Genomic DNA, 142,481 nt, shown 5'->3' with positions numbered 1-142,481 from the left:
GCGGGCCACGGCAGGGCCGGCCCCGAGGGCAGGTAGCGGCGGCAGCCGGCGGCGAGGGGGCCGCCCGCACCCTTTCCCCGGGCGAGCCCTGTGCGCGGCTCCCCTCAGCCCGCGGGCACCTCTCCCGGCCGGGGCAGCGGCTGCCGAGGGGACCCGCTCCCGACGCCGCTCATGCAGCGCGTCCTGGGAGACATGTTCAGGCAGGTTTTAAAGTTTAGAACGTGTGCGTTCCTGTCCCCGCACAGAACATCATCATCGCCTCTCCAGCCGGGGGCGGCCCCTGCTGGGTCCCCTGCGGCGGGTGAGCGGCGGCGCCTGCCGCGGCGCGGGGGAGCCGGAGGCGCTTGTCTCCCGGCTGAAGGAAGCCTACGCGAGGCAAAGCCTGGAGCTCGGGGGAGTCAGGAATCACCAGCGGCCGCTCCTCGCTTCGGGAGCGGGATGGCGGCTGCGGAGGAGAGCGCTGTGTGAGCACAGCGTAGCCGCGGGGGCGCGGTGGCGGCTCCCGGCGCGGGGCTAAGGCGGAGAGGAGAGGAGAGGAGAGGAGAAGGGAGAGGGAGAGGAGAGGAGCCGCTCCAGCCGAGCGCCTTCTGCCTGGCACTCGGTGCTCCGAGCGCGCCGGCATGCAGCAGTGATTAGCATACATTAACGAGTAATTAGCATCTGGTAATAATCATTCCTGTGCCAGTGACACTTGGATGTGCAGTGCCCGACCCGTGCGCTGAGCCCGAGCCCGCAGCAGCGAGCGGCGGGAGGCTGGGCAGAGCGGGGCCGGCAGGGGCCGCGCTCCGTTAAACGCTGGCGCTCCGCGGCGCCGGCAGGAGGGAGGGAGACTCCCGTGGAAATGATTCCTGGCATTCCTTACATTTTCAGCTGTTTCAAGCAAAGTTTTATTTCTGCCCCACGACTGCCACTAACCAGGCGCAGCCCCATGGAGCGCAGCCCTTCTTCCCAAGTTTCGCGCAGAGGAGTTTAGGAAAGGGCACCACCTGCTACCAGTTTCAGAGCGCCGCGCTCCTGTTGGGGACAGTCAGAGCTTGGGCCGAGGGGTGGGAGCACAAAGGCAGCCGTGTCCATGCAGCCAGGCCGTGGGAGCACTGCCCTTGGCACACATGGCATGGGTATGCTTAGACTCAGGCAGCACAGGCAGTGTGAACCCCAAATACTCACACTTCCCTCTCTTTCTTAGGTAGGCGGGTCCAAATGTGCAAAGCACTGCTAAAATCCCTGGAGATTTGGTTCACACCGAGTGCGCTTTGTCCAGGGCTGCCCGAGGTGCCCGGGTGCGCTCCGCGGCCTCGTCCTGCTCCTGCTGCAGCTGCTGTGCGTGACAGGACTGCTCATGTGCTGCCTTCAGAGAACGGCTGAACTTGTTCCAGCCTCCCGCACCAGGAGGAGTGATGGTTCTTCGGTGCTCGCTCCTGTTTTCTTCAGGCTGAGGCTTGCCAGGCCCCAGGGGTCGGTGCAGGATGCCTCTCTTCACTGTCCTCTAAGGCCGTGGAGTATGGAGGAGCAGAAAATACGAGCCAGGTATAGGAGGCAGGAGGAAACCTGAAGTGGCCCAAGACAATTTAGGAATGGAGGTCGGAGCAAGAGTTGGGAAAGATGTCCAGTGAAATAAAAAACAAAACTAAACTGTAGGTGGGGAAGGGATCTGTGCAGATGGGAAGTTTAGTGGTAGTGGACCTTTAAATATACACACATGTAATAGAGATGACCCTAAGAACTGGTATGCAGGAAGAAGAGATATGGAAGGAGTCGGGAGAGGACAAATGAGTTGCTTTTAGAAGAAATGGGCCAAAAGTGCTGATGAGGACAAAATACTGAATTTGGAGAAAAAGCTGGGGAACAAGAGTCAGACTAGGGTAGGTAAGTGTAGGAACCAGTCTGGACAAGAAAAGGAAGGGCCAGAAGCAGGGGAAGACTCTAGGGTTCTGCTGAAAAGCTGAGCTAAAGACTGTGGAAAAAACCACCTTTGCCTGGCAGTGATTGGTTTGGTTGTCCTAGGCTGTCCTCTCTGGTCTCCAGCACAAAAAGGGCACACAGTTCACATGGACTTAGGTGATACCCACAAGTTCTTCAGTTTAAGCATTGGACATGGGAAAATGGTACTAGATGTCTGGTTTTAGGGGCATCTGAATATCTCTGGCTGTGTCCCTCTCTAGAGCTTTGAATCCTCTAGTCTCATGTTTTGCTATTGGAATTTCTTCAGAATACCTGAAGACAGCTTAGGAGGTACTTCTGTGGCTCTTAACACAATTATATGTGTGCTTCATAGCATTAGAAAATAGAATGTTTCTATGAGATAGAAGGTTGGCATATTCTGATGAATGGTTGAAAGGCAGCTGGGATTATTTCTCAGAGCAGACCTCACATGATTTTTGTTGCAGCAGTTCTGAAAATGAGGCCTCAGAAGGTGCCATACTGACCTACTGCTCATCTATCAAAGGTTTTAAGCATTGTGCCTGGCATCACAGAAGAATTCTGTGGCAGAAGCAGAGATAGTCCCCAGCTCTTCTGGACAGCTTTCATCATCTTAATCCTCAAAAGATTATCCTTTTTCTCCAACAATACTGTACCTCCACAATTTTTCTCCCTGAAAATTAACTGGGTCCCAGCCCTGTGGCTGCCACCTAGTCTCATCTAAAAGAGTCTGACTTTTGAGCCAGGACTTTCACCAAAATCTTCTTCAACAGGTGAAATAGGATTCCCATCATCCTGATCTTTCTGGACAGCAGCTGCTCTCTCCTGCGCCTGATAAGGCAGGATCCTGTTTACCAATTAGCATGTGAGCGTGCAATGCAGAACAAAGGGATGTAAATCAAGTGGCACAGACAGCTCTTTTTTTGGCACATCCTCTTCAGTACTGGATTTTCCAACCATAATATTGCTCTTAAAACATTTTCATGTGCATGTGTGTTTAAAGAAAGGCAAGTTTAAAGAAAATTTATGCAACTTCTAAAGCATAATTGTGACCCAAATTTGTTTGGAGAACACTACTGATCATTTTATCTGACCATGGATGTGCTCATTTTTTGTTTGTATAGATCATTACACAAAACACAAAATAAAAGGTTATAATAAAAGTTATTCAGTTGATGTTTCTAATCACAGCATTTCTCTTTGGAACATGGCAGTTAGTTCCTGTGGTGGAGCTGTGGTGGAGAGCTACTTAAATATTTTTTTTTGGAGTACTATGGAAAGAGGCTGTCTGCTGTGCCAGGAAACCCTTGGACATGGTGGGTAAGAAGAACAGATGCATTCAGTTGCTGGGCCATGGGTAATGCCTGGGAAGAAATGCACATCTGGGAATTCAGTGATATTAATGTGGTGGGAAATGAAGAAAGAAACAGAAGGGGGAAGGGGTGAATGCGTGGTTGGAGAAGAGTTATCAAGAGAGATGAATTACACAAAAAAAGTCTGTGAGAGAAGAATGGGGTAGTAGGAAGTTACATGTCAATGAACCAGTAGCAATAAAGTGTTAGACAATGAATGATTAGTTTTGCTGATAGTTGAGGTAACTGGGAAAAATTGTTGGGCATATGAGGCCAGGCTCACACAGACATGGGCCAGCTTCTATGACAGTGATGTCCCTGCTCGGACACATGACTGACTCCTGCCAACCCCTCTGAGCAGTGTCTCCCATCCAACCCTCTAAAAATGCAGCTGTGCCTCAGAAGTTTTTTCCCCTGTTTCATAGAGAAGTCTAGGCTGCCAGGAGTTCTTTCACATCTGTAGCTGCACGCAAGGGATCATGAACTGCTCTGTCTCTCAGGGACTTTGCTCCCATTTTTCTGTGGTATTGCTTGCTGGCTACCATGTTCACCCAGAGCCCATCAACAACTTAGATTTTCACTCTCACCCCACTTAAATAGCTACATACAACTGTTACAATCTTTTAACAAAACAGATACAGATAACAGACTCATTTAATTTGGGCTGGCCTAGATCCTGGGTCTTGAAGAGAAGGAAGGCAAGTCGTGGCAGCCTTGAGGCTCCTCCAGCTTGTGTCCAAGGATCTGTGGATATCCAGAGCAGAAGCTGAATAAGGTCTCCTCTCTGCTCCCTGCTCTCCAGCATTCAGTGTGAGCCAAAGCTGGGGCAACACCAAAGACCAAGCAGAACTTTTTGTGCCATTTCACTGATGATTGAGATAACCTAAGCATGTTTTGGGCTTGATTACAGCTCAACTGCAGGTAGACAGCACCTTAAGGCATGCATCAGTCCAGACTGATTTTTCCCTGGTCCCAGGTTGTGTGGAGCTGGCTGCAAACAGTTGCTGATGTGTTTGCTCAGGACAGCAGGATGATGACCTTTAAGCAGACCCAATGTGCAGCTCCAGCAGCCCCACAGTGCAGCCTGGTGTGTGTAGTGCTGTTGCTGTGGCAACCCACAGCCTCGCCAGTGGTCTATCACAAAGCATTAACTTTAACATTATGTCTTATTTTATTATAGTTTCTGCACATTTTGGCTTTCTTTCCCCTGGGACCCAACTGCACTGGTGAAGTGTTCCTTCTTGGGGAGTAGAAAATGGCATTTCTTTCTATTTCTGTAGTGTTAACAACCGTGGGAGAGGCACAGCAAAGGGCTGGCTAGAATTACTGTTATTGGTGTTGCTGAAACTCTTCTTGCCATCACTGTTTCAGTCAGAAATGGTCCAATTTAGGCCTACTGTAAAAATTAGAGAGTAGCTCAGATTGACACCATTTCTCTTGAATTTAATCCTACTGGTGGTGGTGATAGCGGAGGGGGAGTCCTGTAGGGCACCCACAAGGGCAGAACTGGGAAGCACAGTGTGACCAGTCTGGAGCCACATTCCCAGAAGACTGCAGGACTTGATAGCCCTACAGGGAAAGTGCTGGGGAATGGTGCACAATCAACAGAAAAAAGCCACAAAGTCTACCCTGAATCAAGGTGCTTGGCTGCAAATGACAGAAGTCCACTTCAGTAGACAGAGAGGAGGAGAATAGTGGTCAGGCAAGAAGCAGCGGCTTTCCTGAGAGGAAGAGAATGTGAGGAAGGTGAGAAGTACCTGGGCTGTGTGTGGAAGCAGAGACTGAAAGGAAGGAAAGATCCCACCAGCCTTGAAAAGAAAGAAGACCTCTGTAAAGGGATTAAGTAGCCAGGTTCCCAGTGACGGCAGAAGATTGGACTTCAGAACCCAGGGTAGGTTCACCTGCATAAAAGCAGGATGAGAAGTGGCTGTTGAAGGGGAGAGCAGGTGGGAGAACAGATAAAGCTGATGAAGTAAGCACAGGGAAAGTGGAAACATTAAGATCCATGGTGAGGAAGGAGAGATCTTAAGGCACCATGACACATGACTCAGCTAAGACCTGCTTCAGCTTCCTTCCCTCAGCCTCTCTGACTTGGAGGAGTTGCAGAATGACTCTGAAACACACTGTCTAAAATAGAAAACTTTATGGACCAGTTGGAAGCTAAACTTTCCAGTCCCCACTCTCCAAGGAATGATTCCTCTTGCGGCCCAGTAAGCTCTGTCACAATGCCAGGGGCATTCTGCACAGCCCGGTGCTGCACCTGGGGCTTCTCTGGGCAAGTTGTCTCACCGCCAGCAGCAGCCACGCCGTGCAGTGCTCTGCCTCACTAGCATAGCCTGCTTGTCAGTGCTGCTAATTAACCCAGACAGAGCTTTCAGGTGCCTTGCTGTGTTGTGCTGTTCAGAGGCACCACCGGAGACTCCCCCTGAAGTGACGGAATCTTGCTGCTCTTGCTGTGGCAGCTGTTTGCCGGGGGTCAGGAGATTCAACACAAAAGGTGCTGTGAAATACCCTGCTGCAGGCTATGTGCTGTTCATCTTCAAAGGTAGCTGTGCAGCTGAGGCTGCTGTCTAGACATGTTTTTCATGTAATAAAAGTTTAGTTAATGTACGTCTCCTAGACTGAAATTCACGTGGAGAAAGACTTCTATTTCTCTGGACCAGCCTAGTCTAAGCTAAGTACATAAACTCTTCTGCCAACAAGATGCATTTTAGGTTTCCTTTCCAGAGCCCCAGGCATCACGTAGGTAGCTAAAACTTCACTACCATAAACATTCAGCCATCTGTATAAGGATTATATGATGATAAATACAACTTTGATGTTGCTCTCAAAAATTGTACCTGCCAGTGGTGAAGCCTCCTTCTTTGCCTTTAACAAGGGAAAATTACTGCAGTCAGGATGTGACTTACAATGTCTGCAGGTAATTTTTTTCCACAGTGGAAAACGACTCAAATATTTTACATCACACCAGATAGAAAATTATGCTTCAAATATATTAAAATTCTAATTAATTAAATACACAATACATTTATTTCTGAATATGTCTTCCCAAGAGGCTAAGCAACAGACCAGTGAGGATGTATCAAGAGGACCTTCTGATCTCTGGTAAATCAGAAGCTGGCCAGTTACTCTACCCTAGTGACAAGCCAATTAGGATGCTTCACAGTGTTTCTGCTTGCTTCTAATTTTAGAACATACAACAGGGAGGCAAAAGTAGGTGATATTAACTCCTCTGGCATTGATCTGCTAGAACCAAAGTCCTCCTGCAATCTAATATATTTTCATGTAAAACAGGAAAATTACCACTCTTCTAGTGTACGTACTAGGAACTCTGCAGACCTTTCTAACACACAGGGCCTGATCAATACTTGGATAGAGGAATCTGCAGGGGAAGCTCGGCAGCTGCAGTGTGTGATTTTGATGCTGCACAAGATGATATCCTAGCATAAAGTGAGTCTTCACTCTGGCATTACACAACACAGCACAACCGAGTCTGCTTTTTCCGGGAGGATTGATGGTAAAATGTTTAAATGTACCTAAGTGACCTGCCAGTAAATCAGCATCTTGACCTGGAGCAGACTGGGGAACGTGATTAAATGGAGAAAGTGTGGAATGCCTCCCTTTGAGAGAATCGCTGTGGCATAATGCAGTACCATTCAGAGGTATCACAGCTACCCCGAGCGGTATGGTCACATTAGTGAGATGTTAATGTGATTAATTAGCCCTGATGACAAGCAGGTTATACTAACCTGGGCACAGCTTAAGTACTTAACTGCTTAAGTCTCCAGAGTGCTTGTGGCTCACTTAGGTTAATATAATCTAGTGACTTAATAAGCATATAACCTATTTCACTGTTCAAGCCATTAATAACACTATTGAGTAACACCAAACCTAAGGAGGACTTAAGCAGTGTGGAACTGCTAAAGGTACACAAATTCAATATATCAGTGAGCTGCAAGTAGCAGCTTTTTTTGAGTGTTCCTTGCCACCTACCCACATTCACCTTAAGTGGGAACGCCACTTAAAAACTTTTCTCATCTGGATATGAAAATATCACTTAAGAGGGCATCAAAAGCCTTAAAGGAGGCAATTTAGAGGATATCTTTGCCTTTACCTACATGTTATCCTGCAATAGAACAGAACAAATTAAATATTACAAGATCATTCCTTGATAAATCTGTATTAGGTGTTCCTCAGCCCTCTTTTGTTTTTCATGTATCCATAAAAACATTGCTTGTTTTCATATTACTCTAGGAATTAAAGCTTACCTTTTATTTCTTCAGTTGTATGCTCCATGTTCATACTCCTCCATCATCCCTTTCTAAATGCAGACACTATATTTTTCTTTTATAATCTTCCTAATATTCTAAACCTGTTGTCCCTTTTCTGTACTGTAATTTTGTCTCAGCCTCTTATCTGTAAGATTTACAATTCTCTCAGTAATTTCTGCAGGCTCCCCTGCTAAGCAAACTCATCTACATGGTCTTCAACCTATTCTTATTCCACACCTGGAATTTCAGCTCTTTATAGTAAAAATAATGGCACTTATCATATGTTTAAATGTAACACCCAGGAGGAAGCAAAAAAAAAAAAATCCCACCAAATTTAAGTCCTTGTTTCACCTCTTATAAATTTTCCTTTTCCACTGAGAAATAGGACAGCACTTTATGTAGACTTTTGGTCATTCTCCTGATGCAAGTGTACTTCTGGAATGCCTCTTTTTTGTTTAGCCCCAAGCAGTCATTTGAATAAATATTTACTTCACATGTACTGCTGAAATTATAGTTGGCCCAAAAATGTCTCTGAACTGGTTTTTCATCTTAATGGTGGTAGCAAGGTAAAGAGCTGTTAAGTAAAGCCTACTTTAATAGCTCTGGAAAAAAGGATCAAGACTTTTACAGTGGGAAAAAGAACATTCTTACAATGGAAAAAAAAGTGTACAATGTGTGCAACAATAGGAAAAATGGAAGGAGATGGCCACCAACATGGAGAGGCTAATGAAACAAAATAGCAATAAACAGTGGGAATTTACACAGCATATGTTTTATCCAACATAGTTCTTGCCAATTAAGTGGCACAAAGAGGGAATTTTGTTGGAAAATGTGATACTGCATTTTATAGCATCTTGTCCAAAATTTTTGAAAAGACTTGGACACGTTCTTTACAATGTGTACTGAAAACCTTTTGAAAGACAATGAAAATAATCAAAACCAATGTTGGAGCAATATTTAGTCATATACCCAGTGGATCCTTGATATATACAATTTTAATTAATAACTTCATTATCCAAAGGAGGCAATAAACATTATGTTAATGAAATATGCAGTAGAGGCTAACTCATTATAATCACAACAGCAGAAAAAATTAAAGGGAACTTATGTAAATGAAAATGTCAGAAGTCATCATCTGGGGAAAACCATAAGTTAATACAACTGGTAGAACTAGGAGTCTCCATAGAGGAAAAAACAGTGGAAAACAATATGCTGGAAGAGAGAGACTTACTTATACTGAAAAAAGCCATGAGAATAATTGATTTTCCTGTTTGGTGGCCAAACTGAAAATAAATTGGGGAAAACTAATATCCAGTCAGATACATTACTCACTTTTCACATATTTTTGCTATTTATTAAGACTAAACATAGATCAATTTTAGAATGAAACAGTATTAGATAACAAAGCCAAGACCATTTCATTTTGAAAATATTGCAACAGAGAACTTCTGGCTTGTTTTTGTTCCCCTGGTACCATTACTCAAAATGAATATCTCAACATGTGAATTGATTTTTTGATTCATAGTGTGTCTTTTTGAGAAATGACTACAATAGACCTATTTGCAAAACAGAAGTTGTAACAAGAACGCTGTGTCTCCTCACCAAAAACTTGTGCTTGGTCTTTAGGATTTGTGTCTAGGAAAACAACTCACAGTTTGGGAGCTTTCCTTGTCAAACTACAAATCCCATTTGGTTTTGTTAAAATCCTGTAGAAGTCACCATGGGCTGGAGCCTTCCTGTGACAGCACTGCCTTGCTCCTTTCCAGCCGCCGGGATGGAGACGATGGGACAAAGAGCCATCAGCATCATGCAGCTCTTCCCTGCTGTGCCATGGAGATTTTTAGCTCAGGGCCATGCAGGATCTCTCTCTGCAGAAGCCCACAATGGGCAGAAAGCAGAAGCCCTGTCCCTCCCTCACCATGGGAATGCTGGGGACAAGGAGATGGAAAGGGCTGGTGTGCCTGGGGAGACCTGGCAGAGGGAAGCTGCTTCATGCTTTGACTCTGCCAAATGCCATAAATGAAAATAAATATGAGTAAAAAATAGTGTGGTTGTTTCCTTTGAGGTGTTTCTTTCTCTGCCTGTCCCAGGGGAGGGGAAGAACTAAGAACAATAACTTGTCAGAAGCTAAATGTGTGCCTTGAGATCAGGATGCTGCACTGGAATACTAGGGCTGTTTTGCAGATTTACTTGTCCAGAAGAGTTAGTGACAGTCTGTGACAAGACACCACAGAAAATTTAGGCTATAATAGAATGGTAATTATCTGTTTAGATTCAGCTTCCAAGCATTCAATTTTGTTGTATCTTTCTCTAATAGATGTGAGAACTGAAATGCATCAGATGGTGTCTTCTTCCCACATAAAGGCCTTGATCAAGTTGCTTCTTACTCTTTGAAAAAGCCAAGCTGCCAGAGATGACAAAGATACAGATATGCACCTCCCAGATGTTGGATTACTTACCTGTCTCACTTCTGAACCTCTGAAAATGTATAAATAATATTTTGACTTTTGAGGTTGGAAGAAGCATCTAGGCTGGCTCACGGCATCACCAGCTAGGAAGTAATGAGAGACAACATGAAGCATCTGGCCCGGGACCCCTCAGCTGTTTGGTGACATGGTGGGTGGGTGCTCCAAGACCTGCTCAGCCCAGGACTCCATTCCAGTGAGGCTAAAATGTCCTTGCTTTCCCAGTCCAGCCCTACAACAATCTGATCATCAGTGCTTTTGTTCAGCTGATTGAGATGTGATGTCATATCCTACGAATATTTCCACCCTGTTTATCCTAATGCAATGCCCCAGTGCTCACAGGCAGAACTGCAATCTCTGTTTACAAATATGATAACCATCGTCTGTCTCTGTTAAAATGAGTTGTGTAAAGCCCTATCTCCTTCAAAGGCAGCAAGAGTCTTGGCTGTGGTAGGGTTTGTTTGTTGGTTGGTTGGTTTTGTTGTTTTTTCTCCCCTATGATATGTGTTCAGATTATGCAGTGCTCCAGAAGTTCTGACCATGATTTGCTATTCTGATAGTGTGTGAATTTTTCCAAACTTTATTAAAACACAACAACAAAAAAAGACCAGTACTGGGCCAGGCATTCATCACTGCAGAACTTCACAGAGATATTTTATTTTCTTAAGCATTCTTCCTAACAAATACTCAATAAAGCATATCATAACTTAGTATTTGTGATATTGATATTGGACAGTGTTAATTTTTGAATCAAAATGTCACACAATTGGAGGTTAAATGCTCTATGGAACTGTCACTCTGACACACTAATTAGAAAAAGTCCCATTTCCCATTCTCTTGCTAGGAATGACTGTACCATTGACTGACCCATGATTTGCTGGCTATCCGTTTAGCATGATTAAAAAATGCCACAGCACTTTTGAACATAATTTCCTCTTTTCCAGGGTCTATAAATTTGCAGAATTTACTACTTTAAGTATGGGCTCAGTAATCTCAAGAATTAGAGAAAGCTTGGGAAAGCTTTGCAACAAGTGAAATTAAATCCCAACTACTCTATAAAACAGACAGACTTGAAATTACAGTCCTCACTACAAAACACTTCCAATTATTTATAGACAGACTCTTTTGTACCAGAATTTGCTTAGATTTTTTTCTCCTTCAGTCTGCTCCCCGATATGCTGAGTGCATGACAAAGGAAAATGAACTGTGAACTCCCAGAGCTGGATTTTCTCTGACCTTACTACATTCTGTTGATGCTTTGTGCTGCACAGTTGTGGGTGCAGAGTGCAATCCACCCCCTCCAAGGTCAGAATTGGTGATGGGATTGATTTTTATGCTGAGGGATAGCAAAAATGAAAATTTTGAAATCACAGAATAGTTCAGTACATAAATGCTGATATGACCTTTTTGAATAGCCTTAATTGAACAAATGGAAGTAAGAAAAATTGTAAACATGTAATATAAACATCTATGTATATCAACAACAAAGAAAATGGTAAGAAATCAACATAAGGAAGACTGTATCTCAGCCTTGAGTTTTTATGATTTTTTCTTTCAAAGGTAATTGAAATTGATGACATCTTCAAATGCATTTCAGTATAATTGCCTTTCTGGAGAAAACAGCTTCTAACTTTTTGTTATTTTCCTGTGAATTCTGCAAAATTGTAAACATACTATGTTGTTAAAAGGAAGAGACATGGCAGTGCCTGGGTTTCCAATGTTTTCTGCAGGAGTTTGAATGCAACCATTTGCCCACTTTTCCTGTAGGGGCTTAAAAAAGGTTGTTTACTAGCCTGTCAGTTACAAATCCTTTGCAAACCACATCAGCTACATAAAATATTGAATAAGGTGTGCCTTCCTTTCTCATGAGACACCTACGAATAAATTATTTTGCTTAAATTGGATGAAGATGTTTATCTAACACATCCTGGTACCTCTGAGTTGGTTCAAAGGGCAGCAGCTCTGAGTGCTGCCGTGCTCTCAGCCCTGTCCCTCCCCTGGGGACTGATGAGCTGCCTGTCAGCAGCAGTTTTGCCCTTCAGAGCTGCCAGCCAGGGATGGTCACTGCTGCAGGCAGAGTCTTGGATCTGCTGCACAGGCAGCCACCTTCCTAAGCAGCTACAGATGTTTTGTTGCCCTGGGTAACACCTTGTCCCTTCTGTATGGCAAACCTGAGCAGCTGACAGCTTCACTCACTGCAGCTTCTGGTCCCTCTTCTGTATTCAGTGCTGTGCACTGCAGGGGAGCCGGATTTCACTCTGATGGGTTTGGGGATTTTTTTGGTTTTTTTTGGTTTGGGTTTTTTGTTTGGGTTTTTTGTTTGGGTTTGTTTGATTTTGTTTGGTTTTTTTGGTTTTGTTTTTTTTTGTTTTTTGGTTTTTTGTTTGGTTTGGTTTGTTTTTTTTGGGGGGGTTGGTTTGTTTTTTTTTTTCTGAAGGTGGGGAGTTATGGTTTTGATGTTAGGGTTTTTTTGTCATTTTGGGGCTTTTTGGGGATGCAGGGGGTATGATAAGTTTTTTGTTGTATTGCTGTCATTGCTTTGGGGTGTGGTTTTGTTGTGGGGATTTTTTTGGTCAGTTAATTGGGTGTTTTAGGTTGTTATCCTTCTCGGTACATTTGCTTTTCCGTATTCTCAGACATTTTTTCTCTTTTCCAGGGCTGTACTTTCTGTATCCTTTTCCTGCTAGCAAACTTGCTCCCAGCCATCTGGATGCTCAGGAAAGTCATTTCCTGAAGAGTAGGTGTCCTCATCTTGGGACACAGTAGTTCTCAAACAAGAACCTTGATGCCTTCACACCCTGAGCCACAGTGGCACATCTTCTGCTGCCTCTGTGGCACGTAGTGAGTGACAGTGGCACTATCCTGGGAAAGAGCAGCTGGCAAGCTGGGGGAGGACAGGGAGGCTGCAGGCTTCTCATAATAAGCAGAACCTGAGCTATCCCTTAGGTCTGCAGGAGAAGGAGTAAGCTGTGCCTCAGAACCTGCCACCACTCAATAATTACACATCACTGTTTTCTTTGCCACCTGGAGAACAGGCTGATTCCCTCCTCACTCCTCCTGATTTCTCCTGTGGCTCTCAAACTGCTGCCTGCTGGGGATTCCATACCTGTTGCTTCCTGCGAGGGTGAATGAAGATGATTTCCTCAGCAGTGCTGCAGCAGAACAGCCGGCACGTTCCAGCAGAGCTGTGCACTGAGCCACAGACTTCTCCTGCTTGCAGACCCATCAACATTTCCCAGGAAAGGCACAGAGCTCGTGTAGCAAGTTTTCACTATTCTCTGTCACTTTTTGCAGACGGCTCAGTCCACAGTCTGGCAGTTATCAGCAGACCCTTGTCCATCCTCATCAGGCTCTGACTAGATCAGGACGTGTCCATCCTCATCCAGCAGCTCCCTTCAGGAGAAAGCAGAAATCCTGAACCTCCACATGAACTGGTGCATGCCAGCCCTCCCCATAATAAACACCCTGCTTATTCCTCCTCAGGCACAGCTGCTCACAGCAAATGTGGAACACCTGACTTGCCCAAAATCCAAAGGTGGTGTGTGGGTGGCTCAAGGCTGCACAGCTGCAGTGGCTGCAGCACTGAGCAGCTCTTTCACTGTCAGCCTCAGGACCATGACACAGCTGCACGGTACAGGAAAAGGACTGGAAAAAGAAGCTGTTTACCTGATTTAATGCTGTCCACAGAAACTGTGTTTAGGAGCAAGCTGAGCTGCCTTTCTGCCTTTGGGCAGCTCTTTCATGAATTCAAACAAATTTAGATAAGCAAAAACTTTTCTCCCCACTCTTGTTTTTATTTCCCCTGTGGGTTTTTTCCCTATTGTCCAGAGGAGTAGAACAGGAATGATCACATAGAAATCTGCCTGCAGGGGGACAGCCTTCAAGTCTTTTTATCAGCTGCCTCTGCCTTGCTCTTTTACATGGACAGTGTATGGTATTATTTGCCCCTCAAGCAGAGATTTAAATGTTTCCTACAGTAATTTCGTAGATACAATCTCTTTTCTTAGTATGAAGTATGTCCCCTGTCCCTTGAATGATATGAAATTTAAGTATTTCATCTTGCATGAGAAGGTGACTGAAATTCCTCTAGTTACTCCTTACTTTGTTTTGTGCAGTGTGACTCCTGAAACAAAATTGTTGCAGATTTTTAATCTTACTTTTAATACATAACTATATCAAAGCAAAGTACAACCCTAAAGAATCCAAAAGAAGACAACATCCCTGCTGCAACTGTTCAAAAACAGACAAGTCACCAAAAAAAAGGAGACTGTTCTTAAGTTCCTACACATCACATGAAAGCAAAACATAGTAATATTTGCTAGTCAGAAGGAAATTTAAGTGCATAAAAAGTCTAGACTGAAAAAGTTGGGGTGTTTTTGGTTTTGTTTTTTCCCTAAGAAATTACTAATTTCTTTGTGTTTGGAAAGAAGACGTTGCCAGAATTACTGTGGACATTAGATCAAGTTCTCAATGCCACTCAGGTGAAATTCCAGCATGGTCACAGGAACTGCCCTGGACTTGAAGTGTTTGATGAAACCCAGCTGGCAGTTTTAAAAGAGTCATTGGTACTAAAGCAGGCAGCAGCTCTCAGGCAGGACATCAGCTCTTTCTCTGCAGCCTTCTTAAATGTGCATCCCTGAGTGAATTTTCCCTCAATTTCCAGAGTCCTCATGCCTGGGAAGTTGGTGAACTTGTTTCAGTGAGTGATTGTCTTGATGCTTCCTTCCACCCTCTGCAAATATTATTTGTCTGTGAGGCTGCAGGTAAATTGAGATGATTGTGGGGTGGTTAGCACCTCACCAGAAATTGTTATCCCCCAGGACAGGGGGATGGGAGCTGCCCTCACTACCACAGCAGAATTACCCCTCCTTGCTGAAGGACTTGCACATTCAATTTTTTGCCTGCTTGTCATAATCTCAACATGATACTGTATCACTGAAAAGGCTAATAGTGGTTTAGCTTAATAATTACAAATCTTCTAAATACTACTGAAAGTGTCCAACAAACACCTTTTTACATCTGGGATCAAGCTCTAAAATTTTCACCTTTTTGCGCAGCCAATCTACACACAAGCACTAATATTAATTTTGCATTTTGAATAGGAACAATTTTCTGAGTAGTTCCAACCATAAGGGCTCGAAACTATCTGAGCATTTGATTCCTTACCTATTCTTGTCATCTGCCTTGACACTAGAGACAAAATATTAAATGTGTGATATCTCTCCTCCATGTAGGCCATAACATTTCTTATCTGTTTTGACAAGTAAGAAATAATATCATATGTAGTGGGTCTAATGTTGACTAAATACTCATGCAGTCACTATTGAGTCCTTTTCCCTCTTTACCACAAATCAATTAATGCAAAAACAGCACATCAAGATAAAACTGAATAAAAACCTTGAGGACAGTAAAACATGAAAGATGAAGGGTAATGTCACTACATCTGATTTGCAGGACTACCAACATTAACTGCATCATACCAACAAAAGAAACAGGAGTCCTCCATATCAGAGATCAGTTTTACAGAGACTGTGGTTTTTGGAAGTCCCACCCAGAGAATTATACACTATAAAAATTTTGTAACTAGATGTCAGGAAAGAATTTCTAATGGAAGTTGGAACAACCTTCTACACACATCTGAAAAATAAAAAATAAAAAAGAGAACTTAGAACTTTGTAGCTGCACCATTGCTTTTAAAGGAATATTAACGCTATTTACACAATATTACTTAATCTCTATACATTAATTTAGCACTACATTTAATTTTACAAATTGAAGTTATAAATAATCAACATCACATATGAAGGATGGGAAACATCTCTATAGATGGGATTTTGGGATGCACATGCAGAAGAAAAACAAATAATCATTTGGCAGTCATTTCACACTGTCATGTGTAATGCAGGTCCCTCAGTTAATGGAGGATATTAATTAATTAAAATGATTTACATAAAGATCAGAACAGCAATGAAAGAAGAGGTCATGCTTTAACCTGGAAGACCCCACACCCCAAATCTGTGTGATTAGCACACATGAGGCTGCAAGAGGACTCAATCAATCCATTATTATATTCCAAAAGAAACTTGGTAATAGATGGAGATGATGAGTCACTGGCTCAAAACTGAACTCAGATGAATTCCAGCTACATTTAGACTCTTAAAAGCAGTGGTAGGATTTGAGAGTTGCTGCTGTGATTCCTGCATGCAGGAGCCCTGAAGGTAATGAACAGAGGTCTTTCTAGACAAATGTTTTCTCAAATGCAGTTCATTTAAGGAGATTTTTTTTTTGCCTGAACTATGCAGGTCAGGTAACCCTCACCCTGTTTTATAGTGGATTGGAGTTCACATATTCTTGCCCAAAGAATGCAGCCGCCTTCAATGATATTTTAATTTTCAATGCCCACTTTAAATGGGATCAGACATTTGGAACAATATTGTTACATTTCTTTGTATTAAATAATCTTCAGGGCCAGTGTTGTTGTGCTTGCCCCCCATATTTCTCTCTGGTAACACTCTGCCAGTGGCAATTCTCTCTTTGTGGCACATGCTGCTGCAAACCCCAAACCCGAATTTTCCAAATGGTGCACAAAAATATCCAACTTTTGAATTTCAAGACCTGCTTCCCTTCAGAGAATGCCTGCAAGCTACACTCTCCCTGAATTCACCACCTCTGAAGCAACACATGTGCACAACTTTACAAGATTCACCTCAACTTCAAAGCTTGGCAAGTTTATTTATGAAACAAGATATGTATAAAAGAAAGGTTAAATTCCTGATTACAAATCAAGTTCTGAAAGGGAAACAATAAACAACAAAAGCAACTTCCAGTGTACTTGTCATTGTGAGATTTCTCTGGGGCCCAGAAGCTGAGGAAACAAATCAGCAGTGCCCTGCTCCTTCAGTGTTATCTTAAGGAATCAGCATCTCTCCTGTGTTTCTGTCGACAGTGACACTTGTTGGGTTGCCTCTTGAGTGCAAATGAAGTATAAAATAATTTCCTGGGGACCTCAGTTCTCCTTCCTTCTTATCTTCTAATTTAGGGGAACTTAACTGTGTCACATTTTTGATTAGCTCTTTGTGAGAATGCAAACATTGTCAGGTTCGTCTGGGACCAGGATGCACTCTCTTTGTAAAGCCTCTATGCAACATTGATTTCTTATCTGTGCTTTACCTTCTCAGGCACTTGAATGGTTATCTTTTCCTTCCTTTTAAAAGATCATATAAATCACAGCTTCTAAAAAAACATTAATTGTGCAATGCCCTGGATGGGATAACAGTATGTGATGCTTCACTGGCTTTTTGCAGAAATAACACCCAACATATTCACTGTATAGATAACCAGGTTGCCATTCAGAACACCTTCTCGCCATCCCTGTGCCCTTCTTTGCCACGGTTTGCTATTTTTAGGGCTTTTTGCCACCACAGATAGTCTCTGCTAAGTAACTCTACATCATGCTAGAGGAGGCTTTGGTACAATCGTGAAGCTCCACTTAGGGGTCACCCTTGCTCTAGTGGAGTTTTTAATAGCACCTGGAGAATACAGTTGCACCTCTCCCTGCCATCTCAGAAGGGTCTCCCAAGGGTCTTGACTAGTGTTTGCCTTCATATTTCTGATATTGTAGGGTATTTTACAGCATGTTTGTAGGAAACCAAATATAGAACCCTTAATGTTCATCACTGCAGCAGAAAACAGAGTAGGTATCTCTTTGTGAAGGTACTTGGAAATCAAGGTCCCTTTCTACAGAAAATCCTTCCAGTGACTAACATCAACCCTGCAAAAAACTATTGCTGTAGATTTGCATTCTGAAGATGTCTTATGAATACTTTCAATAGCTTCTATACCTGAGGAGACAAGTGTTCAGCTTCTAAGGAAAAGTATCTTACCTATTCAATAGGTTTTTCTAATTCAGTCAGGATGGTCAATGTATTTTCTGGAACTGCCTCCACAGAAGCAATTAAGAGAATGACCAGCTGTGTTAGACACAAAATCTGAGCTTAAACATCAGTTGTTGATGAAATTGTAGCTTATTCCTTTTTACTGTAGAGCTGTACACATTTAAAACAGAAAAAAAAGTGACATTCTGATCCTGAGCAACTATTTACTGCCTCACTGGTTTTACAGCTGGAATAGTTCTGAGTCAGTTTTAAGGGCCTGATACATTCAACATTTTTCCATCAAAATGATAAAAAAAAGTATTTGAAAATAAGGTCTTGATCTTGACAGCACTTAACTGCTTTACTCCTGGAAGATAGCATAAAATCTTGGTAGGAGAAATCATTGGTAGTATATAGGTACAAAGTGGGCTTTTGTGTTATTCCCCTCCTCTGGCACCATTTAGAACTGAGTTTGTAACACCACCCCCCACAATTTTGTTGAATCTATGTATTCCAGTAATTGTAGCTGGGGGATCAACGGTGCCTGCTCTCAATTCAGGCAGTTTTCAGGCTACCCTGAGTTGGAGATGACACCAATACCCCTGGAAGTAACCTTGCCTAGCATCTGCTTAGACCTGCACTGTCACTGCCCTCATCAGGAGCCGAGTGTTGGAGCCAAGTCCTCAGTCTATGAAGCAGGTGATGGTAAAGCCAGGAGCAGAGCAAACAATGAGGAATAATGCAATCTGCTTCCAAGGGACATGGATCATTAGCTGTATTACACCAGCAGACAGTAATGGAAATTCAGCATAGAATTCTGTAAAATAATTAGCCCAAGATGGAGGAAACAGCCCAAGAAACAGGCACTAAATGGAACAATCAAATAATACCAGGTGTCTGTATGAAAATAATAATTGGAATTTGCATGTCAACAAATGCCTCAGAAAGAAAAATACACCTAATTTTGTATCAATAAAAGGCAAGCAACAAAAAACCCAGCGCTTTTTGTGTGTGAGCCACTTGACAAGCACTCTTTCAAGCCCTGAGCATCACATCCTTCCCTGCACACATCAGTAGGTTATTATTACCTTGGAGTGGGTACAGGCCAGGTCAACAAAGCTTACACTAGCTCTGCAAAACAGGCCATAAAGCAAAGCCAAAGGAGTTGTGCTGCTTTGCATTAAAGAGTCTTCAAGGGGACATAGTGGAAGTATTTTTCAAGTTAAGAACTACGTCAATAAAGTCAATGCAGATGGGGTTTCAGACCAGTATGGGGTTAAGACTTTTTCCAGTAGGAATGAAAAGCTAATGTACAAGATGATTTATGGGAGAGAATTTTTGGTATCTGAATTCTAACATCATCACATTTGAACAAAATAGAATTAATTTTCTGGCTTTGTAAATAGTAGTTTACAGAAAATAGCCAGCACTGGACATTTCTCAGGACATGCAAAACTCCACCTTGGTAGTCAATGCTTCTGTAAAATGATAATGACTTTCATCCTGGTGAACCTGAACTCCATAGGTTTGGAACAGACCCCAGGGGTGAGTTACTGGGACAATGCTCCTGACTTGCCCAGGCTGATTGGCCTTGTAACACTGAACATGAAGCAACACAACTTCTTTGGCTGCTCAATCTGCTTTGCAAAGCTCACCAAGATCACTAAATAAAAGCCACTATAAGAATGTAAGTAGAATGTTAACTTTTTGTGTGTTGAGTCTCTTGCTACCGAAAGACTAGTGAAGAGCTGCCTGGTTTCACTGTTAAATCCTTGAACACTCCCACATCCTGCTCACAGACGCTTTTTTCTGCCTATAATAAAGGAAACCATTAAAATGTTATTCCCACTACTTTCACCATCTTTACTGAATATCACCTGAAAGTGGCTAAATCACACAAAGAGTTCATAGCTGATGACATTTTCCCAAGCCACACAATAACACCTGTGACTTACTTTTTAATAAAGAAAAACACTTTTAAAAAATGTTTTTTTATTCTTTTACCACCATTTGAAACTGGACTGGCCTGTAATGCCTTCACACCCCATAAGCACTTCGAGGGTGCACACCAGGACTTCCCCAAGCACTGCCACGGCACAATCACCTTTTTCATTTGCCCATTAAAACTTGCATTCTGAAGCTTCAGATCTCCAGCCTCTTCTCTGTTGCTGGAGGTTGGATGTATTAATAAGTTATGGCCTATGTATAAATCATTTCACTGTTAAGTCCCCAATCCAAACCCTAGCTAGGGTGAAATATGGCCTGTGCCAGTATGGTCGGGAGGACAAGCAAGGACTGGATGACTCCAAGAGCCACGGAGGATTTGGGACCCAGGTTAACAGAACTGGAAGCAGTGCTATAGAGGATCTTGTCTAGAACTGACTGCTTTGAGCTGCACCATTGAGAAAATCGGATGGCTAGAACAAATATATGGGGTGTCACTATAAGACATAAAAAACCGTGATGTGAACACGCTGCCGTTCTCAAGGTAAAAGGGATAGTTTATTTTTTGACTCCAACAGTTATAGATTTCTAAAAGTGACAGTGGATTGGAGGGTGACAGTGCCACCTCTCCGATGACACTGGACAAACTAACAGTCCATCAAATTTCTCTTCCTTTATAAAAGAATGCCAAACAATAAGTTATTTACAGAAACTGTGTGAGAAAGTTTGTTACAAGAATGTAAACATCAGAAGGTTTAGAAAATCTTCAAAAATCAGGGCGACAATGGGGTGTACTTTGTGCTTGTCTGATGCTCAGCAGGTGTATAAAAAAGTGATGCTGGAAGGATGGAACAGTGCTGTGTCAGTGGAAATCCAGCAGGAGGATGTGCTTAATGAAGTAGATTCTTTACAGCTTCCTAGTAATGACCCGGAGCATCCTGGAGCATGAATTCATGCCTGGCAGAGGTAGACTGCCACTGTAGGCAGCTGTGAGCAAGAGAGGGTGGAAAGGGAAAGTTACTCTCCACTGATCACAATCTTGTTCTCACTGGTCTCACTGCAGAACTGGACTCCTGTTAAGGTGGCTGGAAGGTTTGCTGTGCCATTCAGGCAGGGTACTTTTCAAAATATTCTTAGGTGAAACAAGAGCTGGGCAATGGTGAACAGGGCACAGCTGGATTTTGGATACTGTGAGTTGAGCTGGCCTGGCTTTGCCTTGATTAAAAATATTATGATGTAATTTATTCAAGAGGAGACAGATTGACAGGAACAGGATTTAATTAATCCAAGTTTAAATCCATTTTGTATTCCCAAGTTGCACGAACATAGCAAAAAGGCACTTATTCAGAAGGAAAAGGAATCTGCTCAACAACTGTGGACATATCCCAGTAATATTTCAGGGGAGTTCCCTTCTTTCCCCTCTGCTTTGTACTTATTTTTGACAATATCCTTTCCTTGGAAACCAGGTTATGCACATAAGTGGATCATCACGGTTGCTTCTTCTCCCTCAAATTGTTGGTTGTCTGTCTCAATTTGCAGGTTAATGTAAAGTAGGCTTACCCACTTTGTTCTTTAAGTAGTTTCTGCCATCCTCAATTCCTTTTGGAATTAACTTTGAAGTTATGGAAAATAATTTCATAAAAGCAGTATTACCAAAAATTAAATGAAGAACTGTTGAGAGGAAAAGCCTTTCCATTTCTGCAGCATTTTTAATATTATCTGCAGACACTCACTTGTGTTATTTGCAGCAGGCTTATCACTGAGGACTGGGGAGGTTTAAGTAAAGAAACAACCTGCTTAAAGAAATAAATCACTTTACCCACACATACAAAAAGTTGTGAAATCTTGTGGTAGCAGAGTTAGTATTTCTCCTCTTCAGTTTTTGCTTCTGTTGTGAGTTCCATGACTGTGAGATTTCATCCTTTAAGACTTTTATGCAATTTTGTTTTGCATAAGCATATTTCACTTCATATATTGTGAACCAAATTTGGGCTTGGTGAGCTATGTGCCATTTCTTTTGAAGTAACTGGGCTATTAACTCTCATGGAAATGAGTAGTAAAACTAGATTTTTTGTCTTTATCTCTCAGAATGTGATCTCTGCATTGAAGAAGATAAATAATGAAGTCCAGGCACAAATAATAATGAAATCACGTAAGCAGTTCAAATACTTTGATTTATTCCTTGGACATTAAAAGAACCTAAACTCTGATTTTGGTGGTTCAGGTTTTTACAGCATTTTGCATCAGACTCATTAGTAAAGCTTTGTGCACTTGCAGCAGAACTTGCATCTTAAAGGCTCTGAACAGAAATGCAGTTAGCAATTTTTCCATCTACTTAGGAGAAGAGTCTTATGATTCCCAGAAGTCAATTTTTGTTTCCCTTTATACAGAGGATCTAAGAAGAAAAACATCCTCTAGCAATAAACTATCTCCTGTATTTTATGTAGATTTAGGAAAGCTAATCAAAGAAAAATACATTAAGTAATGTTACGGGCTGTAACCTTCAGAACCGTCCATCCCAAAGAACTTTCACTGCTTCAGTCCTGCTCCAGAACTGGTTTTAGTCCCCAGAAGCGAGCAGCCCCCCAGCAGAGTCCCCCTGTGCCCTCCCGCAGCCCGCAGCAGCCGCCGGGGCTGGTGCCCAGGACGCTGCTGGCAGTGCCCTGCCCTGCTCCTCCGCCCGAGCGCCCACCGAGCAAAGGGAGCGCGGTGGGCACAGAAGAGAGGACCTCACTTCCAGACCCTCAGATCCACACTGATGATCCCACTCCTTCTGGGTATGGTGGGTGGAATGATCCCCCTACACTTTTTTCACATTTAACAATGTTTCCAGCACTGATGGATTGATTTCCCCCTTTTAATATCCAAAATTCTGCAGGGCACCCGAAATGTTTTACTGGAGAAGCTGGACAGAAATGAAGAACTAATCGAAGAAATATATCTAATATTATTTAGCATTATTAAGTAATAGAAGGAAACATTCCTATTCATACTGAGTGTAACCCAAATCTTTTAATTCATATGAAGATACTGAAATTTCTTTTTGTCTCAGAGATTGTAATTTTTCTGCCACAAAGTCCAGTCTAGCTTTGGTGGGCTACAGCCTCTCTAAAGCCACACTGGGAGGGAATAAAACGTGAAGGAATCTTCCAGTCGGCCATGTATCATAATTATTTTAAGTACTGCCATCTTCTGTAATTAATACAAACTGCAAATGAAGTTGTGCACAATTCCTGTTGTGAGAGAGGAGAGCAGCAACTGATGTAATACCTCCTGGAAAGATTACATTATGAGTATCTGATGTGAAAAGATGCAATAAATTATATATTTTTCGAGAAATAAAATGCTGTAAGATTCAGAGTAAAAATCTGTGTAGGTTTGGCCATTAACTATACTCCCCTGCATTCTTATGTAACTGCCTTTTTACACTTTTTGAGGACACCACTGTAAAAGCAGAGTTTCTTTGGGCTGAGACAGAGAGAGCAGAGGGGTTAGAGGTGTGAGTGTGCCATTACTGTTTTTGTGGTTCCTAAGAAAAAAACAGCAGTACCCTTAGGCACTTTTTCTCTAACAATAGCAAGATGTCTGTTGTGATTCACTGGGGAATAACTGCTTTGGGATGTTTCAAAACTGGTTTTTAAGTGAAGGATGAAAAATTTTTCTTTCCAGAGATGCAATGAATCTAGCTGACATTTTAATATCTTTGTTAAAAGGCACATGAGGCAGATGAAGCAGTAATAAATATCCATGCAGAGAAAGATCATGCATATCTGTGGGATGTTATCCAGTTAAAAGCATCTTTGAAAAATAAGTGGAAATACATTGGTTTCTCCAAAGCTTTATTTCTGATTTATTACTGAGACATTTTTGAAAATTACTATATTTGACAAAGTGACTCAAACTGAAGGGAAATACATACAAACTAGTTTTATTTCTAACTTTGATTACCAAATGTCCAGAATACTGCTTGAAGAAACATTTTGTTCTCTCTGCCTTCCAGCAAAGTGTAATCTCTTCTAGGTTTGAGGTATTTTGACCTCGAGCTGGTGCCTCCTCAACAGCCCTCTCCTCAAACAAATTCATTACTTTCCCCTATGCATAGAAAATATGTATTTTTATAATGCACTGTGCATACAAAACCCTAGGAATCACAATAGTGATTGTGCAAAATGGTGTAAGGTGTAGTGGTATAAAATCAGAGGAGATACAGGACCATAGACCAGGGGATGCTTTGGTAGAGTAAGGCAGGTGTAGGGTCTGGGTGATTGCAAGCAAAATAAACTGGAGCACTTGGGAGCTGTACTTTTGAAAGAGACAAGGTGTTAACAGGGGAGGTGTATAACAGCATGAAAAACAATCATATTTGTATCTGGAGTGACAGCAGCATCCTCTGATGACAGTGAATCCTCTGATGGGAAAAAAAATCCCAAGTTTCACCTCTTGCTGGTCTAAGGTCTGAGAAGCACAACCCAAAGGTCAGAGATTGGCTTCAGCGCCAGGCCCAGATACCAACATCAGCCCCAGAAAGGGACTTTGGGATGATTAGGGTGGGTTTGTAGCTGGTAGGAAACAAAGAGAGGTCTTTCAAGAGAGGAATATAAACCTGAAACTATACTGCCAGGTCTTGCAATAGTCCAGGAAGGAGGTAGAAGCCGGTGCAGATGCACAGCTGGAAACAGGCAGAAGTGGTTTATTAGGAGGTAGATTAATGGGATTCATTCAAAATGCAGCAACTAGCAGGGTAAAGACCATTATCCAGGTGAGGGTGACTCCAGAGGGGCAGGCTTTTCTTAAGATGTGCAAGAAAATTATTTTAAAAAGTAATGAATAATGATATGACAGTGGGGATGTACCATTCCTGTAATTGCCAAATGTACTGCTCCTTTCTGGGTGCTGAACTCAGGGAAATGAACCCATCCCAGCTCACAGCGAGGGAAAGGGAATAGACTTATCTGAATGAGATTTCAAATTGGCTAGTGTCAGCAAGTGGTAATGAAATGTGGAGGTGATAATAGATACCATGATAAGCAATCTGTCCAGGTAGAAGGAGATGAAAAAAAGACAGTAGGACACAGACTAAACTTTCTGATTTACTTCAGCCACTTTATACCATGCTAATGTAGATGAAATGGAGAATTAAACCTCCACCGTATGAAGCAGTCATTTTCAGAAAAGATAAACATTTCCTGAGGGACAAAAGGAGATCTGAGTATGGCAGTAGAGCCATCAGTAGGGACTTCAGAATAATTGGAAACCAACCATATTACTGTACAAATGAAGACAAATAGGGCACTCCTGTCTGGAGCATTACATAGTGCCAGGAACACCTGGTTGGTGGAAATACCCTTTGACCTGCCTGAGAGAAGTCCTACAGTGAAGTTCTTGCACCCAGAATAGGATGTGCTGTAATGTGGTGTTACATCAGGAGGCCAGAAGGATGTAAGATTTCCCCTGCTGTCCTGCAGATGCAGGATAGCTCAGCTGGGATTGGTAACTTGTTGGTAACTAGTTCAGTTGCAGCGGTAACTTGGATGCACTGGTAGGGTGGCTTGCCTGGAGGGTGTGTTTTCACAGACCACCTCCTGCTGCTCTGCTGCATTTGACAGCAGCCAAAAATAGGTAAAGGCAGGTGAACTGATCCCTCATCTCTTGACACATGTGAGACAGAGCACAAAGGCAAACCGCAGTGTGATCCGCTAAAGGTCACGATGCTCTGCAGATAAAGCTGATGTTCCAGCTGCAGCTCCCCTATCAGCCAGTAGCACCTGCTTCCAGAGCACAAGACCTACCAGTGCCAGAAGTCTTTGGTAGCATTCACTGAGTTTACTTGTTCAGTTAAGATTTCCATCTTCTGCTACCATTGAACCAATGGTTGAACCATTTTGCTCGCCTTTCTCAATTCCATTCCATCTCTTGCTTTGAAGACTGCAAGCAGCCAAACCAAAAACCTTCTCCAACACTGAAACTAGTGACTATAAGCTATGTTTGAGCTGCAGTTGACAGGCCTAGGTCCACACTGCAGCTGTAACTGCAGCAAGGAGGTGCCAGTATTTTACAAAGTTGGTTCCCACTGCAAAACAGGGAGATCTGGTGATGTGTTCTGCTTCCTGGACCTTGATTTCGTACACAACATGCACACATGCCAGGTGTCATGGCAATTTCAAAATCAGATTTTCCTCTCAGTTAAGAAGGCATATGTACACTACCTTAAGTGAGAGAAAGCTGGCAGGAAATCAAAGATATGGTCACTCATCTCTCAGGATTCCTTTTAAATATTTTCTTGGTGAGCCAGGCTGCAGTGGCTGTTATCCAGGTAAGCAGCAGATAAACCAGATGGATTACCTCTGAAGACATCAGCAGTACAGTTGGATTAGGGAAGCTGTCTGCACACCTGCTCATTTCACTAACCAGCTCCTGGAATTAAAGAGCCTGGACATGTTCTAAAATGTTTATCCTCACTGTTAGACTCAGGTGCCAGCTTGTGTTTCCAAGTGAAGGGCAGTGTGACCTGCAGTCCCCAGTGTGGAGGTCAGCAGAGGTGTGCAGAGCAGGAAGATTCATCTGGCATAATCCCTGGAATTTAAAAGCAACAAGCATAGATTCTTGCTTAAGTATGGCATCCAAGATATTTAACATCCCTTTTCACGAGATGGATGAATAAACTTCCTGTGAGCAATTAACTGAAGGATGTTTTACTTAAGTCAAACAAGCAGCACTACTTCTTGTGACTCTCTTCTCTAGTTTTTCCCTTTCTTCCACAGTGTTTCTAAAAATGCCTAGGTTACAGAAAATCTATGGTTCTCCTTTAACAGAAACTGCATCTCTAGCACAGATGGTACTTCTGGCTATGGGATTGTTTTTTTCTCCCACAAACCCTTCTTTCCTCCTGCTTCCCTTTTTTTTGTGTCAGACTTTCAGCAAGTTTTTTGTTTTCTCTCTTTCTGAAGGATGTATCTTTCTTTCTCCAAGAGGAAGATCAGGGTCTCTAATTTATCTTTTGTTCTTCCACACATTCTCTTTATCCACTTTTGTTACTCTCTTTCTCTTCCTGACCCCCAATTCTTTGTGAATTCTGCCTTCAACACCTGATTTCAACTCTCTTTCAAACCAGCAAACAGACTCCTGTTTTTGATTTCTTACTGTCTTAATCTCTTCTCCTTAATGATTTTTCCTCTGTTGCCATCTCTTAATTAGACATTTAGAGGAGGTTTGGAAATATGGGGAAGACCATTACATCCTTTTTAAAGTGCAAAATAGTGCCTGTATATTCAAAATGAGGAGAACTACTGCAGAGTATGAGATAATCATGGTGCTGGGAGCAAAGAGATAGGAAAAAAGTCATTAACTACATTGATTACTTTGTGATATTAGCAAAAAAGTTGGACGTTAAAAGTCGGAAGTCAATGTGCAGACTTAGTCTCAGTGTGCACGGATTAATCCACTTACATCCAGACACGGTGTATCTGGCAGTCCATGACAGATGTGGACATTAACTGTGTTCAGCAGGAACATTTGGATCAAGCAGGCAGACATCAGGAGGTATTGACATACTCTCAGAACTACATCCCTGACTGGTAAGAAGCCCATACAGACCTGGGAAAGGATTTTCTCCAGACTGACATTAGCAGAGTGATTGAGCCAGAATGGGGAGAGATCACAAAAGATCTTTGCACGTGGACAAAGTAGGCAGAAAGTTATTGGAAAAGGGCAAAGATGGAATCTTTAAGTGCATGTTCTGCTTTAACGGGGATGAGGTTTCATGAATAGTGCAGAGGAGATGGAATATGAGCCCACAGCTTATCACATGTCCTACTGAAATCACATGTTTATGGTATTTTTTCTAGACCAAAAATCAGACTGGGTTGACACTAATACAATAGTAAAAGCATACAGTCTTGAAAGCAAATAGAAAATTTGAATACATTTTTCAATGAAAGGAAAGCTAAGGGCCATATGACACAGCAGTAGGGTTACTTGATAGATTCATGGCTATGTTTGATAGCCTTAGTTAGAAAAAGTATCGTATAAATGGCAGGAAAATACTGCAAATGCTTGGCAAAGGATGAGAACATGGTATTTTTAGACACAAAATTAATTTGCTAGCTGCATTTGGCATTAAATATGGCACTATTATTTGGACATCATCATATTATGGTTCTTTCACAAATGAACATAGGAATAATTCCTATCCAAGCTTCCCTCTGGAAACCTGAGACTTTACCTTATCTCAAGGCTGATTGAGATTGAAAAACTGATCTTAAGCAAATGGAACTTAAAGACAGGAGGAATATAAATTTTGCAAAACAAATTAATAAAATAATAATATTCAAACTTCCACCTAAATGGGTTGCAGTTCAAGTCTAGTTTGAATCTTCTGACGATGACAGTGAGCAGTCTCCTTGTGTCTCTTCTCATACAGCTCTTATGTACTCGTGATGACAGCAGTGACTTTCTGAGCCTCTGGGGCTCCAGACCAGCAGAGGCAGAGATGTGAGTAACAACAATCATGGAATTTGCCACATCTGCCAAGTGGTTTGCTTTGTTAGTGCTCTGCCATGGGCTCTGTGCATGCACCCAGCACAGTAAACTGGTGGTATACGCTGGACATCTTCATGAGAAGTGGAAGCCATCAAAACAGCACTAAGTGGATGATGGATATTCAGGTTTTAGACTAGTGTTTCTCAGGTTATTAAAGAAAATATCAACAAAACTGAAAAGAATCTGCAGACCATCCTGTAGTGTTGCTAATTTTAATATTTGCAGTCAATTAAAAACTACTTACATTTTGAATGCCCACTCACTGGTTTGCTTCTCTGCCATTCTGTTTCCTTCCTTTCAGGTACACCAATTTTGTTGTGGAGGGGTCTAAGTCCATGTTGTGTTTTTACAAACAGATAAAGAAAGGTATATTATGCTGCAAAGAAAGATGTTCTTGGGCTGATGGTTTCAATGACCCCTGCAATTGCATGTCAGCTCAGAGTGTCCTAAGCTCTACTTCAGAGAGACAAATGAAAGAGTTGAGATTCAGGTTTTCACTCATGATCTGAAGTTACCAATCAAAACTCCAAAATCAAGAAATGGGCCTTGGAAACCATGGAAATTTTAAAAGAAGATTGGTTGTCTTTTTATTTATTATTTAGACATACATACTCTATGTGAAGCAACCAGCTTTTCCTGGTCTTCTGAAATTATTCTGAAGGGACGTTTTACTGCTGTAGAAATTCCTGTCATTGCACACACTTGCCTCATCTTTCACTTCAGTATCAAACTTCTGTTTTCACTAGAAACCTGCCACTTACACCAGGTATCAGATACCCAGCATTTCAGGTAACCAAGCACCTGACAGTCCTGGGTGAGCACTGTGTGTGGAAGCCATCCTTGAAACATCCTTCTGGCTATGAGCAGCTCTCACCAGCAGCTCCTCTCACAGACAGTGGGCATTTGAGGCAGAAAGGGGTCTTTTCCACCTACCCACAGTCAATGTTTGTGTGAGGGTTTGCAATTATTGTTCTACGGCTAAACTGGTTACATCTCCCACTAAAATCCATGGCATGCAAAAGGACTTGCAAGAATCATTGTGTTGTTCTTAGAATATAATAAATAAGTCCTTGGTTGTCATTCTGAGGTTGTGTACTATCTGCACCATTTAACAAGTTTTGTGTAGCAATTCAATATCTGCATAGTATATTTCTGTATGTGCACATTATGCTTTCATTTATTTCTGTATATGTAAAGAAGCAGAAACCACAGTAGTACTTAACCCATCTCCCTCTTAGCTCCTACAAACCAATTCCATGTTTTTCACCATTTTTGTTTTATTTTGTGCAACAGCCTCTGCCATCTAGTTGTGTCTGTTTTTCTTGGGCTGTTGATGCCACAGGTTCTGTCACAGCGGAGATGGATGTGAGTTATCTGTAGGCAAAGTGCAAGCATTGATCTGTGTGCAGATGAATGAGCTGTGCAGGGGGTGTTGTATTTGTTGGCAGTGTGTCTGTACACAGTGGAGAGACCTTCCTTGGCAGCTTTCATAGTGCACAGCAGTGCAGATCCTACCCAGGGAAAACTGCTGGGCAGACCTCACTGTAGCCTTCCACCCTTCATTAATGTCACCAGTACTTCTTCCTCTTTTCTTATCTCTGCCTCTTCATCTGACCCCCATTTAGGTGAAAACTGCTAACCAGTCTGCTACATTTTGTCAAGATCCCGATACACAAAGTCCAAATACAAGGTCAAGTCACCCAAGGTTTCCTTCTCTTTCTTGACATACTCCTACTCAGGCTTTCATCTCTCCTGTGTTGAATGGCAGGGGATTTATGTAGATTTTAGCTTGCCAAACTCTTCTACACCAGTTTCAGACTGACCTAGCCAATAGCTAATTAATCTTCAGCAACCAAAGATGCAACTGTGCTCTGCAAGGATGACCTCTCCACAGTGAGGATCTTGTGGAGATGCATTTGCATCGTGGGTGTTTTTTAAGGACCATCAGATCCAGTGCACTCCAGCAATCCATAATTAGTCCTTTGGGCAAAGTCCCCCTTGGTTTGCAGAGCACTGCAGAGCAAAATTCTTCTTTTGAGACTCTTAATGGGTTCTGGAACAGAGCCACTGCTTAATCATTCTCTGTGATGGGCCTAAGACAGGCAGATTCCCATGGGCTGGGCTGCCTGGGTTCCTCTGGTCACTGCCCTTGGTGGGGCTGCAGCTGCAAAGCACACATGCAGAGCAGCACCCACTCCTCCCTGTGTACTCTGTGTGCTTCTCTCCCCAGGCTGAGGGGACCAGGACAGAGATTTCAGTCCATACCAGCATTTCCCAGTCAGTGATCCATGAACAGCAAGGCCACACAAAGAAACCTGTCTCATTTGCTGTGTTTTCAACCAAGGATTTGACTGTCTGGGATTTTGAGTTAACACAATGGCCTGTGCTCCACTGTTTGGGTATTGCTACTTTACATGTATGATGCTGGCAAATAAAGACCCATAAACTTGGCTACAATGAAGAACAATAAGGAATCAGGCAGAGTGCTCATTTTTCTGTCTTGACCTTTTGTACTTATTTCTATTGACCCATCTTCCTCTGTTTGCCAGCAGTCATTCTTTGTCTTCTAACCATATTTGATCACTTTTTTTCAGTACAGTTTCCTGTTTGATTTCCTTTTACAAAAACATGTGTACCCTGATATCGTCGATAACTACCACAATTCCAGCTGTCTGAGCACTGATTTTTCTGTCTCTGAACTTGTGAACCATATTAAAAATTCAGGATTTATTGCAGTTGTTTCAAGAACTCTTGACAGACAGATGACAATGGTTTCAGAGGAAATAACTCCTGTAGTCAGCTTGTCCTGTATTCCCCTTGGCACTCCCTAAGTTTGAGAATATTAAAAGCAAAAGAAAAATGGCTCACAGTTAAAGCAGATTAATGAGACTCTTGTATTTTTTTCAATGCATGGAAACTATATACAATTGAATAGCAGTACTTTCTCATTAGTGCTAAGCAAATCTATTTTGAGATTATTCCTCTTGGAGGAGCTGTGTGAACTACTCCCGTAACACCACAAATAGCTTCCTAAATACTAAATCACATTTGGATTGCCTCTGAAGAGTGTGGCAGAGGTGGGTGTCTGTATCAGAGGATGAACTCAGCATGTGACTGATTTATTGCAGGCAGCTCAGCTGGGGACAGTCACCAAGTGATTGTCATGTACGTGTCCTTCAGCAGGTAAGGGAGAACCATTTTGTCTCCTCGACTGGCCTGCTCCTACGGGACTGTTTCCCCCAGTCTCATAGGGATGATCAAGATTGCATCTCAGGGAGAAAGGAGAAGCATCCCATTCCCCTTTATCCAGATGATCAGTGAGAAGGTGTAAGAGCTCGAGTCCAACCAGGGCGCTGAAAAAGCCCATCTAAGGACCCAGGAGAAGTGTTCAGGAGATTCTGGATGCTGGCTTGAGGTCTTAGTCTGGTTCAAGAGAGCCATCTGTAAGACTCTGCACCTGAGCCTTTTATGTAGAATCAGTCAATAACATATCAAACGTGCCACTGTGCACATCCTTCCCTGCCTTGTGGTAATTTGCTGAAATTACAGCTTTTCGCAGGGAACGATCACACATTTTTAGGGCAATTCAAAATGAATAGTTCTGTGCCTTCTCTCTCAAAGTGATGACTAAGGAATGAGCTCTTTTCTTTAAGTATTTTCTCCTGGTGAGTCTAAATTAGTCCTCTCTGAGCCCTGTGTGGCTGCTGCAGGACTGACAGAGCTGACTCCAAGATTGGATCGAGCTTGATTCGGTTGAGAGGAGAAGGAAGGAGAAGTGAACTGCACAATTATGCTGCCCTGTGTGATACCTTACCTGACTGAGCAATAATAATGCATGTCCCATGAGCTGCACAGTCTTGTCCATCCCTGTGAGTTCAGAGTTCATGTGGATATTTATGTTCCATATAATTACCTCAGTGACTGCAGCAGAGGCATTTCCTAGGTCTGACTGTGCCAATGAGATGATATTCAAATACAGGGTTAGGAGGGATTTCTATGGTACAGGAATTGCCAAGGGAAAGCTCTTCAGTTTTGTCAACAAAACAATTGGAGTTTACTGAAATAAAATTTGAAAATGTCTCCAATAACCATTTTGATCAGAAATATCATCCTCAATCAAAGCTATATCTAATTTCTGCATGTGGTTTGTATTAAGTGCTTGAAAATGATTGTTTTTTGGCTGGAAATTAATTCAAGGCATGTGATAGATTTGAAATGTTGATTAATGTAAAGGTAGCAGATGCCTCTTTGCCCTTGCTGTCTTAACACTGCTCTCTTAACTGCAATGGCTCAGGCTTCTTTCAGCCTGAATTAACACTGTCTTACCCCACAGAGGCAGGATGTTCTGAAGAAAGCAGTGGGGGTGCACACAGGCTCTTGTGGCAGAGGGGAGTATGGGCACTACAGCAGATCTGGGGCTCTACTTTTATACAAAGAAAAATGGGTGTTTTAACTCTCCTGTGCCCTGTCCCACTCCATGTTCATTATTGTAACTGCTGTAAATGGAGATTGAATCTTCACTTTTTGGTATCCTTCAGTGCTATCAATTAAACCTGTTTTGTCTGATGATTACAGCTGCAGGTGCCTTAACAGTTTCCATTTACATTTACCTTTAATAGGTATCTTGTCTGACAAGGGTCCCAGTGGCTGTGAACAGCATATTTGAGCTTTTTGTGTTAAAAAGGATCAAAGACAGAAAAAAAAACCCAAAAAACAACAGCAGGGGCACAGATCTAGGATAGGAAAAGGTTACACCAGCAACTGTGTGAAGCCAAGCTGAAAGGAGACATAAGAGGAGAAAGTCAGTCCTTGGACAAAACAATCTCTGAGGAGTCAAATAAGGCACATATTGGAGACTTTTGCTGAATGTGACTGCCATCCTGGGATTCACCTCATCTTGCACTTTTAAATCCATCTCCCAGAGTTAAGCTATTGTCAGACTGATCAACAGATATGTGTGCATTGTACTACCAAGCCCTCTTTGTGCTGCCTATGAAATAACAGCAGGTTGTGTTCCTTCCTAAGGGGAGGGATTTTGAATTGGCTTGACTTGTCAGGGCTGGATTATTGCAATTCTTTGTTTGCAGGAGTTACCAACCATGTTATCTCTTGAATGCAGCTGATACAGGATGCAGCAGCTCACAGTCTTTTGGGCACTCAGTTGTTTCAACACAGCATTCCCTTTTTATAATCTCTCTGCTGGCTTCTGGTGAAATTTTGTGTCAAGATCAAAGTCCTGCAACTAGTACAGGCTATGTTGGATGTTACACTGGTTCTCTTTGCTGGTAATATGTTACTTTCTGCTCAGCAAGATCATAATAATTATTGCAAAGGCATGTGGAAGGACGGAGCGTCTGCTTCATGAAGGGTGTTTTGCCAAGGGCCTTCTGAATGCAAAAATCACAAAAAAAAGAGAGAAAACCACAAGCAAGAAGGCACAAGGAGTCAAATCTAAACAATTGATATATGAGGCCGTGATGGGAGCCAGTCACGCTGACTGATAAGGATATTGGATAGAATAAGGTTACTTTTGGTAAGATTATCTAATCCAGAACCTTGTCAAAGGGATGATAAGGACAAGAGGGAAGCCATAAACCAGAGACTCAAACCTGTCAGACAACTGCAACGGAAAAAAAGACAAGAAACTAACCTAAATGTGAGAAGCCAGCAAGAAAGCCTGCTTAGAAAGGGAAGATTGATAAAAAGAAGAAATTTTCTGCTGAAAAAATACTGCCAGAAAAGGCCTGCCAGCCTGGAGCCATGAGTCTGGGAACCAGAAACAGCCTTAAAAAGAGCTGCTGGCCTCTTGGAAGAACAGCCAGAGTACCTTCAAACTGGAGACATGGGAAGGAGCCATCCCTCCAGTCTCTTCAGACCCTCACAGTCTCTCCTCCCACCTGCGTGAGGCACTTATGCTCCATGTGTGTCACATCCATTTCTCATGTTTAGTACTGAGCTGACACCTAAAACTGCAACAGCTCAAGCACTGTGGGGTTATTAATTCATCACTATCCTGAAACCTCAGGATGTTTCCTCTTGCTGTATCTTTCTGATTTTCCTTCTCTTTTTATGTTTTGTACTCTTCTGCCACTTCAATGATTTCAAAAGTTATAAATATGTAACTCTGAAAGACAAATTTAGAAGGGAAAGGTCAAAATTACTCTCCTGTCTTCCCCATCGTTATCAGCTATTTATTCAGCTTTTACACCCTGCTGCCTGGTTTTGCCACAGCTCCTTCATTTGTGTCCCTGGAACCCAAAGTTTATGAGTAGTGACAGAGGCCTGTGACATTTAACTGCTGAAATCAGCCCAAATTGAATGCATTCAGTAAGTGCAGCAAAGGCTGAGACCCCATGGAAAGCTCAGAATGAAGTGCTCAGAGCAATTGTTCAGGTTTTGCCATGTGTGAAATGTATCTTTACCAAAGAGACCTTCATTGCCCTCCCCAAATCCTACCAAAGCACCTGCAAATATTGAAGCAAATGTCAGGTGACCTCTGCACTCTTGCAGAAAAGATCTTCCCTCACCTTCAGTACCACATAACTGATGACATGGAAGCTGAGCCTTTTCTTTGTAGACTACATTATTTTTGCCTAAATTAGGTCTTTCTCTTTGTGGGGGCAAGTATGAAAGCAATTTTGTACATTTGCAATTATTTTAAGCAACATGGGGCTAATGCTCCTTAAAGTGCCAAGGTCTGAAAGCTTGAGCTATTATTGCCAGAGAAACAGCAGGAAAAGGTACACTAGGACTGTGTCTTAACACATGAGCACAGTGTCTTGCTGATGAACAGGCTATTTAATTCTGAGAAAGATGTTGCCCTTTCTTGTACTCAGTTCTTCAGATTACTATAGAAACACAACTTATCTTTTCAGAGGCATGATCTGAGAGAAGAAAGAGAGAAGGAAAAGACATTGATGTATGGGAAGAAGGAAATAGCTGACTGCTGCGTATTGTCTTAAAAAGTGGTCTACATATTTATTGTTTCAAAGTTATCTTAAGATGGTTCTTAATGCCTAGCAAGTTATTATCTCCCACTCACAGAGAGATAGCCACTGACTTTGCTGCAATCATCTGAAGTAGATTGACCATGGATGATTATTTATTATATTTCAAAGTTATTTGGCTTTATAGCCTAGCCAGCACAGAAACCACTACTCTACATTTGAATGTGTATTGCTTGTATATGAGATAGTAAGATTACATGCAGAAAGGTGCAAAATTGTGTAAACAGCCTGAAACAGAAAAGTAGCTTATATGCTTGAATGGACTAAAACCAAAACAAACCAGTAGTGGCATTGCTTTTTTTATTGTGTATGTTTGTTTTAAAATTGCCTGCCAAAACATAGAAATTATATTTTGTATTCCTAAATTTAATGGAAATTAAAATTCAGCCCTTAACTGCAGAGTGGAGCTGGCACTCTTCCCCCCATCCGTGCATCTCTCTCACAAAACCATTCAGCCTCTCCAGTCCCATTGTCAATCCCAGTCAGTTCTTTCCAGAAACTTCCCCCCAATGTGCGTTACCAAAGAAGTGAACTTAATTCTCTGTGAATTATAGAGCATGGGCCAGGGCTGGATGCCTTGCAAGAAGACTGATTTTTTCCAATATAGGGTTTTGCAAAACTAAGTCCAAAACCAGTAAACTACGGGTCAGTTCTAAAGGAGGCAAGACTAGACTATCTCCTCTCCATATTCTGGATTTTCTTTCTCTTTGGCCTTGCAGTCTCAACTCTTTTAAATTAATTTATATTATTTCAAATAAATATCTTACTCTAAGAAACTTGACCTACTTGCCAGATACCCTCTTTCTGTTCTCTGCTGTTGCTTTAACATCTTGTGGCATTCACATTCTCTGAAAAATCCCTTTGCCCGGGGTTTTTCTCCTGGGAAGCTGAAAAGCAGCGAGAGAGGCCTCAGAGAAAAGGAAAACAATTCTTATCTCATTTGCTTCTCCTGTGTTGTGCTCATGTGGAATGTGTTTGGAGATTGTTTACCCACAGGTGATTGGGTAAACTGTGTTTACCCAATCTGTGTTACTCACTCTGCTGTGAGTTGTTTTGACTCATTGGCCAGTCAGGGCCAGCCAGCTCTTTCCAGGACCCTGGAAAGAGTCACGAGCTTTCATTATTATCTCTTTAACATTCAGTAAGTATATTTTCTCTATTCTTTAATGTAGCATAGTATTCTTTAATGTAGTATAATATAATAAAGTAATAAATTAGCCTTCTGAGAACATGGAGTCAGATGCATCATTCTCTCCCCTCATTGGTGGACCTGTATTTTCCAATACCTTCTCTTCCTTCTTCCATTAGGATGTAAGGAGGAATTAAAAATAAAGACTTTGAATTGTTTTTATCTAACATTTAGTTGCATATTTATGCTTTTGTTAGATACAGTGACTGCTCAGAAATTAGTGTTCTCCTTTCCATTTAGGGCAATTGTACTGTACCACATTATCATGTATGCCTTGGAGATGATTTGCCAAACAAATTTAGATGACATAATGACAAACACAAAGTGTCACCTAATTCAGCCACCATTATAACTTTATTTATTATTCTTTATTTTATTCTCACTTTATAGAAGCATATGCCATTATGTTTGTATGTAAGGGCTGTAGACAATCCAGAGCTGACGCCCTCAGAGCAGTAACTGTCCTTAGTCAGGTACAGAATCAGAATCAAGAGCACAGAGGAATGAGAAGCCAAGGTGCCCTCCAAGCTAAACCTGTATCTATTTCTTAGGTCTTCCTAAAACTGGAATTCATAACATAAAAATGTTACCCATTCTGACTTAGGTACAGCAGCACCTTCTTGCTGAGATTGTTTTCAATATCATCAGGAAAATAATGATTCTGGCAGGGTAGGCACTCACACATCCAGAATATGCATCAATAGTAGGTTTCTAGTGACAAAACTTCATCTGTTAAAAAAAAAAATCACACTGGTCTAGTCCTAAGTCTGTCTGATGCAATTGCTCTGGGACGTGAAAACAGTGAAAGACAAACATTACTCTAAATATATTCTGACAAGAAAGGTTTCTAATCATTCAGGAGAAGAGATAGGCATCACCATCTTAGATTATGCAATACAAAACAACAACAACAAAACAGGGAAGAGAAGTTATTTCCCTAGGAAAGGCACCTGAACATCTTTTCATTGTTTAACATGTACTACTGCATTTCCAGATTCATCTGGTAAATAATGATAATGAGTTCCCTGGACTACTTGTACCCTATTACCCTGACAAGAGTAGGGTTTTTTTAGTAGTAACTAATGTGGCATATAAATGAATAATTTCCATAGGATCACCCCAAAGAAAATCACAGTTTAACAGCAAATGTTATTATAAAATTCTGGATGCAAAAATTTCTGTTCCTTAAAATCTAAAATTTTAAGGAACAGAAAGGACCATGCAGATAGTGAGAGAAGATCTGGAAGTACAGACACCTCTTTTTGTGCTCTTGTTCAGGCAGATGCAAACATATTTCTGGTCTGAGCCTGGAGCCAGCCCTGTGCTGTGCCAGGGCAGGTGCAACTCTCATGGCAGGATGTGTGAGCCTTATCTGAACTGTAGCTGTGCAGCTTCTTCTTGGACACAGATCAGCCTGACCCCTAGCTACATGGTAAAGTTGCTGAGGGGCACACAAGGAGCAGAGACAGATTTCCTGACCTGTGATTCACATTCCAACTGATAAATCACACTGTCTCTTCTATGAGGACTTTGGCCATGCTGTGAAAAATAAAAAATTACCTGGGTTTTATTGTATTGGTTATGGAAGGACAGTTTGCTTTGAACATGGGGTATATTGGGAGGCGATAGAACACTGAGTATGGAGAAATGTGCTATTATTTAAATAATTCCAAGACACTTGGATTCCAAAACACAAAACTCTTGGAAAAGAGTTTTGAGAAGAAAATCAAGTTAAAAATTATAGCAATTCCACTTCAGAGCAGGTGAGGAGAGATATTATTTCTTATAGCAATAGACTATGTAATTGTGCTATTATTTAAATAACTCCAAGACGCTTAGATTCCAAAACACAAAACTCTTGGAAAAGAGTTTTGAGAAGAAAATCAAGTTAAAAATTATAGCAATTCCACTTCAGAGCAGGTGAGGAGAGATATTATTTCTTATAGCAATAGACCTTGTGTGCAGAGGTTACTTCTCCATTTGACTGCCTGATGCAGCTGGAAACAAAGACCAGCACCTTCAGGCAAAAGCCCTTTTGGTAGAATGAAAAACACACCCCTTTTACCCATTTTCCTGCTGGTTTAATAGGATTTTACCATGCTGTCAAAGGCCCACCTTCCTTATATTCTTAAAGGATCACATGCATGACTCCTATTTAAACAATTCATTTCTTGAATATTTTACATCAAAGCCTATTGAATGCTAGTGAGGCATTCTTAAGCCTCAGGCAATGGAGTCCCATCTTCTCAGCAGTCTCAGAAACAAGTAGATTCATTCAGTAGCAGTCTTTGCAGTGAATAAAGACTGAACAGCATTTTTTTTCTTCTACAGACAAACAAAACCCAGCAAACATTATATCTTAATATTCCAGTCTGGATATTTCATACTCTGGCCTACCAGCAAAAATGGAAAGAAAAGGTCTAAAGGGTTCTTCTTCTTTGCCAGCAGGTATTTGAAGATGATTGTCCCTTTCCAGCTGCTGACTGAGACCTGTGAGTGTGAAACAAAGCTCTGTATGAATCAGACCCACTAGGAGCCACGCAAACCAGGGTGTGAGGATGTACACTGGACTGACTATTCAGTAAAGTGAAAAAAAATTGAGGAAATACTGAGTTTCTAGCATGTCCTTCAGTGGAAAATTAAGGTGAGGCTCAAAACATCTAATTCCAGAGCTTCTGGATCAACAACTGTAAGTTAAAATGCTACTGCATTGGTGCACAAATCAACTAGTCTGCTGCAGCCCAAGTCCCAGCTGGCTGTACAGCCTAATGCTGCTAGGATGACCTTTTGCAAGTCTTCATGTATCTCTTGAAGATTTCACCAGTCAACATACCTTTCTGATACGGGGAAATTTGGAAATTCCCTTGCAGGTAGGATGGCAGTTACTCCCCTGGCAAAAAAAATCTCCAAAATGCATTTATATAAAAATAAGACAATAAAGACCCATAGAAATGTTAAAAATGTTTAATGGATAAACAGTAAATAACAAATACCTCTTATAGTTGCAACAGGTATTACAGCTTTGAATTACTAAATGTGCCCAAACAGTGATCTAAAGCCACCTCCATGAATAATGTTGAATGGACTGCTCTTCTACAGGTTTAGGAACAACAGACTACTGTGCATTCTTTGTTTTTAAAATTAAATTTGGAGAAACTTTATTATGGTTTTTTCATATTTAGCTGAAAACAGACTGAAATAAAAGTGAGATGATCTTTATTGATACAGGAATCAAAATATCAAGGGTTAAGAGAATGGAAAGGCAGAGTATGGAAAATGCTAATTTGTGCGCTCAGCCAAATTTTATTCAAGGATAGTATAGAAATAAAAAGTAATAAAAAAAGCTTACAGGCAAAAACCATTCTGCTAGCTTCCCTGCTAATAGTGGGGAATGTAACTTGCTTAAAGTTTGTTTGATATTTTCTGAAGGTTTCTTCAGATTTTTCAGACTTTTTAAAAATCTCAGTGTGTTGAGGCCCCTCCAGCAGTGTTTGATAATGCAATGATGTTGAAACACAAAGCTTGTGGCATGGATTCTGTAAATTCAAGTACAGAGACTGGATTAAGGAGGACCTAAAATAACCATTAAAATGTCCTTAGTATACTCATCTGTTTCAGTCTCTGTTCATGCTGTCTGTGATGCTAACAATGTATTCAAAAGACCAGGTTACTGCTGATCTATGGCTGTTGCAGAGATCAGTGAATTACACGCTGCTGAGCATTGCAGGATATTTTGTGAGGATTCTTTTTGCTAAGAATAGAGTGAAAAGTAGTCATGGTTTTTGTTACAGAGATGATCTGGATAAGATGGTCTCTGTAAAAAATTGCTGAAGATATACCTTATCCCTGTGGTGACAAGAGAGCATATCTGCTGTCTGGTTCACTTGCTTTTTTGGGCACGCAGAGAAAGCCTCCCGCTATTGCAGAGACACGTGGGTGAGGACAGTTTCATTTTGGCTAAGTTGCCATAGGGATTCTGCAGCTGGAGCTGCAGGAGAGCAGGTTGTCACTTGCCATTAGCTTTGTTTTTATCCTGGGGACCAGTGTGCATCTCAGATACTGCCTGGTTAACTCCTCTGCTGCCAAAGTGGGAAGAACAGTACTTAGTTGCTGCCACTGCTGGAGCTGACCTGGTCATTTGTGTCTTATCAAAAATTCAAAGAAAGAAATGTTAAAGCTGCAATAAGCATTAGTCAGTCAATGTACTTGAAATTAGGAAACTGTTGCAGCCAGACCTATGGCATTCATGGCCAGGATCCACTTTCATTTAAGGCCATGAAGTGCACTGGAATTACATGTTATCACAAAGAGACCAGGGGATGATTAAAGTACTGTACTTGCTGTCCACATTATGAAAAATGCTAGTATGTCTTTATATTATTTTATTATATTAATAACTGCCCATTCTTAAGGTAGATTTGAAAAATGCTGCTTCTGGGTATGCTCCAAGGCATGTATCCTTCTCCTATGACTGGTGAGAAGTATGCCCACATAATCTGGAACACAGATTTACAAGCTGCTGAAAGAAACAGCTGCTGAAATTAAATGACAATGGTTGGGCTTGCCTTTTACTTTACTCAGTTTATTTTATAGTGGCTGACACTCAGTGCTTTGTGTGTTTCTCCAAGACAGGGATGGATGTACTGGACATAACATAGATAACAAAGGCTGGGACTGAATAATTGCCTGTGTTACAGAGAAATCCAAAAGAAGGATGAAATTGCAAGTATTTTGTCATCAAACTAATGATTTGTTAATTACTCTACTTGGATGGAGTATGAGCAGCCCAAGTCTATGTGGATAGACCAGTAAACCCAGAGAATGGCAAGGGATTTTGGCATGCAGTGCACTGCTCTGAATGATATAAACAGCACAATTTTCAGAGATCCTTTTTGTAGTAATGCTTGTGAAACAGTCCCCGCTTCTTCTGAGACATTGTAAAAGGAGATAAAGCAAACGTAGGGCAGGAGCTCTGAGCAGCCTCTAGCCTAAACACAGGAGATGGAAAATCCAGTGCAGGCTTTTGGCTGAATGGAAAGAGAGAAGGTGGCACTGATATTAATTAATGTTTTTAGTCTCTTGCAGAGTACATACTGAAAACCTGAAGAGGACAGCCATTTCTCTTTAAAGACAACTTTAACACTTAATGGAAACAGTAACACAGGCTATGGTGAATTCAATGATTCAGAAAGACAGTGTGAAGCAGCCCCTGTTTGCTCCAGAAGAGAGTGCCCCCAAACACATACCTCCCATTTCAATTCTAATGAAGACTTGAATTTGCAGGAGTCCAAACTTAAGGCTCCCATTTTTTCCATCAGTAAGGGGCTGTATAAGCTTCTTTCAGAACCCTTACCTTTGGAGGAATGTGTGGTATTATTTACAGCTGGAGAGTTATACAGGAGAAATACGAACATCAGTCTTTCTCCTGCTATACATACTTCCTGCTGGTTTCCTTCACACGAGGTTTAGCAACCGACACAGTACATTAAAAAATCAGATGGCTCCCCTTAGGGCTATCACATGCAGTAATTAAATCAAACACACACCAGAGTCACACAGGGGATTTGACAATGCATTTGAAACCACTGTGCTTCAAATACAGGCTATTGCACATCAGTTCAGGCTGATCACAATTTTTTTTCCTGTAGAAGTTTGTTCCAGGCATCCTGTTGGCATTTAAGCATATGCTTTACATTAAGAATGTGGAGTTCTGCTACAGGAACACCAAGCAGATGAGATCCTCTATACAAAGATGGGACAGCCTCATGCTCCGAAGTCCTTGCACTCATAGAGGATTTCAACCACTCCTTCCAATCCACACCTGTTGGACAGACCACATAACAGGGCTGTGTGCTCCTTTACTAGTCTGTAGCCAGCATCACTTGGATGAAGCTCCAGGAAAAGGAGAAAGGAACAAGGAGCTTTTATGGCCCCTGAACAGGCTAAGCAGCATTCAAAGCAGAGGCAGACTTTTACCCTTTGCACCCAGCTAGATCTTGGGTCAGGAGCAGGACTCTGGTCATCCCTAAGTAGTGTGGCATGTGGCCTCCCGTCCTGTCAGGGTTTGTTAGTGGAGACGACAGCACAAACCATGAAATACTGAATAGTTGTAAAGTGAGCTACTGAGAACCTGACTGCAATGTAAATGATACAATAAACACATTGGAGAGGTTCTTTCCTCACCCCACATAAATGCAACTCAAGTGAAATATTATAGTTTTAAAAACTGACTTGCAAATATCTTTCTGCATCAATATAATGCTTTAGAAGTGAAACATAGCTTTGGGGTAACAGTGGGAGCTCCCTCTCCCAAACAAATTTAATGCCAAAGCAATATATCTGAATTTTGTTGCAGATACACTATGAAGCCAATGTGCTTTCTTGAATGAAAATCTAGTTATGTGATAAAATTCACCTTCACTTAGGAGAACACTCTAACAAAACTGAACAAAGTTTCCTCACGTTTTCTGAGCTGGAGCTGTAGATACATGTTCCTTGTGTTAGTGGTTAGACAGGATGGCATCACTAACCCACATGTCCTGGAAGTTATCACTTGTTCTGAAGGACATAATGTGTGCTCATTTCAAAAAGGCTTTTAATCTCTGAAGTTATTAAGGAAGACACAAAGTCCAAACCAACATTCTCCACCACAGGAGAATGGGAAAAGAGGTTACAGACATGAGGAAACTATATTTTCCTGTTCTGTGGTTCTGCTGGCTCTGATAATGTGTGCTGAAATTAAGCTTATCTGGGGGTGATGCACAGGGATGTTAGGATGCTCTTTAAACCTGTTTTGAATAATACCATTTCCATTCTCCACCAGCATATTTTTGGCAGCTTGTAGACACTGCCAAGACCTGCACAGCACTGTAGTAGGGGTCAGTAAACATACATACTCCCTAATTATTTCTGCTTGCTCCCCCGAGGCTTCCTCAATGCTTGTGCAGTTTCAGTACAGAACTACTAGTAAGAAATGGACTCCACCTGGATCAGCTGCTGGCTACAAATTTCACTCCTGCCTTGTGATCCATATTAATGAATATTTTGGCTAGCAGCAGCAGGCACAAAGCAGAATATCTTTTTCTTTTTAACCTTCTCGTATCTTCTGGGAATATGCAGCTATTTATAATCCTGACAGATGTTCCAAGCAACATGTATTAATCCTCCACCAATAACTTTACATGTAGAGAGTGGGATCATCCCTGCAATTTGTACCAAGTTTCCTTACTTCTTGATTTATCTCTTATTGTCATGGATTGAAATGTGTCCTTTTAAGCCAGTGCTGCTCATGCAGTGACTGTGAAGGATTGAAGGCTCAGGACCCCCAGTGCAGTTGCCCAGGGTGCCAAGAGTCTAAACATATTCTACCGCATGAGTCTGGCTCCACACAATGCTGCAACAAAAGTAAAAACTTCCCTTTTCCCTAATAGCATCACATTCTCAGGAAGGGAGGCAGTACCTTCTGGAGTGTTCTGTGAACAGTGACAACCCATCAGGACTTATAGGAGGTCTTCAGCACTGGGCATTTCTGCCATGCCTTGATTCAAGGATCACTGATGCCCTTGGGTTTTACCTGCTGGGGCAGTCTTGATAACAATGACAATTTAAAAATTAACAACTTTGACATATGAGTTTCTTCATCGGGCTAAGCTGGAACAGAGGTCAGCACTCTCTTTTGAGCCATAGCTGTATTTTAATCATAACACCTCCAACATCATGACTTGATTAATAAATAATTGATGTGTCTGTTATACTGTTTTGCCTTTGATCTTTTCAGAATGGAACATAATTCAAGATATGCAGTGTCTTGAGACATGTAAAACTGAGGTATCAGTGAATACATATTGACAGAAAGATGGGGCTTGACAGAATCACTAGTTTTGCAGAGAAAACAATTACTGTAGTATGGAAGTTTGAAATCATCAGTTGAAATGTCCTCAAATGAAAACTCTTTTTACTCATAGTTGAAAGAATTCTTCTTGATAGAGCATCAGCAGACACCTTTTTTCTTTTAAATCTTCTCATCATCTCTACTGAAAACAGATTTAGCTCCTACCTCTATTCTAGCTCAGCAATAACTCTCTCTTTTTAAGTTAGTCCTCTTTTGTACAAAAGCAAAAATCACAGCCTCTTTTTCTCACATCAGTCCTCTGAGTCATGCTGAGTTTAAAGGGTCTAATCCAGAGTTCTGAACCTGCCTGAATACTCTTTCTTGGGCAACACCTCCATCCTCCTGGTCACATGTAACCCAACCACCATCTTGGATCTCTTTACTCTGAAATGTCTCATTCAGAGCTGGACTTTTGCATATATAACCTGTCACCACACACACCATATCCTCACTCTTTCACAGGAACAAAAAAAGAGCCTGCCTCTCTGCTCAGTTCATGGTGTCAACTAACATCATCCTTCCAATCAACACCACCTACAGCTAAAAAGGCTTCTATACTTCTGAAATCCAGCAGAACTCTCTTTCCTGTTCCTTCTATAATATTGTCCTTTTTTATGATATATACCAAGGAAAAGAAAAAATAAAGCAGTAATTAAACTTCTGTATACTGCAATCTGTATACTGATATGGTGATCAACCTGATCTCTCTCCAGCCTACATTTCCAATTTTTTGAACGGCAACCTCACACATCAGAACAGAATATACAGGTCATAATTATGAAGCATGTGATCATCCCTTGGAATGAAATAACATTATGCAAAATCCTAGGGAATGGTGGGGAAGAGTCTTAGTAATTGGGCAAAGCCTGTTTTGCATTGAGGAGTGCTGAGAGAGCAAATCACCCACGCTTATAACTTACTCATTTTGACACAGGTGAATGGGCCACCTTCACTTAACCCAAAAAGGGGACATATATTTGTTGTTTATACATACTTGTGGCCTATATGGGCCAATAAACAGCCTGTTGATTGTGAACTGCTCATGCAAAGAGGCAAATTAAGGAGCCACCAGTCGCTGCACCCACAGATAGGGATACCAAACAGAAGCCTGAAGGTGGAACGTGATGCTCAGTATGAGGTATCAGTGAAATACTGCAAGTGGTTTCCACGCTGATTTTTAAATACTCAATTTTGACTACTAAAAGAATAACAAGCAAAAATGCTGTTTGTATGTCACAAGCACAAGGCATACCAGACTATGAGACCATACTAGAAGTAAAGAGCTGAAAAAACATTTTCAAGTGCAGAAGTTGTCAAAGGCGGCACAGATTTTTCTACAGATAAAAGCTGAGTATAGGTTGTGTAAGTTAAGTGCTAGAATGCTTTGAGAAAAACAGCAGCTGTTATAAATATTGACAAAGTAGCTGAAAGACATGAAGAAGAAAGAGGTCGGTCCTACATGGTCACTTACTTCTACCCAAAGGGTACTGTAAGAAAAAATGCCTTATCTACCAAGATTTGTATTGCTTTTCTCTCCAAATAATGTATTATTTATTGAAGTTGAAAGAAACGACAACACACTGGTGATAAATGCAATGAAAGATCTACCACCTGAAACTACCTTGCTTTTCTTTGCTTATCACTTACCAAACAGACATTTTTTTCTTGACATAGAGCATAGAAATGGGAGATTAATACATTTTCACTGTTAGTCTTAGTGGTTAATTGCATTCATTTTACAAGTAAATTAATTCAGCTCAGTGCAAACAGCAAATAATTTTTTGTTGCTGTCACTAGCACTAATCAATGATTAATTAGGATTATTAAAATTTGTTAGTGTGAAATTTTTTTTCCAATGCAGTTATCTAAATGCCAAATTTATTTTGCTGAGAGTTTGGCATAAGACTGAGACAGTTAAATGGTCATGGAAAATAAGCTGAAGGAAAAGTTTAAGCTGAGAAGTAGACAGGATTTCTTACTAGCCTTAGTAAATAGTCTATCTGACCACAGTGAAATTTAAATGCTTTTTACTTTTCTAGATTAAAATGTGATATTAAAGTTTAGTCCACAAATGTGATGACTCAGTTGCTGCATTCTGCTGCAGACTCAATATTTTGTTGATTTTCTTTTTAAATATTAAATTAACTTTCAATTCTATATTGACAAAAACCTTTTGTGATCTATCTTTCATAATTTATTGGAAGCTAGCAAAAAAAAACCCCACAGAAATTATATTGCTATGAGTATGAAACAACAATCAACTCAACCACTTTCAAAATAATATCAACCCCACATGAAAGAAAACCATTTCACCATGAATGTATCAACAGTTACATGTCCAAATTAAGGAAAGCAAAATCCTCCCAAAAGACTATGCTCTCTGGGAATGTGAATCCTGCATCATAGATGATGTCATGAGAGATTAAAAAAATCACTTAAAAATTGCTAGGATGTCATGTCCCAGTGCTGGAGACTGTAAATGGGGTAAAGCTGGATGCCAAGGCTGCCAGGCTCTGTTCAGGGGACCCCAGCACATGAATGAAGATAAATGTAGTGTAAGTTACTTTTTGGACTATGGGGAATTTAGTACAGATGAAAAGAAGATCAGTTCTATTTCAGTTCACAGTGGGATCTACAAACAAATGCCAGTTATTGCAAATTCATTGAGTCCAAACTCACACGTCTAACAAATTCAGTCTATGTCCAGGCATGTAGGCAAGTAAGTCAAGAATTTCCAGGTAGAACTAACCTGACTAGAAAAGACATCTCTTTGGAACAACTTTCATATTCTAAATATATAATGATAAGTAACATGTTTTGGTTACATACCTACAATGACATTCACCTTTCTTGGCCTTCTGATTTATAAAGAATATAAAATAACTTATCAAACCTCAGCAGTTTTGTATTCAAAACTGATACACTCCTGATAAATATTCTCTGTAAGGAATAAGTACATTCCTGTGATCCTCTATGTACCTTCTTAGAGAAATAAGCATACTAGTTAATACATTGATTTAACTGAGGATGTTGGTGGTAGAACATAATTTCCCCAGAAAAATAATCTGGAAAACAAACATGCCTAGAATGAATGGAAATGTAACTAAAAATTAAGATACCTCCAGAATGAATTGACTTTGTTTATTGGCAGCTTGAGGAAAGGTATTTATTTTCTCTTCTTCACCTTTAACAGATTGCTTCCCTTGAGGCCTAAATTCTAAGTAAACTGTTATGATACTGCGCAATAGATTTGTCTAAGCAACCAGCTGAAATTTAGCAGTAATTGCCTGTGGTGATATTTTTGTCAGATCTCATTTGGAGATCTCAAACTCTAGATTGTTCATCATATATTTCTGTCTGCAAAATCCTCTGCATTAGATACTACGGGAGTATTTAATCCATAGAATTACTGTTTTTCATAATAATGAGTTATAAATGAGAGCCTAATTACTCCTAATTCCTTGAAAATCCACTGTTGGTGATTATAATCACTAACGATTAGATTGTTAAACATTCATCATTGTCTATCTTTAGCAAACTTAATGAGAAATTATGGATCAAATCTCAGTTTCTGATCCTGCTGCCAAGTGCTGGTGGAAGAGAACCCCTGCTGGCTGTGAGCAGTGCCAGGTCACCACTGGCATTACCCCTTGGCACTGACATGGGATGACTGGGAGTCAGCAAAAGATGTGGAGGGAATATCCTGTGCTCCTGCTATTCACAGCCCACAGAACTGTCTCCAGGGACTATTTCTCCTATGTAACTCAAAGCCCTTTCATCCAAATCTGCTTTTACAAAGCCCCTGAACTTTCTTGTTTCATTATCAGGACAATGAGGAGATAAGCCACTTGAGAAATATCATCCATTTTGAAGAAAAATCACCCCGTACACATTTTAAATAATCTTTACCTGGGAATTTAAGTGGATGATTTGTGTAGAGGTAGATAATGACACTATCCTTTCCACTTGCTCTGTTGAAAGAGCTGTATCATCCAACAAGGCAGGAAATGTGGCAGCAGTCATTTCTTAAACCATCTCAATGGTGCTTTCAAGTGAACATCTTTCCAAAGTAGTAATTTCTTCCTGCTCTTTGTCAAAGTGCTTTTCTGCACCTTTGTCAGCTGCAATTGACTTTTTGGAATAGGAAGAGGCTGCTAAAAAATAATCTGGATGCAGTCTCAATAGCACCCTACACAATGGCACCTCTGGTAAAATGTATCTTGGAAAGAAAGGGAGAAATAAAAAAAAAAATACTGCACATATTCTATGTACATAATTCCCTCTGTATAGCTCTACATAAATTCATAACCTAGATAAATATGTATGTGTTCTATACATGGTTCCATTTAGATATATAGAAAGACATACCTAAAGAATATAATCCTGTAATGCACTTAAATGAGTTTAAGAACTGAGGAATCCCAGTGATTTGGACCAAATGGGTGAATATTCTATATTTAAAGTTTGCTGCTGAACTGGAACTGTGGATGCAAAAACCTGAATCAAAATTAATCACTACCTGTACTGAAAATAGGCATCACAAAGAAAAAAAGTGTCAATATAAAATACCAGACCACAAATATAGTGAGAAAGGTCTATGTCCCACTCTGTTACATGCAAATTTCAAGCCTCAGTTTACTGTTTGCTTCATTTTATATTTGGTATCTAAGCAACCCATAATCAGAATAGGATAAAAAGACATGTGACAGCTTAGTATAAATCAAGAAATAATTTAAAGCTATTCAGAAATGCATATTGAGTGACATTAGTGAAAACTGTGTTGATGAAAGATCTAATCTGAAATTCATTATGCTACACATAACCACCTATACTTAGGCATGAAGTCTATCTCCAGCAAGTGCTACTAAACAGTTTTGGCCTCTCGAATTTAAGCATTTTTTCTGGGAAGTAGAGATTTCTGTAGGAATATATGGACAGAGATATGGCCAAGTAAATGACAGAACTGTTCAGTGGTCTTCTGTGATAGCTTTTAATTTGCAGGTTTAAGAGTCCAGGATTCTGTGGTAGTTACTTCAGGTAAGTCCTACAAAAACAGCATTATAGTCCCGCCATTTCAATCAATAACAATATTCTCAATGATTTTAAACTATTAAAGCTACACAGAATTTTTTTTTTTTTTTTAGTTTTACCTCATAGTAATAATGGTGGCACTCTGGATTAATAAGCAGAATTGTTACTGGGCATTTTGTTTGAACTGCAGACTAGAAGCTAAACAGGACAGGAGTGGAGGTCCCATCCAGTTAATAAGCAGGCTTTTGGAAGTGAGGCTGTAATCACTGAAGTATCTTTAGGGTTTATTTCAACTGGACTGGTTCCCTCAACAATCTCTCTTCTTAAACCACCCCAGTCCCCAGACCAGAAAATGAGTGGAAGTGGGGACACAGCAGGCAGAGAGGGACTCTCCTTTGTGAGGTAAAATGGATTTATGTTGTGTTGAAGTGACCTTGGGAGGCACTCCAGCCTGAACCATTGATTCTCCAACAGAACTTCTGAATTGAAAACCACATGTTTAAAAACTGACCTCCTGTTTTAGGATTCCTGCTCAGCTCCAAACCAAATTTCAGATTTGCTCAGCAGTCATCCATAGAAGATGCAAGTTCTAAACATCACTAAGAACTGCTTCCAAAGTATTTAATTTCATCTCCCACATACACTATACAAATGTGGACCCACTGAGACTTCTTTCAGTTATTATATTTGGAATTTTTTTCTGAAACATGGTCCATCTGTATGCAGAGCAATCTGCCCCAATGGATTCCATGGTTTCAAAAGCTGGAAAAAAAAGTATTTCACTCTGTTGGGAAGCATAGGCCTTGATATGACAGTTTAAAACATACCTATTGTTCCAAATAAAGATTTTATCACAAGTCAAGAAGTGGACTGAACTAGTAATACAACAACTTTTATAAACATATATACAAATTCAGTAGCAGTAACAATAATTTCACCATATTATTATGCTTTATGAAAACTGATAAATAGCAGGCCATTAAAAAAAAAAAGCCAACCAAAAACCAAGACTTTACACAAATATGGTAAAGATATATGGTATCTATATATATAGATATATGGTACAGATAACCATAAATCTATACATATAGATATATGGTACAGATAACCATAAATCAGGGGGGGGGGTTTGCTTCTCTTATGTAATTCCATTCAGGTTGATTTCAGTCTATAATTTTACAACACATATCTAAAAATCTGAAATACTGTTCAGGCCAAGCCATGATGATTGTGCATGGATATGCATATTTACAAAAAATCCTGACTGCTAAAAATAAGCCATGCTTGATTCAAATAAGTCTTATTTACTTATTTAACATTGCACCCAACTCTGAGTACAGAAGGAGTTTATCACTTTAGCTTTCATAACCCAGCATACAGTTGTCACATTTATCCCTCTAATACAGTGTGCACTGCTTATGCATAATATAACTTCAGCTGTAATTTGAACCTATGGTTATGTATTTTCAGAGCATGACTGGAGCAGAGGCTCCAGAGACCTGGCTTGAAGCAGTTTTGTGTATGGATAGACGTAAGTTATGTACACTTTATATATGTAAGCCGGGCTCCACTTGTCCACAAAAATCAGATTTGTTACCTGCAACAAGCCAATAATTATACACTCAGGAGAGACATTGATTATTTATTTCTGAGTTGCACAAGCCCGAGAACTTGGTGATATTCCAGAGATCAAACACCCCAATTATCAAAAGTTTTTACTATTTATACATTTTAGCAAACAATGGAGTTAGTGTTCATTTCCTACAAGTTACAGTTCTCTTATTAATTGGTATTCATTAGCTAATGATTCGCTTCTCATGCTAATTAGTCCGCATGTTCAAACTTTCTCTTCTTTTGAGTCTGGGGATTTCTCGGCTTCATGGTCACCATCTGCCCCTGCTGGAATTACATTTTACCCAGTCAGAGCTGATTTAGCTGATTTATTTGGCTTTTAAAAGTTTTTGCTTATCTCGGGTGTTCTGCCAACTGTCCTCGAGGCCCGTAAACTCCGCATCCTTTGTGTCCACAAGCATCCTTCTTCCCAAGCCTTGTAAAGCTCCCCCGAGGTCTGAGATCATGGGACATGGCCAGCCCTGGACCTTAACACGGCAATTCTACCAAGTAACTCGTCTTTCTAACACCTGGTCACCGCTTAGAGCTTGTTAGACTTTCACGGATTAATTCTCCCTTCCTGTTGATTGGATTTCAAAGTACGCAAAGATCAAAGAACATCCCTTCTTAAGTTTACATGTCTCCCATTTTGCAACACCCTCGTGCCTGTCCCTATGGGAGAAATGGCTCAGCCCTGGGGCTCCCGCAGCGGCACGGTGCCCGGCGGCTCTCCCGGTGGGATAACATAAGATATACTGTGGGATAGCCGGTTGGGTGAGCGGCAGAGCATCCCAACAGGATAACATAAAATATCCTGCGGGACACCCGGCAGGGGAAGCGCTGAATTCCCCTCACGGCCGCCCCGCCCCGCCCCGCCCCAGGCGGACCCGCCGTGGCCACGGCGCATGCGCAGGAGGTGGGGCAGCGGCGCGCGCGGGGCGGCAGCGGTGGCGGGAGTGAGCGAGGCGGCGGTGAGAGGAGCCGCGGCGGGCGGGAAGGAGGGAGGGCCGTGAGGAGCGGAAGGGCCAGATCTGCTTCTGCTCCGCTTTCTCGGTAGGACTCGGTGCTGGATCGAAATCCGCTGCAGGCTGAGCCGGCCCCTAGGCCGGGAGCACCCTCAGCCTCACACGCGCGTGGCGGAAGGAGCGCTTAAGCCGCGCTCGATGGGGGCCGGGGGTCGTCATTCCTCCTCAGCCAAGGCGCGCCCGTGCCGGCCAGGGGGCTTGTGGGGCCTGAGGGATGCAGAACCGTGCTAATCTCTTAAATTCAGCTATTTTTATATGTAATTTTTTATGCTAGAGTGTGGAAAGGCTGCCAGCTGTAGGTATTTTGGGACCAGTGTGTTGAGAGAAGTTCTAGTAAATCACAAAGTCCCGCCATGAAGTTTAACTTGTGCTCTTAACAGCCTTACTCGGTCTCAGCTGAAAAGTGCTTTTGGTACCTTCATGGTCTGGCTGGAGTCGCACGTACAACCTTCCCCGGGCTGGAACATCCTGAATTCAAGCTTTGGCTGCTACTTACCTTTGTGTTATCATCGGCATTTAATCTAAATGAATTGTTTTGTGAACGCGTTGCTCTAGGCATCCTTTCTCTTGCGAGCTCGTGAATGGGGTTGGAGATTTAGACACCTACGTGTAGCCAGTAAAGATGTAGGTTTTCATCCTGCCATGAAAATGTGAGAATGGGCTGCAATGTGTTTGGTGCGAGGGTTTGTGAGGAGCGGGCGGGGCTGGCAGGTGCCCTGCAGTCAGCAGGCGATTGTGCTTCCCCGGGGGGAACTTTGCCTGGAAGTGACCTTAAAATGCTGAAGTGTTTTATGGCTTTAGATGCATTTGGGGCGCAGTCAAGCCCTGTTCTCATCTATCCAGTAGAGCAAAAGGGATGTCTTCTTTTTTCTTTTTTTTTTTTCCCTTAAATTTACAGAAGTTTTTCAGCCTTTTCTAGAACTTTTCCCCCACTTGTTTGTCCTTGGCTTTAGAGGCTCCTGTCGTAATTTTTTTCTTTTCGTCCTTGAAATACCTAGCTAATTTTTTACATAGCAGCCTTAATGAAGCTATTTGTTTTTTTGTGTCTTCATTCCATTTTGAATAGATGTGGTGGAGGGATGCACAGACCCATTCAAAGCTGGTAAAATGGGCAAAGGCTGTTTGTATGGTTCTGTGTATAGGAAATAGTTTGCTTGATACAGATGATTGTGGGTTTTTTTTTGCCCCTGGCAGCAGGTTTACTTTGATTTCCCATACTTAATATGTGATTGACTTATAAATAAACTTATTTTTCAGGTTACTTCAGACTTAGTTTCTTGATATCTAATTGTAGTCCTTGTTATGTGTGATGTGATTACTTTCAAGAAGGTGTAATTCAAGTACCGTGTTACTTACGTCATCAGGGATATTCTTTTTTTTCCTCTTGAATTCCACTTGTTTTTCTGTTGATTCTACAATCCCAGCTTTTACCTTAGAAAATTCCAAAGGCGTAGTGTAAAAATAAAAGAAACAATATTTTCTCAAGTCTATTTATGGAAATGCTTACCAGAGATTGGTCCCAAAACGAACTTTATTTTAAGGTATTTCCATAAATACATTTATATCTGCAAACCTCCTTGTACCCCAGTAGCTCTCTTGTTAGTGCAATCCACTACTGCATTTTTCCTTTGGAACAGTTTGCTTTCCCTTTACCTTGCTATTTCTGATTTCCTTCTGCTAACCTAATCTTTTTTTCCTGTGCTGTTGTACTTATAACCAGCAAAATGCATTTGTCTGTAAATACTTACATTTAAAACAGTTGGGAGTGCTTTATTATCTTTGTCATTATAACATACCTCACCAACTGACAGGATTATCTGTATCTTTATTGCCTTAATGAAACTTCCAAATTTTCTTTTTGGTTGTCATGTTGCGTTTGACAAAGTCAGAATCCAGCTGTTGGGGTCATTTCGGTTCTCTCTGCACATTATCTGCAACACAACAGGTAAAAGTCCCATCTTTCCATCACTTTTAGAAGTGCAGACAAAGAATATCTTTGAGGTGTTTTTCTGTACTCTGTCACTAAAACCCAGCCTTCCCAGTGTTACAGCAATCAAGACTTTTGTTTTTCCTTATCTAGTCCTTGTCTAAAAGGTAGATTGGCATTGAGATTAGTTCTATGTACCTGCTTTGGACTCCTACTGTTTTTAAGGAGTATTTCCAGTCTTTACCATCAAGTGAATTTTTTTCATATGCCTGTGCTCCTTTCAAGATGGGGTTAGCATTCCTGTTAGAAGCAAGAGCTCTATTACTTTGTCATCCTTATCTTTCCCTGTGTCCTACCTCTTTCCTGTTGCTTGTGAATCCTTGTTTATTGACTGTTCAGGAAGGTGATGATCTGTGACTAATCTACTTTACTTACACATATTCTCTTGCTATTTCTAACTGTATATAAACCTAGAATTTGCAATTTCTCAGTTAACTAAACCAGGATAATTCTTGTATTGATTTGTTCATGTCATGTATACCTTTCAATTTTGATTTGCTTTTTTGGATTTTGTCTGGTGTGGAAATGTCTGTAGAATGAATTACATAGTTAAGTGCAATTTTACCCAAGTCTTTAAAGTTTATCATACTTACACCCTTATCTTGTGCTAGAATGTCTGTTTAGGTTTTCTGTCAATTCCCCTTCCTTTTATGTGTACAGAAGGAAATGATAATGAGAACATTTTGTTTTCCAGATCACTCTATTTCTTGTCTCCTCACCTGAGAAGGGACATGCATGTTTAGGTGACTAGCCACAGGAACATCAAAATGCCGAATCTCGAACATCCAGCGTACCCAGCAGCTGCCCTGCTTCGCTTGGAGAGTTTGGTGCCTTGTCGAGAATCCCAGGTGTCCACGTTGCTGTCAATATTTGGCGAGGTAGTGCTCTTGTCTTCTGTGTTTGACTAGAGCAAAGGCCTTCTGCTGTCTCAGGGGGAGAACAGAAATTTAAGGGTGTTTTTGTGAACATGCTTTTGTTGCCATCTTTAACATTAGTGTTTGGCAGTAGCTTCTGGTATGTTGGGAGGTTGAAAGATGTCTTGGAGCTGGAAGGACCTAAATAAACTTACAGCTGTTTGTGTCTTTGTCTCCCTGAATTCTGATTTTGCCCTAGCTCTATTCTGTCTTTGCCAGTTAGTACCAGGGAGCAAGTCTCTTCCTCCTAGACCTGAAGTTATGGGGTAATTTATTTCAGTGTCAGTGTAGAAACTCTGTTTGGTTTTGACCTGTTAATCTAATATCTGAGTGTCTGAATTCTAAGTACATTAAATTGTTCTGATTCTTAGTAGTTTTGAGGCTATTCTTAAGAGTTAGAAACCACTGGCTTGTTAAATGATTCTGTTACTGCTTCACAAAGCTGTGGTAAAAAGTAGTGGGGATTTTTATCTGCAAACTTGTAAGCAGTTTGCTTGCAGAATGTCTGCTTACATTCAATAACTAACTGGAAATTACTATCTGTTTTCTGTCTTTAGTTATGGATACTAGTAATAGTAACATCAAATTACAGTATTCAAGTTTTATGTGTGTTGCAAGCATAGTGGCAACAACTTCTTAAAAATAGATACTTCAATTCTTGATCAATGTACAGATACTCAATTTTCTACATGTCTTGCACAAGAGTGTTTCATCTTGGATAAATTGACTATTGTTTTTCATAAAAAGTGTCAATTTTATTTTTGTATTCATTTTTAAGTCAATTTATTTATATTCTTAGAAATTAAAACAAAAAATCTGTGTTTTCATAATCACCTGTGTGAAAAGCATCAGGACCCTTAAATAAATAGATACATCAAATATTACCTTGTGAAAGAAGAGCAAGCTTTACCATCTCCTCCATCACACCATTTAATTCTTTTCTCTTTGGTCCTAATGAAAAGAAAGGCAGTTTGTAGTATTTGCAGAAGCTAGGGCAATGTAAGGCTTGCAATTTGTGCTTGCCAGGGTTTTGTTTCAGTTAGTTAACTATTTTGAATTAAGAGCCCACTGTGTGTGTGTTTTTGTTGTTTGTTCGAGCAGTTTTTATCTCATAACTGGCAGTTATGTGATACTTGATTCTTGCAACTTACCCCCAGCATTTCAGTAAAGATCTAACATAATCCTTTATCTTGCTGATTCTGTAATAATTGCTGTATTTTATATTTAATGCCTCAATTTAGGAGATAACTTTTCTTTCAGGTGGAAAGTTCATTGTTAAATCTTTTATCTGTTGAATGAAAAGAAGAAGAATTTAAACAACAACTTTGTTTTTTTTTCCCCTTAGCGTCAGCAGTTTAGTTTTCCATCCATCTTCATCTATGGACATACATCTAGTGGAAAAACTTACGTGATGAAAACTCTTCTAACTACCTTGCAGGTAAGAATGGTCACAATGGATGTTGAATTTGCAGTTCCTAACCATGGTTCCTCAAAATAGCCTCTGCTTTTTCAAAGGGGTTTGTTTCCTCAGCCATTTCTGCCTTCCTGATTCTTCTCCTCCACTTACTGTGTCATGAATGCATCACTCACTATGGCACTTAGGAAAAAATGAAATTGTGCATACTGAGATATAATATAAATCATAATAGCTTTTTAAAGAAAGTTTAAAAGAGATAAAAAAGGAGGCAAATATTGTTCACCTTGTCTCCATTACTTAGCCTGAAGTAGCTCCATTGACTCCATGTTTTAATTTTTTCCAAAACATGCTTTAAAGTTGTCCTAAGTTGAAGGGTGTCATTGCAGAAATTTCCATCTAGATCTGTTAATACCTCTGTCTTTGTCAGTCCTGAAATTCAGGGATTTAAATCCAATGACAAGTGCTCACTTCATGCCTAAACCATAAATTTCCACTTGTGTGTTTCCATAGCTCTGATACTTTCAGCTTGTCCAGAGTGAGCTTATCACTTCATCTGCAGGTTTTATGCAGAAACCCCCTTCATTAAAAGCTCTGCAGAGGGAGAGGAGTAGAAGGCAGGGGTTTGTGATCCTGTTCCATGAAGTAGCCTTCACAGTAGCTCACAGCCCTGAGCTGCCCTCTCACACCACAGCTGAAGATGCCAGGCCCTGGGCAGCGGCTGGTTTGGGCAGCAGCTCTCTCCTCTCTCTGCAGAGCTTCTTGTGCCGTGTGTGGGTGTCTCCTGTGGCCTGTGCTGGTGTGAATCACATCTGAGGCACCCAGCTTTCCTTCTGCTATGGAGGTGCAGCACTTTGAATTGCTGCTTTTTTGGTGATGTAGCCCTTTCCTTTTAATGGTGTTCAAAATCATAGGAAAGCTTTTTATTACATGCTGGGTGAGTGAATTGCCAGCATTACCCACACTTCCCCACATCTGCTGAATCATATTGTATTTTCAGTAGGAAGATTGGAATGAAGTACTTGGATTTTTTTTTTTTGTTATAGACAAGCACATTCCTGCATCCCAGTGACTAATGTTTTCCAGAGGTTTTAACGTTCAGTGTGAAAAAGAGCATATGCCTTACCAGAGATTATGGAGTCGTGCAGATAAGCTATGTCTTAAAAATAGAGTTGCTAGAAAAGGATCTTTTTTTGCCTTAGGTAGGTTTGACTACTGGTATTATTTTATGGGTTATAGTGCCTTCTATTTAAAGACAAATGACTGTAGATTTTCAATATTACTAAATTGATACTTATCTCATACTCTGTTTTTTTCACTCACTGTTTGCTTGGAAAGATCTGCTTTTCTGAAAATGTTCTGCACAATCATGCTGATGACATGAGTTTGTTACAGAAACTTACACTTTATCATTTGTATGCATTGAATGCCAAAAATGTTCACAGTAGTTCTGTGGAGTGTGCTGGGGAGATTACTTTCTTTGAGATGTCTGTGTTTTCTAGACACTGTAATTCATAATAAACCATTTTATGATACTGTAATGTCTTATAGTTGTCTAAATGTCTTTGTGCTAAATGCTATTTGGTTTTCTCTTTGTGTATTGCTGACAATTTTTCAACATAGTTAAAGGATACATTGTGCTTCAGTGTTTAAACATAGTTAGAAGGTATACTTCCATTTGAAGATTCATCAGCTGTTTCTTCAGTTTGTGATACATAATATTTTGACTAGGTACATAATTGACCTTTTTTTTTAACAAGTTATTTTGGTACTTGTTTGCACTATATTCTGTTGGCAGGGTATGGTTTCTTTGGTTCTCTCATATGGAAGAGAACTCTTTCTGGAGTATTTACACTGAAAAAGCCAAGCAGTTGTATAATTTTTCTTGTTCTCTTCAGCTTCCTCATGTGTTTGTGAACTGTGTGGAATACTTCACATCACGACTTCTGCTAGAAGAAATTCTCATCCAGCTGCAAAGCAGTTCCTCTGGTGCAGAGCAGACCTCTCCTGTGCACTGTGATACTTTGAATGACTTTGTTCGTCTCTTTAAACAAGCTGTGGCCAGTCGGGAGCTTCAAGATCAAACATTGTACATTGTAAGTAATTTCATTTTCATGTCCAGTCCCATTCCTGCTAAAAGGGTGTGAGTAATGGCTGTTGATAATTTGTATGTGAAATGTGTGCCTTATAGAGCAGTTTGCACTCAATTTCTCAGTAGACCTCTTCCAGAACCTGTTGACAGATTCTTTCTGTTGGCTTACAGGCTTTAGGTGAGGTTCTGTGTTCTTCCTGATTTTAGATTTTTTCCTGCACACAAATTGTATAGCAAAACTAATAATGAACATAAATTGTATCACACATTTAAATTGGGGGTGTAATAGTGTTGCAAAGTCTTTAAATATGGAGCGCCTATATTTGTTTTATTAGTAGTTAAGTAATGCTTGTCTGTTTCCTTGTGAAAATAGCATCACAAATGAGAAAGCAGAGGTGGGGACCAGGGCAGAAAGGAACATGGACAATGCAAATGACAAGGCTTGGTTTGCTGGAATAGAACTTAAGGATAATATTAAGGAACTAAAATGCATAACTTCCTCTGTAAAAATGCTTTTTAGATCTTACATCTTCAGCTGCACTTGTGGCCCTCAGAGATAGGACCTATAGTTTTAAAATTAAGATGGGAAAAAAAAAAAGACTGCAGTGAAAAAATTGGTGGTATGCTCAAGTGGAATGAATAGCAGATTGCAGGAAAAATAATCAGAATTTAGGTTGCTGGAACGATTGAATCAAGGTAATACTGATTTGGTTTAGGTCTTCAGGTTTTTTTACTGTGATAATCTTAACTACATAAAGGAGTCAAAATTTGCAGACTATAACAGCATTTAGTATGCTGAGAGATGAACATGGAAACAAATTGCAGTCATACAAGAGGTGTGATGGAAGGACAATATGAAAGCTGTAGCATTAGTGATGTGTAAATGTGTGTATATATATATAGTGTGAACCTGCAGAATATTCACACCAAAATTTTAGGCCAGCAGTAAGAATTTAGTTTTTTTTTAAAAGACCAAAATTTTAGGCCAGCAGTAAGAATTTAGTTTTTTTTTTTTTTAAAGAGTTGAAATTGATTATTTAAGAAAACAAGAACATGGTTAAGATTGATTGCTGTGAGAAACATGCAGTGTGATTACCCAGGGTCATTAAGCTTTCAATGTGCCCATACTGCTTTAGGGTTTTTTTGCAGTCAAACAAGAAGTTCATAATTATACTGAACATTCTTCATTCTGTTTCACAGGCTATAGTTAAATATGTTTTATTCCCATTTAAAAATACTTTGCCACTGAGTTAAATAACTTCGTATCATGTTTAATGGAAACAGTACTATCTCATTGTTTCCAATAGGTCACAAGGTTAATAAATTTGATATGCTTCTTAGACGTGGAATGAAGAAAATAATGTGCCAACACTTAAAACAGATAAAAAGTTATAAATAGAAGTAGTTTAGCTTACTGTCACAAAAGTGATATTGACATTCTTCAGCATTTCCATAAGCACAAAATTTATCTCTCTAATAACATTCAGTGTATTTCACATAATACTTCTTGCAGTAAAGTCTTTGTTTCAGATTAGTATTTGGATTAAAAACTATTTTGCATCAGTAAAGAATTCTTGATGTATTCTTTGAAAATTGGCATCACACAGAAAATTAGAAAGTTCTTGAACAATGGTTGTAGAAAGTAAAGCATTAAATAACTAAAAAGGTTCAATTGTATCATGAAAATAGTTGTTGCCTTGGAAGAATTAGGTATTAAATTAGTATTTCAGTTACATTCTGCATGGGAACAGGCAGGAATGGGAGAAATCAATTCGTGTTTATTAACCTATGTCATCTGGATTTATTGTAGAGTGGTTAAATTGAGACTGATGGAAGACCAGCATGCTGGTAACGTAAACTGGCAATGCTGACTTATTCCATTTCATTTCAGTAGTAAATAATGTAATATTTCAGCTCAATTAACTCAGAGTAAATCAAGATAAATGTTTACTTTCGAGCAAAGGATTCTAAATGTTTCTCTTAACCCAAGCATAGGTGCTGAATGCTTGTGATTACTTATGAAAAATGAATTTATTCGTTTTAACTACCTGAAAAACTGGAGTAGATGTAACTTGTTGTCATTCCTACATTTACAATATGTAGCACTTTATTAGCTTGATACAGAAGTATCAAGCTAATTTTTTTAATGTAAGTGAGCAGCCAGTTTTAGAAAGTATAGGCCTTTTAAAAAAATTGAAGAGTGACAAGTCTATATGGACACCAAGAAATAAGGCTTAGATTTATAGACCTGGGGGATGGCTGTTGCTATGAACCACTTGACATTTTCCACAAGCCAGGGTCACAGTGTATTTTTTATGCTGTAAGTAGGAACTGTAGTTTCCCATTTAACTAAAAATGTGATATGCTTAGGTCAAGACCTTAAAGCTTTGTGTTTGGTAGCTGCATGTCACTGGGTCCAATAAGCAGTATTTTATTAGTAAAAATGCATAGCCACTCTTTGGTCTGTAGTGTAAAGCAGTCTTCATTCCTGAAGTCACTTATTACATGAACCAAATGCAGATATCAATATGAAATCATATATGGTAGTTTTTAATAAATTCACAAAGTCTGAGATATTGATGCAGAGATAGTTTTTTCAGATTTGTGTGGTGGGATTCTGAAATAATATTTTCAGAAAATGTTTGGCTGTCCACATAAAGTTCTTTACCTTATTGAGGACAGCAGAAATGATAGATGATGTAAGATTTTGATGGAGAGAAGATATGTAATAGGACAGAAAATATAGTTTTCTGTGGGCCTATAGTTTTTATCTCAAGAGCAAAAATTCCAAAGAAGTAACGAGCTTCAGAAAATATATTTATATTGCAAGTAGTAAATAAGCCATAAAAGAAATGTGTTTCTATGCTCTTTTTTCATTCTTGTCAAGATTTTAGGTGTGCTGGAAATGCACTTTTTTTTTTTTTACCAAAGAGTAACAATGGATGTCTTCATGCTTCTGTTTTTTTTCTTCAGACTCCAAAATGTTATTTGCTTAAGATGTTTCTCGTTTAAGCTGTACATATGCTACCTCTGTTACTGCTGTGTGAAGTTTGCATACAATAAATCCTGTAAATTCCTAGGCTGCAAATAATGGCAAGAGCAGTTTCTCTCAAAATTCAGAATACCAGCTATTATTTGTTTCTGAAAAATAATAGTAGGAAAAGGCAACTCTTCTAGAGTAAGCATGTAGTTACAGTGCCACTGTACTACATGTAAATTTGAAACATAAGAATTTTTGGAGAAAATGGAGTTTTCAGTGGTTGTTAAGGATATTGTGGCTTTGTTGTGATAGTCCTGACTGGACTTAAATAATAATTTTCCTACCATAAGAGAATAGTGCATGTCTAGGGATTGTATGCTTTTTTAGATGCAGAGCTGCTTGGGCTTCCTGGGAGCACATTTGAAGCAGTAATCTCTCCAATTCAGTTTCCAGCAGCTAAGAATTAATTTTAAATCCATGTGAGAGTGGGAGTTGAGTTTGTTTATATAATATCATTGTTTTGTTAAAAGGTTCTGGATAGAGCAGAACAGCTGAGGGAAATGGAAGCAAACATCCTGCCAGCATTTCTTAGGCTTCAAGAGTTGGTGAGTGTCTGGAAAGAAATTATCATATGTGTCCTGCCTGTTGAAAGTAACTGAACATGTGGTACCTGTACATCCAGGCTCACAGATAAAGATAAGTGATTCTTTAGGTGAGAAAAGTTGCAAAATTAAGCCTCAGTCCCCCAGAACAGTGGTCAAAACTAGAAACCAAACTAGAATTTAAATATTGGGAGATTTTTATTAGACAGATAAGTTGTGGTTAATGGTATCTCATTTACAGTGTCTGATGTGTAGAATCTTTGGAGGCTCATGTCAGATATGTAGCTCTCTTTTCTAGGTTGTCTTTTTAAGAATGGGGTTTTCAGGAGACTACCAGCTGTCTAATTTGGCTGGAGCTGCACAGCTCAGCAGCTGTGAATGTGCTTTGACTTGCTAGAGAGTTTTCTCACACTTCTCCTGGAACTGTGCCTCAGTAAGTTTCTGATTGGAGTATACCACAGTGTGATTTCCTTTCTCACTTCTGAAGCATCAAAGCTTTTGCCTTGAAATAAGCAAAAATGGTACATTCCCTGAAAAGAAACTGAAAACAAAACCATAAGTTGCTGGTACTTTGAAATATCTGAACATGTAAATAGCTGAAATTATGCTTGTTATCTCAAAGCTTTTGTGTGGTGCTCTTAATCTTCTGGTCACATTGATTTCTCTACTGAATGAAGACTGATTCACAGCTGTGTTCTTAATCCTGACAGCTGGTGCATTTTCTCTCTTTTTTTGTCTGCTCTGCCCATGTTCTGGACTAGGCTGCCCCTGAAGCAGAAACAACCTGTTCTGCAGGGAGGGGAGGCAAACTTGGGTCTGTAATTGCTGTTCAGGGATCAAAACCCCATAGATTAAGACTTGTATATGCCAGAGGAACACTCCCAGATTCAAAACTAACCTCCAAACAAGTCTGTTATCTTGAATGCTGATATTCCAGTTGCTTAGATTCTGCACTGAGGCTTTCTAAAACAGTTGTGCAGCCAGTGTTGCAGAGCAATGTTGTAGGAGCAAATCTCTTGCATCTCTTCCTTTCCTGGAGTGAAAGGAGACCAGGAAAGCCACCAGTAGTAGTGAAGGGTATGATGGCACTGGCGGGCTGCTGCTGAAGAATAGGTCATGGATGCTTGATTTCTCTGAGGATTGTGGTGGCAAGTACTGAAGTTCTTCATGCTGAATGATCAGTCAGAAAGTGCACTGAACATAACTTAGTACTTCTGTCAGCTGAAACATTAGGAGTTCTGGGAGAGGAAACCAACTGAAAGAAATGCAGAAAGATACTTTCTTGTTGGAAGCAAAGAAAATATTTATGTTCCATAAAAACAAGGAACAGTAAAGAATATGGGTGGGTGCCACTTCACCAAGAAGTGGAAAAGTAAGTAAAAAAAAGATTTTCACTGCATTTCAGGGAAGGGAATAGCATTTAGTTGTCTTTTCAAGTCATTCACAGCACTGTCAATTCGATCAGGTCCCTTCCTTTTGTTTTATGGAGGTGCCTTAATAGTTTTCAAATGTCTTTCTTGAAGAACCATATTTAAAAGCATCTTTTGTTAGGCAGAATTTTTGGTATGGTTGCAGAAACTTTGCAAAGAGGGAAAATGATGCATCATGTTCACAGTTAGCTTTAGCTTTGTATTAAGTAGATAATATTTTAAAGGGTGACCAAAATAACACAATTCTATTTTAATATGAAGCATTTTGTTACTTATTGATCAAAACATCCCATCTGAAGCAGGTGTTTTGTCAATAAAAACTCGGTTACAAAAATACATTACTGTGAACAGCTCCATTGTTGTTAACTAGTAAAACAGTTGGGAGAGTAAACAGGTAATATTATATTTTTCTTTTGGGATGTCTATGTGTTTGTCTTTAAAGACCAGATTGCCTTTTCAGTAAAGTACAAGATAACCCAGCACCTCTGGAACCAAGCTTTCTTTTTGCTTTTTAACTACTTCTGTTTGCTCTGAAAATCTGTGTTTAAGTAAAATGTTCTCTTAAGTTTGGGGTGGAATTTACTTGGTAGTGTCTCAGCCCAGAAAGCTTACATGTCAGTGAAATGGCAGGGGTTGGAGAGATATCATATATTTATAAAGATTTGCAACTGTATGATCTGCTTGATTAGGCCAGCTGAAGCTTTAATGCAAATTAATAGTATAGAAATAAACTGTAAATTTAATGATTTTTTATGAAACAGAAAAGTCACAATAATAATTTTTCTCATTGATGCTCTGACATGCACTGTTTTTTTGTTATCTCTCTGCCTGTCACTCTCTCATTCAGTTTTTTCTCTTCCCTGTGTAGACTGACAGAAATGTGACAGTTGTTCTGCTCAGTGAAATCGTGTGGGAACTGTTCCGTCCAAGCATTGGGTGCTTTGAGCCATTCACCATGTATTTTCCAGATTACAGCATAGGTAAACTAATTTTTTAATCTGCTTTTCAGGGTTTATATAACACTGTCAAAAGTTTTTTCAAGGTTTATCAGTGTGCCTTTTGCAGAACCCAGAATATGTAATAGCTACTGGAATGTAAAAGTCTATATTCACACAACCTGTAAAGGTCTTGTCTTTTTCCACTTGCCAGAACATCTCAAAGTGATGTTTTGATTCCATTACATTTGCTGGTTCTTCAAATCAATGTAGGTTTTGGTGGATTTTGTTGGGGTTTTTTTAGTGATGGTTATTGTTTGTTTTTCCACAAACGTGGTCAGTTTTTAAGTTGGCTTGAAAATAGCAAAATTTATTTTTGTTTAAACAGGACATCTGCAGAAGATCTTGTCTCAGAATCATCCCCCAGAATATTCTGCAGATTTCTATGCTGCATATATCAATATTTTGCTTGGTGTCTTCTACATGGTCTGTAGGGACCTGAAAGAACTTCGGCATCTGGTGAGATGAGCTTCTTTAGAGTTGTTGTTTTGTTTTGGGATGTCTTTTGCCAAATTAAAGTCTAGATTTATTGTTGAATATGGACAAAGGGAAAATTACAGATTATAGCATGGTTTAGGTTGGAAGGGACCTTAAAGGTCAAGTTGCAACTACCCTGCCATGGGCAGGGATATCTTCTACTAGACCAGGTTGATCAAAGCCTCATCCAGCCTGGCCTTCAAAACTTCTGGGGATGGGGCATCCACAGCTTCTCTGGCAGCCTGTTTCAGTGTCTCACCACCTTGGTAGTAAAAAAGTCTTTCTTATATTTAGTGTAAATTTGCCCTCCTGAGAATGTGTTAGCTTGAATTGTAGTTGCCTTTAAAATCCATAACAAATGTTGCAGTTGTTTTGTGGCTGTAAAGGGCTTCCAGTGTTGTGTAGTTTATGGTAATAAATGGAAAGTATTTGGAAAAAGGCGTTTTAACCACATAATGTAATAGTAAATTTAACACAATTAAATTACTTGATGGTGACATTTGTATAAGCTTAATAACCATTACAAACATTATCTTAATCCAGTTGTTATTTACTTACCTGTAAAAGGAAATTTTACAAGTGTGATGTGATCAGTGAAGAAATCAGTGCTCGAGAGATGATCTGAATGTTCTGCCCGTGTTTCCCTCAGGAACATGCTGCTAAATTTCAGCTGAACTTATCTGTTAACATACAGGTTTTATATGTAAATGAGATTGCTGGAGACAGAAATAGAAACCAGGGTCACAGTTCTTGCCGACATGTATTTGAGTGGCTCTGCTTATGAGAATTTCATTAGGTTTAGATGCACTGTATGCTTGTGCAACACTATGAAAATACTTATGTGATTGGACCCTAAATTCTTTGTGGTTGACAGGTCTCTTCTATAGAAGATAGTGACACATGTGACTGAATGCAGGCTTCTGAGCTCCTTAGTGTCTAATACAGACTCTAAATGTGTATGCTGTTATGTGTGATTATTAATAATACATTCTGGAATTTTGTTAGCTTTATATATGGAAGTTACACTTTTGAGTTTTGTATATTAGCACAGGGATTTATGAAAGTGCAGTAGGACAAAAAGAGAATGAAATCTGAGGATTGGTATTTTACAAAATTCTGTGTGATATTGATTGAAATATTTACAAGAAAATCTAGATTATAGTGTTGTCAAAAATCTTTTAATCTTACTTTAGGCAAAAGGAGTTCATTTGCATATGGAATATGCTAGCGTGTTTTTTAAATAAATAACTTTTGAAAAAATAAATAATTTCTGCTTGTGTTTAAGTGTGCTGAACTTCTTCTGGAATGGAAAGTTTTATTTGAAAATGAAGGGAGTAAGAAAAGTTCATTAAAATATTTTTATTGCATTTATAATGATAAATTATTATGTTAGTTAAAAAAAATGCAATCTCAGAGTATGATAAACAGATCTTGCTGAGCTCAAAGCCATGCAACCTGTGATAGATTACTTCGGTTTTTATTTTATAGTACAGAAATGTTGCCATTTGTGACAGTATACTGTTTGTAAGCAAGTAGCATAATTATTGACTCAAAAGGGTTTGTTGGCTTTGCAAAGGAATTAATTGCCCTGCTAGTTATACTCTGTAGCTGGATCAGATAGATTTAGTACTTTAATATGTTCCATTTTTGCTTTCTGTAGGCGGCGCTCAATTTTGCTAAATACTGTGAGCCAGTGGTCAGAGGGGAAGGTAAGGCTGTGTCTTTAATTTGTGGGGTGTATGAGAGAGCAGGTGCTGTGCAGTGGGTTTTGGTGAGGACTTTGCCCTGATCCTTGTGTGTGGTGGCACAGTGGTATCCCAGGTCACAACAGCAGCGCCTGCTCCCCTTGCACCCAGTCATTAGCACTTGCAGCAGAAGCAGTACGTGGTATTTGGTTGATGGTGTTTTAGGAAACAAAGATGGAAATACCCTGAAAATTTTCCTGCTTCCTATAAATCTTTCTACTCACTCAACTATGAGGACTTTGACAAAGTAATGGGATAAGTTATTTCTTTGTCAAGGCTAAGAGAAGAAAGAAACCAAGAGGAGGGGTTTTGTTGATCTGATGAGAGAAACGTCAGAACAGTCACAGAGAAACAGCCTTGTGTGGCAGCATGTGCTTGCTGGGTGGATGGTGGTGGTGCATCATCCTAAAGCAGCATGTCAGAGTCAAGGTGTTCGACTGTGTTATGCCTGTGATTGTTCAGGTGTTAGGGATGAGTTTTAGTGTTGTATGAGTTAAATGTTTAACAGAGCTGATTCTGGCTTGCTGCAGCAAATGAACGCGACACCCGCAAACTCTGGAAAAATATTGAACCTCATTTGAAGAAGGCAATGCAGACTGTTTATCTCCGGGAAATATCCAGGTAATTTGGAGGGCATAGGTTTGTTTGCTTTGTTGGGGTTGCTGTTGTTAACAACCTTCCTCTCACTGTGTTTCATGGCTAGCGTTTCCTTTTTGCTAGATGTAATCTTTTTTCTTTAATGCGCATTTCTTTCTTGCCATACACTGTTAGAAATAGCATATCTCAGGAGGAGATTTAAACAAAGTGGTATTTGTAGCATATAATAGATTCAGTAAGTAAAGCAGTGGCAGCAGGTTTTGTTCTCCTTTACACTGATACTAGATGCATTTTCTGTAATGTATGAAACTACCAAGCATGGGAGTCCATCACCAGAATGTACAGACACAGTTTAAAACACACTGCTGTGTGTGTTAGCTCGCCAGATACTTGCTGTACCAAGGATGTGTGCAAACCTCAAAATTCTTGAGACGTGACAGATTTTGAGGATCTGTGTTTCTTAGCTTTGTGTGAGCTAGGTTTGTTTGCTGACTGTGCTTTCTTATCCCTTACTTACTTTTCCAAGGCCAAATTTTTTCTTACATGGAATTACCATTTTTGATAGCATTAAAATGTGGTTTCTTATTAATGGCTATTGTTCTTGGTATTATTTTAGATTCCTTGTTTATTTTGTCTGTAAGCTGCCAGACTGCTAGAAAAAAGGATGGTGGTGTTCATTCACAGTGGTAATAATTGGCTTAGGTTTAATGTTCCCTCCATCTTTAAAATGAGTGATGATGTTACACTGTGTGAAGAGAGATCATTCAGTATTGCTTGGTTTGTTTGTCTTGGTAAAAACATACTGATTTCTTTCCTTTCAATGTCACTGAGGCTATAGAGTATTCTGGTCACAGCCTGAATGTGCAGTAGAAGCTTTTGCTAGTGTTCTAGAGATGTGATCATTCCTTCAAAGAGAGAATTGATTTTGCTTTTTTTCAAGCTAGACTTCACTGTAGCATGCAGCATTTTACTGTTTGGCTCAAATATTTATTTATATTCAATATTGATCTTCATTACACAGTCTACTCAGGATCTTCCTGACTTTTTATATTGTGTAATTGCCTACTCTAATTAGGTTGTAATAAAAGATTATGATACAAACTAGCTTGTGAATTGTTTCCAAATAAGTAATTTCCCTCTACAGTTTTCTTTGATTATAAATTTGAGCTTGACTTGATTTTTATTAGAAATTCCAGCTTTCTGTCTAACAGTCCTCAAGTTCTGTGTACCAGAACTTGAGGAATTAAAATCACTATATCAGTTTTTCTGGCCACGGAACTATGATTGCTCTGTTTTTTCTTGGCTATGTAATTTATAGTGATAGAACTTTGCTATCAGAACTTTTTTTATCAGCTGAAAGGAAAATTAACCTTTTTTCTGTCTGTAAGATAGGCATTGAATAAAACCTTAACTCACCAATGGGTTGCCATTCATTGTAATTTAAGTATTACTTGAACTCCCATTACATTTTTTATAAGTTTTATGAGTTTTTATAAGGCTTATGACTGATAAACTCTTTTAAGTATTACTTGAACTCCCATTACATTTTTTATAAGTTTTATGGCTTATGACTGATAAACTCTGTTCATGAGGAACTTTAAAAAACAAGCCAAAATAGTTCCTTCAACAAGCCTATCTTTTTGTAATCCCCTTGTGGTGTACAAAAATAATGATCCAAATATGAAATTTCTAGCAATGTGACTCCTTAAGGGAAGTTTTTAAGTGAATTTTTTTGCTATTGTTTAGGAAAACACCAAACTACTTGGGGGCATTTTTCACTGACTGAATAATCCATCTTGATGACTTCATTGACTTCAAAATTACATTATGAAGTAATTGTAGTATTCTTCTCACAAACATAAGCGATTATTAAGCAGATGTTAGTTAAAAAAAAAGTTATGTTAGATCTTGATGACTTCCATTGACTTCAAAATTACATTATGAAGTAATTATAGTATTCTTCTCACAAACATAAGCGGTTATTAAGCAAATGTTAGTTAAAAAAAAAGTTGTTACTTAAAAAAAATATCAAAACTATCAGTGTTTTTACTTTTTATGCAATTCTGTATTATTCTTGAAACTTGAACACTCTGGGTGTTTGCTTACTCATAGTAGTTGGATGGGAGGAAATAGGTATTTTACAGTTAGATCTTTTATGCCTTAATCTAACATTATTTTTTTTCTTTTTTTTAATCAAATACATGGTCTGCAGATTATTAAAATTTATGTGTGAGACAGTAAGACCGTGTATTTTTAATTATTCTCTCACTAACTGCATCCTAGCAAGTGTCATAAAATTAGAATATACCAAGCAAGTAGCTTTCTCTCAAAGGCTATCAAATAATACATTTTTATGTATTTGCATTGTCTATCTTTCAGCTCACAGTGGGAGCGTTTGCAGCATGATGGTGGAGAGCCTGGGCAATTGAAAGGTATCAAACACAGTAACTGTGTAGGGCCTTAAATGGGAAATGAGCTTTTTGGTTCCACTTGGTCGTTGTCATCTGAGAGCACGTGAGTGAAACCACACAGACAAAGCTGCCTGTTAGTATTCAGTTAGTAGTTAAGGTCTTTTGAGAAGGTGTTCTACAAAGGAATATTTTTCCCTTATTACATATATTGGGAGTAACCTTTCCTAATATTCTTTGCAGGTAAAAGCAGTCTTCTTCACATCAGTATTTCTTATGTCAGAATGGGTGAGGGATGGCCTGAACCCTGATGGTCAAACCTCTGTGTGCCAAGTGGCAGAGCTGTCCAAGTGGGGAGAAGAGAATGTTGTACCTGGTGTATTGCCCGAAATTAGCACATTCCTAAACAAAACACCTGTCCTGGTTCAGTTTTCTTGCAAAGAGAACTGTCAGAAGTGACAAGTAGAGCTTTGTTGGTTTTATACTTTAGACAGGCTGGAAAGTTGAATCTTAATATATTTGTCAGCCTTCATTTACAATTTAGGAAGGAATACTGAATTATTTTCCTGGTCATGTCAGTTGGTCATAGTCTTTTGATCAGTCTGTAATAAGGAAACATTTTTTATATTATTTGTCACGACATTTCCTTGAGATAAATGCAATCATCAGACTGTTTTCTATGTTTGGTTTATGCTTGGTGAATTTTCAACATTTTTTACCAAAGGAGTTTGATTCAAAGTGTCCTTATTAAACTCTCTCCTGGATGATAATAAAATATTTTGCACCTGACAACCCCATGAAGGGAGACTTCATTTTAAATGCATTTTCATAAGTGTATGTAGTAGGAAAAAACTACATGTTAATTACATGTTAAAACAGCTTTTGATAGTAATATGCTTAAGAAGTTGTTCTAGTAAATAAGATTCTAACTCCAATAAAGGTGTAAATCATCAAATAGTTCAGTGTATGCTGCAATACTGGCTGACCAGAAGAATGGAGAAAAACCAGATGTTTTTGTATTAAACTAAATTGTCTGTCTGCAAGAGTTTATTTGGTGTTGCATGTTATATAGCATGCAATAGATGAGAATCCCTTAATTATAAATTAAACTAAAACTGCTGTTCTTTTATGCTTATGTGAGAGGAAATCATTACTAGCAGTCATCTAGGATGCTTTTCCCTATGCTGTGGACCCTGAATCATAAATTTTAAGCATGTTTAATTATTTAATCTTTATTTGCTGATATTTGTGGATTAAAGCAGCATAAGGGTACAGGTGCTTCACAGAACAAAAACTGTTGAAGTAAAAACTATAAGCAAAGAGGGCACAGGAGAGACCCTTTAATGGTTTCTGTAGTTAGCCAGCTGATAAGTGGTGGTTTCATGATCCTGTTCTTTGCATAGGAAGTAAAACAAGAGCAGGAGACTGTAAGGGTAAAAATGACAAAGTAAAAGTACTTTGAGTTCCCCTCAAAAAGAGGGGAAGCAGATATTCACTAGACTGTAGTTCTTGTGGATTTTAATATCTGTGTTTAATCTTAATTAAGTATACATGTATACAAGGAGGCGGAGTCAACTGGTTGAAGTTTAAAATTTTTAAAACGTGTTCTGTAGGAAATAGAACAGTGGCTAAAAATCATTGATCACAGATGAACTATTTATCGGAAGTGAAGCACTGCTGCTTTCTTCACCATGCCAGCCTTGTTCCTGGACAAGCTGTTTGGTGGTCTAGAGGAGTCTAAAGGTTGAATCTTGAAAAAAATTGTTGTTGTATTTAAATATAACCCTTAATCTGCCTTGTTTGTCAGGAAAATTCCCTTAAATGAAAGTAGCCTGGAATTATTTATGTCTTTTTTCTGGGAGATTTGTGAATCCCTGTTGCTTCAAGTACGTTGCTGAGAGTCTGAAAAGGTTTCAGAATGTTAGCTTTGTTTAGCTTTGTGTCATGCTTCTTGGCCCTTCCCTGAGTTTGCATCTGTGATAATGGGGCTGAGAAAGTGATACTCATTTAGCTATGGCACTAGAACAGGAGAGAAGGAAAAAAAAATGAATGCAGGGAAGTTTAATTTGAAATTCCTGGATGTTCAGGCTGGGTTTTGGTTAACTCATGAACTGTTTGTTTATTTTATAGGACTTTCTGCACATACCCATGTGGAACTTCCTTATTACTCCAAATTTCTTCTAATAGCTGCTTACCTTGCCTCCTACAATCCTGTTAGGACAGATAAGAGATTCTTTCTTAAGGTAACAAAATTCATGTCTTAGTGTTGTTGACTGGATTCCTGCATTCTGAATTTCATGATTTAAAACTCTTCAACTATTTGTTTTGAGCTCTGTTTCTGTGTGCACTTCATTTGATTTGGTGAGCAGCTTTTCTGTTGATCACAGACTGTGATTGGTAATGATCACTGAGTGATTTAAATGTCTAATAAACCCAAATTCTTGTTCATGTCAAATTATGCATAAAGCTGTTATAGCATGAGCACTGTGCTTTGCTTTTCTAAGTTGATACAGCTTTGTTCTGAAAATATTTTAGTGCAGTGACCACAGCATCCTTAGTTATAACCCACACTTAAATTTCCAGGGTAAGGTACAAACCAAAACTGCCTTGGCCTTTAATGAGGTAAAATGACTTGGTGCACTGTTAGGTTTTTTATGGAGTTCTAAATTTTTGAAATAGAAACATACAAGCAGTTGCTTTTGCAGGAGGTGTGGTTACGTTAGCTGGTATGTGTTGTGTTGGAATGGTGGTAAGGCATGTTTTAGGATGAATGTGTTAATTGCTATTACCGACTCCTGGGCTAAACATAATTTTCTGTTAGTTCTTGCCATGTACATATTGATGGGTTTTTTCCTTCTTTTTTTTTCTGTGAGCTAAGTTGTGGTCATAGTGCAGACAAGTGCTGTGGTGCCATTGGTTGTTGTTGTATGTCTCTTCCTGACTCAGGATCTTCAGGCTCCTCAGGTCTGCCTCATTGCCTCATTTTGAGTTATTTGACAAAATGTAGGTGGCAAGACAGGTATCAGAAAAGTGATCAGGCAGTTGGGTTTCTATGCATTTTACCAACTATTACAGTATGTATTGATGTATGGCATTTGGTGTAAGCAATTAAAGAAAATAGGGGCAAGACAAATTTGTAAAATATTACTCCATGTTCAAAAAAAAAATCGTAGATACACATTTTGAGAAGTTACTGCAGTTTCTAGTGATGAAATGTTAGTATGTTTTCAGTTTAAACTCTGTATGATCTTACTGAAAGCTATAGGTGTTTCACCCTTCTATTTAATCCTTTCCTGAGTGAAGGGTTACTTGTAGTAAGTGTAGATAGGCAAATTTTCTTTATAGGCAAGCCTTCTTTGCACTTGGCTGGAGCATTTTCTTTGGTAGAGATTTTTTTGATGAAGAAATGTTTCTACACAGAAATGGTAGAGCATGCAAGAGTCAAGTCTGTAAAGCATGTTATCAAAATGTGCCACATCTTCCTTGTGTTCACTGGACAACATTTTCAACTTAGGTTTCTTCCTTTCTCCTTTGTAGTATCTCTGCATGAGTTTCCATGAACTGTGTTAAACTTTTGTGCAATAAATGTGAATTTCTAAGATTTCTGAAGCAGGGGTCAGGAAGGTATTTCTACCAGTGCTATCAGGTATTTTTTTCCAAGAACTCATGAAGCAGAAGTCACCATTTTTCCTGTGTGTCATGTGGTATCAGTTAGCCCTTCATCAGGTCTAAAATTGAACTTCAGAAACCATCTCAAAGCCCAACAAAATCAACACTTTTGAGAAGATTTCAAGCTGAGTGTTTTTGTGAGTCATGTGAACAGTGGAAATAGAATATGATTTTTATCAGGTTTGTAATGAGATTCAGAATAGATCACAGAAAAGTATCTTCTGGAGTGATTTAACTAAGGACTAAAAGAAGCAAAAGGAATGCAAACAAAAGGGTGGTCACTGAGTTGCTCATCTGCCCTACTCTATAGATGCTAGGCTATACTACAGCTAAAAGTAAAGTCACAGTTTGGAGCAGCCTGGAATGCTAGCAGTCTGCCAGAGCAGGGAAGTGATAATTGGCACAACTGCTATTGGTTATGTGAAAATGTAAGAGCTTGACAGTAGATGGAGAGGAAAATACAAAGCTGGTTTGGAAGTCTGTAAAACAAGAAATAATTATATATATGTATGTATACAGGAATGTGTATATAGGAAGTCTTCATAGAAAAAAGCATTAAAAGCTAATGGAAAATGAGCTCTGAATTTCATGGGATTTTGTACTTGAACAGAAATAAGATACTATATATATCATATGGAGATCCCAGCATAACTTGTAAAATGCATGAATGCAGTTTGTTGTAATCCATCTGAAGCATGCTGTGTAACCTCAGACTAGATCACTTTCCCCTCTGAAAGGTCGTGGTTATCACTGCAGTCATTTTTTCACAGACATGATAAAATGATTGCTTTGCTCTCTCTCTCTAATTGTGTTTGATATGTATTAGCTGAATTAGCTGTTCTTTTTTAATCAGACAAATCATGTGAATTGAACCTAAGCCCTGTCTATTTAGCACTGCAGAAGTCAGTCAAGAAAAGCCACATTTACTAAGATGATTTTTGACATGGCTGAGTATTGGGGACCACAAATACTAAGTACAAGATTTTAAACATTTAAATGAAAAAATAATTCCTTTATTTGAGGTTTTTTCCCATGATTCATTGAGCATGCTTATAAGGTATGTTAATAAGGCATACTTCTCAGGGCTGTGGAAGAAGGAAAAACTCATCAGGTGATATTTTGAGAAATAGCACTTAACTATGTTTTAAAATTATTACACCTTTACTCATTTTACATCACTTACACCTCATCCTTCATGTCTCTATTGGATTTTTTGTTTCTTTTTTTAAATCCATTCATTTGTAACATTGTTTACTGTACTTCTGCCCTTGTCTTGCCCTCACATTTTTAGTTGAGATCCAAGAGCACTTGGCTATTTTCTTTCAACAGTTCTTCCTTTTTTAAGACAATTTTAAAAATGTGCTGCTTTTCTTCAACACCCACCCCTACCCCTTCACTCTCCCATATTCCTTCCTTTTGTCATTTAGCTCAAGAACCTTGAACTACCTTCGTGTTGTGTTGATTAAATTCCTGGTTGTCATTCTGCCAACATTTGTACCATCCAAATTCTAAAACAGGATCAATAAAAGGTGAAAATTCTGGTGGATTTTATACATGGATACATTTTAAAAATTATGATATTCATCATCTGTCTTTTTTTATTAGATGATTGATGATACGAGGAGGATGGTAGCATGAAGTCATATTACAAACTAATTTTGACTACCTCATCAGTTCCTGAGTAGATTAAAAACCAAAATGTATGCATGTCACCAAAAAATATTAGCATGTTGTGTTTTGGCTTTTGCACCACTTGGGACAAGGCGGAGCAAGAAGCTAGGCAAGTGTAATTTTAGGGCTTATAGTAAGAATGATTGGTGGTGGCATCAAAGGCAAATACTGGAAGTGTAGTAAAGAAGTAGACCTAGAGTAACATACTGCCACTGCCATTTGTAGTGTATACATGCTTTATTGACTGTTTTAATTACCTTTGCTCTTGTTTGTTGTTTGCAGCATCATGGGAAAATTAGAAAGACCAACTTCATGAAGAAGCATGAGAAGGTATGTATTTTATCCTTCTAAGCTGAGCTTGGCAGCAAGTATTTTCTTTCCACTGTACTTGTGAGTTTGTATTTCATTTTGTGTCATTGATTATTGTAAGAACATCAGAACTACAGAAATAACAATTTTTGTTGTACTTGTTTTGTTTGCCACAAATTTCTGCGAGATACAGACATTTTCATTTCATTAAAACTATAATATAAAATTTTCTCCTAAAGCCATATTTTTGTGTACAGCAAAGTGTGTTTAATAAAGCTAAAGGACATTGTAAGTGGAGTTGCCAAGTATCAGCATTTCTCTCAAAAATAATTTTATATTCTTTAAAGAATTTTTATACAAATATTTCTATAATGAGAGAAATTGAAATACAGGGATAAACAATTGCAGATGTAGTGTTATAAATAGACTCATTTTCTTCAGTGGCTGTGACAGTTTGTGTCAATATACCTTTGCCCAGAGAAGCTTGTCTAAAGGCTGATCTACAGATCAGGTTCACCTCACCTTAGTGGGTGCCTGCATCTAAAGCAGTTCATAGCCCACACAGAGTCAGTCGATGCAGTCATTGGAGTGTAGGCTGTGATTTGGCTCTGTGTTCAGGCAGATGAGTTGCACCACAACTTGTATTGATTAGATTTCTACTGGCTGTATTTGGTTTGGCTGTCTGTACCTGCTTGGCAGGAAGCTGACATTAGATGAAATTAATCCTTCCTTAAAAGTTCAGGAATAGCAAGATTAAAAATCTATTTTGTGACTCTTAATTGTGTCAGTCCAGAGGCTGCGGGGGTTTTTTACTAGTAAAAATGAATCTTGTGAATGAGAAGAAACTGACTTACCATTCTATTAATTGCCCTGTTGCTGATAAAAGCAGAATTTGTTTGGTTTCTTTGCATGGTTGGCCTGGAACGATGCTTTTCCAGTGACAAGTGAGAGATCTTCTTGGTGAATCTATTTTTGGCTATATGTTTCCATGATTTTTCACACTGCTTGCTTTGTTAGCCAAGAGGTAGCTTTGGGGACACCTCCTGGATTTGAAAAGTTAAAACATGAATTGGAAATACTTTTGATTTTGCTGAAGAAATGAGTGGTTGTGTTTTACTGATGGCTAATGTGACAGAGGTGCTGGTGGTATATTTGAGATGTTCTTTCCCAGAAGCATTTTGAAACAAACTTTCCCTTGAAAATCCTATTTAATCTTAGCTGCTCTGCTAGTAAGAATAAATCAATGTACACTACAAAAAAGGCAGCTGGATGTCAAAGCGGAGAGAATTAAATGCAAACTTAAAATAAAACAAGTATTTTCCTTGCAAGAACTTTTGGAAGTGTGAGTCGTAAATCTCTGTACTCCTAACTATACTGCCTGAGTTGGAATACTGCCCAGTTCTGCCTGTACATCTCCTTTTTGCAGAATTGGTTATTTTGAAAACGCTTAGCATTGAACAATCAGGACTTTGTATTGCTTTGAATTCAAGTGAATGCAAGGTTACTACATACAATAATCCATAATGCCTAAAATGGTCATCAGTGTCAGCTGAGGTGTGAGGTGTGCACGATGCAGAAGAGCTCTGTAGTTGTGAGGTTGAGCAAATCTGTGTTCTGATAACACAGGTGCCTGTAGCTGGGCTGGTAGCTCATTGCACAGCAGGTCTTAGCAGCCAAGAAGCTGACCTTGGGCTCAGCCATCTGAGCTCTTTGTCTCAACCAGCTGAACCTGTGGGAGGTATGTGCACTGTGAGTGTTACTCAGCACTCTTTGCCTTGCCTCTGGAATACTCTGTCCAGTTTTGTCCTCCTTCTTTAGAAGAAATCTTTAAGCTCCCTACCAACACAAGCCATTCTGTGGTTCTTTGGATGCCATAAAACATAGCCTTTCCTCTTTATTCCTTAAATGGGGCAAGGTCATTAGACAGCACAAGTAAATGTATAAATCTACTGACAGGTTATTTGGCCTGAGATCCTCTGTTACAGCTAAGAAATGTTCCTGTTTATTGTTCAGTTTGAACACTTGCCATGTTAAATAGATCTTTCTTTCTATATCTTGATCAATAAACACATATTCAGTGTTTTCCATAAGGTGTAAGTAGGCTGTATGAAAGACTACTGTGAATCATAGAGCCTCCCTAGAGGCCAAAACAATAAGAATAACATCATGTAATACTCCAGGGAATTAAGAAGTGGATTAAAAAGTGTTGTTTGTTGCAGACCAGCAATCACCTACTTGGGCCAAAGCCATTTCCTCTGGACAGATTGTTAGCAATATTATATAGTATTGTGGACAACAGAGTTGCTCCAACTGCAAATATATTTTCCCAGGTGAGTGTGTACTTACATTTTTATTTGCTTTTTAGTGTCTGGAATTCACCAAGTTTTAAATGTTTTTTGTAAGTCAGAATTCTAATTAAATGAAATGAAAAAACAACCACAACAAGTAATTTAAATCAAAGGTCAGAGTAATATTTATCTGTATTACTAGCTGTGAATCCAGTACTTTTATCTGTCTGACTGTCTGAAATCTGCTAATAGATAACTTTTCCCTGATCCTGGACTGTGGTCTGTACTGATCAGTTCCTTGGTTTCTCACTGAAGTCCATAAGCCTTTTTGCATTTCACGTTAGATGTAAAAATGTTGATTGTCCCATGACCAAAATTAGTCACATTGTAGCACACATTGCTACAAAAATGTGGTGAAGAAGCAGCAGAGGGAATAAGGTACTTACAGGTGGGCAGTATTTGCTGTGGTACATGCACCTGCTGTTTTCCATTTGGACAAAATAGAAGCCTTGCAGAAAAGAGTGAGTATCCCGTTTCACTAGATGGCAGCATAGCTATAGAAGTGAGTGGAATTCAGTAAATCCAGTGTTTTCTCAAGACCTCTGGGTTTGTCAAGTGTGTATTGACCAATTCTGTATAAGTAAAGATGATTTTCTACTATCAGTTTGATTCTTGGATATCATTTCCACCTTAGAAATTCTCAATTTCTTCCTTCTTTCCAGTCGTAACTTACTTACTGAAATATTTTCTACCTTTCCTTTTTAGCTATCAAATTTAACCAAGTAATATTTCAGTTTATTGTCTGCATTCATGTAAAGTTCTAGGAGCATACTAGTTTGTTTTTTAGGATGTTAGCTTTGTATTCCCTTACTTTTGGCTATCAAAAGCATTTTGGTATACGCTAGATGTGAATGTATTATATAACAGTATTTTACAGTATATTTTCAAAATTAGTGTAGCTGCATATTTAATAGGCATTCCAGGTAAGAGAACAGATGTCATTAGTCCAATGTGATGTGAATGTATTATATAACAGTATTTTACAGTATATTTTCAAAATTAGTGTAGCAGCATATTTAATAGGCATTCCAGATGTCATTAGTCCAATGTACAGTTAAGTAGTACTAAAGCCACAATTTGTACATATTATAGTTCCACCTTAGGCTAAATTACAGAATGAGCAAGGAAATGCTTTGTTCTGATTTAGAGTTTGCACTAGGTGGCAGTGTTATCAAAGAATAGTTGTAATTTTTTATTTTCTGAATATCTGGAGATTAAGCTATACAGATATAAAAAAATTGTGTATAATCTTAACCGGTTTAGGATAAAGAACTTGGAATTAAATATGTTTATACAAAAATTCAATTTTATAAATTATTTAAGAGTATTTTTAGTTATAAAGCAATTTTTATATTAAATTTTAATTAAAAATATTAAAGTGTCCCCTGCAAAGTAATAAAAAATTCAACAGAATTTAAAATAGGTTTGAAAAGGTGTTTAAACTAGGCATAATATTTAATTGCTTTTTTCTTGAATGGTTTAAAGCAATTTGCATTTCAGTGATTTGTCATTGGTTGTTCTGTAAATACATTTTTCAAAGTAAATATTTAGGAGCTGGCTTATCCTTATCTGTATTGATACATTTTATTGTTAGCACAATCTTAAATTTTTTGTTTGTGTGATCAGCATGGAAATAATAATAAAATTATACAGAAGTTTAAAATGTTTGTCAAATATTTGACTTCTTAACTGATTCATGATTAATTTTATGTGCTCTTTAATTTGTAAACTCAAAGGCTGTACATGAACCAAATGCATATTAATTCTCCCCATGTACTATCAGAAAATAGCATGCCTTAGCTTTAAAGTTGATCAACAACCACAGTCAAGATTCAAGAAGGACTAGCAGCTGCTTTAAGATCTGTCACTTGCTGATTTTGTGCTATCTCTTATTGCTTCTTGTTTTTCTGTATAGTTTCCATTCACATGAAAATTTTAGTTATTAGCTTTTCAAAAGTGAAACTTCTGTGCTAATAAGCACAGAAAAAATTTCATTTTCCTCTTAATGGTAGGTTTTATTCAAAATGTTTAGTTTTTCTAAATAGATTTTCAACTTAAAGTTGGAATCTTAATCTTTTGCCTTTAAATATCATACTCTTTAAAATGGTCTCATACCTTTTTTCAAACCAAGAAAGAGTTTGAAGAGTTGGCATGTTTGTTTTACCAGTGTGATTTTTACAACCAATACAAAACTAAACAACTTCTGCTGTAACTTCTTGCTGTAAGCAGGTTATAGGAGATGGAATTGGGCCCATTCATTTTTGGTCTTCCTCACTAACTAGTACAAGAGAATAGCACAGCGGGGTGGGGGAAGCAAATTTCCACTTCTGCAAATTACAATTTTTTTAGTTGCTCCCTTAAAAGTTGAAATTTTTCTTGGGTTTGTGCTCCTTTTAATCAAACTTTTCACACATCCAGTGAGGACTTTTTGAGACAAAGTTAATGGAAGGTTTGGAGGTTTTAATTATAGCATCTTCGTTTCAGTACGTATGTGAATTGTTTCTATTCATTTGAGATGTTCTGCATCCTACAACAACAGAGAAGTCTTAGAGTTTCCTTACTTGGTACAGCAGGAGCAACCAGGATTATTATTTGTGTCACCATATGGATCCACTGTGCAGAGTAGGAAATATTCATTATGTCCAAGGGCAATTACAGCAGAATGGAGGGATACAAAGAAACTTTGTAAAGCTTCCTGAAAGTGCATTCTTCAAAGGTTCTGGGAGTCTTTTCAGTCCTGCTTTGTATAAGAGTAGTATTTCATTTTAGGCTTCCCACAGAAAATAGTCAGAAATACAGCAGAATCTCTTCATAAAAACGTGCCTTAGTATAGGACACAAATGTATTTATGCACAAAACATTGGGCAAGAATTATCAGCACCAATTTAATTTAAATGAGGTCATTTTACATTGTAAAGGATAAGGGCTGTTCATATCACAGTCAATGAGGAAGTAGATATTGTTGTTATGGATTACAAGCCAAAATTAACTAGTGTTTTTTCCTCTACCAAAATAATTCAGTAATTGCTTCTTCAGGTCAATTCAGTTCTCCTGGCCATTTTTCATTTTCTAGACATTTTATCTTGCTTTTGCTTTCTTGTGAAATAGCTTTTCATAAAGAGAACTGATTAAGTCTACTTGTAGTTTTGAGCTAGATGCTATCTAAGGCAAAATGGAACAAAGCCCTTTATCTTGCATACTTGTGCATATTTTGCTTTTATTTCTGGTAGTACATCCCTGAATATTTGGAAAAACATCTAGGATAACTTCTCAGAGTATATAATAGCTGAAAATTACCAAATAGGTAACTAATCAGTAACTTCAGTTCTGTTTACATTTTTGCTCTAATGCACTAAAATTAGGTCATCCCAGGTTTGGTTTTAATGTTACTCTTTATATTTGGCAAATATTTTCAGATAGTTGTATGGTTAGGATTTACTTCTGACTATAGTGCATTTGCAATCAGAGATTTCTAGGAAGGGTGTTTATGAGTATATGGAAGCACATCAGGTGTCTTACACATAGTCTGTATTTCATTTATTGGACATTTCTTATCTCTTTGCTGGATCTAAGAAAACCATTTGAATTTTCTTAAGAGTATATGTTCAATCTGTTGTAAAGATAAATAGCATTGCAAACTGTTGTCCAAAGAGTAAGAACTTCTCATCTGAAGTTAAAATAAATGCAGTAGTGTGCATACTCACTAAATTGAGTAGTGTGTTAAGTGCCAGTATGATATGGGCCTATGAGAAACACACAAACCACTGATGTACATAACATAGTTCCAGCTGGAGGGAACCAAAGGAATGTAGTTTTCTGTAATTAAGAGAGGAAAAAAAAGTGTCCTTTCTTGGAATGTAAGAATTTGGAGAGATTTGTTTTCTTTTTTCTTGCTTTCCTGTCTGCCTTACATGAAAAGAATAGGGAATATCTAATATTCTTTACGTAAACTGGAACAGTATGAGGCAATTTACCTGCAAAATTTCTTTGTCCCTGTTGTGTTGGAAGCATGCTTTATGATTTTCTTTTTCAGATGATAATTTAATATTTAAACTGCCCTTTATTTGTAAATTGACAGCTGTGGTAAAATTTCAATTGCAAGATTGGAAAGATGCCTGATTTTGTTATCTACTTACTTGATTTGTAATCAAGTAAGTAGATAGATTTATAGCCTATATGTGTCACAACCTTTCTGGACACCAAATATCCACATCCTGATTATAGTTTAACTCTGTTACTGCATTATCTTAGGTTCCCTTGATGTAGCAGTTTGATAAAGAGGAATGTGATTCTATGATCCTGTAGTTCTGTGATTCAGTTCTGTGAATACTGTCAACTTAACAGGTTTTTTTTTTCAAAAGGAAAGCACTCTTAATCACTTCTACAAGCTCAGATTGTATTAATGTTTAAGAAGTTTTTCATTCCACATTTGACAACTCTTGACAGAATAAGAATTACTCATTTTTACTAGATCAGCTGTATTGTGTTCCAGCTTTCCTTGCTGTTGCAGGGACTGCTCATAGGAACATTTTGCATCTAGATTTAACACTACTATTTAAGACCAATAGAATACTCTCCATTTAAAAAGTGAGCAGGTGGGTGAATTTCTACAGAAAAAGGTCTGGTTGAAATGTGTGTTGTTCTCCACTGTTCCCTAAGAGGCCTTATTATGAAGAAGAACAAAGGTAAGTGGAGCCATTTTTATTTTACAGTATGCAAGAAATACAGTGCATATTCTTGTACTGTCGGTACAAGATATGTTATATGTCAGTAGGTGGATTAATTTTTAATTTTTTTTAAATAAGCAAAATGCTGGGAAAATGAAAGTTCATGCTGATTCTGTTAAACCACCTTCCATTGCTGTCATATTACTCTGAAATTCCACAAGTGTTTTGCTTGTTATGTTTTTGGATAAATGGATAGAGTTAAAATTTTACCTGAAATAATTGAGAAGTCCTTAGCAGACGTTAGCTACCTGAGTGTGGGGGGTAACTTTGGAGGAATGTATTTCTATCCTGTTCTCAAATGAACTTAGCACTTACACTTTCATTACCAAAGTCTATATTGCAGTGAGATTTCTTGTTGTCTGGCTGAATGTTTAAACAAAGTCCTTTCTATCTCCTAGATAATATTGTAAACTGATTCAGGACAAAATTGGAGCGTATCACACATCTGATTTTGGAGAGTGTCTTTGCTTTATACATCCATTAGGCGGTACTGAGATTTGGGAGGCTTGAACAGTTGTTTACAAAAATATCAAAATGTTTGAATAATTGTTTTATACCTTGTTGAAAGGTGGAATCATTAAGTAGTGAATATTCAGAAGGGAGATGATTGTAAAAGTTACGTTTCTCTCGGTGTTGATTGGGTATGTAGATTTTCTCGAATTTTGTTTCTGGAATATAAGCAAATATATTCTCATGTATTTCCCTATTTTTATCACTTCTTGAGTTCTAAATTACAAGAGAGGATGTCATCAGCCTGTGCTTCTGTCCTATTGATTTAACCTGAAAATGATTGCATTTCACTGTCCTCTTGCTTCAGAGGAAGGTACATAAAATTGCACAGCTGAATCCATTCTGACCACAGGAGGTGTCATCTTTGGAATGATCCTGCTGTACTTCCATACAGGGGGAAGCTTTTACTGTTACCAAAAAAATTAACTATATGGAAAAAGGTCTTAAAAGCTTATTTTTTAATTTTGTTTTTTTCTCATGAGAACTATTTAGAATTATGGTATACCTCTCTGTCTGGTCAGTCAGAAGATCTTTAGAGCTTCCCAGTGACAGGAATGAGCAAATATAAACTGTAGACTCTGGGCTTATTCTCATTACTGGTGTAAATAAATTTCCCCTACTCTTTCAGTGTGTAGTGAAGATAACTAAGACACATCTTGCCAGCACAAAATATCTGTTAGTCTTCTGTAACATCATATGTCTCATACAGCATTCATATATAATCTGTATATCCCCACATGTTTATTGTCCAAGTGGGTTTGTAGTACAACCTTTTGATCCTGTGACTTCATGCTTGCCCATACCTAAAAGATTATTTTTGTATTGTTAGAACACCTTTTTTAGCAGTTGTCTATTTGTAGCTGTGGAGGGGTTTTTTTAGGCAATTTTATATTCTTACTGTTGTATTTGAACCTAACTGTTTTTGATGCTGTATCCTTTTATAGGTATATTATGCATCTGACACACTTTGTTTTCTTGCCTATTGGTTAGAAAGTGTAGCAATCTGTTCATCTCATTGTACTGAATTGTATTGATCTCAGTTCTCTGTTGATTTTCTGTAGGTTTGGGAAGATGGTGATAAGAGGTAATAAATAAGTCCCATTTTCTCATTTTCTGTTATTGGTTCCTGGACTAATCTGGCAGAAATTCATGAGCTGAAATGGGAACTTAATGTGATGCACAGCATGGTGACATAGTTAGCACTTTAGCACTGACTATGGCAGCTTGGGAGAGCCTGCTGTTAAGCAAAAAGAAAGGAGAAAACATTACTTTTAACCAAATAGCTGACTCTATTTTTTTTCAACTCTGAGCATAGCTGTGAAAAAAAATAAAAGTATTCTTACTTCAAGTAGTACTTTCTAATTAAAATTGTGAAGAGACTGATGTGCTTGATTCCTTCTAATTTTAATTGATGCAGAAAAGATATTTTAGAAAAACTAGTGGTATTTTACCTATATTATGTTGATTGACCTAATTTGATCTTATTTTCATTTTTGGAGGTACATTGATAATACAGCTTTATCATTTCTTAGGAGGCTTTCTTAATCAAATTCTGTTCTATTCTGTATGAGTTTTTTCTTTACAGTAATTTAAAGCAGAAAACTTACCTTACTTCTGTGAAGAGCTCATAGTAATAGATTCCAGCTTGGCACTTACTCTGTGTCTTAAAAACAGTGTATTTAAGAAGACAGATTGTTGTGAATTATTGGAAACTAGTTTTATGGAAGAAATTTTGGTTATGACAAGGGAAAGACTATTGAGAGGGAGGGGGGAGTGAGGACTTCAGATGAGATGAAGTTTATCAGGAGGATAAAGTGAATTCCTAAATATCTTATCTAGAACAGTTTACTAATTTCTAAACTTCCTTGCGTTTTGATCTTAGATTTTTTATTTGTGTAGCATGTCCTTAAGAATTTGCGGACCAGGAAGTAGCTGTGTTTAAGGCTTTGTAAAATTGATTTACGATAAATTTGTACTTTTAAAAATTTACTTAAATTTTGTAGTCAGTATGTAATCTGTTAATAACTTTCACAAAATATTCTTGTGGCCCTGTGAACATAATATTATATATTCCCTTGTGCCTTTCACGTGTCTTAGATTGCATGCTATATAATATAGGGAATGTGTTGTATCAACCAACAGTTTCTTTAACTTCTGTTCTCTCGGCACGTTATTTGTAAACAGTATTTGAAGCTTCATATCTTCACTTATCTATGAAAATGTGTTAGTGTATCGAAGAAGTAAATATGAATACATGAAAGACAAACCAGTTTTCCTCCTTCCAAACTCTTTCCTTTCCATCTCTTTCTTTACACACTTACTTAGAAATTGGTTTCATGTACTTACTGGTAGGAACATCGTTTAGTACTCCAGGAACAAATTTGTGCTGTGTTTACATCAAGCAGTTGCAGCTGAAGCTTGTTAGTGATTGCCTCCCCAATTAAAAAAAATTCTTCACTGTGGTACATGAACTCCTATTGTTTGGAGATAAATAATCAGCTCATCCCCTCTTTAGGGAAGAACAAAGAACATAATAGTACATCTGGTTCATGTGTTAAGACAGCAAAGATTAATTAAGCAAGTACTGCACAACCTCTCTTGATAACATATATATCTAAAACCAGCCTGTATATTATAAGTTTTTTAATCACTTTGCTTTAACCATTTAGTATCTGCAGAAAGTCTATTTGAGAATCACCAGCTATTCATGGAAATAAGATAGGACACAATACTGAGATAAAGCAAATTAGAGCATTAGGATAGAATTCATTAGTTCTCTCTCAAATCTCTTGTTTTAAGCTGATATGCCTAGAAAGATATGATTAAATACTAAAAAGAACCTTTCAAGCCCCCAGGTGACATCATTAATACTCTTTATAAATTCCATCTTTCTTAGAGGTAATTTGGCTGTTTTCTCTCAGCATTTGGGGTATGACTTGTTTGGGACAAAGAACCATCTCCTTACTGAGCATTTGTGTTGAATCTGGTTAATTGAAAGACAATTTCAGAACTAGAACTAACTCTTGAGATAAAATAGCTACATTGCATGCCCTGTTTCTTCACATCCCTGGTAACTATTAATTGAAAGACAATTTCAGAACTAGAACTAACTCTTGATATAAAATAGCTACATTGCATGTGTTTCTTCACATCCCTGGTAACTAGAACTAAAGCCTAATTCCAACTGAAACGCTACTAAATGCCAGTTTTGCCTGCTGTACTTTTTACTGTTATTGTCTTTCAGCCAGAACAGCTTTACTAGCTCTTTGGTGTTCACATCAGTGAGTTGTAGGGAGGCAGATACCTTGTCAGGATCTTCATTTGACAATCCTTTGCTTATTTAATATCTTTTGCTTCACTGCACATACAGTAATGGATGCAATTGCACTTTCTGTAGTGGCAAGGAAGATGGTTCAAAATCACTGGTTGAAGGGTTGGCTATAATGTTGCATTCTTTTTATTGATGTGCTTCTTGGACTGGTTGTTATATGGTCCCATGTCCTCCTGTCCCTGCCTAATGCACTCTTACATCTCCCTACCTACAGTTTGTTCTCCTTAGGTATTTACGCCTCACCTGTCACTTCAGTACAAATTATTGTGCTGTATCACATGTGAAATAAATTTGTAACATCGTATCTGTACCATTCTATCTGTAGCTTCCATTTCCTGATGAGGTTGAAAACTATTGAGACTGTGCCCATGAACAATGTTAGAGCATAAGGTGGCAAAATGGTACATTAAAGAATATGTTGGATCCCTTTGGTGAATGCTTGTACTGTTTCTGCCCTGCCAGCTGCAGTCAGTTCTAGCTACTGACTTTGTGCTTGACACCCCTCCTCCCCTAAAGACCCTTTGCTGCTGGCTGTGTTCATTTGATAGCAGATAGTGGGGCTTGCCACAGTATCTTGGACAAAAGAAGCAGCTGCATTGAAAAAGAGGATTTCAGAATATGAAGCTTATTCACAAAATAATGCGTCTTGGTAGATGAGGAATAGTTAGGAATTTACATAATCTCTCTTCTCCATCTATGGAAATGAAAAGTGGAAAATATTATGGGGGAGCAATGTGGAAATTTGATAGCACGGTGTGAGTAAATCTCATTTATGGAAAGTTTATTGTTAGTAAACGTTGCGAATATTGTTCATTTAAAATACGGAGAATGACAAAACAAGGTGAGACAAATCCTACAGTAGTTAGACTTGGAAAAGCTGCTATAATGATGATGATGGCAATGATGATTGTTATGGCTGAAAATGGTGCTGTGTATCTGAAGTTGCATAGGTGCTGCAAAAAGTTTCTGTCCTTACTGCTGTATGATTTAATTTCTCACATTAGGTAGAGGAGGGTGGATGATACTAGAAATAATGTGATTATTTTAGGCAAGATTGGATATGTGTCTGTCACAGTAAAAGCATATGTGAGGTAGTCAGTGTGCTTTTCTAGTTAATGGAGAAAAACAGACATGCACATCTAAACCCACTCTGTTATTGAAAAGTTTTAAAATCTGTACTAGGTTTCAGTGAACTGTGTCCTGATGCACTGACTCCTCCATCCTCTAGAAATGGAATCAAGACAGCCTCAGATGCAAACATTTACATTATATCTATGTAGAGCTATTCTATCTTGAAGGACTAAGAAGTGTTTTCTCAGTAATTATTCTGGTTTTTTTACAAATAAAATGGAAAAGTCACCATCAAATATCCCTGCTTGGTTGTCATATTCCTTGTCAAAATGTGTGCAGACTGGGGGCAGTGATTGATTTGTACACCTTCCCCTCATTCTTCCTGCAAGTTAAGTTGTTCTGTCACTCTGCAGTGAGTACTTGGGAAGAGCCTGCCCAGGGCTGCATTGCATGGCTGGCAAGCTGGTGTTGGCCTTCTCTTCCTTTTTTGCTGGACTGCTTTTGACTTATTCCTAAGGGCAAGGTGCTGAAACTCGTCTCTTTCTGATAGAAACTTACTTTGCAGAATTCTGTGATGATGGCCTGTCACTTTGCATCCTTGAACTTGCAGTCTGAACCTTACAGCTTTGAACTGTATTTCAGTTACAACAACTATAGACTAGCTCAGTGTCTTGTGTAAAATGCTCTGAAAGCAATGTTTTTCAATGTAAGAATGCTGAATATGTCAAGAAGGGATCTTCTACCTTTGTTTTGTGAAGTATGAAATAAAAAGAGGCTAACCTCTGCAAGTCATAGAAGATTTACCAAAAAAATGAAAGACTCACAAGTAATTTAAATTTCAGGAAGTGTTTCAGGGGTAAAATTTAAAAATATTACTGAGATTCAGTGTGGATTTTTGGGCACAGTTTAACTGAAACTAAAATTGAAATATTTGAAGACAGATCTAGTTCAGATGAGCAAATGCTGCTCTGCAGGTTTCTCTAACATGTGATGGTGCAACTTTAACTTCATTCAGATGAACATTCGTTACCCTGCTGTTACCCATGTAGAGAAAGGAATTTAAATAAAGAAAACAAACATGAACAAAAACTCAAAACCAAACCTCAGATAAACAGACAAAACCTCAGTTTCAAAAATCATGTACTTTCAAGCTCTTTTTAGTTTTCTAATTAGTATTTATTTATGAATGTGATTAAATTTATGTATGTTACCATTTCTAACAGGACCTGATTCTAGTCCCCATAGCAATTCTCATAGAATATTGAGAGATATCTTTCTGTGTGCCTGTTTTTGCATACCTTTTTTTTTTTCTGCCCGCTCATCTTCCATAAATGTTTCCTGAAATAGAATACAAATGAACTGTGGGAGCTTTGTCATCCTATTGTGATCATTGTAAAACGTTCCACTATGAGAAATAGAATATACAGGCAATATATCTGTGTCTTCTGAAAAGTTTTGAATTCAGACTCTGTTTAGTAGTCAGTTGAAAAAAAAAATAGGAGAAATGGTAGCTGGGATTTTTTTTGAAAGGCATAACTAGAGAATATGAAGAACCAGGTTTGTCTATTTTAATAATTGAAGAGTGCTGGATGTGTTGTTGACCATCTGTGACCTACATAAAATGAACTAGTGGGTGTCCCATATTCTAGATATCTGCGCAAGAAATATGAAAGACAACGTCAGAAGAGAAAGTAATGAATTATATACCAAAAAAAAAAAACCCTGGTGTAGTAGATACAGACAGTAAACAGATTGACTTAAGAGATTACCACACAGACATGAGAAGAAAACTGAAGATTGTTGTTATTAAATGATCTTTTTCAGCCTTTTTTATTTATTACTAGCATATGGCCTAGGAAGACTTTTTGCAACAGATATCTTCTAGTGTGGAATGGCCTCTAATGGATGTATGACACTGATGGTGTAGAGAAAAGCTTTTTAATAATTGGTGTGACTGTAGTGCCTTGTGAAAGATGCTAGACTGACAGTCTAGAAGACTTTGGAGCCTGAAGTAATCTGTTTTGATTCACTGAACAGGTATAGCAGAGGCATCAATAGCACAAAATCTCTGTATTGCTTTTTAATTATAGCTTGAAAAATCTACGTTTTGTTTTGAGCTGGCTGCCTCTTAGTTAATAGTGGCAGAGAATTGCTGTTCATCCTAGTACTTAGCTCTTACAAATGAGCTTTTGACATAGAGAAGCTTTCTGTTTAGATTAACAACTTCTGTCATAAAATGTGATGGGCTTCCAGTAGAAGTAGTGAAGGGGGAAGGATGGCTAATGGGGAGCACATGGTGACTGGAGCTGTTGCACAGTAGACTGGTCTGCTGGTCATCATGTCCTTAGCCTGCCTTTTTCCATCCCTCCTGGACAAATCATTGAGACTTCACTGGTTTTAACCTTGTAGTAGGCATTTTGTGGGACTAGCCTGTGGAATGCTGTTTGACCAGTTGATGTAACATGTTTTCCATGCAGCTGTGTCCAGAACCAGACCATCTTTTGATGACTGGGAGAAATGAAAAGGTGGAGATTTGACATGGCAGAATCTCTGTAGCAGTAAAGAAATCTACTTTTATCCATGATTAGATAAATGTTCAAACCAATGTTGTCTTTTCCTCTCCCATATCAAAAATAGCCCAAATTTTAATTCTACTCAGCATCTGGAGTTCCCTAGACTGAGCCAGATTGCAGTGCAATTTGTGGTCTCCCATCCGGCTCAGGTGAAACTTTTGTAACTTAACATTTTGTTGGGGCACACGGGATAGCTCAGTGTGTTGGAGTGATGAGGAAGAAAGATAGCAAATAGGATAGGGAGTCATCAATGTGACAGGGGATGCAAAGTAATGCTTGAAGTCCTCATGTAATTTTCTTGTATTTATGCAGATACTAAAAAAGACAAATGCAAAGAAAAAAGGTTAATTACCTGTACTCCAAAACCCAAAGGTATTTCAGGCTGATTGCCCAAAATAGATAGTGCCTAAAACCTGGAAAAAGACCCAAACATAAAAATGAGTAATGTAAACAATTTATTAGGCTCTTATATTGTATTTTAATAGCAGAAATGCTGGTCTCTAATGCAGGTAATTTCATTTTTTTCTGTGATAGTTTGACATGAACAGAGAAGAGATTTGAGTCTGATGTTTTATTAAAACAAATGGAAAAAAAAACCCACCAACAGAAAACCCTACACACATCAGTGAAAAGTCAATATAAAGTGGTAAATGCAAGCTGGCATGCATAAGTGGATATGACCTGGAATAAAGCTGTTCAGAGAAGGGAAAATAATTGCAAAGCAGTAACACTTAAAAGAAGATGTAGCCATGAAGACTGGCAAAAATTAAAGGCTAGAAGGAATGACTTGTGAAGAAAGATTAAAGGAAATGAACACATGTAATTATTACTTATAGCTATCTGTGTGCTTGGTGATGTTCAGATGAAGAGAGATGATCCCTACACTAATTTGGCTAAATAACTACCAGGGGATGATGAAAATGTCTGAAGGTATTTATAGTCTTCAAGTGCCAAGAAAGGATTCATTTAGAAGAGTTCAAAAAAGGTCTAAGTAGGAGTAATGAAATAAGATGAGCTTTTTTAGCTTTGAATACTATAAAAAACCCTTCTTTTGGAGATGGTAAAGCGTGTGATAGTCTCCCCTGAAGTTTTAGAGCAATGCCCCACTGCTTGAGCTATTGCAAATGACAGTAGACAGAGAATTCAGATATAAACTTAAAAGAAGGGAAAAGAGTTCTGCATTGGTGGGAGGAGAGTGAAGATAACTTAATAGATATTTTCTGTCTTTAATTTCGATGGTCTCACATGGTATAAATTAACAAAATAAGATTCATGGTATACTACTGAAACATAATTTATGTAAATTTGCTTTAGAATAGGCATTAACCTTGATCCTTACTTCAATTCTGCATTAAGCCTTGCCTTTGATACAATAATCTTAATTAAAACTGAATATTTCATGATTTAACTCCCTCTGCCTCATGAGCAGAACAATACTCTTATCTGTGTTACCTATAAAAGTGCAATCCATATAGACTATCTATTGCATCAGATGAAAGGTATGCTTAAGGTCATTTTCATATGAATAAAAGTACTGACAAAGAGCAGTTTAATTTGTTTAAAAATTATTAACTCTTGTTTTACAACTAAATGTTAATAAGCTAGTTAAATTATTTTTTCATGCATGTTGAATTAGGAAATGTTGACCTAATAAATACTGTGTTCTTTTGGGAAAAAAAAACCCAAAAAACCAACCTGCATGAATGAGGAAAAAAGTAAGTATTGGCAGATGTGATGTGTGTCAAGTGTGTCATCATGTAACTGTCAATCACTGTCATCTGCATAATACTTCTAACTGGATTAGGTGAGGTAGTAAGAGAAAATCTGTTCATTTTGATGTTAAATCCTATGTTCGAAAAGGAACAGGCAGGAATTTGAAATGGGCATGCAAGTTTGCCTGGTTTTTTAATTTTTGCAGGGTTTTTTGTTGTTGATGTTGGGAGTTTTGTTGTTTGTTTGTTTTATGATAATTTGTTTTGCCATGATGTTCGAAGAAATGAAGGCTGTTCTGGATAAGTACTGGAACTTGCCCTCCTCTCCAGACACATGACCATGTGCACACATGCAAGACACATCCCTAATCGGGGGGTGCTTTGTAGTTGCAGTCACTGACACAGGACAGGCATCTTCAGATTGCTCACTGCTTATAAACAGAGACATTTGTAAAATTACATTTTCCAACTTCAAAAGATGTGCAGGTGTTCTCTTAGTTATTTTGTAATAATCTACAGTAGAAGTTCAGGGAAAAAAGGATGTAATATCAAGTGACAACACTTAATGAATTATATGTATGTGTGTGTGTGTATATATATATAAAACTTAGTCTTAAAATGTAGAAGGCAAGCAACCCTTTGAGCATCAATCTGTATTGAAAAAGGCCATCTTTTTCTGAAATTCTTTCATTCTGTGTTGAGTTTAAGGTGTCAGAGTAAATACTTTGGATGAAAAAGCAGCTGTGATAAATCTTGATATCTGGACTGCTTCTTTACTGAGTAGCTGACTTTAGTGATAATTTCATATGTGTCACTGGAATCTTTGGTGATGCCAGATATTTAGTGGACCCAGTGTAAGCCATCAGTCTTTTTCTTCCTTGGTTAAATAATATTTGCTAGTCACTTTCATCAGCATTTGAGATCTTTTTCTCTTATTGTTCTCTTTTTTCTTTGTTGGCTCTAAATATCAAGTTGCAGCTGTGGTACATTGGACATCCACAAACATTACATATATACTGATGCTTTTACTTCCCATTCAGAGCACAAGAAACATAGCAGTGTGCATTTATTGTGAACAAATGTCATATAAAGGAATTGATAGTGTATTTTTGGGCACAGCAGCCTTTATTACCTTATTCGATTCAACATTTACGGAGAACAAATTTGTAAAGTTTAATACATTTATTTGCTGCAGGAAAAAATAGAAAGTAAATATTTGATAATATCATTTTTACATTTCTAGTCCCCCTATTAGATCTTTACAGGAGAATGTAATGCCTGATCACACTGAAAAAAATTTTGCTTTTGTAGCACCATTTCCCTGCTTTTTTGCCTGTGTCATCCGTGGCATTCTCAAGTGCAGCTTTTAATGGCCACAAAGAGCACGGGAGCTGTGGGGTCTGTGTGGGTCCCTAGCACCCAGCACAGAGGATGTGTGGCTGGTTCCAGGGAGCCCAAAGGGTTAAATGCAGTTAAGCTTTTCCTCAGCTTTCTGGGAACCTGGCAGTGGCTTTCTTTCAGTTGCTTTGTAACAGGAGGAACAATACCTGAATTCAGCCTTGGGTTGTGTTGGAGAGGGGGAAGGATTCAGGTTATAGTGTCAGAGGCAGCAGTTGCACTCAGGCAGTACCAGCAAGTGCTTCACCCTCTGGCTGAAAAAAGGGGAATGTTAACAAGGCAAGTCTCAGATAAGACCATATGTATGTAGGGTTTTGTTGTTATTTAATCCATTACTCTCTGCTTGTGGTTTTCTTTTTAGCTAAATTAATCATGCTGTTTTGAATAGGCTGCATTCTGCCACTGGGAACTGTAACTCAGGCTCTGGCTGGTGATGAGCCAGCCTAAAAACAGGGGGACACAGTTTTTTTTGTGGCTTGCACTCAGGTAGCAGTTCAAGAGTCTTGTCACTTGGAAGAAAATAAGCATTTAGAAACTAAAAGTTGAACCCCAAGCCTAGATAATGATAATGAAAAATAACCTCTGAAAATTCTTACAGTAAGATATCATTCTGTTAGTCAACTGAATGGAAAAGATGGATGGAAAAACATGTTTCTGAATTGGTGTGTAACAGTTTATTTGTGAAGGAGGTGAACATGTTTATGGCTACTGACTGTATTTCATCCATCATTTTTTCAATGAGCTACTGTTACTAAGGTCCACCAAGATGGTTTGGTCAGAGGAGGCTGCATGGGAATCTCATGATTGTTTCAATTTTCCAGATTTTCTAATTTCTTTTAGACAAGGATTTGGGTTACATTCCAAGAAACAAGACAAACAAAAAAAATATCCCACCAAGAAACCAACTTGCCATAAGGATAAACACGTCAGTGTTTGGTTTCTGAGTTACACATTTCTCCACATACAAACATTGTTGTGTCTGGAGCAGGAAGATGCAGCAGTAGTAGTTGAGGAGAGCTCTGTTAAGGCTGCCCCACCCAAGTGCTCAATATGAATGTGATGATACTTAGGACCTAACCAAGGCCCAGGCACAGGGTGTGGAGCATCTTAGGCTGAGAAGTGGGGAAGCAGGAGGAGCAGGAGGCTTTTAGAGGATAAGGGGATATAATGAGCCACAGCCAGGAGCTGCTGCTCTACTCCAAGGCAATAGGCACAAACTGAAACACAGGAGGAACATCAGGAAATGCTTTCTTACTGTGAGGGTGACGAGTGCTGGCACAGGTTGCTCAGAATGGTGGTGAAATCTCCATCCTCAGAGATGTTCAAAAGCTATCTGGCCACGGTTCTGGGCAGCCTGGTTGAGATGGCCCTGCTTGAGCAGGAGGTTGGACCAGATGGCCTCCAGAGATCCCTGCCACCTCAACCATGCTGTGATTCTGAGTTGTGAGGGACATGGAAAAGCTGAGGTTGTAAGGTGTTTGAGGTTTTTGCAATGGGAAAGGCTGAATAGAAGTCTTTCTCTCAAAAAATGTTCATATTTTAGTATATTAAAGATTAAAGATTTTATCACATATGTTTAATTAAGCTAAACATTTTTACAATATTGAACTTTTGTCGACCAAAATACACAGCTTTTTAATAAAACAAGATTCAAGGAAGGCTCTGAGGAAGGCTTCTGGCCAGAGAGGCTCTTATGTCAGATACTGTCTCAATTGATAATGTATAATTTTCTGTAACATGCTGTTGCTTTTAAGAACTTGTTTCAAGTCCAGTCATAAGGCTTTCAGAATGCACCATTACAGAATAACGTTGCTTTAGCAATGTTTAGCAGAAGCATTTAGCAATGTTTCTGTTTTTAAAAGCTTTAGTTTCTCTTGAAGTGGTAACTTTAGCATGCATTTCAGGCAAAAAGTGTGATTTCAGGATACAGTACTGCAATTATCATTATTAATTTGAAATACAACAAGCTTTAAATAAAATGTTTTAACTAGCATGTGAGCTAAAGGTTCCTGTGAGCAACTAGCTAACCAGTTCATATACAGGAAGAATAAACAGCAGCATGATGGCTTATATTGGCTGAATTTGTCCTGATAGTTCAGTGGCTTGTTTAATACTTTATATGCCCAGCTAATTCCAAAATGGTCACTTTTTCTTCTTTAACAAAAACAAACAAAAAATTTCTCCACTGCATCTGTATGATTTATACTTGAACTGGAAAAAAAAGGTTTCCCATTCAAAAACTACTGGCAAATGCAAAATCTAAATTATTGTAAAAGGAGGCATTATTTATATCACTTCTGCAGATGTAGGACTCTTGGGATTTAACTGTTCAACTGCTGTGTGGGAAACGCACATCTCTAGTAGTGTTTGGTTTAGGAACTGAAATCTTGGTACTGATTATTGAGGACTTTAGGGGAAGGGAGAAGGCACCCAAGAGCAGTCTTTATATGGAATTGTAGGTTTTACCAGTTCAGCTACTGGAATTATATTTATATATTTTTATATATTATGGTTTTTTTGTTAGAGCTTCATAGAGGGGTATTAAATATACTCAGTAGAATAGGTGTGTGTGTGTATTTATAAAGGACATACCATTGAAGCCTATGTTTCAGAAAGAATTCTCTGCCAAGATAAGTTCTGTTTGGATGATTTGGAGAGTTCCAGTTCCATGAAGAAGAGAGCTTAGTGACTTAAGATTTTGCACAGCGTGTATTGCGTGTGTGCATTAATGTGTGTACACATAAATTGTTTCTAGTACCTGAAAATATCTTCTAAGAGCTAGCCAAAATTAGCTGCACTTTTCATTGCTGAAATTGGTTGAGTGTAGTTTTGTTTCTACACTTAAACTCTCTAAGTTGTTTAGGACTCTAAATTTAAAAAAAAAAAAAAAACGAAGGTGGTGACAAGATTGTCTTTCTAAACAGCACTTCTAAGTCACTTCTTTAAAGTGATCTTTTAAAAACATGGATTTTATGCATCCCAAATGTATCCTCCAACTGTGAACACTAGATTAAATTCATTCTTTAACATTTCATATGAGAGAGGCAGATGCACTGCAAATGAAGTAAAAAGATCAAAACTGAAGGTAAAATAAGAATAATTTATCCAACTAATATGTACATGTGATTAGTTTTATCTCATAGGCTGCAGGATAATACTGTTATTTTTTTGTTAAATAAGAGTTTTGTGGAAATCCTTGCCTGCTTTCCTAAGAACGTGATTTTCTTAACAGAATCACATAAATGTTTGTTGATATCTCTAAGTATCTACATAGTATTTTATTTCTGAGAAAACTAAGTTTTGTATAATACATATTCACTCCTTGAAAAACCTCCCCCACTGCTTCTAAAATGTCAAAGCTGAGCACAGGGATTTAGCCATACAAGTTCTATTGAGATTAATTGGATTTGTATGGCTAAATCCATGCAGTTCTTTGGAAAATATTGCTGTCCCTTGTATACAAAATATAAATATATGTTTACAAATACAATATCACAAGAAATATTTGGACAGAACAGTAAAATCAGGTTTAATTTATGTTCAGAGATGAATAAGTTTTGGTTTTCTATAAACTAAGGGTTCCTGTTTAAGTATACTGAGTGAATACTAAGCATGTGCTGTGCTTGCCTTAGGGCTTCATTTTTTTTAAATGCGTGAAGCATTTACATAGGAGTCTTCTGTACTTCACTCAGGAGGGGGAAGAGCATTTCTGATTCATTAATCCCTTTTTCTTTTTCTAAGTAAGTGGGTCCTTCACATCATGCACTCAAGAGGTGTAAAATATACAAAGAAGTGGGAGGGACAGGCAGAATGATGCCTGGCTTGCTATAAGGTATAAATTCAAAATCTGTTTTTCTTTGCGAGAAGAAAAATAGCGAGGGGAAAAAAGGGCAGCACTAAATCTACTGCATGTGCTTGCATGATATGCAGGTTTGGGATAATTATTTTCTCTCTTGTTCAATAAAGTGAGTTGTTACCATGGTAACATTTATATTGCACAGTTTCTCTGTTATAAAATAAATGAGAACAGTTTTAGAGTCAGAAAAGTCTTTGTATGGAACCTTTTTATTTTATGTATTTTAAAGTGCAGAATTTTGTCTTAAAATTTTCTTGAGATGACAAAGTTTTGGTGCACTTTCCAGAAAAAATTAGTCAGCTTTTAACAGTATGTAGTGCTTTTGCAGGACAAGATGTGCAAGATCTGGTTGTAAAATTGAACTCAGCCATCAGGCAGATGCAGACTGCCGGGAGCTCAGAGGAATGGTCTGTATGTCCTGCTCCAATAACCAGCTCCTGACAGTGACACCTTGCCTGTGTTGCTGTGTCACCTTGGATAAGATGTGCTGAGAACTTCATAGAAAGCGGGTCTGAGTCTCCAGTGGCAGAGGGGCAGGTGACCAGGGTGAATGTTTAGAACCAGAGCATACCCTACATAATATTTTGGTCTCTGCTGCTTGTGCTTCTCTTATTGAGGAAAAGCAGAGTGCTATCACCACTTCCTGACCAGCTGGTTCTTTGATGGGGTGGTTTTTTTAATGTTTACTGATTGCAACGCAGATTCTGCAATGGACAATTTAAAATATCCTTGGGCAATACTCTGTTTCTGCTTTCTGAAGAGATGCCAGAAGATAACCATGGGAGCTACTTGATAGAACAGTTGATTGGAATGACTGGTAGCTTTTCATCAGGCCCTAATAGTGTCTTTGCCAATCATAACTGCTTCTCTTTGTTCAGGTTTGTTTTTCTCCTGTATTTTCTCACTACAGTAGGCATTTTAGTATGAGGTGACTTTTTAATCTGTTGAGATCAAAAGGTTTCATTGCTTTCTTGATTCTGTCCTGTTTTTTTCACACCTTTCTGTTGATCTCTTGTATGGATTTTTCAGTTTAGTGATCAGTATAGTATTTTTGAGGGATTAAGCCATTTTAAAGTGGTTTAATTTTAATATTCAAGAAGTCCAGATTTATAATTACCGAGTATTATTGAAAAGTCTTGACACAATGATTATTCACAAAATAGAGTGGCTATCACAACTATCAACTCCAAAAAGAAATAAGTTCATTAGTCATGGAAACAATTGTTCCTTGACTACACAGTATTCCACTGAAACTAACACAGGCTGCCTTGTGGAGGTTCTTTTATGCTTTTCAAATAATTGATTCATTAAACTTGGAAAAGACCTCCAAGCTCATCAAGTCCAAGCTTTGACTGAACACTGCCATGACAACTAAACCACAGGACTAGGTGCTATGTCCAGTCATTTCTTGAACTTGAGGGCTGGTGACTCAAACACCTCCCTGGCCAGCCTGTGCCAATGGCTGACCACCTTTTCAGTGAAGAAATTATTCTTGATATTCAGCCTGAACCTCCCCCCTGGTGCAGTGTGATGCCATTTCCTCTTGTCCTCTCCCTTGTTGCCTGGGAGAAGTCAATCCCCACATGGCTTCAAACTCCTTTCTGGCAGTTGTAGAGAGTGAAAAGGTCTCCACTGAGACTCAGCAGCCAGGAAGGTGGCTGCACTCTCCTACACATCAGCCTGCAGGGAATGCTGTACAAACTGCCCTGCCACATCCTGTCTGTCCTGTTTGCCCATCCTTTTCACTGTGCTCCCTAGAGCTCTTCAAATCTCCCTCAGGTGCTCTGGCATAACCCTCCCCAGGTCAGCCTCCCTCACAAGAGCTGCCAGGTCCTGCTGGATCTCTGCTCTCTCTTGGGTTTCCCTGACTCTGGGAAGTCCCTGCTGAACTCCTTGTAGTGTTTTTTGCTCCAGAAGTTACCGTAGCCACCAGCCATGTAGGTGCTGTCACCACATGCCTTCTCCACTCCTGAATGTCATGGAAATTGCCTTGTGCAGCATGTCACTATTTTGCACTCTACCCCATAAATGATTTGCAGTTATGTAGGAGCAGTATAGTCAGTGTTTGCTAACTGCACAAATTTTAACACACTGTGTATATAGCAAGATCTTTTTAGGACTCTTAGGAGTGGTTTTGTCTTTGAATGTTTCTGTCTGTCTAATAGACAGAATTATCCTTGAATGCTGTAAAGGTAGGAGAAATATTAACTGACTGCATACTGTTACTAAGTCTCTAGCAGTTATTCCCTTCCCACATATCCTATGTCTAATCCATTGACCAGCCTTGTGGCAGCTCACTGGTTCACTAGTTCATTAGTTGCCTTGGTTGGCTTTTTACCCAACACATGTGCCTGCCAGACAGGAATGTCAGAAACTGATTTCTTCAGGATAGAAAAGCTAAGTGCTACATGGCATAACTAGCAGAATTTCACAGTTGCATTAAAAGGTGACACAAACTGCATAAAAAACTAGTGTTGTGTTAGAAGAACACAGTTCTTTGATTTACAGTTAATTGATGACAGATGATGTTTCATGCTGACAGATGATATTTCATGCTCTTTATCTGATAAAATCAAGTATAACTGAATAAGAGATGGAAAACTGGTAGTTTTGACTGCTTTGTATGTTATCTGTGTAAGGCATATAAGGATATTTATAGATCTCTTTTGAAGTTGCATCTAACATATTTAATGGGTCATTGAACCTAGATTTTTAATATTTTATGACTTTTCAATTCATGGTTGGCTGAAAGCTTTGCTTTCTTTAGAAATGGATGTTATGAATTTATAGCCTCTGTTGTAGCATATCTAAACTTATACATTTCTTTAATGAAAACAACACTTCTCCCTGTAGATTACAACCATCACTATATGCTGTTACAATAGGGCTTGTTTTGTTTTCAGGCATCTAGAGGGCTTCTTGAGTGACAGTCTTCATCCTGGCCTTTCCCTTCCTTCTGGTGGGAACCAAATCCTGTAGATTTACTGATTAAGAGTAGAATATTCTCCATGAAGCTGTTTGATTTCCTGGCAAGCTCAGAGAGGGAAGATTCCAGATTATATCCGTTTCCTACCAGAACAGAGTGACTTTCAGGTGTCCACTCTTCCCTTGTGCTGTGTGGTGACAGTTGGCCAACCTGGAACTGAAGCTTACATTCATCCTTGGCCCTTAGTCTGTTCTCCTTAAGGGTGCCTGTAAATAAAGGTGCAGGAATATGTTATACTTAAGTGTCCTGATTTTGTTAGGGAACTGTTCCAAACAGAAGTGTAACTGTTCCTCTCAGTTGCTGTTGTACAAGAACTTTGTAACTCTTGGTTTCTTCAGGCTCCAACATCCCTTACCAAATAAAATTCTAATTACTGTCTTATATGAAAATAAATCAGATGTTTGAAGTTTTTTCTTTTCCACTGTATAACTTGCTGCCATATATTGCTGAGAGCTAGGCAGTTTTGTTATTTCTAATTTCTTGATGTGCAGCCTTACAATAAATTTCTCCTCCAATGTGTTGATGAGTGCATTAATGTCACAAATCAGCAATCTTTTTAGCTCCAGCTTGACAATACAAGAGCAGCATGAAATTTCATGTTTCAACAGGTCAGATCCCTATGTGTGAACAATTTTATACCTAATTACTGAAGTCTCTGAAATTAAGAACACTAGGACCCGGTATGTCAGGAAATTTTTCTTCCTTACAATTTTATTACACACTTTCCTAAGCATCCTTTGCTGGTACTTTCAAGAGGCAGCAGATTGGGCCAGGAGGATCTTTGTTTTGTACCAATGTGTTTTACTTACACTCTTAAGCAATTGATACAAGTTGTTTCTATTTTTTGGTTTTGTTACTATTTTTTCCTGTTACAGATCCACTAAAATTTGCAGAGTTTGTCACATCACAGTGAATGTGAATGTGGAGTTGATTGCAGTCTTCTGCAATGCATCTTGTGAGCAGTTGAGAAGCAGCATGCTACTGTGGAGTGTCTCTAAAGATCTGTTTTAACAATCTCAAGATTTAAAATCAATGTATTTTTAAATTGTTATTTTTCAGAGCAGACTCCCATTTGGGACTACAGTGTATTTTACCATTTTTCTATTATTGTGGTTGAAATGCCTGAGATCTATTTTTCAGAAGTATTTGGGTCAAATATTCCTGGAGTGGTTATTTTAATTGAAGATTTCTTAATATCTTGTTTCTTTATATAAATACTCTTTAAACACTTCATTATCATAATAATCCAAACATATACTGTAGTTAAAACACATTGAATGTCTTTTTTTTCTTGGAGAAAGCAACGTAGTTTAGACTTAACTGATACTCTCAAACATCTTATTCTGAGCAATCTCTTTTTAATTTCATGATTTCTGCTCTTGCCAAGTACAAAAGACTGATTTTTATCCTCAGGACAGGTTTGAAATCCTAATTGCTTGAATTATTTTTTTAATGCAAAACTGTATTTACAAACACAACTTCTTCATATAGCAGTAAAAGGCTGGTAACTGTGTACACAGTTCTATAATTAACTGAAATAGCATTAAAAATTTAGGGACCTTCTGTAAATATATCAAGTCCTATCAGTATCACAGGTACTGGATGGTATTTCTAATGTTACTGTTTTCCTGTTCTTAATAGAGCTTGACTTGCAATATCCAGAAATGTTGCCATTGTGGGAGAGATGCAATAAATGAAGGAGGGGGAGGCAAAATTTTCTAGATTTGGAGAATTGAAATTATATGCTTGGTCACTGGCACAAAGATTTGCTTCTGGAAAACAATCTTTGTGTTGCTTTCCTTATCTTGTGAAAAAGCCTGCCTGGAACCTGAGACCTCTGATGCAAAAATGAATGAAGGTATGGCAGAAGGATACTTCTGTTGGCTATTGCCTGTGCCTTGAAAAATAGCCAGCCTTTGTCTGGTGTCCACTTTGTGAAACTACCTGGCTTAAGTAATCAAATTAATTGTAAACATCATTCTCCAAGTGTTTGTTTGACCATCTGTTACTGTCTTCTCTCTCAGATTTTGGAAATGTGAACTAGAAAGGGGAGTACTTTTGAATTGGCTGTCTCTAACTTGTATCTGTAGTCCTTCTGCTTAGGAGTTATGTGTTTCCTGGTTGTTAGGAAGTAAAGTAGATGTACACATCTTCAACAGATTGCAGATGCATTCAGATCTTGGGTTTGAGTATCAAAATTAACTCCTGTCATCACTTCCAAGCATCTTAACAAAATTCTGAAAATATTTCCAAATAATCCTCAGGTACAGAAAATAATTTGGTCCTTTCAGAAAATATCACATTAAGCAAATTTCTAGCATGCCTTTCATGCCTTTGTGAAGTACTTTAATTGATCCTCAAAGTGAGGGAACTGACTCAGAAATACTGATTTATCCATGCATCACTCTGTAGAGTTTTTATATTTCTTTTTAAAGTTGATGAGCAGAGCGAGGCAAAGAGTGTTGTGAACTGCCTTTTATTTTCCTTCTTATTAGGCAAATTGATTAATGCTAAAGTAAATGTGCTGAGAGAAAAAAGGAGCTTTTTCTTAATTTCTGTATTGAATAAAAGTAATGAGGAGAAAGCAAATTCATTAACATTTTGAAAGATTCCTCTAATATTAGGTCCCAAATGAATAAATTATTGAACTGCTTTTAAAAAGTGATGTTACTGTAACAATGAGTGGGCAAGGCTAATCTGTGCAAATGCTTTTGAGATATTAGGAAGGTTTTCAGGAGATGGTGGAGGAAGCTGGATTTTCATCAAGTGGGGTTTTTGTTTTTACAAAGACTGCAGAGTATGGGGAGAATACAGTAACTAATAGTGAGAGAGCCCTTGCAGAGGCCCAAGAGAAGGTTAAAAGGGGAAAGAGTGGTAGGATGCAGATTATATACTTTATCTTTGATGGATGTATCACAGCAGGCACATTAAGTCAGACTGAAAATGGGCTTACCCACTGTTTTACCTCTTAGACAGTAAAACTGTCTGACTACTTCTAAGTTATATCAAATGAGCAGGAAAAATTTAAGACTAGAAAGCAGAGGATGACCCTAGTCTATGTATGTTACAACTTCTTATTACCTGTGGCTTAAATGCCTGCCTCACAGGTGATATTTGCATTCAGCAGCCCATGGTTTTATTTGCTTCCATGAATGTGCCCAGTGTCTTTCTAAACTCCCCAAAGCTCTCTACCACTGTACTGACTTTGTGGAGGCAAAGTGTGTTACAGATTAACTACAGTTTTGGATGAAAAATAATTCATTCTGGATTTCTTGTTTACTTTTTTAAATGGCCTTTTTCATTTCCTGGGATGATTCCTGGATCTTGATTCAGTGTGCCCATTTTAGAAAATAGATTTTTAGAAAAAAATATGGTATGTTTTGTTTCTGTTTCTTTAAATAGCAGTTTTGGGAAGAGAATATGTGAGGAGTAGAGATAATGGGAAAGTACAGAGAAGAGTTGAAAGGAAGCTGTACTGATGAGCCAAGATTTGCAGCTAGTCAGAGTCACTAAACAAGCCCTAGAAGACAGACTGCTAATTGAAGAGAAAGTATTCTAAAATATGAATAGAGCAAGGGTAGAAGTGTCTTCTTGAAATAGAAAAATACATTTGCTTCTCTTGAGATTGAAGGGAAAAGCCACAAGGGAGGCCGATTGCAGGAGAATGTTCTAGAGAGAAGGCAGCTTCTAGTATGCAGAAAGGTGTTTTGTGGTCTGAAAGAGGAGAGGGAAAGGAAAAAGACAAAATGTGCTTTTATCCCTTGATTAAGTGTATGAAATTGGCACTGTTTCTTGTCAAGCATCATTTTGTGTAAATTTGATACAAAAGGTAAGACCAAGTAGAATCAGGAAGAGGTGGTGAGCAGTGATTATACAATGGAGAAAATATCATGTGAGAATGGTTCTAATGACCTGTAGAATAAAAGCCAGAATGATTTTCTAATAAAATTCAATGTTATATGCTTTGGGCTTAATAAACATTTCTGTTCTGAAGAGACACAAGAAATGTCTTTTAGGTGGTGAGTAGAATACAAACTGGATGGGTTTAACAGCAAGAAATTCAAGGTAATGTACTTGAGGATAAATAAACATTTCTTCTGGATTGTGTAAAGGAAGTTTTGGCGGTCTTAATAAATGACCAAATCACTGATATGATGAAACTTTGAAAAAGCAAGTGGAGTCACTTGTTTAAATCTGTAAATCACTTAGGTTTGCCTTGAGTGAAATGAAATCAAGGTCCTGGAGACTCAACACAAAATAATGAGGTAATACTTACGTGACAACAACATAAAAATCCCAAACAAATCTGGGACGAAGACAGACATCAAACGCAAGCATTCATAAAAGGAACTGCAAAGCAGGCTGGGTCGCTGTTTGCCCCGTCGCATCCTGCGCAGGCACCTACGTGCATCACCAAAGGGAGGGACACGGGACACTGTCTGTGGGGCAGCACTGAGACCTGCTGGTGTCTCCGTTAATGTCAGAAACATTTTGACTGTGTTCATAATGTAGTTTAAAAATAGAGTTGGATTGCTTTAAGCTGAGATAAAGGTAAAATACCTAGCTGAAGCATGTCATAATGAATGTTTTAATTGCAGGCTTGAAGGCTCTAAGTAATCTGGAGGGGTGTACCTCCTGTTGTATTTTTTTAGTGCATTAAAAGCCTTTACAAAATATAATTCAGTATCAAAACCTGATTGTTTTGTACAAGCATTCAGAGAAATGCTGATTTATTTTTAATAACTTTTATAAAAACAATTTTGATCAAGTACTTTCTTAAATATATGTAGTTGTAATGTTTCTATGGTTATCTTCCTGTGCGAGCTTTTCAAACAAGGCTGACATATGAGCATACTCTGGCTATAATTTTCATTAAAATATTTTTGAGCGGGTTTTTTTATGCTCACATAATTTGTACTAGGGTCATTGAATTGAACTCCAGGAGAGTATTGCACAGTCATTTTGACTGCAATGTGTTTTGTAAATGGTATTGGGTGTTCCAAGTGCCGTGTTGCGTAGCAGAGGTTTTTCCATGTGCCCGAATGTGACTGCTGGCAGGGGTAGGTTTTGATTAAGTGCACAGGCTTTGAGAGCTGCAGGATGATGGTGCTGCAAAGCACCATTCATGTGACTGTGAAAGAATGTAGTACCCTTGTCTGACAGTGCTGAATATGGAAAGTTCTTCATTTCTTGATACGTTTGACATTCAGAATCTGTGTGTGACAGTAAGCCAGACTGAAGAGTTAGAATTAATTTTACATCTTGGGCAAGATAATTGAGTATTATAAACTGTGGAGATGAAAAAAAACACAAAGATCATCTAGTATATTTCTGCCAGTTTTAAATTCTTCCTCCTTTCATTAATATTTTTCCAGTCCAGTTTAAAATGTACACTTCATGAGATTTCAATCACATTTCTGAGGAAGCATCTTCCCCTCCACCCCAAATAGTCAGCATCATTTTCTGTTTAGTTTTAGCCTATGGATTTATGTCCCACACTTTGCCCAGACTCTTTCCTAGATAGTCTGTCATTGCTTACCCAAACTAACCATGCATTTCCCTGTGTCATGGGTTCTAATTCTGCTCATGTTTTGTACCTCAGTGAATATTTTCTGGCTTCTTGTGGTGTCCTCGGGAAGAGCCTGGCCTTTCTCAGCAGACAGCCCTTCCTTCTGGAATCCTTCTCACTTCCACACAGCCGTGTGCTCACAAAGCCAGTCTTTGTGTCTGCTTGGGGAATGATGCAAGGCCCATCTGTTAGTCCAGGCTGATAGGAAAAAAGCTGCCTTGAAGGATGGCTTGTGGGTTGCTTGTTTTTTCCAGAGGTTTCAATGTCCATGTTTGACCAATGAATCTCCAGAAGCAATCTGAGCGGTCATTCCTCCTGGGAACAATTATCTGCTGTGCTTTTGTGATTATTCTCACCTTGGATCCAAGATTTCAGCAGCAGGTTTCTCGCACAAATACATTTCAAAGCAAGTTCCATCATCACTTATTTTTAAACATACTGGTAAAACCTGTTTCTCTACATCTTTCAGATCAGAAAGGGTTTTTTTTTCAGATTTTCTTGTTATTCCTGTAGAAAATTTCCTTTAATTGTTGATTTTTGCTAGTGTTAAATCATCAGCAATTTAAGTAATTTTACAAATAACTCTAGAATTTTTCTTCCAATGTAATTTCTTTTGTTCAGAGGATTCTCAATAAATATTCTTTCTTATATCACCCACACAGTTTTTCTGGCTTGTTTCTAGTCTGTTCTTGCCAGATGTTTCTTCTCAAGCTTTTGTGATAATGAAATGGAGCCGCTGTACTCATGATATTTAAAAAAAAAAAAGTTAAAAAAAAATTCAAAAGCAGTGGTGTATTTTTGGCTAAGTGCAATTAGTTGGCACTCATATTTTTCCCATCTGTGTTTCAAACTTTTGATATGTCTTAATTTAAGAACATATTGCCTCCAAAGTTTTATAATACCTGAACTTTTGAAGTAGTAATTGTTTTTCAGTGCTTAAGTTATATGTGGTACCTGGAACTGAAGTGTTAACAAGACATGAATATTAGTGAATTTTAAAATGATGCTACAAGTACACTGTCTGAAACCCAGTTCATTCCACTGTGTCCTGCTTTACTAGGATAGGTAGGCCCAGAGAGATTGCAATTTTATGAAAAATAGTTCAGCTTCAGAAGCACAGTGCAAGTTAGGTCTGGTGATGATTTAATATTGTATATGGCCTTTTCTTCTTCCTGTCTTTGCTCCCACCCCAGTTATCTGTCAGACGTTCAGTAGAGGTGCTCAAGCCTCTTGTGTCAGAAGGGATTTGGACCTTCTGTGTCCCAGAAGACTTATGAACTGTTTGGTGAGGACAATCATCTTTTATTTATTGGGTCTAGATTCAGCACTGGATATTAGAGAAACTTAATAATACCACATCTACCACAATTCAGTCTTTTCTATCAATATATTGCACAAAATAGAGGTCTTGTCCATTTCTGTGGCTGACAGCCGCAGAACTCTCCTGCTATATTGTATAAAGGAAGAAAAAATTAGAAGTCATTGCTTTTTGAACTCCGTTGCTGGTTTTGATTCTCCCTGAACCCACTGAAAAAGCTCCAGGCTGCTGCCCCCTCAACAGGCAGGCTTTTGGACTTGTCCTTAGGAGAACTCTGCCTTTCTCCATGTACAGGCCAGGCATCTCTAACTGCTGCAGGTTGAATTCTACTCCAAAGACTAATAAGTTAGGTATTTTACTTCTAACATTTGGCTGTCTGTAGGAAAGCTGGTCCTTACTTACTCCCCTTAGATGTATGTTCTTTCCCTTTGTCTCAACTGAGCCTCTTTGGAGATAAAACTGTTTCTTGCCTGCATGAATTGAAAATGGCAGTTCTCTCTACAGCTGTCTTTTTAAGTGGTCTCAGGGTCAGGACTTGTTGTTTCTGCACTTTCTTCCCTGTGATGACATTTATTAAGTGTTGTGAAAGCAAGAAGTAAAATGTTGCAGTTTCCTAAATAAGTTAATTGCTCTGATCATAAGGAGTAAAGCTAGTCTTTATTTATCTTGTAATGTGATATATTAGCTTTATTTATCTCAGAATATTGTATATTGAGTCTTTGACTTAATTTCTTAAGAATGTTAATGCAACTTAGTGCCCAGGCTGATGTTAGTTCAGATTTCTTGAGTCAGCCTTTAGTAAGTAGTTTTACATTTCTGACCTTGTGTTACTCACAGAGCATTTGGTGCTAGTTGGAAAAGAAAATGTAGAATTTGTTGAAGTATTGTTGGAGCACTTGTAATGCAGCAGCAAGGTCACTTTTACATCCCACATAAAACTGAGATGAATCTCCAAACTGTGCAGACTTTTCCTGTGGTCATAAGGAACTTCAAGGAATTCTCCTGCTATTCCTTCGCTGGTGATTTCTGAATGTGAGACCAGCTGCGAGTGCAGAAGTGTTTTGCCAGTATTGGTGCACCTGGATGCAATTGTTACAGCAGATTCCTCCATAATGAATATGGATTTTGTTGAATGAAGAATGGAGAAAAATGTACTCTCATAAGTATTTTAAGAAAATACAACCTAACAAGTTTGAGGTTTATCCAAATCCAGTGATACATGCAAAGTAATTAATGAACTAGAATCTGAGCCATTTGCCATATGATAATTAAATTTTCTTTAATTTTGTCAATGCTAAAATTGGATAAACCATGTAATTTATAGATCTGAATTGAGTAAATGGAATTTGTCTTTGTGACTATGTGTAGACCAGCATTCCTTAAACAAACTCCAAAGACTCTTCAGAATTTTAGCATCCAAACTATTGTTGTCTCATGCCATATGAAAGAAAGTTAAGTGCAGGCTGTTAAAAAAATTACTTCATTCTTGGGTACCATATTTTTTTCTATTCTCCATAGGTAGGTATCATTTTTTTCTATTATATTATTCCTGCCTCCTACAAGCATTGTCACAAATTTGAAAACCAAGTGTAGTTCCAGCAAAAGAGTGTGGTTATTACTGAGTAAGGGGTTTTTTTTAATTGATACAGCTTGCTGATGCTTTTTATTGCAATGTGCTTCCTTGAACGTTTGAACTGACACTTTCCTGAAATACATTATTCTTGAGGAATTCCTTACTGTCCTTTTATCATTACTCAGAAGTAGGTCACGGTTGGCTGGTTTTTTGAAAATGAAACCTGTGGCCAGATACCATTTTGTCACAGAATATAACCTCATTGCCCTGAATTGTCTGTGGTATCTATTGCAAAGGCCAGGGAAAAAATTTCTTTTCTGCTTTTACTTCTTTCTTTCCCTGATATCTGGGAGGAGATGGGGAGACAATGGAATCACTGCAGTCTCTCTTCCTAACTGAGTCTGAATGGGCTGGCTGTCTTCAGTGGTGACACCCCACAACTTCACTTCAGTGGTGCCACAGCCATCACTGGAGGAACAAAGTGAAAAAATATGCTGGTACATTGCTATTTTGGTAAAATAATCAATGGCTCTGTCAAGACACTGTGTGTGTGTTTGTAGGCAAATTTCTCTCAACTCAGGCCCTGTTCTTTTTAACATACAATCTTCCAGCCTTTTCTTTCCAACCTTCAAATTTCTTTTTATCTGGAGTAGAGTGAAACAACTGTCTGTTCAAAATGTGATATGATCTGGCACAGGAATATCCAGCATTGAGTAGGAAAGTTCAAAAGGAGATCTTCAGGGGTAAAGGAAAGAAAATCCTAGTCCTTCCTGATTGTCAGGCAGAGATTTGGGAAATGCTCAGCTCATGCCTATTATTCCTGTTCCTCTCTTCAAAACTACAGGATAACTTTTCATATGAAGGATGAAGGGTTTAGCCTTTGTCTGTCACTGCTGGTGCTGAAAATGTAATGGCAAGATGTATGTAAATTCCTGGGTTTTCTAGCTGCAGAGCTATGTGGAAGTGAACAATGAGCAAGTGGAAGTGGCTTTCCAGAGAAAAAATAGGAATTATGCCAAAGGGAAAAAAAAAAGCTCAAAACCAAACAGAACAATAAATAACTGCTATTCATGTTAACAAAAATGACTAACATTACTAGTGTCTCTTGTCCGTAGATCACCTCTCTTGTGACACTGCAGCTGTTATCCATGGTTGGCCAGAATGACCAGCTGGATGGACCACGATACAAGTGTACTGTGTCTCTGGACTTCATCAGAGCTGTTGCCCGGTGAGCCTGCTAAGAGTTCATTTACTGTTGCATGTGCTGACTTGAAAGAGACTTCAGACCAAGTATTTACTCAGTCTATAGCTCTTTGCAGATCAGAATAGAAAACCAGTTAGAAAACTACTTACTAAAGGCTGACTCAAGAAATCTGAACTAATGTTTTCTAAGAATGACTGAATAAGTCATGTTATTTATAAGAAATGTTGTACCCAAGGTAAGTATAGTCCATTCCTGTTTTGAAAATGATTTATGTTACAGTGGCAGTATTTGTTACAGTAACATACTGTCTTTGTGCTTTGTAAAGGTCAGGGGCTTCATGTGAAAATACTGCTGTAAAATGTCAGTCCGTTTCATTACTAAAAAGCACATTATGGTATTTGAATCTGAAATGATATTTGGTTCTTAATAGTGTTGTGCATATGATATAAAAACTACATAGGTTATAGGAATTCTTGCACATAGACTGTCTTGTGTGATCTGTTATTGATAGAAGCTAATTCAACAAGTGGATGTAAGTTCATCAGCATCTTTGTTTATCCAGAGCCTTCAGTCGTGAAATCTGAGAACAGTTCAGGATCCATCAGGAGAGATGGCAATAATTTGCAGACAGAAATACATGCAATACAAAGGCAACAATCAGGCCTATGTCTTCTATTTTATCTGTTGCTGCCACCTGATTAGCAAGTCTTGGATAAACAGTCTATAACCAGAACAGAGCCCAGAAATTACATGTGTCAAAAGGGAGAAATGTTCTCACGGCCAGCTCTTGTCTGTAATGTGGGCCTAAGGAGGAGCCCAAGGTGTAGGCTGTATCCCATAACCTCAGTGCACATGTTACTCTCCTGAGCTATTAAATGCCCAGCAGCCTTGTCAGTAAATGCAACAGATACACTTATTTCAGTTTTCAGTTGGACAGGCTGTAGAATGAAACTTTGTCTGGCTGGACCACAATGCCAGGACCTCCACAGCTTTGCTATGTCAGTTTGCTATTCCCGGCAGTAAAGTCACTTTGTGAGTGATGCCCTGAAAAGCTCCCCCTGGAACCAAGCACAGCAGACCATCTGCTCAGCAACATGGATCACTGTGTGTACAGTTATATATATTGGGATATATCCTTGGATTGGGATCCTTTCACAGCCCTTTCCTTGCAACTTGGACTTCCTTAGAAGTTTCAATGACTGCATTAAAGTTGCTGTAAGGTAGAGATGGCCAGAAAAAAGGACCAAAACTTGTGACATGCCGCTCGTGCTTAGTGAAGAAAGTATTTGTCAGAGACACTGTCACTTCACTCAGTGCATGGTAGTGTTTTAGCTTGCTTTCCTTTAGGTCTGAGGTGTGTGTGTAGTATATATATGTATGTGTATAAACTGACTTTTCCTACACATTATGAGGAAGAAAGCAGTTCTTTTTTCTCCAAAAGTAGTTTGCAGGTCTTTATTTGCTGCAGAGATAGGGCTGTTTAAATTAGATAGACAGACAGATAAATAGATTTTGAAGTTGGCCTGTTCTGCTTTTCTCCTGTTTCTCCCTTTTTAAAAATGTTCCTTTGTTACAATATTTATTAAAATACACTTTTCAGACCACAGTATTTATTACATCTTAAAGAGGATGATCTGTAATAAGACAAGGTTTCATGAACTCATTGGAAATGAGCTTCTGTCATCCCTGGGTGGGGCTGCTAGCTATAGGATGAAGGCCTGATCTTCTGTGCTTTAAGAAATTTCATTTCTCTCTGTGCAATAGTTTTGGTTGTATTTGTCACAGAGAAGCAACTACTTTGAAATTTCATCCAAAATACATATCAAGTAAGCAGCCCATCTTCTGAGTCTTCTGTCTCTGTTAGTGCAGTAGTACTAAAATAAGTTTGTTAGTCACTAAAATCTTCAGATACCTCAGCCTGGTTACCATCTCAGCCTTTTTACTCCAGCATATTTCCTAATGGAAGGCTGAGGAGTGCAAAGAATGGGACAGAAAAGCATGCTCCCTCTCCATCCCCATTCAAGCTGTTCAGATTGCCATTTCCTTTTCTGTGTTTTTAAAGCAAAAGTGAAGTTTGCACAAAAAAAAAAAAAAAAAACCACCAAAAAAAAAAAAAAAAAAAAAACCAAAAAAACCAAACCCACCTGTTTTTGGAAAAGAGGAAAAAACTTGTGTCTCTTCCTGGTGGCTTTTAACATGGTAACTGCTGAAGTACCCAGTCTCTTTTTTACCATGGAACTTCACATCTGGCTCTATTCTGTGGCATATACTCAATCATTGTGGAAACGGCTCTGTGTTTTACCACATAGTTGTTAAACATTTAGCTGAAGGTAAAGTTAGATGTTTCTTTGTTAGAAATAATTTCTGTTTTAGGAATTTCATACCTAAGTTTATAAATTTTCTCTAGCTGAAGTAGGGTTCTCTTAGTGTTTATTGAATATAATGGATCTTTTCAGAGAGTCTGTAATAAACCCAGTTGTTATGACAGGACAGTGTTTCATTTGGTTGATAAGGTCAGCATTTGTTAGTGTGTATGATTTTGTTTCTGTGGAAAGCCTTGTAATTAAAGCACTTGTTTTTGAGTGACACAATGTCGTGTAAGTCTAACAGTGGCAATTAATGTCTTTAAATTTGTCACTGGATTAATAAATAGACTCCAGCAGAGTATTTCCTGTTACGTATCTTGGAGATTTCTAAACTTTTTCTCCTTCCAAAATAATGTTTTATAAAAACTTCTTGAAAAGTGGGTTACAGGCTGATGCATGAACAGAGAATATTAAATGATTGTAGTCCAACAAAGAAGAATTCAGCTAGCTAATCTCACTTAGCATTGTTAGCAGTTATTTTTGATCATTGAATACTTTTTTTAAAAAACCCTTTTAATTTTATACTTGTCATTATATGCAGTAATTTGCATTATTTATTCAAACAGTAAACTCTAAAGTCTGAGTGTTAGATTATATAGAAGAATGAGTTTAGAGACAAAAAAAATAATTATATGTTTTATTCTACTGCTGTTCATTTTGCCTGCCATTAAAGTACAAAAGTGTACATTAAAATCTTCTATTCCATTGATTGGCATTCTTGGATTTTTCAAATTTAGCTATGAGCATGGGTCAACTACTGTCAAGACTGAAAGAACACAGGCTCCAAATGAGTAGAGATGAAGGAGTACATGCTAAAACAAGTGGTTTGGGAGATGAACAAAACATTCAATAGCATAAAAGGTTGTTGCTTTGCATCACCAACTAGAACATCAGATTTGCCATATGAAAATATAATCTTATTAATATTGTTATATTTTTATTGTTTCGTTATTGAAATAAGAGTCTTCCTTTCTTTACTAGGAAGTTGCTACATTTCTTTTCTAGAATTTTACAAAGTTCAAATAATCAGAAGAGGGGTATTGTAAATAATGAGAGAATTTAAAAATTCATTAATCCTTGCTTGCATTTCTTTTGGGAAATTGCTTGATTTTGATTGTGCAGAATGTCCTGCATGTGCTGTCTCCAAACAGGTTAAAGTCTTAGCACTGTTAAGACGATTGCTCTAATATACTGTGTTTTTGTTTATAGGACCGTGAACTTCGACATAATAAAGTACTTGTACGATTTCTTGTGAAAACAAGCTTCACAGCCATATGGACACTGTGACAATGACTAAGGCAAGCTGTGTTCATCTCTCTACTTAGCTGGCCAGAAAGAAGAGTATTTTGGCTCTTTTGGATTTGTCCAAACAGGTGCTGGCCCAGCATGGAACCTGATGAAAATACTCTGATTGGTCTGGGTGGATCTGAGCAGAGGACTATTTACCAGGGACCCTGGAGTATTTGGAAGCAATGTGTTAATTATAAACAGCAGGGTTTGAGCACAATCTGTTCTAGTCTTAATGATGTTATCTTAACACTGAAATTGCCTGAAACCCATTTACTTAGGACTGCATTTTGCTCTATGAACTCTCCCCAGTGCTTTGAACATGGCAGCAGCCGTTGTTTGTATGCCCAGTCTTTTCACTTCCTCTCCACAGGAATCTTTGCAATTGCCTGCCAAAGCAGCTTTTCCTGAGGCCACCATTTTAGGAGAGTGGAGTAGCAAAGTATAATAAACATAAGAACATATTTAAAAATCAAGCTGGTACAAATTCTTCTTCAGTAGTATGTAGGCAGACTGTTACCCTGTTATATGGAGATCACGATGGTAGGAAACTCCCAATTAGTCACCACATTGTCTTTTTCAGATCATTCATAAATGTTGACTGTGAATGTATTTTTATGAAGCTCTGTCTTAAAAACAAATTGATTTGTGAACTTCTATCCCTATGTCAAACTTGAAGTGTTTTATTTTTGCTCCAAAATTCTATAGTGCTTTTGTGCTCATCCAGTTACAGGAAGTGTTAATTATAGTGCCGTGGAATGAACCTACTTATAACATACACACCAAGTAATGGCTTTTGTAACAGCCTCTGTCCTGTACAGGAGGATGGCACAGCTGCCTTTTCATCAGGAAGGGAGAAATTCTACAGGTGACAGAGTCTTTCTGCAGCAATTCCCCAAAAGTTGTGGAACAGTGAATAACCAATGTGGTATTGTAGCATAAAACTTTGTCTTTGGAAATACCTGGTGGAATACACTGCAATTGCAGCTTACAATTGAAGAAGTAGAAGATATACAAGCAGAAGATACACAATTTATGGAGCATGAAAATGATCTAGTCCAGGTGGAGGCAATTGTCTTCATGAATCTGAAAATTTCAGTAACCCTCTTGAAAACTCCAGGTCCCACAGCCTGTTACTCAGATGTTTTACTTTTGAGTGCTCACTTGACAGTGAAAGACCATGCCAGGTTCTAAGCTGAGCATTATGGGTTTTTTTCAGGGAAAAATCATCAGTCTTCCCCCTTGCTCTTATATTAGAAATGGTCAAATACTCTGAACATGTGTAGTCTTTATTCTTCTTTCTTTCTTTTATTTTCCTTCCTTTATTAGTTTTTGTTTTCTTTTTTGTTGTTTTCTTTTTTTTCCCCCAATTGTGGATGCGTAGCCATGCTTCTGGATTGAGACCCAAGTGACAAAAGCATCCTTCTGGCCAAGCTCTGGCTTCCTCCCTCAGGGGAGTGTGAAAGGGCAGCAATGAGTCATCTCCGTGATCTGTTTTCCTTCCTACCGCTGAGCTGGATCAAACCCTGCACCTGTCCATGAGGTGGCAACATTTGTCACACTTACTGAAGTGCTTGGATGTGAATACACAGCTTGTTTCAGAAATGTTTACTACCTGCTTTTGTTTTTGTTTATAAAAATGCCCATAATGTGAACTTCGGGCTAAACTTTATAGTGCCTTTCTATCTTGGAGCTCATGCTGGGCTGAGCTCGGCTCTTGTGGATCTCCTGTATGACTACCTAGGGCTGCAGTTTGTAGTGGAAAGAAGTTTTGAGGTATTCATTTGTCAGCTAGTCCATGTAAAACAGTAGCAATAGATCATAGGGATTTGTAATTTCTGATCTGGATTAGAATTTGATATATGAAACATGATGGAACTTGAAACATGATTTGTTGAATGCTACAAAACTTGTCACAAAATTTCATTTTCAGTAACCCCAGTCATTCCCACCAAATAGACCCGACCCTCAAAACTCTTCACCTCCAAATTTGGAGCACCAATTAGACATAAAATAAAGTTCTGAGAAATTAAGCAGTGAGAAAACTTGGTGCTGCTGATATTTTTTTCAGTCTAATTTCTTCTATATTAGCATTTTGAGTATTGGTGATTATTTGCAGTGTAAATCCAAAGGATAAGGATACTGATTTTTGTGAAATGTAGTTAATTTGACTGAAATGAGGTTAACTAGAGAAGGAGTAGTAACTGAGGATTCATTAGACAGAACCACTTTCCTTACTTTGAAGGCACTTTTTTGACCTTTGTGAAAGACTCCTATCAGTGAAATAAAATTTAAAGCTGAATCAGCAGAGTATGAGAATGAGCAAGGTGACTGAAGTGCAAATGATTGATGTAGGCTATAACTAGGCTGATGATGAATAGTAGGATTTATTCTGACAAACTAGAAATATTTCTATATAGCCATGTCAATGAGTTTATAAATTACTGCTGAGTTTCTTACTAGATACCTTAGCATTTTCATGGATGAGGCCTCTTAGCCTCCCCTGGGCCAGGATTTCACTTCTTCTACAGGTGGTTTTAAGAACTGTGCAAACAATATAGTGTGAGATAATTGAACGAATCAGAAAACCTTCAGCACCTAGTGTTGAAGTATGTATTTTAAAAGTAGCCATTTTTTTCATCATTCCTGAATTATAAAGCATTACAGTACTGAAAAAAATTGCACACAGTGCTTTTCTCTAGTGACTGATCCAAACATTAAGTGAAGCTGGGGCTTGTTCTTACAAGGATAAAGTCATGGAAAAAGAAACGCAGCTATCATGAGTTGTGAAGAGATTAGTACCCTTGAACAGCTCTGGCTTCATCAACAGCTGCATTTTCATGCACATAACGTGTAGATTTTATTTGTTAAGAAGACTTGCAAGGCTGCATCAACACGTGATACAGTAGTTGATTCATTCGTTTTGGACAGTGATTTGTCTTACTTTGATTATCCCAGAACCTGCTGCTTCTACTGTAACAATTCCTGTAGCTATTGACTCTTTTGGGGTGGGATAAAGAAATACATTGTTTATTTCAGTACCTTCTGGGTTCTGATGATTCTGTACGCAATGCAAAAACATACTCATTCTTGCCATTGGTGAAATTTTTCCAATATCCACCAAGCACCATTTTGACAAGGCCCATCAGGCACTATCTTTTCTTCTCATAACTGGAACAGCCAGCCATGCCAGGAGAATAGTGTGAAGGACAGGATTTCCAGCAGGATTATAGGAGATATTACATGTCTGTGACCTGTGGACAAAATGTACCCAGTTAAGTGTCTCAGGATTAGGTATTCCCTCTGCACTTGTACTGGCAGAGATCTCAGGGAAGAGCAACAAATGGCAGGTTCTTGAGGGCTTCCTGGAAGTTGGTGTACTGTGTGTTCTGGTCAGTCCAGACAGTTGGGGAACAGAAGATGTAATCCATCCAGAAGTAAATCCTACCACAGGTGAGTAACTTCACCAGTTTTCTCAATGACAGAATGGCATAACTTACAAAAGAGCCTCATCATTGCTGGTAAATGTGCACTGGGATAAAGATACAGCTTGATTAGCAAGTCTAATCATAGACAGTACAAAATTTTTATGTGTTTGTAGATACTGGAATGGCTCCACTAGAAAATTGAATGGGAGATTAATAGCAAAACCATGTGTTTTTTATCTCAGCTTCATTGTGAGATCTTTTGCTATTAACAGGCTGATTCAAATGAACTGTACAATACTCAGATAAGGGTAACTTTTTGATTCTTTATTTTTGTGTATGTTTATTAAAACCATTTAAAGAATAAATCTGAAAATAATACAGGAATTGCTTGTGTATGCCAGCAGAGTTACTGCAGAAGTACAATCCTTATAATGACCATATTCATGTTTTCCTGAAAACTTACGTCTTTAAAAAGCCACAGCTCAATGGCAGATGCAAAACAAAAAACAGAAAAATACCATACTGCTTGTTATTGGACATGAGCAATATATCAGCCATGTATTTGAATAACCAAGTATCCACCCAGGTGTGTGGTATCAAGATGCTCAGAAGGATGGTATTAAAGTAGGACCAACACTGGGCAGTCAAGCAGCCTGTGGATGGAGGTGTTTCCATGCTGTTGAACAAGTGAATGTCTGACTGTAAGCAGGGAGTCTTGGAGTGGGAACATGATGTCCAAAGTACCACCAGTAGATTTAATATTCGAAGTGTTGTAGCGTGTTGTACTTAGTACTTAGATCCCCTCCTCTTCTCCCAGTGACCAATACCCCATTTTTCCAAAGCAGGAGAAATATCCCTAACTCTTCTTTCATTTGGTTCAAACTACATTTGGTAAGAAATCATTTCCACTGATGTGTTGCAATTGCCAAAAAGGATTTGCTGTACAGCTCTTCCAAGGGAGTTACCACCAACAGACAGCAAAGTACTAAAAGAAAATACCCTCCTGTTTGGGTAGGCAGCTGGGCAGCTCCAGTAGGGAAACAGCCTGGGCTTTCCTTTGAGATGAAATTGTGGATGCCCTTTTGACACCTTTGATGTTTTGAAGTATCCAGAGCTCTACCAGACTTCTGTGTTCCTCTCTGTTTCTTCCTGTACCCTCCCACTGCAATTCTGTGATTTTGAAATGGTTCTTACAGAGATCTGCACCAGAAGCACAGTGAACTCCTGGGCTTGACATCCCACAGGGGATGCTGCTGTGGGCTGTCTGTCCCCCTGTGGTGTAGGTGTGCATTGTTCAACTAGCCTGTTGCCACATACTGCCTTCTGTCCTTGTTTGGGTGTTCAGAGAGGGGTCTGTTGTGTACTTGAGGGTGGGTGTTTGGCTTCAGCAAGGTCCTTTTCCAAAACATGGTGCAGTATGTTGAACCATTAATGGTGTACAGGTGTTCATGTTTCATATTTGTTCAATTTTGATGAAATGCTGATGAAAAGCCCATGTCAGTCTCAGACTGATGTATTAAATGTGATTTTTCTTAAACAGCACAGCAAAGGTGCAGCTTTGCCTAAATTCATTCGGCACATATGTTCCATTTTCCCGGTGCACAGATTTTCTGCAGAACAGGATTTCTAATATGCAAATAGTTTCTTTTCTGTATTCAGTTCTTGTTCAGGAAAATATGTGCAGCACATTATTTCATGTACCTTCTTCAGAATAGTTGAGTTCAGAGGAATAAAAGAGGGCTGGGAAATTGAGCTTTGCTAGCAGGCTTTCTTGAAGCCTATACATCGGTACTTCAGTAGCTGAGCACTTCCTGTGTCTTCCCCTAGGTAATGAGAGTTTTCACATAGGCACCTCCTAAATCCTAAGTCAGAGAATAGTTGTGAAGGGAGAATAGCCAAGAGTGACGTAAGTAACCTCTCATTAAAACAACCTAGCCAGATGAGGGAGCTTTTTTCTACAAAATCCAGCAAAAGAAGAGTGTACCTGAGAGACAGTGATGGAGAGCAAAGTTGTTTACCACTCTTTACCACTGTTGGCAAAAGCCTTGATTATATTCTCACTGTTTGCATAATTTCTTTTTAGTTAAAGAGTTTTTACAGTATTTATGATGGTGCTGCTTCTCCCTCTACCCTGTTTCCATCAGTACAATCCCAGCTGGGGTTTTTACTTCCTCTGCCACTGCACCCAGTGCACTGAGAGTTCCCACGTGGGCCAGCAGTTTGTGTTGTGAGGTGAGTGCCCTGCTCTGTGATGCCACCCTGGATACCAGCCTTGGTGTTGCCATCCTAGAGCAACTCAACATCTCAGGCTTAGGATGGCTACAGCAGAGAGTGGTTGTTTTGTCTTGCAGGGTATGGGAACTTCAGCAACATCCCTGAAAAAGAAAGACGTGATGTGAATAAGCAAAAACATCCACAAGGGAGGCAAATTATGTTACTCGTGTGCAATTACAGCAGTTCCTGAATTCCAGCTGCATGGCTGAATGAATACCCATCCCATTTCCTCACATTTACATTTTTATGCTGTTTCTGATTATTTCTTAAGGATGCAAATCATTAGGAAACAGCAAATAACTGGGAGTTCTGCTCAAACTTTCTGAGAACAGTGTCATGTTGAGATTTGGGAATTTCAGAGAAAATGAGAAGAACAACCAAAGACAAGTACACGATTTCTCCAGTGATGTAAACAAAACTGTAGCTCCTGCCTCCCGGGGAGGGGAGCTTCCTTTCTGTCAGCACAGGCTCTTTCACTTGACTGAGCCTGGGGCTGGGGCATGTGCAGGAACCTTAAGTAACTTCTTCAGTGCTGCTTTTCACTTCAAGCAAGATAGAACATGTCTGGAGCTATCAGTAAAGAGATGTGTTTATGTATCCTGAGTGTGTTGCTTTTCAATGGCTTAGAATCCTTTACAAAAATCTTATCTAATGTCAAGAGTGTGGGAGGGGTCTCTTTGGTTGATTATAGGAAAAGCAAATATGATGGTTGTGCAAATAGTCACAGTTACTTTCTGCAAATGCCTCTGTTGTTCACCATCCAGTTTCTTCTTTTAAAGTCAAACCACTGAAGAGACTGAAGCTGATCCCTCTGATCCATTTGGGATGCAGAAATAATTAATCTCATTCCTAAAACGTGGTGAAGCAGGGGATTAGACTGAAAATTCAAACTGCTCTGTATTGGCTAGCCCTCATACTACAGGAGTCAGAAGTCCTCATTTCAGAATGCTACATAAATATGTGTCTGGTTTATATTTTCCTCGGATGGTCCAATTTCATGAATTTTTGGTGTGGGAAGCAATTAGATGTGTGACCAGGGGCAGCTGTTTTCCATTGGTTGCTAAAGAATAGCTCATCCATCAGAAAAGACAGCACTGTCTTTGCATGTTCACAGCTGAAGAGATACAGAGATAGTGGAGGAGGTCAGGTGGTGCTGCTGTTTCCTTCTCAATTTCCCTTCCTGGGGAAGTGAGGATGGTGGAAGAGCACAGTAAGATCATGAATATCAAATTATACTCTCAGTAAGACATGGATCACCACAGGTTTCTGATGATCCAAGGTCTGTGACTAGAGGCTGCCTTTAGAGCAGTTGAATTCTCTTTGGGGGTGTCATCTTTGATGCTCCTCAATCTACTGAACCAGTCAAAGGAGAGAGAAAGAGACCTTTTCCTGCCTTTGTGCCAAGCTGCTGCTGTTGCACTTTTCAGCTGAAAAGGATTTAAAGTTTGGAGCATCTGGTAACATGTGTTTGGACACAGAGGTCTAGAATGGTTACATGGATCACTGTGGAACAGATCTACTCCTCATTCAGCTTGTTTAAATCACAGAAGAGATCCAGTCTCAACAGGGATTGGGCTAATCCTTTTTCCTGTTTGTGTCAAACAGTCCTCGCTCATTAAAAACTGGAATTTCTTTTTGCTTGAAACGAGTAAGTCAGCATGGGCTGCTTACCCAGTTCCAACTCTGAGTGCTGAGAAAGTCATTATTTTTTTTTAGCAGGTTAAGAAACATCATTCATGCTAACCTTTTTTTCTTTTGAATTCTTTTCTACAGATGCCTTCCAGAAATCTTTGGATGTTCGATATGTTACTATAGATATATAGTAAAATTTTGACAGCTTTCTTATTGCTCAGAACCTGAGGTTCCCTACAGAGACCTTTTCTTCACTGTAGCCTTATTGCCAAGTTGTCAGAGCATTAATTAAACTAGAAGAATAAGGCATTGCATGTAATTTCCTATACTGGATGCCTTCATGTCAGGGACATATCTCCATGGTAAGAACCTGTATATAAACAAAAAATAAGCCTGGCAGCAGTACAAAAGCTCATGCAGGCTTTTAAGTGAGAAACATGGCAGAAGAAAATAGAGAGTTTAAAGAAAAGTATTTCTTGGGAAAATGAAGAGTGCTGAATACTGCAGTCATTAAGAACAAATGTGATGATTTTGTTTGGCTATTTGGAGTATTCTAATGCCACTTTTAATCTCCATATTATAGGTATTTATTGGCTGAAATCTAAAAAGTTTTCTTATCCTAAACCCCCCCCCCCCCCCCCATTTATTATAGGTGGACTTACTGTTCCTTAGTGGGATTATGGATTCTCTGTACAAGCACATAAAATTATGTATAGTAAAATTTTATTCCTTATAAACTGCTAATAATTTGCATACTTTTCATTTTGCTGCATGGATCAAAATGTCTTCGTATACTATACATCACATCTCAGTTTGATATGCATTTACTCTGCTGTTTAGAAGCCAAAAATACAGCACACGTGTTGATGTTTTTCCTGCAATAAAATGAATAGATGCTCAAACTATAATTTCAATCCACTGTTTGCTAAACCTGCAGGCAGAGCCAAAGCTCTACAGAAAAAGGAGTATTTTTCATTTTTTTTCCTCACATTTTCAGGGCTGTGTGTTTTTGTGACTCTTCAAAAACTAAATTTGATCATTTGCTGCCAAACTGAAAGAAAAAAAACATATTTTCAAGAGCTGAAAAGAGAAAATTGTGCTTTAGGGATTACAAGATGAAGGGGATAAAACTGTCTGGAGGATAAAACTGCTGTGTGTACACAGGGCCTTCCCTTTCTTCTTGCCACGTAGAGAGCAGTTCCTGAGGGGTTACATACAAAGACTCTGCGTGAAGGGAACACCACAGCTGTTTGTACCTGGCTGTGCCACTGAGGCTTGGGGCGAGCAGAGGGACATCCGTCACTTACAGGTGGGCCAAGAGCACAGGAGTGTAAACTTCTGTGCCACTGAAAAGGGACTTGGGGAGCCCTGGTAGTGTCTTCTTTCTCAGCCAAACACAAGAGCACTGGCAGTCTCTCAACATGTTATTTGAAATGTTTTCCAACTTGAAAAGTCCTTGCTCTTGTGAAGAAGCTCAGCTCCATGCATGTGTTTCTGGGCTGGAGCTGTGTGGCTGCTCTCCTTACCAGCCTTCACTTCTCCTCCAGGAGCTCCGGGTCCAGGGTGGACAGTGTGGCCAGAGCTCTTGGTGTCTCTGGGGTGACTGTATTGTTGTAGAAAGGTAGATGGAGTGGCTGTGCTGCCAGGAGCTGCCTGCAGCAGCATATGTAGTATGTTCCTCTTGGTGTCTTCATAGAGTCACAGAATGTGTTGAGTTGGAAGGGGCCCAGCAGGATCCTTGAGTTCAGCTTCCTGTGCAGTCACACCCTGTGCATTGTCCAAACGCTTCTTGAACTCTGTCAGGCTTGGAGCTGTGACCACTTCCCTGAGGAGCCTGTTCAGTGCCCAACCACCCTCTTTGGTGAAAAACTTTTTCCTATCAGCAAGCCTAAACCTCCCCCAACACAACTTCAGGCCATTCCTGCGGGTCCTCTCACTGGTCATCACAGAGAAGAGATCAGTGCCTGCCCCTCCTCTTCCCCTCATGAGGAAGTTGTAACTGCAGTGAGGTCTCCCCTCAGTCTCCTCCAGGCTGAACAGACAAAGTGACCTCAGCCACTCCTCATACGACTTCCCCTTCCCGCCTGCCTGTCGCTGGTGTTCCTGGTGCGTGTGCAGCGGCACAGCGTGGGTGCCAGTCTCCAAGTTACTCTTCAGCAGAGCAGCTTCACTCTTGTGCTACTTTGATCCTGCACAAACCCTTCCCAATAAATCCTGTAAGATGCCTGGCTGGCTGTTTGCTGGGGAGTCAATGCCCAGCTATTTCACATCTCAAGCAGCCTATGAAGCTGTACCTGGGAGCCCAGCAGTGGCTCAAGCACACCCTGAGGGTTTGGGACCAGCACTTCAGGGGTGGGTGAGAGGGTGGATCTCCTCTTTCAGCTCGAAGCAGTCACCCCTTCTGACACTCTGGGGTAGTCAGGAGCTCAATTTAGTGCTGGGCACCCCTGGCACAAGCAGAGAGAGTTAAAGTTCTACAGTGCTGGGCCATTCTCACAACCTCCTCTGTGTCAGTGATAGCATAAGCCTCCTGCGTAGAAGAGGCAGATTTTCAGTGCAGCTTCTGCCACGGGGCGAGTTTCCCTGTGCCTGTGCCTGTCCTTGGAGCTGTCTGCCAGCAGGATGCACAGGGGCTTGCGTTCCTCTGCACAGGGCTCACCTCTGCCCGAGGTGAGGGACAGCACTGAGCTATCTCCTGTCACCGCTGCGAGGCTCCACGTCCTCCCTAGCTCCTTCCCTGCCATCCCCTCTGCTAAAGCATCCCCAACATTACTGAAGCACTTGGATTCCTTCAAAAATCAGTCTTCAAAAAACAGTCTTTAAAAATTATTCTTTAAATTTTCTGGTAAATAGAGTTAATGCCCTAAGAGAGGAACACTTTAGGTTGCTTAGCTGTGAGTATATTTTATTAATGAGCAGCATACGCCATACAATCACCCCCTCACTCAAGTCTCAAGCATTATTTCAGGCAGAAGAAAGCACATCTTTAGCATTGTAGGCTTTTGAACAATCTGAAAATGTGTAATGAAGTGGCAACACATCTCAGAGGCAATAATGTGCTGAAACATTATAAGCCTTTATAGTTAGTGGGCATTTTAAAGTCCTAACTTGTAACCAATAGAACTTTGTTATTAAATTATTACTTTTATGTACACAAAACTTTTCTCCTTCTCCCTATGTGTATTGAGTGAATCCTAAATGATAAAGTGCATCAGTGCTTTTTCTCATAAACTGCTTGGTCTTTAACTTACAAGGTCCTTAATGTAATTTTCTCTAGTACATCCAGTAATTCCCTTTCTTTTCTGGGTGTCCCAAAGAGAGGCATACAAGAGTTCATAAATCTAGTGCAAACTTATAACCTGCTGTTTTCCCTCTCAGAATTATTTTTTAAAACACGAGTGAAATATAAAGCCTGGGGAATGCAAAGGTTGGTCTCTTCATTAATTTAACACTTGTCTTTGTGGAAAAATAAAGCACAGATGAAAAGTCTGTAGGAAAACCTGCTGGTTCAGTCCAGGGTTTGGCTACTAAGCGTATTTGGTTATCAGGAGGATTAGTTCATTGTTGCTGAAATTTTACCTTTGATCTCTCATTATAAGTTTTTTAAATTCTGAGGATTAATTGCATTTGAGAGGAAGATCCAAAGAATTTTTCTGACTCCAGTGGGTTTTGAAGGAGGCCACCTGAGGTAAATGATAGGAAAGCCCATCTCTGTATCTTGATCCCTGGAAATGGAATTGACCTTTTCGCAGCTCAATTACGGATCAGTTTGTATAAATATATCTTAATGTTCGACCCCAATCTCCTTTGTGTGCCCCAGTGCAGTTGGCTTGTGAATACTGTGGTCTCCTATCAGCAAAAGGAGACAAGATATTTGCTCAGATGTTCAGAGTCAACAGCCCAGCAGAGATGGCCCCAGCTGAGGCTCTAACTGGGCAGGTTGAAAAGCTTGGACCAGCTGTGTGGAGCTGAGCAGAGCTTTCTGCTTGCCACTTTGGTACTCAGCTGCCAATAGTACAAATTTTGCATTTAGCAGTACTTCACAGCTGTATGGACTTTGAAGGTGGTGTTTCTCTTCCGGCTGTAGTTTCTTCATCAGAGATAAGGCAGCCTCCTGTGCCCAACAAATGCAGTTTTTACTCGTGCTCCGGGAGGAACACAAGGGCTGAAATGAGATCTGTGCTACTGAATACGCAGTGCCTGGGGCAATCCAGCTCATGTGGGCACCCACAGATTCAGCACCCCTGATCCTCATGGGCTGTGTGAGGCTGGAGAGCCAAGCCCCAGCTGAGCATCTCTGAGCCTTCCCTGTTACCCACAGTAAAAGGGCTCAGTCCCACAAGACTCAGTGGGTTTTCTCCCCTTGTCAGTGGGTCTGGTCCTGTCTCCCCTCAGCCCTGTGCTCCGTACTGCTGCTATTTGCTTTGTGCCTGTTTTGGAGCTGATCTCACCCCACGGAGATCCTAAAACTAACTCAGCCAAAAACTGGAAAGCTTTCTGCCATGTCTCAGAGGTGGCTGAGAAGGAACAGGGAAGGGTGTGCTTTGGCTTGCTTATCCACAAGCCAGTAGGATCAGCTCAGCTGCCCCAAAACCAAACCTTAATATACACAACCCCTCCTGTTTCCCTGTACATGGATGTTCCTTTCCCTTGGACAGTGGCATTGCTTGGACACTTATAGCTGGTGGCTATAGATAGAGATTCTGGTGTTCAAAAAGACTATTTAGAATTAATTATCCCCTTAGTCTTCCAAAAGGGGGACTCTCTATTCATGTTCGGATTATCTTCTTCAGGAGTTGTGGACAAGCTTATGCTGCCCACATGCTGTACATACAAGACTACTAAACAGACAACACTAGGGCTATTAAACTTGCCCTTTTCATGAACTTCAAATTCATTGGCAACATTTATTTTAAATCACACTCTAATATTTCAGAGAACAGCGCTTCTGCTTAGGATGCTGCTCCAAGGAGAACCAGCCACCATACAAGGTGTCCTCTTGATTTATAGCTGCAGCAGCCTGAATTTCATATAACATGATAATATCCTATAAAGTCTCAGAGCTCTACACTGAGTCCTGCACAGATAACTGGTTGAGCAGTACATGAAGACAGGATGTGATAATAATGTCTTCAGCATGAAACGATGCTATTTGGGATGCCATGCTTCTTGGATGTGGGAGCCGTAATCCTATTATCAGTCATCAACAATAAACGACACCATTGTAGATATCCATTTGCTGGAGGCGATAAAGAAGCAGCCTCGCCAGCATGCTGAGGTTTCACCTGCTCTTTCCTTGCAGATTTTCTCTGCAGATTTCTGCCCATCTGCAGATTTTTTTTTTTTTTTTAATCACTGTGAATAAGAGGACATTTACTTCACTGGTTATTATTTCAAGCCACCAGTTGTATTTCAGCATTGATTTGGGGAACTCTGTTCCAGGCTTTGGGGCTGTGTGCCGCGATGTTCTCCTGCGAGAGACTCTCCAGATGCAGAAGGCAGGATGGTTTGTGGATACGTTAATGTCTGCACCTATGGGGATGGGCAACAAAGAATAGCAGTGAAATCTGCCATAAATTACCTGGGAGTTCTCAAGAAAGGTAGGCAGGTAACAGCCAAGTGACAGTGCCAAGCAAACAGATGAGTTTTCATCATCTTCATGCCTAGCCATCCTTTCCAGCTGTGGCATACTTTTTGATTACACTATGTTATTTTACAACTAGTATGAAATATTTAGGGCTTTAAATTTACATAGTCATAAGACACACCATTTTGCAGTACATCTTTGAATTCGAATACAGGAGCTGTATAATTACATACTTCCACAAAATTTTATTAGTGGAGAAAACATAATTTTATTCCAGCACATTGTTGGAAATTATTTCTATAATGAAATCATAGGAAAAATTTCTTTAGTTCAGTAGAAGTGTAAATGAGCGAATTAGATTATTCCTCTTTAGACTTCATGTGCTGGGGTTGCTGTTGTGCTTAGACTGGCTATTTGCCTTCCTGTGCTTCAAGCAACCCAGTGCAGCAAAGCAGACTGGGAGGGAAGATGTCAGTGCTGCTGGTCACTATGCTGCCCGTCAGGTGCAGATTTGTGCACACCCAGTTGCTTTGGTCCTTTCTTAGCAATAAGGAGCTGCTGCCCACTGCCAAGATACAGCTGTTCATTGCCCTCCCAGCATTTCTTGATCATCTACAGGACTTGTAAATGTCCACAGTCCAAGGCACAAAGAAGCACTTCACAGGCACAGCCTCGCTGTGTGAGTAGGAAGGTTACCATTAATTTTTTCCTGGGGATGAGTTACTACGCTGCAAGTATGAGCTTTCCCTGTGACAGGCTGGTGCAGGGGGGTCCCTTCCCATCTGCACCTCTGATGCTGAGTGCTTTTGACCCATTTGCAGTAAGAGGTTCACCTGAACTCACCCAAATTCACTTCTCTATATTCTTCCCTCTTTATTTTCCCCAAATTTCTCTACCTTCACATATGTACAAATGCAAACCTCCACCCCCTAACTCTGGTCACAGATGATGCTTTTGTGTCAGTGCCTAAGACACATGCTAGTGCCCATGCCACAGGTTCCCACTTCTTTCACTGGGCACTTTCTCATGCAGGAAGGGATGTGGCAAATGAAAGTGGATGGTGTTTGTCCAGCATGAAGCTGACCTTGGAGAAGAAGGAACCACGGAGACCACGGAGGGAAGAGGCTTAGACAATCTTCCCATGACTAAAGGGAGAGATGGAAACAGTATTTCCAATGAGAGAGAAGTCCTACTGCATTTCTGCAGTGCACATTTTTAGCCTTTTACATATCCACTCTTTCCCTGGCCACAGTCACCTTTTCTTGCTAATCAGTAGCAGAGATGTCTGTGAATTGCTTTCTCATTTGGAAGATGAACATTTCACACTCCTCTTGGCTGGGAATCACAGGAGGCCCTGCAGATCCTTGCACAGCACCCCATGCCAGCACCTTTGCTACAGGCTAGTTTACTTTGCTAAACCTTGCACTGACACCTTACATGTTGACTCAATGAATTCCTATACAGAATGGCTTTTCAAAATGGCATTTCTGTAAAATCAACTGTTACCCATCGTTTAAAAACACACACGGGATCAAAGTTCTGTTTATCCCAGGTTTAATAATTACCTTAGCAATGCAAAGCTGTGCCCAGTGGCACAATAAAACTTCCTGTCCACTTTGACATCTTGTATGTTGATGTTGACTCGTGACTTAGTCACTGTTTACAAATATTGGCCTGGGAGGTCCTTATGGATCAAAATAAATTATATTATCAGGAAAGTGAAAATGGACAAACCCAACAAAAGTGGCCTTAATCTGATGAAAATCCCCTTTAAATTAAACAGGTGGTGGAGCTAAGCATCTTCTCCAGGATTTTGCTCCCCTCTGATCTATCAAGGGACAGATTTACATTTATTGGAGCCTAAGGATTCGTTAGGGTAGAGTTTTTAAATGCAACCTACAGAGCACTAACAAGAGGTGAAACCAGGGTCACTCTTTAACTCATGGATCAATAAATCTTTTCCATCCTTGAACTGTAATGTCAAATGCCATTGCCTAAAAATTCCTCAACCAACACACCAATCTATGTCTGTTACAGCTATATTCTCATTTTAGGGTACGAAGAGTGTGCACATCATCTCAGCTACACTTCCCAGCTGTTTGTGCAAGTTATTTTACTTGCAGGCTAAAGCATATTCTAATTTCAACATCTATAAATAAGTAAATATGTTCTGATTCATATTAAACATCCATAAGTTTCACATTTACAATGCAGTAATTATTCTCCAGCTCTTCCATTTCTTAATAAGAATAAAACCTTTGCCTAAACTCCATATTCACAGTGACAACACGACGTTAACATCTTTGTAATTCAGATAAGCGAGATCTTCTTTAAGAAATTCAGGGGGAAAATATGCAACCTGACAGAACAGCATGAAGCTTCCACATGAGAATCCTAGGAGAAAGTGTCTACACATTTCAGAGTAAAATCAAAGGAAGCCATTAAAAAAGAGCACATTGTCTAAAATGTGTTGAAATGAGACATGTATTTATTCTCTCCCTGAGGTAAAAACCTGTACAACTTTGGGTTAACAAGCCATAAATTATCGAGTCATTTCTCACTTGTGGAATAAATAGCATCCAAGAGTGTCTGCATCCACACATCAGCTGAAGCTGGGGAAAGCTGAATTTACAAAACATTGAATCAGGAGGTATGTGAGACTCAGTAAACAGCACAAAATCGAGTGACTACAACAAGGAATATTACAGCTAATCATCAGGTTTTCAGCTTTTCAAGGGTTTCTGCTGCAGTTCATGGGGTGCTCAGGACCCCTCTGCAGAGCTTGACAGAAGAGCAAGCAAAACCAGGGAGGCAGGTGGCTGTAGAGGATGGAGGAGCCAAACTGACAAGACCCAGCCTGGGCAGCAGCTCTTGGTTCAACCATGTGTAGTGATGGTATTTTGGGGCCACTAATGAGGCTGGGATGGTCACAGGTGGTTGATGTTTTTTGAATTCCTGGCTGAGTTGTGCCTTTCCTTCCCAAAGCCCAGTCCCCATCCTGCTGGCTGTCCCATGTGGATGTAGGTCCATATTTAGAAGAGATCAGCAAAGCTGGAGTTCTGCCTGCTCCACAAGTCAGTGCTGAGGAGGGTGCCCACCTCCTGCAGAGTCCCAGGCTTAGAAGCCTTCATGGCAAAAGCACAAACCAAAGGGTTTCAGTGTCCAGCCCATGTCCCTTCCAGGTCCTGCCCTCTCTGGGTACGTTGCTTGAGCAAAGATTCCTGTGTTGGAATGAATGCCATGTCTGCCAGCCTGCAGGGCACCGAGGAGAGGGTTAGTGACTCGCCACCGTGCTGCAGTCCATATTCAAATGGCAGGTCACAGCACCTCACAGGAGATGTCTGGCTCCTGCAGAAGCCTGGCCCAGCCTGGCTGTGCTCCACAGTGCCCTGGAGCAGGACTGAGATGCTGCCAGGATAGACCATGGACCCAGGAGTGCTCTGACAGCACAGCTGCAGCACCACATGTGGGTCAGCCCTGAATTTCAGAGCATGTCAGCAGGTACCTTCTGCCTTCTGATTAATGAACTCCCGGTCCCGTTAGGTATTTTTAAGGGCAGGTATCCAGAGGCTGGATCACACGGTGTAGCTCCTGGTACTGAAGAAGTACCCATGTTGGCAGACTCTGGAGGAACCACAAGTCATTTGCCTGTGGAGGGCTAAACTGGACCTCATCCTGCAGCACTCAGAGGGTGAGTGCTGGGCCTCTGAGGAGACATGAACTGGGCCAAGAGCATCAGTGCTAGAGATAAACATGAGTAAACACAGGCAAACAAATTACAGAGGGGAACAAGAAACCGACAAAGATGAATGTGGCAAATGAAATGTAAGAAAGTGTGTTAATGCGGGTCAGACAAAGACTTAAAAAATCTTGTACTTAGGATATTCAAATTGCATTCCCTGGTGTGTACCTACCTGCACCTCTCTCCTAAACATTATTTCTGCTACATTTGCCTTGAATTAAGGAAGAGGTTTTTCATCTTCGAAGCAGTCAGACCTGCAATTACACCGACCCAAGTTTTGCATGAGGTAATATTTTTTCCTGCCTTAAACACAATTTGTACTCAAAATGAACTTGTTAAATAGTCTGTCATCTTGCATTTCCTTCTGTAAAGAGCAGACAACACCTGAATAGTTAATGAACTGCAGTGCAGTTTAATCAGACTGGGAAAAATACTATTTCAAACAAAGAACAAAGTCATCCCCTCCAGTTTCTCCCACTGCCTCCAGCTTCCTGCACTAGTCACTGGGTTGCCAAGTCACTCTGCACATGACATCCTTTGAGCATGTCCTGAGCCAACTGGCCTGAGCCCCAAGGGTGCACACTCATTTTGAGAGCTGATGCTCCTCATCACCTTGCTTCACAAGCAGCTGTTTAGGCCAAGGTGAGGTGAAAATGCCAAGGTAGTGTGCCCCAAGTCATGGACCGGCAACCCCAGCCCTGTTCAGGCTGTGCAGTCCCAATGTTACAGCCTACATAGGGGCATAAAAGAGCTGGATGCCTTATTCACCCAGTGAGTAATTTACTATGACATGTTCATACCAGTACACAAGAGCATTGATGTGCCTCCAGTCGTAGTGCTGAACCCAGAAATTTTGCTCAGAGGAGTCATAACCTGCAGTAGGAAAGAGCTCTGGAGCTGCACACTGGAATGCATGTTGCAGAGCTCTGCCAAATGTGATATTACCAAAATAGCTTTTGTTCCAATACATTGGGCACATAGAAGGAAAAATATTACCTATTGTCTGGGTGGTAAGTTCCCCTTTGTATAAAATATGAATAACATTTCTTAACTGCGTTTGTGAAATGCTTTGTCCCTGGGCACAGAATCTATAGACAGCCGCAGCATTGCCGTTATTTATGGCTTTCCTTAAGCACCGGGAGTTATGAAGATGTACTTTTACTTTGATCCTTCACAGACCCGGCAGCCTGCAGGAAGAACACAATTCATCAATGGTTTTGTTATGTGTGTCACTGTAACGGAGGGCAGGAATGAGATACAGCATTCCTCTGCCACCTGGGAGCATCCGCTGCCCAGCAGCACGAAGGCGGATGGGTAACATCCTCTCAGCAGGTGAACTGCATGAAAACACAAAGAAATAAAGTGGTGATTGTGGCTGGGAAGTGGCCGTTAAAGAAATTTAATTCAGCTGACTGTGATGAGTAAAGAGGCCATCAATAGTTCCTGCTACTGGCCAGTGAGTTATTGGCTACGTGATTTCCACAATCTGACTCCCTTAGCACATTGCTATATTAAATCTTTTGTTGCTTTTGTTGTTTTATCCCTAAAGAATATGAGAAAGGTGAATTGCTGACTTTCCACAGCTTGCTTTGGCTGAAAATGGAGCTTCAGCTCCTCGGGGCTTTGGCTCATGGGCAGTGAAGCAAACAGCGACGGCAGGTGAAGATGGAGCTGTCTCCCACCTGCCTGCCAGAGGTTACTGCTGCTCTAATGGTGTCAGCAACAGAAAATATCTACCCAAGTCAGCTCAAGCTGGGGCACAAGGGTGGAGCAGCAGAGATGTAGGTGCTGAATCAGCTCTGTTTTGGAGAGCAGAGGGATGTTAGCAGCAGCGCAGGGGCAGGGCAGGGGCCACTGTATGACTTGTTTAAGCAGCCGTGCCAAAGCCCACAAGCATGTTTTGCACTTTTTCCCTCAGGATTATGTTTTGTTGGTCAATAATCTTCAAAAGAGGGAGAAACCCAATATTGTAACCTCGCTATTACCCACATTAAAGGTCGTATCTTTCTGAGCCTGATGTTAATTTTATTAGCGACGAGGCTGGGCTTTAGTAAGCACAAAATAATACTAACTCAAAAAAATGTGTATTGCTTAAAACTCACTATTATATTCAAAATAAATAAAATTTCAAAAACTGAATGAAAATAGTACAAGGAGTACCAGGAGTAAACTGCAATCCCTCTGATCCAGTCTGTGCATTTTTGTTGTGGGGAGAAGAAAATATAATAGACAATAGGGTGCTGTGGGACAGAATAACACAGCCAGGCAGGATCTCCATGACTCATACCCAGAAGATCTTTCCTCAGGAGTGGGGGTCGTAATGATCCACAACAAACTATTGTAACCTGCTAAATGTTGCAAGTGTCTCTGAAGCCACATTAACTTCCCGCAGCGATGATTTTTCTAAATACGTGACATCGTGCTTTGTTCTGCTCCCTGCCAAACACTTTTAAAGGCACTACCTTGACTCCCCTTTGAGAGGTCTGTCTGAACCACTCATTTCTCTTTGTCTCTCCCTCATCCCCCTCCCCAGTACTGGGCGATGCTCTCTTCACTTCCAGGAGAAATGACAGCAGCATTCTGCTTCTTGGAACAATGTTCTGGTTTATCTCCAGGAGTCAACAGTAGGTGGTTTACTTTATGGCATTTCTGTCTCTTTTTTGTTACTTTTCTAGGCCATTTGCCAAAGGGAAAAAAAAACCCCAACCCTGAATACAATGCTTTGCATTTCTACATCTTCTTCCATTCAAGGCTTCTCAAGTATTTAACAAACACCCTTTAATTTTGAGCCAGGCTGCTGGCAGGTGGATGCAGCCGCTCTGGCTTCACCAAGGAAAAGCTTCCCTGGGCCACTCCCTGGGTGGGACATGGGTGTTCAGCTGCAGGAGAGCTGCAGATGTGCAGCCATAACAGGGTAAAGGCAAAGGCAGCTGCAGGCTGAGAAGAGTTTTTCCCCTCGTTCTGCAAAGCAAAGCTGTGCTCATTTCACACTTGGACACCGTGGTGGTGGCAGCTCTGCAGTAAAAGTCCTGTTGGGAGTCTCCAGGTCAGATGGCCATTGGTCTCTCTCCCAGCCCTGGCTGGTCACACAGTGAGGAGGGTGGCAGAGTGGACAGGCAGAGCTGGTCACAGAGCAGACATCACCAGCAGCTCTGGGACAGGGCTGCTTCTGCAGCTGCACCTGCAGCAGAGTGGGAGTGACACCCATGCCTGGAAACACAGGATTTCCAGATCTGTGGTGAGGAATTAAGTCTGTGTGTACAGCGAGTAAAGATAACGCCTTTCCTCTTATCTTACTGGAAGGAGGAGCAAGAGAAAGGCCAAGAAATTAGCCAGATAGTGTTGCCAGGAACAGTGCTCTGAGCCCCCTGTGACAGCTGATAAAGGCTGTTGTGACCACGAAGCAGCAGAGACAATGCTGTGCCCCCAGCCCCGCCTGAGAGCAAGAGGGGGACGATATGTGAGTTACCAAGTCTCCCCTGGTCACTTTGGAGACATCACCTGCCTCCTTCTTAGGGACATAAACTGGTGTCATGTGCTCTTGTGTCACATGTCCTTTCAGAAAAAAATTTGGAGACAAAATAGTCCACACCCCTGAGAATTTCTTCCAAGTTACACAAGTGTCTCAGGGAGAAGATCATGGCACAGCAGCCACCTTGACAGCTCAGTTACATGGACCAGGGCAGGACAGGGGTGTAGGGACATACAGGCACTCAGGCTGACCATGGATTTTATTGTAGAACAAGCTACTATTGACTGGCAGAAGTTCATATGTGGATAAATGAAGTTGAGCAATGGGGCTTCGCTGGAGTTACCGAGGTCCTCTGTGAGGGGCTGGGGCATCCTGGGAGCTTCAGATGAACTTTGAGAAAACAGAATAAATGTCAAGATGAGCAGGGATCTATGGGTACACCCTAGGATTTGTTCCAACCCCATAAACACCCACCAGAAATCTTTAAACCTGTTATGAGGATTAACACAAGGACCCAGCAATGTATTTTAAGTCACCACTTTCACAGGTTCATCCCTTCCCCTCAGTGGCAGCTCTCCAAGAACCTGTTCAGTTTTATGAGTATTGTGTGTCTTCACACCGTTGTGCCTGTGTTGTACATGGAATAGGAGGACCCACATCTGCTGGGGATGCTGCTCTCTGAGAAGTGCTTCTTGTGGGGTTACCAAGGTGTGGAAGGATGAGCAGGGAGCTCACTGGACTGAGAGCTTGACCTGCTCAGCTTATCAAAGAGACAGATAAGAGGAGACCTCTTATCTGAGAGACCAATAGAGTTTTTTGCCAGAAAGCCCTGATCTGGAGCTCAGTGTCCCTGGCAGAGCCCTGTGATCCATCTCACTGTGCATTGGAAGGCTGTCAGGAGCACCTTTGCACTCAAGAGTTGTGGAAGCAACACAGACCACTTCATATCATTGTTGTAAAGGGAGCTTGGTAGCACTGCCATCAGAATCTAACCCAGTCACACCCTGAGCCTGCTGCCTGTCCTGGGCCTGCTGATACAGTCTCACGTCAAAACTGGAGGAACAGATTTCCCCAGGAGAAGCTCAGGGCAGAGATGGGAGCCTGGCAGTTTTCTCACAATGGCTGGATCACTCCTTAGCAGTATAACCGTGATTCCTCTTGGGGATAAAAGTGCTATGGTCTCTTTTGTACTTTACATGATACAATATATTTTCATCAACAGTCAGTGTGAGCAGATTCTCAGTGACCTTCTTAAAGGGAGATGGGAGGTGTATTTGACTCATAAGTGATGAATTTTAAACTTCTTGTGAAGGATTTGGAATAATGAAAAATATCTGCTTATTCCATAATATTCTGGCTTATCTTAATACTTTGCTTTGCTGCTAATAAGAATTAAGATTATTTTAAATTAACCTATGAATCTGGTTTTTCAACCAGTCTTATTTTGGTTGAAAAAGTCATCTTGTTCTCAAAACTGAAGTGGAAGTTCCATTCCAAACTTTCTTACTGCATTCACATCACCACTGTATGTTGGCCCTGTGTTCTATTGTCGTGATGTATTTCCTGGATAGTACTTGCTGTGAAAAACAACTAATTTTACAGCTTGCAAGCAGATAAAATGAAATAAAATTAGTATGACTATGCAGTTCTGGGGGTGCAAGGCTCTGATGAGATATTTTCAATAAATTATTTGTGCTGGGAAAAATAATTGTGCTGTTTTCTGTTCCCATGTTTTCATCATGGCACCATCCATTTCACAGCACCCATCCCATGACACCCACCATGTGTTGTTGTCCTCAGCCTTGGGCCCACACCTGGGTGGCTTTGGGGGCTCCTGGAGCCCGGACAGAGGAGGGTTTTGCCCAGCTGCACCACCTGCTCAGGCTTGCTGCTCGTGGTGCCCCTCTGCCCCTGGCACAGGGCAAGGCAATTGCTGAGCATCGGGCCCAGGACAGCACACACTCACACACACACTCACTCACACTTAAACACATTCCCTCTGCCTCACACATTCACATTCACACTCACACACTCTCACGCTCTCACACTCTCACACACCCACAGCAGCCCTGTCTCCATCCCGAGCGCCTCTCCCGGTGCTCAGCCAGCCTCTGCTGCCGCGCCGCTCTGGGGAGCCCGCTCGTGTCAAAAGCCAGAGCCAGGCTCCCACTCCAGCCTCAAAAGATGCTCTTTAACACAGAAGGGAGGGAGGAAAAAAAAAAAAAAAAAAGACATTTGGTTCAGTGCATAAAGTACAGCGACTCAGTCACTGAGGGTGGGCAACACATTAACCCCTGTGTCGATGGGCTGACGAACAAATCTGAGAATTCAGTGGCCCTGTGACCGGCTCTCACATAAGTTACGAGCTCTGACACCCCGGCTCTGTCCCTGGGGCTGCGGGTCAGGAGCGGGGCATGGATCGCACGGATCCCGCAGCCCGGTCCTGCCCGGGAACAAGCTCCTCCCGCACGGCCCAGCCCGGCTCCCGCTGATCCAGCGACATTCCTGGCTGCTTGAAACAGCTTTGGTGCAACTACCACTCAGCTTTGGATCGAACTGCATTCGCAGCTGCAGCTGCAGAGCTTTTGCAGCAGCCGGTAGGCAAAAAAAAAAAAAAAATGTCCTGCAAAATGCCTGTGGTGCCACAGTCTGCAGTGTGTGTCTTAGATAAAAGTGTTGGATCTTGTGTCTCCATGCTCAGGTCCACTGACACGCACTCACACTGTGTGTTTTAAATACATTTTAAATACAGATAGGATAAGAGAAAGCCCTCTAAACCTGCAGTAAAATGTGTTTCCAGCTCTTTGCAAGTTTAGAGATTGCTAAATGAAAGAGAAGGAATATCTTTTCTGAGGCTCTTAAAGTTTAGTGATCATTAAGTAAAGCAAAAGGAATATCTTTTATGGACTTCCACAGGACTTACATCCCACTTTTCCTCACAAAGTAAACTGTTAAAACTGTCCTGGCCTGTTAGCCCTGTGTACCTTGGGTCCTTGGGGTTACTGGAGTTAGAGTAGCAAAGAGGAGAGATAAATTAGGCAGTAAAATGGACTAAGAGTTTCTTTTGTGGCCACTGACATTTAAAAAATTCTTCAGATAAAGGCTACCCACGATAAATATTTGCAAGTTAATGAAAGCCTTGGAAACTTCAGTATGCAGATGTAACATGGTTAAATACCCATCATTTCTTCATGGAAAGCAGAGCAGCCAGCGGATAGTAGGACAGAGCAGTCATGGATATGAATACTTGTTGTGGGAGATGCCTCTTTATGTAAGATGTGTGTGTTTAATGTACATTCAAAATCAGATTTGCAAAACAAAGTCAAACATTAGAATTGTAGATAACCAGACCCAAGCTGAATTCCCCTAAATATACTTAGGGATGCTCCTCACACAGTGCTAATAGGGCACAGCAGCACCATGGATCAGAAACAGGCAGAAGTATATTCCTATGCCTGTATTGCATCCAAACCAGTACATTAAGAGAAGCATCATTCAAATTAGGAAAATATAAAAGCAAGAACCATAATGAATGTTGTGTATTTGTCTTCAGCAGTTTTTATTTTTCTTCATAATAGATGAGATTAATTTTAAGCTCAGAATTCCTACTACTACCTACTTTTCTAATCATGAGCAGAGAGTTAAATCTCTAGATTTACATTTCTAAAGAAATCCCATAAAATATATAAGTATTGAACACAAAAACTTTCCTCTTTGAAAGAATTCACCCTTAAATGCTATTATTAAGCCAGACAATAGAAAGTTTTAAATACTTGTTCCCCAGTATGGAGTTATTTTTAAATCCTGTATTCTTTTTAATGGCTACAAGATCAATAATAAATTTAAGGGTTTAGGCTCACCTATTTGATAGCATCAGCGGTGTTTTTAAAGTGATGCCTTTCTGAAAAAGAAAAGCCTTTTAATATTCTCTTTTATATTCATACCTCAATAAAGTTAATAAGCAATTCAGAATTACAAGTTTAAACCCGTTTGAATGAAATGCGCTAGAAGAGAAAGAGAGAAAATACTCTATTTTCAGATGAAATCATGAGATGTCAGTTTACAGATGGTGCAGCCCACTGGAAAATGGAGCAGCCAAACAGCTGCTATTGTTCCTACCCTAGAAAAAATTAAGATCTCGTAATAACATAGGCATGGAAGTTGCCTATAATTTCACATTTAGGCCTTTGTTTAGAAATTACTTGGGCTCTGCTTAAGAGCAAAGTTCATGAAACTGGCGAGGCAAGACTGCTTTATTATCTGACTGTGACAAGTCCTTTGCACAAAAAAGGGATTCATCCCAAAGAGTTATTTGGCATGGCCAAGGCAACTCCAGAGTGCCAGGCCTCTCTGGTAAATCCCTGCATAAATAGCAGAAGAAAACAAGGAGGCTGCATGAACTGAAGACATTGTTTTGGAAGAAAAAGAGAGATCAGTTAGCTATTAATTACTTTTAACTTTCCTGTTCAGCATTCACAGGTCAGAGGTTTCCACTTTGCTGAAGCCAAACTTTACTTATGCTGAAGATTCAGCTTCACTGATAGACACAAGAGAGGGGTCCCTCTAACTTTAGCATGGTCAGACCCATCCTCCCCATTTCTTTCCTTGGCTGGTATTATAAAGAAACCCTACACACCTTGGGAGGACTGAGGGAGGGTTTCCAGCCTGCAGGAGATGTGCATCGATGGAGGGGTCCCTCTCAACAATTTGTGTGTACATCTGATTGTCAAGAGTAAAGACATACAAAGACAACACTGGGTGCTTGTATGGATGAGTAGAAAATAAAGACTTGGTGGAAGAATCTGGAAAGTTCACTTTCTAGCTTCATTAGTGTGAGAAAGCCAAAAGTGCCCCAGTTTGTTGTCCTGCTTTCAGATGTCACATGTTGTACCACAATCGGTAAATGATACATGAAATTTGGTGCTCCATGTCTCTTTCTTATTTGCAGCTGATTATGTAGAAACCCTAGGCAGTTTCTTTAATTTTTGTCATAGAAAGCTGCTGAAAGCAGGAGACAAGATTTGCATCAGGACTCTCCACATGGTGACAGTGACAAAAGGGGTTTTCTGCATTCTTCCACGAAAGCCTTTGCCCAGACCCAAGGAGCTTGGACAAAGCCCCTTATTGCTCCATGTTACTTAACAGCTCCTCAACCTGCCCATATCCTTTCAGAATTATCTGCTGTGGCCATGTTAATAAAGCAGCTACTTGCTTGCTAATGTTTCTCAATTCTGCTTTTGGGGTGTGAGCTTGCTCCCTGAATGAAGTGAGCAGCTCTACTGCCTGAATAATCACTTCCTTAAATTAATATGGACTGCAGCCACGTCCATCTGTGCTGTGATTTCCTACCACCACCCATGCTTGAAAGAGGCCTGTACCTCCTAAGTAATTATTTACATTCCACCTATTGCCTTCTCCATTGCAGACAACAGTCTTTACTCAGTTCTCATCTCAATTTATTCCTCGTTGTTTTCTGTGTTAAAAAACATACTTCATGGCGGGGTGAAAGCTCATGGTAACCTCCATCCTGCAGTATTAGGTAGGTCCTGCCTTTAACAGGGAATGCTTGTAACTTACACAAAGATCTTGGATCAGACAAGAGAGAAAATAAAGATTATTATGATTTTTACAAGCTTTTATCTCTATTCCAAGGTGGTTGGTCTTAGACACTCTTCTTGAAGTTGTTTTGATGTTATTAATAATGGTATCTTAGCCTTGCTGTCAGTGGGAGAGGTATGAAAAATTCTGGTCCAAGTGGTTTCGTAAACCCCTTGCCTTCAAATATCAGCTATTGTTTACTCAGAGCAGGGGGGGTATGAAGCAATGCAAAACCCCACTGGGACGTGGCTGGCCCTGTGAGGTGGTGGGGACAGCCTGATGGGGGGCTCCCACCATGCCTGCTGTATTGGAGGCTGCTCAGGGGCAGGGGCTGATCTGGTGTGCTGGTGCTCCAGGTCATAGTAAAATCTTTCACACCAAGCAAGGATTTGGGGTGATTTATGGGTAAATTGTGCTTGTATCAGTGAGACTGTGCTGGAGCTGGGGCTAGGAATAAATTTGCCTTTAGGGAAAGACTGGCAGAGTATGGGAGCTTCTTTTTCTTCCTTCCCTCAATGCACAAGGCTTGGTCACAGCTTTGGCTCCCAGCAAATGTCTCAGTAAAAGTCTTCCTGCTTTTGTAAGGACATTGCAAAGTCATGGGGTTTGTGGGTTCTGCAGTATCTTGGTTTTTGATGAAGGCCACTACTAGCATCACTGTCCTATGCAAAGATGTGCCTGAAATGTGCAAGAGAGTTTTGGGAAGCACATTTTTACCTAGATGTGTAGGGTCTGAGAAGGCAGGTGTCTTGTCTGAACTGAAGGTCTATTACATTATTTCTGGAGGGTGCAGAAAATGGGGTTTGAGGTCCCAAACAGTCCCTTTGAATATCCCTGTGTCCTTGAATATTAGTGGTCTGCGATGTCTGCTGGATTCCCCACCAAGAGAGCATGACTGTGGGGCTTCCCCATTCTGCCCAGTGAAGAAGAGGTTAGGGATCTTGTGAAAGTGTAAGAAGCAAAGGAGAAAGGAGAGAGGAAGCCATAACATAAAGAAATGGAGGATGGAGGTTACCAAGAAGAGGCACAAGGCTTCCAAGTGGAGTTGTTACATTTTCACCTTCTTTTACTGACTGTCCCCTTTTGATAAGTGACACACAGCTCCTAGCAGAAAGAGGTGTGCTGGCTGCACTAACAGTCCTGGCTGCTCTGGATACTGAGCAGCTGCAAACAAAGAAAATTGTGTAAAATTCATCAGCACAGGCCCTATCCAAATCCCAGTGACTTCAGGGAGTGCTAATCTGAGCCCTGAAATCTGCTGGCAGGTTAGCTATCCCATGGTCCCAAGATTATTTAGGGAATTAGCTCTTGAAAAAACAAATGAAAAGGCTTTGCTGGAAACTGGTACAGTAGCATCCTGACAGAGGTGGATGGCATCCCCTCCTGATACAGCAGTGGGACCCCATCACCTCCTTTCCCTACCACTTCCTTATTTTAAAAGACAGTTGGCCACAGCCTCCTCCAAAACGACTGGCCAATTTCCATGGCTGCTGGGCAGAGCAGGCACGAGCCAGGGTGTATTTGCTCAGCTGAAGCCCCTCTGGCATGGCCTGTCCTCACTGGCAAGCCCTCGCTGGAGGGAAGCAGGAGTGCACAAGGGAGAGCACATCCAGTTGGCAGTGCTTCCACCAGTAAGCCCACACAGCTTTTGCCTGCATGAGATTTTGGCATGAGGAAATGATATTATTAGTCTGTCACTTTTACAAGCATTGAAATATATGGAGGAGGCGCAGATGTTAAAAAATAACCACCAAAGCAAACAAATACCCAAAGTTGAAAAACAAATAAACCACCCAAAAAGGAAGCCTCAGAGCCAAAGTGACTCCTCACCAGCTGCTGTCAGGCCCAGTTTCCACAGCAGTGGCCAGGGACACCCGCAAGCCAGTGGTGGGACAGGTGCTCCATCCCCTGCATGGTGCACCACTGGTGTCTTTTGTCTGTCCAGCAAAGGCAGAGCATTTCTCCATCCAAGTTGCTGAGGGACATCACATCTCTCCATCCCTAGTGAGGCACAACTCAGTAAGGCAGGAAACACGGCGAAGTTTTGCTGCTGGTGGTGAACTCAGGCTCTGTGCAGAGCCAGTGGAAAAGACAGGTTGGGCAGATGGCAAGGATGTCCCCCGGGCCACTGCGGACGGGGTCTCCGTCAGCTGGGTGGGAGGTGGGCCAGGGAAGCAGCCTGCATGGACGTGGGGCAGCTGCGTGGTGCCATCCATGTGGCTTGTGCCTCCGTGGAGGGAACCTTTCCCTCTGGCACTGAAACCAATCCAGGAGGGAGCCCCTGCACTGTGCCAGGTTTGCACTTCAAAAATGCTGGCAGGTAGGCTCTCCTTTCCAATTACATCATGTCAGTACCGCTCACCCCGGCTGTCTCTGGCCATTGGGCAGGATCCAGCAGCAGCACGGTGGATGCTTTAAACCCTTGTGGATTTGCTCCCATCTCCTGATGCCCTCTGTCAGTCCTGCTTTGTTAAAAATGTATGGCTTTATGAATTGTTCGACTTGCCAGTGTTTTGTGTTCAGTTTCTCATTCCCCTTCTGGTCTTCAGCAGGTTTGTCCCTCTTGCTGGGATAAAGGGCCTGGGCACACACTCTCAGGGAGTTAAAGCCTTCTCCCAGGGACCTGCGCTCCCCAGAGACACATGGGCCCCCTCCAGAGCTCTGACCCATCTCTGGGGATGCCTGTGCATGTGTATCATTTTGAAATAGAAGTGGAGAAGGTTTAAGTAAAAATCTCACTTTTCCCCAACAGTGGGTGCAGGTACAGCAGAGGCAGGGCTGTGGCTGGGATGTGGACAGGGGCAGAAGGGCAGGAATTGGAGGTGAGGCAAAGGGACAGGGACTGGGGCAGAGGAATAGGGACAAAAAGATAGGGGATGGGGCAGGTGTACAGGGGTAGGGACAGAAGGACAAGGACATGAACAGGGCTAAAGGACAGGGGACAGAGAAGACAGACAAAAGGATGGAAAAAGGGATAGAAGCAGACACATTTGTGTTGAGGCTGGGAGACAGGAACAAGGAAACAAGGATGGAGCAGGATCAGGGACTCAGGTGTCAGGGTGGGGAGTAAGGGCTGGGACAGGGGAAAGAACAGGGGCAGGGGAAGGGGCAGGGAAAGGAGCAGGCGTAAGGGCAGGGGCTGGGACCCGGGAGCAGAGCCAGGAGCAGAAGCTGGCTCGTGGACGGAAGGGCAGGGGCAGGGCAGGGGCAGGGACCCGGCGGCAGACAAAGGGCGGGCAGCAGAGCCCAGCTCGCAGCCCCCGTGTCCGCGGCGGCAGCACCGCGCACCGGCGCGCAGAGCGAGGAGCAGGAGGAGCGGGCGGCGGCGGAGGAGGAGGAGGAGGAGGAGGGGAGGGACCTTCCCCTCCCTCCCACCCCGGCACCGGGGGAAATAAATTATTCCCAGCCCTCGCGCTCCCAGCTCCGTGCCCCGCACCCCGGCAGCGGCAGGCGGGGACGGCGCAGCCTTGGTCGGGCGCGGAGGGGCCGCCCCTGCCCTCGCCGAGCTGCG

The 142,481-nt window shown here is 39.8% G+C and overlaps 1 protein-coding gene across 3 annotated transcripts; it reads left to right on the top strand.

The window, feature by feature from the left end:
• Positions 1-52,020: 52,020 nt before the first annotated feature.
• On the top strand, positions 52,021-113,711 carry ORC5 (origin recognition complex subunit 5). Of its 3 annotated transcripts, XM_041405520.1 has the most exons (16): positions 52,026-52,064; positions 54,008-54,063; positions 54,800-54,983; positions 56,365-56,457; positions 58,332-58,529; positions 62,036-62,110; positions 64,406-64,517; positions 64,861-64,991; positions 66,670-66,718; positions 67,285-67,375; positions 69,731-69,783; positions 71,890-72,002; positions 75,382-75,429; positions 77,628-77,738; positions 109,496-109,608; positions 113,160-113,711. In XM_041405520.1, exons 3-16 carry the CDS (start codon positions 54,873-54,875, stop codon positions 113,203-113,205), a joined length of 1,344 nt encoding a protein of 447 aa, XP_041261454.1. In that variant the 5' UTR covers positions 52,026-52,064; positions 54,008-54,063; positions 54,800-54,872; the 3' UTR covers positions 113,206-113,711. The 3 variants fall into 3 exon arrangements, with proteins under 3 accessions (XP_041261455.1, XP_041261454.1, XP_041261457.1); XM_041405521.1 differs by lacking the exon at positions 54,008-54,063 and having other exon boundaries at positions 52,021-52,146; XM_041405523.1 differs by lacking the exon at positions 54,008-54,063.
• Positions 113,712-142,481: the final 28,770 nt, after the last annotated feature.

The sequence above is a fragment of the Onychostruthus taczanowskii genome, unplaced genomic scaffold (genome assembly GCF_017590055.1).
Source record: "Onychostruthus taczanowskii isolate IOZ18803 unplaced genomic scaffold, ASM1759005v1 scaffold23, whole genome shotgun sequence".
NCBI lineage: Eukaryota > Metazoa > Chordata > Aves > Passeriformes > Passeridae > Onychostruthus > Onychostruthus taczanowskii.
Note: the sequence above shows the minus strand (reverse complement) of the source record. Positions and strands in the feature narration are given on the sequence as shown.

Excerpts from the sequence above, each read along its gene's own strand:
- ORC5 (XM_041405521.1), top strand. The coding sequence starts at position 54,873 with ATGCCGAATCTCGAACATCCAGCGTACCCAGCAGCTGCCCTGCTTCGC. Across the intron at positions 64,518-64,860 it reads TTTTCCAGATTACAGCATAG|GACATCTGCAGAAGATCTTG; the intron begins GTAAACTAATTT and ends TTGTTTAAACAG. Across the intron at positions 67,376-69,730 it reads TATCTCCGGGAAATATCCAG|CTCACAGTGGGAGCGTTTGC; the intron begins GTAATTTGGAGG and ends TCTATCTTTCAG.